This window comes from Squalius cephalus, assembly GCF_949319135.1.
Source record: "Squalius cephalus genome assembly, chromosome: 22".
In the NCBI taxonomy this organism is placed as follows: domain Eukaryota; kingdom Metazoa; phylum Chordata; class Actinopteri; order Cypriniformes; family Leuciscidae; genus Squalius; species Squalius cephalus.
The window spans coordinates 10,110,991-10,254,920 of record NC_137143.1 but is presented as its reverse complement, the minus strand read 5'-3'; the positions used below and the strand labels follow the sequence as shown (position 1 = coordinate 10,254,920).

The following is a 143,930-nucleotide window of genomic DNA, read 5'->3' as shown; positions in this document are numbered from 1 at the left end:
ACTTCGTGTTTCTCTTTTCTCGCCATAAATTCGATTCCTCGCTACGGCCAAACCGTTCGAGATATCAAAAATCTGTCCGCAATTTAGCATCCTCAGTGTCTTGACTTCATGCACACCGAGTTTGATGGGGATTGAATTAATTCTCTAGAATGAGTACATTAAATTCCACAGCATGCGTTTTTCAAACAACCCATAATAGCCGACTTCCTGTTGGGCGGAGCTAATAACTTAGAGTGCGGAAGTTGTTCGGCCCGATGAGATCTATATGTGTACCGAGTTTCATATTAATTCATGCAAGCGTGTTTGATATATGGACCAAGTTTTCAGACCGTGTCCAAGGGGGCACTGTTGAGCCCCCCTGCCACGCCCGGGTACCAGCTTCAGCCCGGCTCTGATGACCGTGGGTTCTGACCTGTGTGGAAAGTTTCAAGAGTTTTTGAGCACGATTAGGGCCCCAAAAGCCCCTGAAACCTTGAAAAACAAAGATTAAATGGAATAGACAAATCCCCCCCCCCCCCACACACACACACAGACACACACAGAGAGAGAGAGAAAATTCTCCAGAAAATCCACATTCAAACCAAAATATCTGACTTCCTGTGGGTCTGAGGTTATGACTGTAAATTAGAAAGGTGTCCTGCTTGATGAGAACAATACACCTACCAAGTTTTGTGATTCTAGGAAAAACTAAGCCCCCATTTTTGACTAAAGGTGGCGCTACTGAGCCATTCCACCATGCCCGTTTCTGAAACTTTGCACATGTCAACTGTATAATAAATGTGATGTGTCTGTCGAGTTTCATGCATTTTCAAGCATGTGAAGAGTCTCAAAAGCATCCGAAAAGAATATTAAAGTTTGATGCGTTGCCACGGCAACAGTATCTAAGATATCAATAATCCTTTCACAGGTCTACATCTGCCGTGTGTCTACATTATACACATAAAGTTTTAAGCAAATCGGGTAAAAATAAGAAAGTGATTTCAAAGCATTTTGAAAGTGACACACTTCCTGTTGCCAGTTGGTGGCGCTATAACTTTGACTCACAAAGGTCACATCCATGTGATCGGCCTCTTACAACGAATACACTGCTGAAGTTTCAGCAAGATCAGATAATGTATGAAGAAGTTATAACACACTTCCTGTGTCCCATTATTCGCCATAAATTCGTTTCCTCGCCACGGCCAAACCGTTCGAGATATCAAAAATCTGTTCGCAAGAATTCATCCTCAATGTCTTGACTTCATTCACACCGAGTTTGGCGGCGATCGGATGAATTCCCTAGGAGGAGTATTTCACATTCCATTGTATGCGTTTTCCAAACAACGTATAATAACCGACTTCCTGTTGGGCTTTTGTAAAACTTAGAGCACGAAAGTTGTGCGGCCCGATGAGATCTATATGTGTACTGAGTTTCATATTATTACATGCAAGCTTGTTTGATATATGGACCAAGATTTCGGACCCCATTCCAGGGGGCGCTGTCGAGCCCCCCTGCCACGCCCGGGTACCAGCTTCAGTCCGGCCCTGATGGCCGCGGGTTCTGACCTGTGTGCAAAGTTTCAAGAGTTTTTGAGCATGTTAAGGGCCCCAAAAGTGGCAAAAAGGCAAAAAAAAAAAAATAATGAAGAAAAAAAAAAAAAAAAAAAAAAATCCTTACAAAAACAATAGGGCCTTCGCCCTTTCAGGGCTTGGGCCCTAATAACTAAAATTTACAGTGTCCTTTTTTATATATAGCTTAAAAAATTGCGCCTTTAAAACTATTCATCACCTGTGATCCGTCGCAGCACAGATTTATGTTACAAGGTAAACAATACTTTTTCACCATTGACGCGAGGATGAAGTTATACTAGAGGTCGTTCTGGCGTTATGCACAACCATGCTATGGTTAGACAAGCAACTATAAAACTTCGAATTTACACAAATGAATTACATCAGGCTGAATTACCTGTCGAGAAGAAAGCAGGCAACCTCGGCGTCCGTTTTAAAATCTTTTCTCCTCATGAGCTCTTTCCATCTGGGAAAAGTTACTCCAATATTGACTATGGTCTTGCTGATTTGTCTGTCGCATTGATGTTTTAATTCTCTCTTTCAAATGTGAGTACGCACGCACGCACACGCACACACACACACACACACACACCACACTATCTTTCAAATCTGCCGGCACTCGCGAGCTCGCGAGTAATCTCCCCCTCGCATTCGTCACGGTGTCACTGAGTGAAAAACGCAAAAGGCGAAGCTTGAATTTACAGGCATGTCCCTCTTTGGCGAATGTAGTTTCAAGATGGAGGGGCAACATGGCGACCGGCATTCGAACCCCTCACCCGTATGTACTTTCAATGGCAGATTATAAACTTAAGAGAATACTTTATTACTTGAAAGAAGTAAATATACATTAATGAGCACATATATTTTTGAAAGAACTAAGTGTTTTTTGCTAAGAATCAACTAAAAAAGTTACACAGTGTAGCTTTAACTAAGTAAACAAAGAAAAGAAAAACTACAATAGCCTATTCACAGGTGAAACTGACCTGCCACCTGGGCGCTTCAAATCCATTTTCGAGTCTCATCCCCAGTTAAATCCCTGGTGTAAAATTAACACCGCTCAGTGTTTATATGTGAACCACCAGCATGCAGGGAGTTAAAAGTAACACCAGAGCAGTGTTAGATTTTAAGTGATTAATTGAGTGATAATTGAACATTAGTGATGAACATTTGCTGTTAACAAGCAGAATCACAGAAAGAAAGATTCACTATTTAAGTCATCAGTGTTTGATGCAGTTGGGCTCTTGATCCTTCTTTTTTAACATTATTATTACTAGTGCAAAATCCTCGATTATTACTAGTGGGATCCTTGTGGTTTTTTGTCTCTGGGTTATGCGCCAGGGTCAGGTACTCTTTCCCATTCTCATCTTGAAGGAGAACGAAAGACTCTTTTGATAGGTTACGGTTTCCTTCTCTTCCACTCCGTGCAAAACACAGCTGTATGTCAAACCAAACTTTTCTTACAAGTCCTGTGGGTGTGAAAGGGGAGAGTGCAGGTGCATTTCTAATTTTCTCCAAGTCAGACTCAGTAATACGCGGATGATGAACGCTGGTATCTTTTCCATTTTTCCTGTAGCGCTTTAAAACTGATTTAAAGACGGCATTGCTTGACTTGAAGTCTTTATCACGATATATTTTGTAATGTGACGGTTTATACCTGCTCTGAGACACATCAAACTTGCAACACTGTATTCGCGTCCAGCGGTAGACTGAACAGAGGCATAAATATGGAAGTAAAATAATGTCAAATGTTTTTGAAACAATAAGCCGGTTGAATTGCACTACTTGAAAAAAAATAGGCATTGCATTAACCATGCTTGAATTTTAATGCATTGTATTTTTAGGGCTTGCATTTTTATGGGCTGAAATTCAACATGGTTGAATATTTAAGCTGTGAATATTTCAATTAAAAACATTTCAAACACATTTTCATTATTAAAAATTCAATAATCCATATTCACCTTTCATATTTCACTTCCAAAATATTTAAACTGTTTAAAAATACAACCTATAATATTCAACAGGCAATTTTCGGTCCATTTTATTTTGCTTTGCAAATTCGCTTCCACAAATTCAGTGGTTCAAATTCGACAGTAAATTCAACGGAACTGCAGGAAAAGCAGTAGATTACCGAGATACTCTCCATCTGCTGATAGTCGATCTCACCAGCAGGAGGTGCAAAATCGCGTGTTGTTGACGAAGACCAGCAACAGTTAAAGGTAGGGTAGGTCAGAATTGTCTAAAAAAAACTTTTATTCAAATTTGTTTAAACTGTCTTTATATACCAATACATAATTAAAATGCAAGTACTCTGAAATAGAGAGTATAAAAAATTGAGTGACTCTAGTGTATTTAATCTTCAATAAACACAGCTCATTAATTCCACTCCCACCTAAAAACGGGTGCGCGACTGCGCGCACGTGGGCAGAGCCAGTAATAGCGGCGGTAGTCATGGCGACGGAGAGTGACAGTTGCGCAAGCCAATCACTTGTTTCGTCCCGGTAGGAATTAATGAGCTGTGTTTTTTGAAGATTAAATACACTATAGTCACTCAATTTTTATACTCTCTTTTTCAAAGTACTTACATTTTAATTATGTATTGGTATATAAAGACAGTTTAAGCCAATTTGAAAAAAAGTTCTTTAGACAATTCTTACCTACCCAACCTTTAAAGCAAGCCATTCATTCATAAAACTCATTTAACAGCAATGTAAGTGTATTTGTGATTATTATGACGGCGGTTTTATGTTAAATACAGTGTCTTCACGGTTACGTTTCCTGTGTAGCCTACATGCATCTTTCTCTACCGTGAACAAGATGTTATTCCCCGATGCGGATATACAGATCCAATGTTACATTTTTGAGGTTGACGTATATTTATCTTGGTTGTTTAGTTGCCTTAACTTTATATTGTGGCATGTGCTGCATGCAAGCTATAGAGCAGGGATAGGCAACTCCAGTCCTGGAGGGCCACTGTCCTGCAGAGTTTAGATCCAACCCTAATTAAACACACCTGAACAAGGCAATTAATGCTTTCAGGATTACTAGATAGATACAGGCAGGTGAGTTTATATCAGGGCTGAAGCTAAACTCTGCAGGACAGTGGCCCTCCAGGACCGAAGTTGCCTATCCCTGCTATAGAGCATCACAGTCCCGCCCACAGCCGGTGCCGGAAGTAAAAATTCAATACAATTTCTCCATTGACAGTTGGGGTATAAGCCATAAAAACGTAACCATACATGGTAGACTTAAAACCAGCTACGGCTGTACTAAGCGATTGTATATGCTCATATAACCGCCAAAAGTTCATGGGGCACTAACCTTGTTTTGAGATAAATGCCTTTTATTCGCGATGTCTTGGAGAAGTACTTCATTACCCACAATCCTAAACAATCCCACAATCCCACAGTGATGCATCTGATTGGTGGAGCTCGTGTAAACCCCGCGAAAGTTCGTGAAGACTCAAGATAAATAGAAAAAAAAAAAAAAACTGTTGCGTTTTTTTGCACGGTATCACTGATGTGACATTTGAACCGAGGAGTCTTCATATATGGTATGAGTCATATCAAGCATTTTATGATGCCACTGTCAAAAGAATATTTAGCTTAGGCATACCCAGAGCCATAGAGAGCTCTTCATGCATTTACTGAACATTTGTGTAATAATTCATGGCAAGTTAATAAACTGAATATGATGCACTTTCTGGTTTGCTGACCTTCACTTTTTAATTTTCACTTGTTGTTATTAAGAAAATACATTAAATGTTATTAAAATTAAGGATGAACTATAACTTCATGAATAAAATGAGCATGGACCACAAGTGGGAAATTGTTGAGGCATTTGTCAGCAACCTGCCCGTGGGCCGCTGAAACTGATGAGCAGAACGCCGCGCGGACTGCCAGATCTGCACCCGTGAGCCGCGGACCGCCAGCCATGCTTTCCAGTCTATTTACACAATTACTACTGAAAGAACTGCTATAAACGGCACAAGAAAAGTTCGCGTGGCTGTCGTCAGATTTTAAAGTCGCTCTAAAGGCTCTTTCGCGGTTGTGGCTTCAGTCAACTTCAGTGAGGCGCGGTGGTTTATGGGATGAGTAGTTCCTTCGCTCGGAAATGAAAATATGTACACAGTCTTGTACCTTTGACTTTTTTTGGATTTTCTCGCCGTTTTTTCACTCGAAATGATATGTTGTATGCCTATGAGTTCAGCCGTAGCTGGTTATCCTCAGACATGCTCTAAAACTCTTTAGATACGGATTTTCGAAAACGTCAATGGGAAAAATGAATGGGAAATTTACTTCCGGCACCGAAGCGCTCTCGGGCTGTGGGCGGGACTGTGATGCTCTATAGGCTGAGAGGCCGATTCAAGATGGCGGCGAGACCAGACGCGTTTTGAATAGACCTGTAACGACTGTTGAAGATTGCTGCTCAAATTAACATTTAGAATTTAATTTTGCTGCTAAAAGTTGTTTTTAGTGGTTGCTTGACTGCAGTGTTATTTAATTCCTTTTTTTATGCCGGTTTTCGGAAAAATAGCGTCTTATTATTCGAGCTAGTCATTGCTAACTCTGCAGCTAGCATAACAGCGCAATGGAAGTGGTGACAAATAAGGAAAAACGAACTGCCCGAGAAACACACTCTTATGCATGCCAGGTCAGTGCTTTTGAGGAGTGTGTCTCATCTCCTAACACGCCTACAAAACCTCAAATGAAAAAGGCAAGAGGCAACGAAGAACAGCCATCGCTTCTGGAACTTCAGGATACCATCATCTCTGCCGTCATTGACAAGATAAACGAACGGGCGGATCAGACAGACAAGGCGGTACACTACAATACAGTCCAGATAGATGGTCTGAAAAAGTCTTTGGACTTTTGTCATAAAGAAGTGGCAGATCTGAAAAAACAGAATAGCATCTTAAAAGCTTCATGCGAGACACTCCAGAGAAAAGTCAGTGAAATGGAAACTAAAGTAAATGAGAGTGATCGGTACAGCCGACGACAAAACCTACGTTTGCACGGGATCCCAGAGAGAGAGGATGACAACTTGAAGTCTCGTGTGCAAGAGGTCTGCCGTGCGGTGCTGTCGACTAGTGAGGTTGGAGCAGTGATGGAGGCAATCGACGTTGTCCACAGAATTGGGAGACGCAAAGATGGCAATTCCAATCAGCAACCAAGACCAGTGATCATCCGGTTTGTGTCGAGAACAGCGAGAGACTTAATCTGGAGGGCATCTAAGAAGAGTGAGTTCCTGAGCAGCAAGAAGCTTCGTTTCAAAGAAGACCTGACCGCTGAAGACAGAGCCATTCGCGGCCGGCTCTGGCCAACTGTAGAAGCGGCAAGAAAGAGAGGAGAGAAGGCTTATTTCGTGGGGATCAGAGCATTTGTGAATGGAAACGAAATTAAAGACACCTGAAAAGGAAAGATCCTGTATGCTCTGTTGAAGTGCAACCATATCTTAAGGTAACCCCCCATGTGTAATAAGGGGCATTGAGGCAGCTAATGATTACATTAGAGCAGTTATCTCTGCAGTTTTTGCAAAGAAGTTCATACAGTTAACGTTATTTGTTCTGAGTTTTTATGTCTGTATCTGTTTTATCTGTAAATGCCAGAGGTGCTAGAGACCAATTGAAAAGGAAATGTTTATTTTTATTTTTTCAAAACCAAGGTGCTGATTTTTATTTTATACAGGAGACTCATGCTACTAAATCGGATATTTCTTTTTGGGAGAGTCAATGGGGGAAAAATATATGGTTTTCATTTGGGAGTAACCGGTCAGCAGGGGTCGCTATTTTACAGGGAAACTTTAAAGGGCACATTATAAAACATTTAGCTGATTCAAATGGGAGATGGGTAATACTGGTTGTTGATGTAGATCATTCCCAATTCATTATTGTAAACATCTATGCGTGTAACAACAAAAAAGACAACAAGCTATTATTTACAACAATAGAAAATAAAATTAACCAGCTGATTACAACTTTTCCTACTGCCAAAATTATATGGGGAGGTGATTTTAATACATTTATGGATGGAAATCTGGATAGATGGCCTCCAAGAAACAGTTCTTCAGATGAGTTGGAGAATGTATGTCAAAGGATGAGTCTTGTTGATATCTGGAGACACAAAAATCCCAACAAAAGCATATATACTTGGAGTAATAAAGATAGGTCACAGCAGTCCCGTATAGATTTCTGGTTGATCTCTTCGGAGATCGATGACAAGATGGTTTCAGTTCATATAGAACCTACTGTTCTCACAGATCACCAAGCCATTTATATAAAGATAGATTTAATAATACTTAGTTACAAACCAAACAGAGATTATTGGAAATTAAACCAAATGCTATTACAAAATAAACAATTTAAGGATGATGCCGCCGTGATAATTGGAAAATATTGGAGAAAAGCTAGTCTTGATGACAACTTTGGAAGCTGCTGGGAGCTGATGAAATTTGAAGTTCGTAAGTTAGCTATAAAACTAGGGAAGAAAATAGCCAAAGACAAGAGAGAGGAAGAATCCAGAGTTATCACTAGAATAATAAAGCTATCAGAGAAAGTTAACTTAACTGGATGTGAATTTACAGAACTAACTTCTTTACAACTTAAATTGGACAAGATGTATGAAGACAAAGCTAAAGGGGCTTTCGTCAGATCTAGGAGGAAATGGCTTGAAAAAGGGGAAAAATGCACTAAATATTTCTTTAATCTAGAAAAAAGAAACTTTGAAGTATCATTCCTAAGTAAATTGAAAATCAATGATGTTGTCTGTGATGATAAGATCCAGATATCAAAATATGTTGCTGATTTTTATCAAAGATTGTACTCTACTGATGTCGAAAACGCAAAAAATATGGATCTCTTCCTAAAAAGTAAACAAAATTATATTGATGTCATTGACGATGCCTTTAAATTGGTTTGTGACAGAGAGATTTGTTTATCAGAAGTGCAAAAATGTATTGCTTCTCTAAAAGAAAATAAATCACCAGGGAATGATGGGCTAATAAGTGAATTTTACAAGGTTTTTGACCAATTGTTAGCTCCTTTTTTAGTTAAAGTTTATATAGAAGCCATTAAGAAAGGGGAACTCCCACCAACTATGCGACAAGGACTTATTAAACTGATACCCAAACCAAATAAAGATAAATTAAGTATTGAAAATTGGAGACCAATTAGTTTATTGAATAGTGATGCTAAAATATTTGCACTAATTTTTGCTAAAAGATTAAAATCAGGGTTAGATGATATAATTGATGAAGAACAATCAGGCTTTATGCCAGGACGGAATATAGGTAATAATATACGTTTGATTTTGGATATGATTGATTACAATGAATACATAGTAGATGATAGTTTTGTCCTATTTGTCGATTTTTATAAAGCATTTGACACAGTTAGTCATCAATTTATGTTAAAAACGATCAAATGCTTTGGTTTTGGAGAACAGTTTTTAAAGGCTATTCAAACTCTATACAGAGGATGTAACAGCTCAGTTAAACTTGCTCATGGCACAACTCCTAGATTTGAGGTCGGTCGTGGAATACGACAAGGATGTCCCCTTAGCCCTTTTCTTTTTCTCCTTGTTACACAAATCATGGCCAGACATATTAAAAATGCCCAGTTCCAAGGTATATTGACATTAGGTACAGAATTTAAAATTTCACAGTTAGCGGATGACACGGCATTATTTCTCCGTAATAAGCACGAGGTTATCAAAGCAATTGATTCTATCACAAAATTCTCCGAAGTCTCGGGTTTAAGAATGAATCTAAATAAATCTGCTTTGTTGTCACTAAAGGAATGTGACTTATCAGTCATAAGTGGTATTCCTGTTAAAAATACAATAGCATACTTGGGGGTTATCATTGATAAAAATGAAAAAAGGCGTTGTAATCTCAATTTTGACCCCATAGTAGAGAAAATAAGGAAAAGATTTAATATATGGTTGATGAGGGACTTGTCACTGAATGGCAGAGTTTTATTGTCTAAGGCAGAAGGGATATCACGTGCCGTCTATCTATCTTTATCCATGGGAATGCCAGCTAGTGTATATAAAAAACTTGATAAGATCTTATTTAATTTCATTTGGAGGAATAGATCCCATTATTTACGTAAAGATATTTTATGTAATTTAAGGAAAGATGGTGGTCTTGAAGTGTTGACTTTTGAAACATTAAGTAATTCCTTTTTGGTGAGATGGTTAAGTAATTTAATTAAGGAAGCAGAGAGCATTTGGAACACCTTTCCCAAACAGATTTTTGATTCACTGGGAGGATTAAACTTCTTGTTGAAATGTGATTTTAAAATTGAGAAGTTACCTGTGAAGTTGGCCAACTTTCACAAGCATGCCCTGTTAGCCTGGAAAATGGTCTACAAACACAATTTTTCTCCCACGAACTGTTATATTTGGAATAACAGGAATATTCAATATAAAAATAAATCTATATATTACCAAAGATGGGTAGATAACAATATTCTTTTAGTTGAACAACTCATGAACACAGAAGGTCAGTTATTAACATACGACGAGTTTCTTTCAAAAGCAAAATTTCCTGTCTCCCCTAAGGAGTATGCTATCGTTTTTGATGCTGTGCCAAGAAATATCATTCAGATTTTAAAATATAACTCAACTGTTGTAAGTGGCAGTTATTTGACTACACAAGAAATTTTCCTTGGCGACATTGACATCACTACCAAAAAATGCCCAAACAAATACATTAGGAATCTAATGCACACTAAAACACTTCCTGCAGCAAGATCCTTTTGGGCTTCTCAGTTTGAAGAAATCAAATGGGAAAGAATGTGGTTAACTGGGGACAAATTCCTCTTAAATAATAAAATAAAGGAGGTGTCTTATAAAATTGTACATAGAATATATCCAGCAAAGAAAACTTTAGAGAGATTTAAAATTGACATTGAATATTCCTGTACCTTTTGTGGTAATTATGATGAAACAATTTGTCATCTGTTTTATGATTGTATATAGTAAGATATTTTGGAGAGATGTTGAAAACTATATAAGACGTAAAACTGGACAAACTTTAACATTGAGGGGAAAAGATGTGTTTATTTACTTTGAAGATGGTGGAACAGATAAGGATTATTCTTTTTTTTGTCCAATTGTTTTTAGTCTTAGGAAAATTCCATATTCATAAGAAGAAATGGGCAGAGTCCAAACCAAATTTCGAACACCTTTTAGCAGAGCTAAAACAATATCACACCACTGTAAGAGGTCTTAAAAATAGAAAGGCTATTAAGACCGATCTTGTACTCTCTAAATATGTTTAATTTGCATCCTTTTATGTAATTTGGTCTCGTTTTATTTTTTATTTTATTTTGTGGTTATTGTTTGTTTTGTATGCCTGTTTTAGTAGTGTATTTGTGTATCAACCCTGGCATAAACAGATGTTGTTGTATTGTATTGTTAATACTGAATAAAAAAAAAAAAAAAAAAAAAATGCTCTATAGGCTACTTAAGGATTCCCCTGCTGGACATATAAAACGCTTAACGTAGCTTAATGGACTAATTACAGTGATATAAAAGACCAAACTCGCAGGCAAGCAGATGGACTCAGAATAACGCGCAAAGTTTAATGCTGAGCGTTTCACAGTGATAGACTGGCATAAAGTTGGCTTGACGTTGGACATTCGCACATTTAGGGACCGTCTCTAAAGTGTATACGACATTGGTATACACGTTTCTAACTTCAATATCATTTGAATAGAACGACTTACAGTCATAAAACCAACTGTAACGTTTTCATGTAGTGTCAGGCATACTGCGCACCCTTTGGATTTTTTATATTTATTCAAATAAATTTAAGTTTGCTATTGAAGTTAGAAACGTGTATGCCAATGTTGTATGCAACTTTTGAGACGGTCCCTAAATGTGCGAATCCCCAATGTCAAGCCAATTTGACATTTATTAGGCTACATTTAGTCATTTATTTAGCAGACGCTTTTATCCAAACTGATTTAAAGTTAAACTAATAATAGGAGGACAACAATATGCAAGTGATATAACTCTTCCCAGTTTAAGCTAATGCAATACACGTAGGCATAGCCTACTATACTATATATATATAGAGAGAGAGAGAGAGAGAGAGAGAGAGAGAGAGAGAGTGTTAGAAATGTATTTTCTTTGTCTCAGCTTTGTCCATGTAATAGTTTTGTCCATAGCATAAGTAGTGTCCAGACGAAAAGGCCTGGTTTGCACATTCCTTTTGTGTGTACGTAAGGCAACATCTGTTTCATATTAAGAAGCACCCCAATGTAGAAAGGGGGAGAGAGATGTGTGTGTTTTCTATGTATTGTGTGTTGCAGAAGCCCTTCGGATCTAAAGGACCTAAAGGAAACTGTATCGGATATTGACCATTTATAGTTATGTTATAGAACAGTATATATGATACCTATGATATCATGGATGATTTTATTGGTTAAGATAATGATACTCCCTCTATATTCTCATTATATATGTGTAGAATACTGGGGAGCTAAGCTTTATCTCTTGAGCTTCCCGGCCCTGGTTTCTTTTTCTTTGTTTTATTCATTCACTACCAAATAAAGGACGGAGAGAAAAGACACTTTGTGTTGGATTTCTTTATAATCTTACAGAGAGAGAGAGAGAAAAGAGAAGAGAAGAGAAAGTGTTAGTATTGATCAAGTGTTGATTTTATGCCAGTATATCACGAAACGCTCTGCATGAAACTTTGCGTGTTACGTTCATATTCGTCCATCTATTCTAGCCTATATAGTAGCCTACAGCCCTACATCCCCAATAAAGTGCGAGTTTGGTCTTTCATATCACTGTAGTCCATAAGCTACGTTAAGCGTTTTGTCCCGACGGAAGGGGAATCCTTGAGTATGAGGTATTGAGGAAAACCGATAATAATCCCGTTCATAGAGAAAGCTGATAACATGTAGGCTACACAGGGAAAGTAACAATGAAGTTATTGAATGAAACATAAACACAGCTTTTGTGTCTTTATCATCTTTTCCGCATATATAATGACACAGATAATCATTTTCATTTTATGAATGAATGGCTTGCTCTAACTGTTGCTGGTCTTCGTCTACAACACGCGCTTTTGCACCTCCTGCTGGTGAGGTCGACTAACAGCAGATGAAGATTATGCTCGATAATCTACTGCTTTTCCTGCAGTTCCTTTGAATTTACTGTCGAATTTGAACCACTGAATTTGTGGAAGTGAATTTGCAAAGCGAAATTAAATGGACCGAAAATTGCCTGTTGGATATTATAGGTTGTATTTTTAAACAGTTTGAATATTTTGGAAGTGAAATATGAAAGGTGAATATGGATTATTGAATTTTTAATAATGAAAATGTGTTTGAAATGTTTTTAATTGAAATATTCACAGCTTAAATATTCAACCATGTTGAATTTCAGCCCATAAAAATGCAAGCCCTAAAAATACAATGCATTAAAATGCAAGCATGGTTAATGCGATGCATATTTTTTTCAAGTAGTGCAATTCAACAGGCTTTTTGTTTCAAAAACATTTGACATTATTTTACTTCCATACATAAAACTCCCGCAATGTCTCATTTAAAAGAGAAGCAGAGTAGGTCTCGAAATCACAATTGTTCTGTCTTTGGCGCAAAAAGTCACTGAAAGTGTTAACTGCCCAGTCTTTTTCGTATTGACCTCATCTTTGTCGTCTTCGATCTTATCTAGCTCTGCCGGTGTTAATTCTTTGTGCCGCTTTTTGTCATTCAACGTCTTCTCCAAGTCTTCTATTTCGTCTTGTGCCTGGGCCCATTTTTTAAAATTGCCATATTCACCATAGAAATTAAACGATATGCAAAAATCATCCATTTAGCCTACCTAAATAAACGTTTTCATATGTGTCTCTCACTCTGTTTGTAAGTGTAACTGTGTTACTATGGTTACCAATGTTTATAGTAGCGGATTAATTTCGAACTGTAATCAAACTGACTGGAATTACCTGTGCATTAAGTAAGGAATAATTGACGACAGGCCGTTGAATTATTAGAAAAATAATGCACACCCGAGGTGGTAATGCGGTCACGACGCGAAGCGGAGTATTTCAGAATTATCATGATTATCAACCAATGATGGGTGTAACCACCATTATGCTATTTATTGGCATACCCGGAAAAACGCATTGACTGATTAAAAGTTTCCTTCTTATAACCTAATAATCTTTTTAATTAAAATAATGTTCTGCGCTCACCACAATAATTCTGTTAACAATCAGATGACATGGAAAATTATTGGGGAGAATGGATTACATGAAGCCAATGGAAAGATGGGAAAGATAGCCAGCCTTTGTTACTAGGAAACGATAAACAAAATGAAACTTTTGAGTTTTTGCAGGAAGAGGGAAATTATTTTTCCAGCCTGGGCAACTGGTGTTTTTTTACTTGCTAGGACCCCACTGAATACAAAACAACCTGTTTCCAATTTTTTTCTTCATTTTTATATTTTTACTAAAATTAATCAAAATGGATTTATCACGTTTTGGAACCAAACTATAATATTCAGAAGTAAACAGTGTAGCTGACTGAGTGTTTATGTCAGAATGTTTATTTTTAAACCACAACCTTCTTGGGGCTTCTTTGACCGATACAACCCTCTAATGTCAGAATGTTTATTTTTAAACCACAACCTTCTAAGTGCTTCTTTTACCGATATATTTACCGATATCTTTTGCATTTCTCATCGAAACAACGTCAAACTTGGCACTGCACTTACTCGTGCCCGTAGCAAGACACCTGTCGAGTTTGAAATCCATCGGACTAACAGTTCGAGAGATATGCGAATAACAGACATACAGACATACAGACACACACACAGACATACAGACATACAGACACACACACACACAGACATACAGACAGACAGACGTTTCTGTAATTTATAGATAGATTATTCTGGTTGGTGTAATTGCGTGTTTGTAAGGCATGTTTGTTATTGCAAAGAAAGCCCAGCAAAAATGTAATCAGGTGTTGATTATATTTTGATGGGTGCAATCACCAAGTAGTGGCCTGAATCAATGATCTCACTCAAAATATTTAATTATATGGGTGATGTGTTGTTTTTACATTATTACTTAAAGCAGCCCTTTGACTTTTTGAGCATTTAGCCCTGATAACTATTTTATCATTCAGACACACACACTTCAAGAATCAACATATGAATCTCAACAACAATCAAACAGATAAACAGGGCTTTGAACATCACAAAGCAAGCTACTAGAAAGTCACATCAAAAGAGCAAAAAGAAGAAAAGAAAATAGTAAAATTAACAGAAATTACTACAATTCAGTTCATAATTTATTCATGCCGCAATGCGTGCTGGGAGCCATGGATTAATTTTTATTGGTGCACCCAGAAGGCACTGCAGCATACTTTTTTATTGTCACCATTGTTGAGATTCATATGCTGTAAGTGATAGATTAGATCAAACCTTTTTTGAGCAAAACAACTTTTGAAAATCATTCAGATTAAGATTTCAGGGCTGTTACAATCAACAAGATAATTTTAACTCACCTCTATAATCAGGGTTTTAACACTGAAAAATATTAAGGGAGGTTAAACCATAGCCACCAACACATGACCAGATTTTTTCTTGGCTTTCTTTGCCATAGCATATGTGCCTTATAAACAGAACATCCAGAGAAATGCTATGCAAAGTAATCAATGGTCAAGAGCCCAACTAAAGCAAACACTGATCTCCAAAAAAAAAACAGACTCTTGACTCTTTCCTTCAGTGATTATGCTTGTTAATATCCAGTGTTCATCACTAATTGTTAATCAACATTCAATTAATCACTTAATTATCTCATTAACTTTAACACTGCTTCTTGAGTGTCGACTCAAAGGCTATGTCTAGACTGTCAGTCCAAATTTGATTATTTGTGTATATATCCGGATCAATCGGATATGCACAGAAATCGGATTTGGACTGACAGTCTGAACGTAGCCAAATAAATGCTAAGCTAATTTAACACTGGTTTTTTTTTGCTGTGTAGTGTTACTGAAGGTATTGATTAGCTGGTCCAGGTGTGTTTTTTTTAGGTTATGTATTTATTTAATTGATTTATTTAGCTAAACTCTGCAGGACAGTGGCCCTCCAGAAACAGCATATCAGAATGATTTCTGAAGGATCATGTGACACTGAAGACTGGAATAAGGATGCTGAAAATTCCGCTTTGCATCACAGAAATAAATTATATTTTAAACCATTATTTTAAATTTTATTAATTTATATTTTAAATACTATTTCACAATATTACAGTTTTTTCTGTATATTTGATCAAATAAATGCAGGCTTGATGAGCATAAGATACTTATTTCATGGCTTTTGTTTTTTTTCGATTCCATGTAGTTTTAAGAACTAAATAAAGTACTATATCATTTTTTATGTGAAACTAACTAACTAGAGCGCTTCAGCGCGTTCTCGACCGCTATCATCTCCGGACAGTTTATATGAAGGCATTTCTCCTGGTCTGACCACAGGCCAAACACCGGTCTGCCCTCGAAAGAGCGCCCCAACATAAGTTGGAGGCGTCTGTCGAGACAACCTTTCGGTACGAGACAGCTCCCATTGTCACTTCCCGCTGGTACCAGTCGGCCGCTGACCAGGGTTTCAGTGCTGAAACGCAGCTCTGAGTCACTCTGATTCGCATGCCGCCGGACGCCCAGGCTCGGTGAGGCACTGGAGCGTTCAACCAGCGTTGCAGCGGGCGCATACGCAGTAGACCCAGCTGAAGCACTGCTGCAGCTGATGCCATACAACCCAACATCCTCTGAAATGTTTTTAGAGGAGCGACGCTGCCTTTCTGGAAAGACGCGGCCAGGCGTTGAACACGGCGCGCGCGCTGTGTCGACAGCCGGGCCGTCATTGCCACAGAGTCCAGTTCTATACCCAGAAAAGAGACTGACTGACTGGGCAGTAATGAGCTCTTGGTCCAGTTGACCGTGAGACCCAGGCTTTCCAGGTGGTTGAGAAGCACTGTTCTGTGAGAAATAAGTTCTTTCTCTGACTGTGCTAGAATCAGCCAATCGTCCAAATAGTTCAAAATCCGCATGCCCTGATTTCTCAGGGGAGCGAGAGCCGTGTCCATGCACTTTGTGAATGTACGGGGTGCCAAAGACAGGCCGAACGGCAGGACGGTGTATTGATATACCTGACCATCGAAGGTGAATCTCAAGAATGGCCTGTGACGGGGTATTATCTGAATCTGAAAGTAAGCGTCTTTCAGATCGAGGGAAATAAACCAGTCCCCCGGGCGAATTTGCGCGAGGATCTGTCTGGTTGTGAGCATTTTGAACGGTCTTCTCATAAGAGCTTTGTTCAATTATCTCAGATCTAGGATCGGTCTGAGAGCTCCGTCCTTCTTGGGCACGAGGAAGTAATGGCTGTAAAAGCCTGACTCGTTCAGAGAAGGAGGTACCGGTTCTATGGCCCCTTTGCACAGAAGTTTTGCTATTCCTGCACGAAGTAGGTGTGCTACTTCCCCATTCACTCTCATCTCGGTTCGTGCTCGAAAGCGCGGGGAATGGCGAGCAAACTGCAATGAATAGCCCTGCTTTACTGTGCTCAGCACCCATTCTGACACGCCTGGAATAGGTTCCAATGCTTTTGCATGTACAGCTAGGGGCAGAATGGCCTCCGGGTTCCGATTGCCGCACTCTGTGGGCTCGAGAACCTGACTCGGAGACACGGGCGCAGTGCGCGCGCTCTCGGTGCTTGAATACGGCGGCTCGCAGACAGCGATGGCTTGCCGTTTTACACATGATGTCCCGGTGGCTTCGGACGGGGAGCATATTGTGCAAGGAACGGGGCGCGAAAGCGGCGCCGGGGGTAAAATGCTTGTCAGTAAGTGTGAGCGCTCGTGAGTGGGCACAAGACTTACATTCGTAACGTGACCGGCTGGAAGTGGCCGTGTAACGGAGCGGGCAGTGAGTAGGTGTGGGCACGGGGTCGTGGGCACATGTCTTACATCTAACACTCGAGCGGCTTTTGCCAGCTTTATGAGAGTGGGCTCCGTGAAAGGCACTTGTAAGGTATTTGTAAGGCACTTGTAAGGCACTTGTAAGGTACTTGTAAGGTGAAAGGTATAGTGCTTGTGTATAGGGGTGAACACTGAAACGTTGGCACATTTTCTACACTTAAAACACATACGGCGTGAGCCGGATTTTTTTTTTTTTTTTTTGGCCATGTGACAGAGCGGGCAGTGAGCAGGTGTGGGCACGGGTTCGTGGGCACATTTTCTACTTTTAGCGCTCGAGCGGCATTTGCCAGCTTTACGAAAGTGGGCTCTGTGAGAGACACGGGGGTTATCGTGCTTGTGTGTAGGGGTGAGCACTGAGACATGGGCATATTTTCTACACTTAAAATGCCAGCGGCTTGAACCGGATAACCAGACATTACACTCTTTTGAGATTTCTCTGGGTTGCCGTGAAAACGGTGGTTGCGTGCAGGCGAGCTGGTTGTATTACCGGCTTGTTGGCTGCAAAATACACTTCTGCAGTAGCCTTTCCAAGGGAACTGACAGAGTAATGCTTTGAAGGCTCATATGTTTAGACGCTCATAAATACTCGCGGGAGGGTGCGAGAGGCGAGTTCACTTTCCGTATGTAAGAAAGCTGGCCGCGAACAGCATCATTTTTATCTGCCGCCAGAGCCAGGATTCGAACACGGGTCTCTGGCGCGAAAGCCTAAGGTTTCGCCACTGAGCCACAGGGGGAAACACACATAAGCTTTCGGTCAGCGTGAGCATATAAGAGAGCGCCATCATGTTCTGTGTCTGCGTTTGTTTGCAGGCGTGCATGTATTATAACAGGCTCATATACTGCAATATTAATATTTCCAGCCGCCTGAACTTAAGAGGGGACTGAGAAATGTGTGAGAATTGGAGGTTGGTCCGGCCTCGGCGGGACTAACAACACTCTCTCTCCTCCTTTCGCCGGTGAGTGAGGCACACGGGGTGCTGAACATTGCTCGTGACCGTCCGCTCTGACTTCCCTTGTGAACGGCGCAGTTTGCGTGGCTCAAACAAAGGGAGGGAGAGCGGGAAGAGGGGTCGTAATAGGCAAATAGCCAGAGAGCGTCAACATGTCTTGTGTCGGCGTTTGTTTGCAGGCGTGCATGTATTATAACAGGCTTGTTTACTGCAATATTGATGTTTCCAGCTGCCTGAACTTTAAGAGGGGACTGAGAAATGTGTGAGAATTGGAGGTTAGTCCGTCCTCGACGGGACTAAAACACTCTCTTTCCTCCTTTCGCCGGTGAGTGACGCACGCACGCGGGCCGCGAGGGCGGGGTAGCTTCCTTGCAACGTAAAGAAAGTTAGCCCCATGACCGTCCGCCTCTGACATCCCTTGTGAACGGCGCAGTTTGCGCAGCACAACAAAGAGAGAGAGAGCGGGAAGAGGTGTCGTAATCGGCGAGTAGCCAGAGATCGTCATCATGTTTTGCGTCGGCGTTCGTTTGCAGGCGTGCATGTATTATAACAGGCTCGTTTACTGCAATATTGATATTTCCAGCCACCTGAACTTGAGTGGGGACTGAGAAACGTGTGAGAAATGGAGGTTAGTTCGGCCTCGGCAGGACTAAAACACTCTTTCCTTCTTTCGCCGGTGAGTGACGCACGCGCGGGGAGCGGTAGCTTTCTTGTAACGTAAAGAAAGTTAGCCCCGAGACCGTCCGCCTCTGACATCCCTCGTGAACGGCGCAGTTTGCGCGGCTCGAACAGAGGGAGAGAGAGCGGGAAGAGCAGGGTGGGGAGATCCATCTCATCACATTCAGGGCAGCCGCCCTAGCGAGTGCAGCTTCTGCACGGTAAAGGACCAGACAGGAAGCGCAGAGGATGTGACGGTCTCCACCGACGAGGTGCGAGGCATTTGAAACAACGCCTCGTAGGAAATTTCTCTTTTAGAAGAGAGTGTGTGTAGCAGCGGCGTACACACACAGCAGAAAGGATATGACGCCGGATAGCGTAGCAGGCACGGATGGCTGAAGGTGTCGAGAATCGTCCGGCTTCTTTAGGCGCTGTCCTAGGCTTTCTCTGTCGCTTGTTTCGACGGCGGTGGCTTCTGTCAAAGATCCAGCGATGCAGAGAGTTTTGCTGAAGAGATGAAAATCAGAGTTCAGCCTTCCTAATATACGCTAAGCCACACCATCTACCAGGACATTTTCAGAGCAGTTCATGCTTCCTTCAGCAGACAAGCTTTATGGAGATGCTGACTTCATTTTCCAGCAGGATTTGCACCTGCCCACACTGCCAAAAGAACCAAAACCTGGTTCAATGACCATGGTATCACTGTGTAATTACTTGTGTGATTTCATGTAATATTCTAATTTTTTGAAATCCTGTTTTCGTGGGTTTTATGAGCTGGAAGCCCAAATTATGTACAAATAAACAACTAAATACTTGAAATCTTTTAAGTCGTGGGCCCTGAATCTATAATCTATGGAAGTTTAACGTTTTGAATGGAATTATGGAAATAAATAAACTTTTCCATGATATTCTAATTTTTTGGAAAGGGTCTGTATGTATATATATATATATATATATATATATTTTTTTTTTATTATTTTATTTTACAAAAAACACGTTTTGTTTTTATTATTTGCAATAGCCGACCCCAGGGGGTTAAATGAAACATAAAATAAATAATTTATATAATTTAGTTATTATAGATTATAAAGGTTTTTAAACATCTGAAAGGTCATCTAAAGCCAGATGACCTCTATTTTTTTTTTTTTTTTAAATAGAGTCCGCCCAGTGAATTTTGCCCATTTCCACCATATTTGATCAAAATATTTTATGCTCATGATTTTTATTCACTTTCAGGATTACTGATCATTACATGCATGATTTTCTGTGACTATGTGTCACTGCATCAGCAACTACACAGTTACTGTCTTTTAAATAAAGCATCATGCAGCATTAAACATCAGTGTTTTTCTGCTCATCCTGATTCCTGGACTGAAGCTCAGGCTCTACTCTTCAACTCAATAGTGACCCTTTAAATCCCAACAGAATATAAACACTAACAGATCTCTCAAGGTCTCAGCATCTTCACTTATTACAATCCAGATTTTATTTCATACTAACATTCTTATTGAGAATTAACAAAGGTTTAGAAGTTGATGTTTTATTGAAAATAATAAAGTTTGATGATCAGTGTTTGCTTTAGTTGGGCTCTTGACCCTTCAGTGTTAAACATTAGTTTTTCTCTGGCTGCTTTAACTGTGTGTCTCTGATACATATGTTATGGTAGGAATCCAAGAGAAACTCAGATCAGATGATCTTGGTCTCTTTCAGTGATGATAATCATCATGTAGTGGCCTGGTAACCTGAAGTCTAATATCTGATTAAGTTGTTAAATATTGGCTGTAAATTGTGCATGCCAATACTGTGCTGTGATACTCTAAACAATTTTATGAAGTTATTAAACAGAAAAGTTTTTGACAGGATCATATAGACTCATACAGACATCAAAAATCAGTGTATGAATTGCAACAATTATTATTTTATTTTTTTAAAGTGTAATGAAAATATAGAAAAAGTTAAGGAATATAAATATTTGGGATTGTGGCTGGATCAGAAATATACCTGGAGGAAGCATATTGAAAATATTGAAACAAAGGGTAAAAAAGTATTAAATCTAATGAGATGTATCTCAGGTATGGAATGGGGAGCAAAAAGGAAAGCTCTATTAAGTATATATCGAGCATTAATGAGATCAACATTAGATTATGGTTGCATGATATACGGAACTGCAATTTAGAGAAATTAGAATGCAACATAGAGCATTAAAAATTAGTATAGGAGCAATGAAAACTATTCCTATTAATGCTTTATTGGTGGAATATAATGAAATGCCACTAGAATTAAGACGGACTAAACTAGCTCTTAATTATTGTTCACGACTAAAGGAGGAGAAAAACTTTGCTTCATTAGTGATTAAAAAATGCTGGGAATATGATAAATATGTCAGTAAAGGTTTCGGTTGGAACATTTGTAAGAAAATGTAAGAATATGGAATAAATACATTTGAACTTATTACAGAAAATATCATACAGTAAGCGTAATTCCACCATGAATATTCACAAAACCTATGGTTAACTTAGATATTATTGAAAAGAAAAAGGAATGGTTAGAGAATGGAAAGGATAGTATAGTTTAGTACAAGAATCTATAAACAAAATATATTTTGGGTATTTAGAAATTTATACTGATGGATCTAAAGACACATGTAGGAGTGGCATTGTTATTCCGGAATTTAAAATAAATATTAGTAAAATATTTATTATTCCAATAATGTAGCTGCAGAACTAGTTGCAATATCTTTAGGTTTACAATGGGTGGAGGAAATCAAACCAGACAGAGTGGTGATTTTATCACACTCAGCAGCAGCATTACAGAGTATTTATACTAGTAAAACATCTATAGAAGACATTTTAATTGAAATATACACAACACTGCTAAAATTAGAACATTTACAAATAGATGTCCAATTCTGTTGGATTCCAGCACATATAGGTGTTCAAGGCAATGAAATCACTGATATATTAGCAAAAAAAGAATTAAATCATGATGACATAATAGAGATTTCCCTCGGAAAAAATTAAGGTAAATCATTAATTACGAGCAACATTAATAAACACTGGCAAGAGATTTGGGTCTCAGATAATAAAGAAAGAGAATATTACAAGATACAAAAAAACAATTAAAGTTAGAGCATATAAATAGAAGAGAAGAAATCATTTATACAAGACTACAGTAGGACATAGCAGATTTAATACATTCTTTTTAATGAATAAAGTAAACTCAGATAAATGTAAAGATATGCAAATGCAAAGAAAACACTGAACATGTTTTAATAAATTGTAAGAAATTTAGGGAAGAAAAGAAGAATCTAAAGAAAACATTACTGAACTAGGAAGGAAATGGAATATTAATGGTGTTAAGTATAGATAATTCTCAAATAGAAGTTGTTACGGCTTTAATGTGTTTTGTGCAAGAAACTGGTCTTAGCAGAAAAATGTAAGAAAGGATCAATAAAGCCATGATTTTGCACATTCCAATATAGTATTTATATTATATAGTACTATATTTACTTTATATTATTACCTTTAAACCTTTGTGTTGGAAATGTATCCTCATCTTCGTATGCCTTCCTGCAATCACACATGACACCAAGATTACTGTTATAAACATGAGCCTCACCTGAAAGGCAAAAGGGGAGGTGTTGCTGTAATTTATAGTAATATTTACTATAATATTTATAGTATTACTCAGAGGTCTATTTTAATTCTTTTGAATTTTAAAATATTAATATATATATTTTTATATATAAAATGTATACATTTTAAAATATTGCTGATTACTTACAAAGCACTAAATGGTTTAACTCCCCAGTACTTGAGTGAGCTCTTAACGCATTATTGTCTTTCACATCTATTGCGATCTCAAAATTCTGGCCAGTTGATAATACCTAGAATATCAAAATCGACTGCTGGCAGTAGATCCTTTTCTTATTTAGCACCTAAAGACTGGAACAGTCTTCTTAACATTGTCCGGGAAGCAGACACACTCTGTCAGTTTAAATCTAGACCAAAAACACATCTCTTTGACCTAGCATACACATAACACATTATCAACTTCTATAATTCAATGTTAGGCTGCATAGATTAGGTCAGCCGGAACCGGGAACACTTCCCATAAATCCTGATGTACTTGTTGCATCATAAGAAGAATGGCATCTACGCTAATATTAGTCTCTCTGTTTATCCCGAGGTTTACCGCAGTCTGCCGGATCCAGGCAGTATCCAGATCTGATGAAGGCCCTGCGTCTGGACATGACGACAACGCAGTCCTGAAGTGTCAACTAGTCTCTCCTCTGTGAAGGCCTCCTTCCCTTCCCTTTACCTCTGTACAGATAAAAGTTGTCAAAATGATTCCAGTTCACATGGATAAGTGGAAGCAACAAAAAATTCAGTATTATGAATTTTTAAGGCCAGACAAGTAATTTGGTGTGGTCAATTTGTAAAGAAAGACTAAACGCCTGCGCACATATTCAAACACGCATACCTATAGACTGAACACGTAATATGCATGTGCACACCGTCAGTGTTTTCACAGATTCGCGTTTTTGAAGCTTACGCGGAGATGATAAAGTTTTTGAAAAAATGTCACCGCTTGCACCTTGGAACATATTTCAAGGTTTGCGTTCTCGATCCACCAGGCACTGTTGTTGTGCAAATGAGCAGGCCGGAGCGCATTAAGGGTTTTATGTTAGAACGGTGTTGTGTTAGCGGCCCCTAAGTTAATAACTAATGATCTTTGCAACAGAAGTGAATCAATCAAAACTAACTTTAGCCAAAACAATCTCTGTTAACTTTAATTTCCTATTATCACTGTAAAGCTGCTTTAAAACAATCTATATTGGTAAAAGCGCTATATAAATGAAGGTGACTTGACGTGATGGACCTTTATGTAACATTATCTAGTGTAAGTGATAAATCCCATTTGACGTTTGTACTGGCTACTATATACAGGCCACCAGGGCACCATACGGACTTTATCAAAGAATTTGCTGATTTTCTATAGAAAAAGTACAGGCTACAGACAAAGACTTAATTGTTGATGATTTTAATATACATGTAGATAATGAAAAAGACGCAATGGGATTGGAATTTACAGACTGATTCTCAACTCTATTGGAGTTAGATAACACGTGTCAGGACCCACTAATTTTGTAATCATACTTTAGATCTAATATTGTCACATGGAATTGATGTTGATGGCGTTGAAATTCTACAGCAGAGCGATTACATCTCAGACCATTTTCTAGTCTTGAGTATTTAGCCAAGGCTGCAACCTCCTGTTAGAACTATAACTTCTACCATTATATATTGCTTTATAAATAATCTTCCTGTTCAGTGTCTACTCCTTAGCATACCAGATAGCTTAGAAGAATGGATGTTGCAACATAAACTACTGACTCTCTCTTTCCCAGGACTAAGGAAAATAGTCAGAAGCTGTGATACAACAAGCACACTTGGGCCCTCAAGAAAGCAGAAATGCTTTATGAGAAAACTACTAGTTAATGTAACCCCACCTATATCGTGTCTCCTATAATTAATCCTCATTTAATAACTCAGACTTTGGTGTACCTTCTCATAGAATGCAGTGTGTTTGTGATATCTATCTGTGTATAAATGGACACAAATGGCAAGGCCCACACTTGAGACAGAGTCATAAATCCTCCCAACAGAGGAATTTCCCGCTTGGAAATTCCACCTTTCTTATTGGTCGAGCCAAACCTGAGAGGTGGGACCTTTCTCAGGCTTTAAATGGCCTCTACACAAGCCATTCCCTCACAACCAGCCATGTGCTCATTCAGGAGAGAGAGAGGACTCTCTCAACCACAACAGAATCAAGGACAACATCAGGAGTTTGGACTTCTTCTGCATTGAATGAAGAAGTTGTGCCATCGCAACTCCAACCATCAACTCTTTCGACTTCCTCCCTTCTTCTGGTTGCTCTTGCGTGGCCTCTCCGGCCCAGGGCCGGCAAGCCACAATCTGCGCTCCAGCCATGTGCTCATGAAGAGAGAGAGAACTTCCAACCAGAACAGAGTCAAACAAACCATGCAAGCTCATCACCTCTTCTTTATTCAACGCAGAAGAAATCGATTGAGACTCAGGGGACCATCAAAATCCTTCTTCAGAAACTTCACGAAATGCTTTCACAGCAAAGGCCATGCAAGTATATATTTAATGAGGTACTCTGAAAATAATAAGCTGATGGTTCTTTTCATTGTTAAATGGATCTTTTCCATAGTTCCATTTCCTGCTTCCGGTTTCATTCTGTCACTTCCCATTTTACCCAAGTTCGTGTGATTGTATGTTGTGCGTTTAGATTATGTTTGTGATTTAGTTAATAAAAGTTGCGCACAATACGTATTTGGTTCTGATTCTCTGCTTGCAACAAAGTTTATTTTATGATTTAGATTTTGACTACAGGCTCTTAGTAGTACTATACAGTAAGAAAGACATTTTGCTCCCCCGGAAATGAACATTTTAGAATATACTGTATAAACAATTAACACTGAGTGTTCATGGGACGAACAGGTTGATTGATTGTAATATTAATTTTACTACATTAAATTTAATTAAATTAACTGATCCAATTACTAATAATTAATTACTACAAGTCATGATTGATTATTAATATTTATTTTGAGCTAATTTACATATGTAAATTGAGAGAATTTTCTGTAAATCAGGTTGTTCTGCAAAGAGTTTATATTAGTTTAATTGAGAGTGTATAACTGTGTGGGTCAGACAAGTTACATCTGTGAATAAAGTCAAATTAAACTGAATTACAAGAGTAGCAGGTAAAATCATAGGATCCAAGCAAAAAGTCAGTCGATCAATTATATGAAATTGCTGTTAAGAGAAAAGCTTTGACTATAACAAGAGACACAACACACCCCTTGAATCATGTTTTTGAATTATTACCATCTCGTTGTCGTTATAGAACACCAAAATCAATTGAAGCAATATATAAACAGACCCATCCCCTTCACTGGGTCCCATTGACTTCCATAGCAGGAAACAAATATACTATGGAAGTCAATGGGATCCAGAAACTGTCTGGTTACTGACATTCTTCTAAATATCTTCCTTTGTGTTCAGCAGAAGAAAGAAATTCATACAGGTTTGAAACAACATGAGGGTGAGTATATGATGACAGAATTTTCATTTTAAAGTGAACTATTCCTTTAAGAGTGTCATCAGCATAAAAGTCATTTTGGATAAATGCAAATATGGGAATATGGAGTCATGAACTCTTGCACTCTTGGCTTGTGTAGAAGAAGATGGTTAACATCTTCCTGCAGCTTGTAAACACCCAACTACTGGTTAAAAGTATTGTAAACTCACTTATATAGCAATATGATACTTCATATATACTGCACCTTGGTTTGAGAGAAACTTTATTTTTCTAAACAATACATGACATCTTTTGCATTTCTTTGTATTTACTCTGTATTCAAGCAAAATGTCTATAAAATGCAATGAACAATATTTCTTTACTATTAATTTACAGCATGCATATAGTGTACTGAGAAAGGCAACATGATATCTTAGGGTCAGCATGAAATTATCTGTTCGCTCAGAAGATGCTTTGATGACCATGAATTTCTGTCGTTCAGGGAGGAGTGGATCAGGCATGCCCTCTCAGACTCTGGGAGTTAGCTGATGTGATCTGTTGGAACATTTAACAGTCAGTGACATTCTGTGAAACAAAACATTCATTACAACAGAGCAAAAGTGGTAACATAATTTTTCTGTTGCTTTGTTTCAGTTCCCTACAGTACAAGTAATTCACTCGCCTTAGTAGGTGAAAAATTACTGTGTGAAAATGGAAAGCATATATATATATATACATACATATACACATACACACATATACATATATATATATATATATATATATATATATATATATATATACCTACAACAGTACACTGTAAATGCAAACATGGTATTTAATTAAAAATAGTAAATTGACCTTAATTTTTTTTCAACCTGCTATTAACACTCGCTTTTAGTAAGTTACTTGTACTTTGAGGTTGAAAAATCTTACCAGCTCAGTCTACTTGAGCTGGATTCATTTAGAAAAAGTAAGTTTATGACCTATGGGCATGCACAGATCAGTCCTCTCTATGCTAGATGGCGATATATGGCCATGCCAAGACCCGCCCTTGAATAGGTACTATTGGCTCAAGGAGAAAACCGTAATTTTAAGCCACCATTGTGGTGATCAGGGTTTGTTTTAGTTGGGCTCTTGACCCTTAAATCATTAATTTTAGAATTTGTTTGGCTGCTGTACCTGAGTTATAACAGACAGATGAACAAATAGAAAAGGTGATCTGATGGTGTTGGTTGTGTTTTAACATAATCGTTATTTCACAATCATTTAACCTGGTTCACTGAACTCATATAGAGCCCAATTTCTGAGTTAGGTTTACTTTATTAATTATAGCAGCACTGTCCTGGTACAGCATAATATGTTTTAGCCATTTCAATGAAGTCCAAATAATAATAATAATAAAAAAAAATCTATTTTTTTTTCTATGTAGGCACACACAGACATCAAAAATTTGCATATGAATCTCAGCAATGGTGACAAACAGATCACCTCTGATCATAAGCTCATTATTTATTCATGCAGCAAATCAATGCATGATGGGAGCCATGAATGAGTTTTGATTGGTTGCACCCAGAATGCACTGCAACATGCTTTATAATTGTCACCATTGTTGAGATTCACAGGCTGATTCTTGATGTCAATGTGTCTAAAAACTAAATAAAGCAAATATATATATATTTTTTTGTATAATGGAAACTTTTAAGAAATTCTAAATATTATGCTGTACAAGGACAGTGCTGCTATAATTAATAAAGTAAACCTAACTCAGAAATTGGTTTCTTTAATTTAAGTGAACTTGAAAAATGAGTGAGCAGAACTAAAAGTGTTAAGTTGTAGGTACAGTACTGTGCAAAAGTCTTAGGCATGTTAATATACCCCCCCCCCCCCCCCCAAAAATAGTTTTAAGTCAGTTATTTATATCTTTTGCTGTAGTGTGTCAGTAGGAAATATCAGTTTACATTTCCAAACATTCTTTTTGCCATTTATTGTAATAATCCAGTGAGATTTGTGTATGCACAAGGAGTCTGACAACAGCCGGTATGATCTGATCTCACCATCATCGAGTCCGTCTGTGATTACATGAAGAAACAGAAGAAACTGAGACAGACTAAATCCAGAAGAACTGCGGGAACATCTCCGAGATGCTTGAAGAAACCTTCCTGCAAAGCTACCTGAAAAACTATGCGCAAGTGTACCTGGACAAAAGCCGTTTTAAACGCAAAGGGTCGATACACCATATATTGATTTGAATTAGTTAATAGAAGTTAAATCATAAATAAATTCAATTTGTGATTTTATTTTTGAAAGCATTCTCACTTTACAGCATTTTAAAACAAGTGCCAGTTCTTTTCACAGTACTGTGGCTTTGCAGGAAGGTTTCTTCAAGCATCTCGGAGACGTTCCCGCAGTTCTTCTGGATTTAGTCTGTCTCAGTTTTTTCTGTTTCTTCATGTAATCACAGACGGACTCTTAGCTAACACAGACGGATATTAACATGCCTAAGACTTTTGCACAGTACTGTATTTAGTCATTCTAAGTGGGGTTAAATTTATATCAAGCAATCCACACAAAATGAAAAAATTAAGTTAACACTAAGCATGGCTATTAAGTTACATGAACATAAAAAACGTGCTAGTGGTACTACTTGATTTAGTACTGCACACTTAAAATAAACAAGCTTTTCTAACTCACTAATCTTAAGATTACTTTGCTTAATTTTTTGTAGTACCCCAGAGTGCAGTCTGGACGATGGGGCGGGGCAACACTTTTAGGCGGGGCGACACGTGTCGCTCCGCCCACACCCAATTTAATTGGTTTATAATACCGCAATCTTATTGGTGTAGACGATTCAGGTCTGAGCATGCGCATTCCTTTAAGTACGATTTTATGAATGATTTGGCCGTATTAAAGAAATATTAAATGCTAACTTTAATCGTAGGCTATATGTTGTCGGTTTACCATGGTAATTTTAGTTAAGATCTATTGGCTAATGTTTTATTGTACTTAAGAAACAGAATGGATGAAGTTATTGTTTAAAAACGAACGCAGGCCTACTTCAAGGAGATGTTTTACAAACTCGGGATTTTACCCAAAGGATGATAATTCACTGTAAGAATGTAAAAGCAGCTGATTTTAATTTTTAAAGCACGACCGTTTTTTGTTGTCATTTTTTTAGCGAGATGTTGTCCAATGCGTGCGTTAGGCTACAGTGCAAATAAAATGTTTAATGGCAAACTCACGTTTCTTTGTTAATAAAATGCGGGCCTGTTGGTTCTGTAAAATCCCTATGTTATTTTTTTAAAGATTCATGTTTTCTATAAGTGTCGACCGTAGGCTACAATTCGACTATCTGTTACTGAGACATCAGGCCATTGGGTTTTGTGAGTTGGCTACAATAGAATTAAAACCGTGTAGTGCTGAAATGTGAAAATAAATCAATAAATAAATATGTATTTACTAAAACAGATTTATTATATCGATCTGGGCTTGTATACTATTTGGTAGGCTATAGCCTATTATTGTCTTAGGCCTATTTGTCACTGTGGTTTTGCTTTAAAATAAAATAAAACAAACTTTCGGATTTATCCGATGTTTTACTGAAATACAGTGAATTATCATAATTTGTGTAAAATCCCGAGTTTGTGTTTATTCACTGATCCTAATGTGACATCAGGCCATTGGGTTTTGTGCGTTGGCTACAATAGAATTAAAACCGTGTAGTGCTGAAATGTGAAAATAAATAAATAAATATGTATTTACTAAAACAGATTTATTATATCGATCTGGGCTTGTATACTATTTGGTAGGCTAGCCTATTATTGTCTTATTTGTCACTGTGGTTTTGCTTTAAAATAAAATAAAACAAACTTTCGGATTTATCCGATGTTTTACTGAAATACAGTGAATTATCATCATTTGTGTAAAATCCCGAGTTTGTGTTTATTCACTGATCCTAATGGAAAAACGAAGAAGCATTTACGAATGATTTGACATTCCGGAGCCCTGCATGACATGCGGAAAAATATTGTCTAGCCTATATCAGCCTATAGAAATGATCTCTCCTTTGATAGCCTATATGCCAGTAATTTCATGCTGTCATGATCATTGCTCACTAAAAGTGGCACTGACTTATCTGCAGGGTAAATTAATAAATATAAGAGTAGGCTATCTAAATTTCAAACAGTAATTTATCAGCAACATATTTCGTGATATTGCCAAGCCCTAAAACTGCTCAATATTAGCCTAAAGCTTACAATATGATTTTTTGTAAAGCTGCTTTGAGACGATGTGAATTGAGCGCTATACGAATACATTTTGACAGTAACTTCATCTAACTTGATTCGTAAATTCAGCAAAATATTATCCAATTGATCATTAGGCTACTGAAATCGGAAATCCCCATGGTTATCATCACTTAATATTTCTGTAGTATGGCCAAACAGCGTCGTAGTCGTAGATCATTCATAAACTCCTACCATAGACTCGTACATAAATGAATGCGCATGCTCATGCCTCAAACGGCTACGCCAATTAGATTGCTGTATTATAAACCAATAAAATCGGGTGTGGGCGGAGCGACACATGTCGCCCCGCCTAAAAGTGTCGCCCCGCCCCATCGTCCAGACTGCACTCTGGGGTTACTCAATTTTTTTGAGGCAACGAGTTTGCATACTTTTTTTAAGTAAGGTCAACTAATTACATTTTACAGGGTAGATCCACCTTTGTCAAGTCTGAGTCGAGTCCAAGTCCAAGTCCTTAACCAATCAAGTCCAAAGGGGTCCGAGTTGGACTAAAGTCCGAGTCCTTAACTCGGTCATTCAATCATGTTATGGTCACTCGATCATTCCTTGTTGTTGATCATTCCTTGTTGTTTATACTGCTAAATATAGCTTATTCAACAACACACATTAACCTGACATCACTTGTTTCAATCTAAATCGTTATTGCTAGCACAACACACTAGTAATTCTCTAGCCTGTTAGCGTGCCATCCATGCGCTCTTATTTATTTATTTTTCATCAAACAACTTAGGTGAGTAGGATCAGTCAACAAACACGGTGAGTCATGTCATCTTCTCCTCTTATTGTCACTTGCACTTCATGTAACATGTATAGCATTGCTCTGTCAACACAGGATTTACATGTGATAAATGCAGGGAGATAATCAGGCTGGCGGAGAAGATTTTAGAACTAGAGACACGCATCCAAACTTTAATCAAGGGTTTTTTTGTAAGAGTGCAAGGGCTTTAGATACTGCTTTGGATGCGACTAGCTTAGTGAACTCTGTACATTGTTCTGTTCCGGCTGTAGTAGAGCCTGTGCAGCAGGGCAATTGGGTGACGGTGAGACGCTGTAGTCACGGGACAAAACACCGCCCTTCCTTTCCGATTACCATAACAAATAGATTCTCCCCACTCAATGAAACACCCACTGTGACTCCTGTTGAATGTGCCCTAGTTATTGGCGATTCTATTACACGGAACGTGAAAATAGAGACACCAGCCACCATAGTCACATGTTTGCCGGGAGCCAGAGCGCCTGACATCAAAGCAAATTTAAAAGTGCTGGCTAATGCTAATCGTAAATTCTCTAAGATTATTATTCACATCTGCACTAATGGTGTTCGACTCCACCAGTCGGAGATCACTAAAATTAACGTTAAAGAGGGTTGTGAACTCGCAAGTAAGATGTCAGGCACTGTAATTTGCCCTGGCCCCCTTCCTGTTCTCACCAGGAGTGATGAGATACTTAGTAGATTGTCCTTACTCAATGGCTGGATGTCTAAGTGGTCTCCACAAATTAATATAGAATTCATAGACAATTGGAAAAGTTTTTGGGGCAGACCTGACCTGTTGAAAAGAGATGGTATTCATCCCTCCTGGGATGGTGCTGCTCTTCTCTCTAGTAATATGGCACATAGTCTTAAAGCTCAAACATGAATTGGGGCTCAGGTCAGGAAGCAGACAGACTGGCTAAACCGACCGTCTGCTAGCTGTCTCACTTCACCTAGGTCAGATAAATCCCATCACATAGAGACTCTTTCACCTAGATATCATCATATAGAGACTGTGTCTGTTCCCCGAATTAGGACAAACAAAAAACTTACAAACCCATCTAAGGGTAAAAATTTAATTGATGTTCAACAAATAAAAAACAGATATAATACAAATGAGCAAATGATAAAGTTTGGGTTGCTGAATATTCAATTGATATATATTGATATATAATATTCAATGGGTTACTTCAAAAGCACATATTGTTAATTATATGATTACAGACTATAAGCTAGATATCCTGTGTTTGACAGAAACCTGGCTAAAACCAAACGATTACATGACTTTAAATGAGTCCACCCCCCAACATTACTGTTATAAACATGAACCTCGTCTGAAAGGCAAAGGGGGAGGTGTTGCTGTAACTTATAGTAATATTTTCAGAATTACTAAGAAGTCTAGTTTCAAATATAATTCTTTTGAAATGTTGGTGATTAATGTAACTATATAGTGTAAATGATAAATCACGTTTGAGATTTGTGCTAGCTACTGTATAGGCCACCAGGGCATCATACAGACTTTATCAAAGAATTTGCTGACTTTCTATCAGAGTTATTGGCTGCAGATAAAGTCCTAATTGTTGGTGTTTTTAATATACATGTAGATAACCAAAAAGATGCATTGGGATTGGCATTTAAAGACATTCTTAACTCTATTGGAGTTAGACAACACATGTCAGGACCTATTCATTGTCGTAATCATACTCTAGATCTAATATTATCACAAGGAATCAATGTTGATGCCATTGAAATTCTGCAGCAGAGCGATGCTCAGATCATTATCTAGTCTTGTGTAAACTTCATTTAGCCAAGGCTGCAAAGCCGACTCTGTGTTACAAATATGTTAGACCTATCACTTCTGCCACTAAAGACTGCTTTATTAATAAACTTCCTGATCAGTTTCATCATCTCAGCATCCCAGATAGCTTAGAAGAACTCGATATTACGACAGAAACTTTTAACTCTCTCTTTTCCAGCACTTTGGACACAGTTGTACCATTGCGCCTAAAGAAGATTAAAGAAAATAGTCCAACGCTGTGATACAACGAGCACACTCAGGCCCTTAAGAGAGCAGCCAGAAAAATGGAGCGCAACTGGAAGAAAACAAAACTAGAGGTATTTCGCATTTCATGGAAAGAGAGCTCGACTGCATACAGAGAGGCCTTAAAAGCTGCTAGATCTGCTTATTTTTCAACCCTATTAGAAGAAAATAAACAAAACCCTAGGCATTTATTTGAAACAGTGGCTAAACTAATGAAAAATAAAGCTTCAAGCCCAGAAGTTTCCAAGCAGCACAGCAGTAATGACTTTATGAACTTCTTCACTTATTAGATTGATAATATAAGGGAGAAAATTATAACTATGCAACCGTCAACTACAGTATCACATCAGGGAGTGCATGCAACCGTCAACTACAGTATCACATCAGGGAGTGCATTCTAGTGTCCCTAAGGAAAAAATCGATTCATTCATTACTATAGGAGAGGAAGAATTTTCTAAACTCGTTAAATCATCTAAATCGACAACATGTATGTTAGACCCTATACCTACTAAGCTACTGAAAGAGATGCTTCCAGAGGTCATAGATCCTCTTCTTAATATCTCCAATGATGATCATACTGGGGTCGGCAAACGCGCCGGCGCATTTTGCTCAATCTTTTCACATAGCAGCAAAATAGACTTAAAATATTCCGTCATTTATGGTCATACAGACTTAAGAAATATGAAAAAATAAACTGTTAAATGTCTTTTTTATGTGTCCACTTACAAGCGAAAAAAACCATTGTGCTTTTGTAAAATAAACAAAATAAATGGTGTGCTTTCTGGCTCTTCGTCACTGAACTTTTTTTTGGAGCACGTCTCTAAACTTAAAAGGATACTTCAGGATTTAGCATTAAGCTTTGTATCAGTAGAAAACCTGTAGTATTTTTGAATTACCATGCTTTCCTCCCTCATATCCCCCTGAGACGAGAGATTTATGTATTTTTTGTCTGGAAAAAATCTTCAGATGACGCAAAAATCGTCCTTTTGTGTCATTGGAGGATTTTTTGGCCAGACGCTAGAGACTACAGCCAGTAGTAGTAGCTAGTTCTGCATGTTTTCAACCCACCCATAGAGGGTGGGATCAGTCGTTCTCATTATAGCTCATTACAACTCATTATCTGCTAATATGAATCAGATTAATGTGCTTGTTTACACCGTCTCGTGACGCTGTGAGGAATAATACTATTATAATAATCCTGGAAAATTTACCTCAGAAGTGCTGGTAGTTTCATTTCGAGGAGCAACGGATCCAGCGGAGGAACAGTAAGTTCTTTATTCTTAAGTGCTTTGTTCTAATCGTGATATGGAATAGTGTCTGTAAACCGCAAAAGACTGTTTAAATTTGAATTGCATGTCTGTGTGTGAATGAATGAACGGCAGAGATGCGCGCTGTTGTTTACTACAGCTCGCAAAAAGAATGTTTAAATATGAATCGCGTTTCTGTGTGTGAATGAATGAACAGCTTTTACCAAACTATATTGCTATACTGAGATGAGTAAAAATCGACTGAAATATGTTGAAATAAAATGTCTTTGTATAAGCAACGTATTAAACTGCAAATTGACATTTATATGCCCTAATATATCATAAAAACGATAGGCCTATGACTAGTTTTGGATAGATTATAAAGTTTTAACTGTAAAAAAGACTACTGCCACATCAAATAAGCCTTTGTTCGCCAATTTCTGCTCATATGTTAAATATATATAGTATGTTTTGTCAAAAATAAAGCCATCAACTAAGATGTTATTATAGTGTTTGTTCCAATGTGGGCTATATTCAAACTAATGAATCCTTAACTTTGAAATGTATGATCAAATGTATACTTTAGATTTTACAAAGAAAGATTACACCTGAAATATTGTTAAAATGTTAATTGTTGCTGTAATTGTAACCTTTTTAATTTGACAAATTTGGGGAGAGCATACATATCCCAAAACTTTCTGAAAATACAGTATGAGAATTAACTGCACAATTACTAGAAATGTTTACCTTGGATATTATACAATTTGCAAGAATACACAACTTGTGAAAAAAAAAAAAAAAAAAATTGTATTCCCCTCCTTGGACTGCCACCTTACCGTGGTGGAGGGGTTTGAGTACCTGAACGACCCTAGGAGCTATGTTGTCCGGGGCTATATGCCCCTGGTAGGGTATCCCCAGGCAAACAGGTCCTAGGTGACGGGTCAGACTAAGAGCGGTTAAAAAAAAAAAAAAAACCCTTTCTGATTGAGTCAAAATCAAGGACTGTGATGTCGCCCGGCATGGCGCAGCCGGGGCCCCACCCTGGAGCCAGGCCCGGGGTTGGGGCTCGTATGAGAGCGCCTGTTGGCCGGGCCTCCCCCCATGGGGTCCGGCCGGGCTGAACCCGAAGGAGCGACGTGGGGCCGCCCTCCCATGGGCTCACCACCCGTAGGAGGGACCGTAAGGGGCCGGTGCTTAGAGGATCGGGCGGCAGTCGAAGGCGGGGGCCTTGACGACCCGATCCCTGGACACGGAAACTAGCTCTAGGGACGTGGAATGTCACCTCGCTGGTGGGGAAGGAGCCTGAGATTGTACGTGAGGTTGAGAGGTACCGACTAGAGATAGTCGGGATCACCTCCACGCACGGCTTGGGCTCTGGAACCACACTCCTTGAGTCCAGGAGTGTGAGAAGAGTCCATCATCTCGATGGACTCTTTACCACTCAGGAGTTGCCCATGGTGAGAGGCGGCGGGCTGGTATGGGTTTGCTTATAGCCCCCCAGCTCAGCCGCCATGTGTTGGAGTTCACCCCGGTGAACGAGAGGGTCGCTTCCCTGGGCCTTCGGGTCGGGGATAGGTCTCTCACTGTCGTGTGCGCCTACGGGCCAAACGGCAGTGTAGAGTCCCCGGCCTTCTTGGGGTCCCTGGGAGGGATGCTGGAAAGTGCTCCGACTGGGGACTCCGTTGTTCTACTGGGGGACTTCAACGCCCACGTGGGCAGTTACAGTGACACCTGGAGGAGCGTGATTGGGAGGAGCGGCCCCCCAGATCTGAACCCGAGCGGTGTACTTCAGCACCACACTTCTTGGACAGCGTCACTTTTGTTGCACGAGCATTATTTCTGACAGTTGAAGTGCAAGGGGACTCGAGTTCCGAAATTGAACCTTCTCCACGATCACAAAACAACTTCAAACGATTAATGTGACATAGCGTGGTCTTTCTCCTTCGATCTGGAGTGGAGATGACATAGTTTAAATCACTCACTCGTCGTTCGACACGATAAGGACCACTGTAACGAGCCTGCAAAGCAGAGCCCATCCCAGGAATCAACACAAGAACTCTATCACCAGGACTGAAACTTCGGGAAACAGCCCTCTGATCAAACCTCTGCTTCATTCTCTTCTGACAGAGACCTAAGTTATCTCTAGCCAACTGACATGCACGACTGAGCCTACTACGCATATTGGAGACATAATCCGTCAAACTGGGACACTCTTTAGGCTCAGCAAGCCACAACTCTTTCAACAGCTTTAAAGGCCCACGAACCGTGTGCCCGAAAACCGGCTAAAACCCAAACTCTCCTGTACTACCTCGCGCACCGCAAAAAGAGCAAACGGAACACCCTCATCCCAATCACGCTGGAACTCGAGGCAGAAACACTTGAACATACTTTTCAAAGTTTGATGGAACCTCTCAAGTGCACCTTGGGTCTGTGGACGATACGGGCTGGATGTAACATGGTGGACCGCGAGCTGACGCATAGCTTGTGCAAACACACGGGATATAAAATTAGTACCGCGGTCAGTCTGAATAGTTTTTGGAAGGCCAAAAAGAGAGAAAAAAAACATCAGGGCTTTAATGATGACAGGAGCTGTGATCTTACGGAGCGGAATAGCTTCTGGAAAACGAGTCAAGCTGCACATTATGGTGAGTAACCATTGATTCCCAGTCTTTGTTCGAGGCAATGGGCCAACACACTCCAATATAACGTTTTCAAAAGGCTCAGAAGTAACCGGAATCAGCTGTAAAGGCGCAGGCGGAATCACCTGGTTAGGTTTACCAGTGACCTGACACAGGTGACGTGTTCGACAATATCTCACGACATCTTTCTTAATACCTGGCCAAAAAAAATGGCGTAAAATTCTGTCAGTAGTCTTATTTACGCCGAGATGACCCGCGAAGTGATGGTCATGAGCTAAACTCAAAACTTCATCACGAAAAGAGACTGGAACAACAATTTGAAAAAGAACCGGGTCCTCTGACTGCTACCCTAACTAATCCTAAACTAAATAACATGTGAAAACCTATCACCAATTACCACCAGCTCTAAATAAAGTTATAAACTAAATCTAACAAAACGTGCATTCCCCTCCGGGAACGTGCTTATGAAACACGATCATGAAGTCCAAGATGGCTGCATCTGTTGGTAGGCCTGATATGTCTGGCTTGAACAATCCGTCAAAAATCATGAAAATGACTTGACATCCAAGCAGAAAAGTGAAGTTTATGGCTTTATATGGACATTGGGATTTAACTTGTATGAGTATTTCCCATAATTGTTGATGTTTTGGGGCACTTTTGATAATACATGTCAAGAGTCTGAAAACCAGCCAAATTTAAAATGGAGGATGTCAAGAAAGCCTTGAGAGAACTGGCAAAGAAAATTGATGGAATGGCTGAAAACGTGGGCAAGATAAGCGGTTTGGTAGAGGATGTGAAGAAATTAAACAACCTACTCGCACAGAAGGATGAGAAAATTGCAGAGTTGGAGAAAAGAGTTGATGACTTGGAGCAATATACAAGAAAAGAAGACGTGGTCATCAGTGGCCTAAAAACAACACACCGCACCTACTCCAATGTCATCCGAGGGGAAAGCAGCAAAGCTGATCTAACAGAGGGAGAAAAACAGACGCTGGAGGAGCAGGTGATTAAGTTCTTCAATAGCAGGGACATCTTTATTCATAAGGAGAGTATCGCTGCTTGCTATACCCTCCCCAAAGGAAACGGACAAATGGAAAGAACCATCATTCTGAGATTTGTAAACAGAAAACAGAAAATAGAACTTTTGAAACAAGGAAAAAAGCTAAAGGACACACAGGTGTATGTGAATGAACATCTCACGAAAAGGAATGCTGAAATAGCTAAACATGCAAGGGCACTGAAGAAACAAAGGAAAATCCATTCAACATGGACAAGGGAATGTAAAATTTGGATACGTACAAATGCTTCATCTGGTGAGGAGATGAAGGTCCTGCTAATCCGGGACCTCAAAGACCTGGAGAAATATGGCAGTGTTTAGCCAACAAGAACATTCTCTTGAGGTCCAGATCTATCTGATGGAGGTTTGTTTTACACATAAAGAGCCCAACTTGGTGGTGGTGAGCAGATCTACACTTACTTGCAACAACCCTGATACAAATTATGAAGGTTTTTTTCTCCCTTTTTGGTTGAGACTGATGGTCGACTTATTGTTTTTCCAAGTGCTTTTCTTTATGTTCCAGAGACTTATATTGAACTCACTTTCTTATTACTATATGCCTACCTGTCGAATAATAATTTTGCAACTTCTCAACTTTTTGTGTGAGATTGGGAAGAATGTTCGCGACCACATTGAACAATTAATATGCTGGAACGAGATATAGACCCGGAAAGTAATTTTTTTGACCAAGTAACTAGAAATTGTTTTTATTATACTGAATACCAACTTAAGGAAAAATTTAACTTGGAGAATGGTATATCAATTGTACACTTCAACAGCAGGAGTCTATATGCAAACTTTGATAAGATCAGAGACTATTTGCAACATAATACTATGCAATTTAATATAGTCGCTATTTCTGAGAGCTGGCTCAGTCATGACAAAGGGACTCACTTTGAATTAGAAGGCTATCACTTACATTTTGTGAATAGAGTGAACAAAAGGGGTGGGGGAGTTGCAATGTTTGTGGATAGCAGGTTAAAGTATATGATTGTTGAAAATATGACGACTGTTATTGATGACATTTGTGAGTGTATAACGGTGGAAATCAATATGGGTAAAATGAAGAATGTTATCGTTAGCTGTGTTTATAGAGCTCCCAACTCTGGTATTGAAAGTTTTAAAGAAGTGTTTGTGGCTATGGTTTTGAATGCCAAGCAGAAGGTTGCTTATTTTTGTGGGGATTATAATATAGATTTCTTAAATCCAAGTAAATCACCTGCAATAGAAGAGTTTATAGATGCAATGTATAGTACAGGCCTATATCCATGTATAACCAAACCGAGCAGAATTACCACCCACTCAGCAACAGTAATAGATAATATCTTCACAAATAATATGAGTAGTAATTTAGAAAGTGGATTGTTAATAAATGATATTACTGACCATCTGCCAATATTTGTATTCCATGAATGCAAACACGATAATTTAGATACCAGCAAAATAAATATACAGAGGAGATTAAGAACAGAACACACCCTGAATAAATTAAAAAATGACTTGTTAGCTCAAGACTGGAAGCATGTTTATGAAGAAGGGGATGTTGACTTAGCCTACAACTCATTTCTAAATACCTTTTTGACTTTGTATTATAAAAATTGTCCAATTCAGCAATCAGAGTTAACAACTAAACGTCCATATAAACCCTGGGTTACAAGGGGTCTGATGAATGCCTGCAAAAAAAAGAATACTTTATATAAAGACTTTGTTAAGCATAGAACTGAAGAGAAAGAAACTAAATACAAGACATATAAAAATAAATTAACAGTTATCTTAAGAAAATGTAAAAAAGATTATTATAGTAGATTGCTGGAAACCAATAAAAATAATATAAAGGGTACGTGGAACATCTTAAATTCAATTATCAGAAGGAAAAAATCAAGTATTGGATTTCCAAACGAATTTATTGATAAGGGTAAAATAATTAAAAACAAGGATGAGGTCGTGGCTGGCTTCAATGAATTTTTTGTGAACGTAGGCCCTAATCTGGCTGATGAGATAATCCCTCCACAAGTGGGCGATGTCTCACAATTTCTTGAAGAAAGAAATCCAGCAACTATTTTTTTGAGAGACACTGATAAAACCGAAGTACTTGATATTGTTAATAACTTTAAGAATAAATCATCAAGAGACAGTAATGATATAGATATGTTTTTAATTAAACAATTAATTGTAGCAATAGTAGATCCCATAGTATATATTTCGAATCTCTCTCTGAAATTGGGTTTTTTTCCCACAAAGATGAAAATAGCTAAAGTTGTTCCTATCTTTAAATCTGGTGAACAGAATCTTTACACTAACTATAGGCCAATTTCATTGCTTCCCCAATTTTCTAAAATTCTGGAGAAGATATTTTCCACCAGATTGGACAGTTTTATTGATAAATATGGGATCTTAACTGATAGTCAATATGGTTTTAGATCAAATCGTTCTACATCTCTGGCTCTAATTGACCTGGTGGAAGAACTAACAACTAGTATTGATGATAAGAAGTTTGCTATAGGTGTATTCATTGACCTTAAAAAGGCCTTTGATACAATAGATCATCACATTTTGCTTCAAAAACTGGAAATGTATGGAATTCGGGGAATAGGCCTAAATTGGATAAAAAGCTATTTAGAACATAGACAACAATTTGTGCAGATGGGAGAGGTACAGTCAAAGCTCCAAAATACAATGTATGGTGTACCACAAGGTTCAATACTAGGACCAAAATTATTTACATTATACATAAATGATATTGTTAAAACTTCTGATTTGTTGAAATTCGTAGTCTTTGCAGATGATACCAATATATTTTGTGAAGGAGAGAATCTTCAACATCTGTTGAAGATTGTCTCTCAAGAGTTGGTTAAGCTTAAATTGTGGTTTGATTTAAACAAATTATCTCTCAATATAAAGAAAACAAAATTTATGATTTTTGGGAAACGTAGAATTCCTGAAGACTTAACTATTGAAGTACTGTGTGATAACACCAGATTAGAAAGAGTTTATGAAAACTCCTTTCTGGGAGTAATAATTGACCATAAGCTCAGCTGGAAACCACAAGTCAATTGCATTAGTTCTAAATTGGCAAAGATCACTGGTATACTCTGTAAAGTGAGACCCATGTTGAACCAGGAAACAATGTATATTTTATATTGTGCGCTTTTTCTTCCTTATTTGTCCTATTGTACAGAGGTGTGGGGCAATACCTATAAAACCACCCTAAAGACGATATGCACTATGCAGAAAAAGGCAATAAGAATAGTTTGCAATGTTGGCTATCATGCACATACAAATGATTTATTTTTAAAATTACAAACATTAAAATTTAAAGACATAGTGGATTTTAAGACCACACAAATTATGTATAAAGCTAAAAACAAAGTACTCCCTAATAATATTCAAAAATGGTTTAAGGAAAGAGATAGTAGATATAATTTAAGAAGGAGAGGAAATCTCTCTCAATCAATGGCACGTACTACACTTAAAAGCATGTGCATATCTGTCAACGGGGTGAGGTTGTGGAATAATTTACCTATAACAATTAAGGAAAGTAAACATATTGTGCAATTCAAAAGAAGGTTTAAAATGTCTATATTAGAAAAGTATATAAATTAAGGTGGACATGGGACAAACATCTCATTTCCTCTTCAAGAGGTTGATTTGAATTACCATTCGTCTGTTTCTTGCCATTTTGCATATATTTAATTATTATTATTATTTTTTTATATTATATTGTGTGATTTATATTCAGATAAATGTACTTTAAATGATTACGTTTTTTCTTAATAAGGATAAATTATGATATCTTGCAAGAGTAAACAGTAGCCGTTTCAAAGCTAGATGTGTAAAAGGGGAAGGCAAATATAAGTTAGCTTCTTCCTTCTCCTTTCTTGTTTTTTTTTCCATTTCTTTTGAACATGTTGAGACTTTTAGTTTTATTGTTTTCTGTCAAAATATGTTTTGTTGCTAATGATCATGTTCTGAAGAAGAAAAAGAAAAAAGAAAAAGAATAAAGTTCATTCATTCATTCATTCAAGTCGACACGAGAAACTCCATAAAGAGGCATTACGGGCCGAGCACGAGACACCTCGGAGCACGCTCCGTCTGCCACCTGAAGCAGATCGGAAGTGAGAGTGAGAGAGAGAACGGATGTCAAACAAGGCGTCTTTAAAGCAGTTGCCCCCACCCACAATCAGCAGTCGGCGGGACGTCACGTGACCTATAAAGGAAACAGAAACACAACCGCACAAAGCAGCACAAACACTGTTCCCATTAGGCTTGACAGCGTAACAGACACTCGGGTGAAGAGGATGCCGTCAAGCTGAAGGAGGAGTCCTATTGAGCCTGGCTGGCTTGTGGGACTCCTGAGGCAGCTAACAGGTACCGGCAGGCCAAGCGGACTGCAGCCCGGGTGGTTGTGGAGGCAAAAAAATCGGGCTTGGGAAGAGTTTGGTGAGGCCATGGAGAAGAACTATCGGTTGGCCTCGAAGAGATTCTGGCAAACCGTCCGGCGCCTCAGGAGAGGAAGCAGTGCCCTACCAACACTGTTTACAGTGGAGATGGGCAGCTGTTGACCTCAACTGGAGATGTCGTCGGACGGTGGAAGGAATACTTCGAGGATCTCCTCAATCCCACCGACACGTCTTCCATTGAGGAAGCAGAGGCTGGGGGCTCGGAGGTGGACTCGTCCATCACCCAAGCTGAAGTCTCAGAGGTAGTTAAGAAACTCCTCGGTGGCAAGGCACCGGGGGTGGATGAGATCCGCCCTGAGTACCTCAAGTCTCTGGATGTTGTGGGGCTGTCTTGGCTGACACGCCTCTGCAACATCGCGTGGCGGTCGGGGACAGTACCTTTGGGCTGGCAGACCGGGGTGGTGGTCCCTCTTTTTAAGAAGGGGGACCGGACGGTGTGTTCCAAATACAGGGGAATCACACTTCTCAGCCTCCCCGGGAAAGTCTATGCCAGGGTACTGGAGAGGAGAATACGGCCGATAGTAGAACCTCGGATTCAGGAGGAACAGTGTGGTTTCCGTCCCGGTCGTGGAACACTGGACCATCTCTATACCCTCTCCAGGGTGCTGGAGGGTTCGTGGGAGTTTGCCCAACCAGTCCACATGTGCTTTGTGGATTTGGAGAAGGCATTCGACCGTGTCCCTCGCAGCATCCTGTGGAGGGTGCTCTGGGAGTATGGGGTCAAAGGCCCTTTGCTAAGGGCTGTCTGGTCCCTGTACGACTGGAGCAGGAGCTTGGTTCGCATTGCCGGCAATAAGTCAGACTGTTTCCCGGTGCATGTTGGACTCCGGCAGGGCTGCCCTTTGTCACCGGTTGTGTTCATAATTTTTATGGACAGAATTTCTAGGCGCAGCCAGGGGCCAGAGGGTGTCAGGTTTGGGAACCACACAATTTCGTCTCTGCTTTTTGCGGATGATGTTGTCGTGCTGGCCCCATCAGACCAGGACCTTCAGCGTTCACTGGGACGGTTTGCAGCCAAGTGGGAAGCGGCTGGGATGAGAATCAGCACCTCCAAATCCAAGGCCATGGTTCTCAGTCGGAAAAGGGTGGCTTGCCCACTTCAGGTTGGTGGAGAGTTCCTGCCTCAAGTGGAGGAGTTCAAGTATCTTGGGGTCTTGTTCACGAGTGAGGGAAGGATGGAACGGGAGATTGACAGACGGATCGGTGCAGCTTCTGCAGTAATGCGGTCGATGTACCGGTCTGTCGTGGTGATCGATTTACCGGTCAATCTACATTCCTACTCTCACCTATGGTCATGAGCTGTGGGTCATGACCGAAAGGACAAGATCCCGGATACAGGCGGCCGAAATTAGCTTTATCCGCAGAGTGGCTGGGCGATCCCTTAAAGATAGGGTGAGAAGCTCGGTCACTCGGGAGGAACTCAGAGTAGAGCCGCTGCTCCTCCACATCGAGAGGGGTCAGCTGAGGTGGCTCGGGCATCTGTTCCGGATGCCTCCTGGACGCCTTCCCGGGAAGGTGTTCCGGGCGCGTCCCACCGGGAGGAGGCCCCGGGGAAGACCTAGGACACGCTGGAGGGACTATGTCTCCCAGCTGGCCTGGGAACACCTCGGTGTCCCCCCGGAAGAGCTGGAGGAAGTGTCTAGGGAAAGGGAAGTCTGGGCATCTCTGCTTAGACTGCTGCCCCCGCGACCCGGCCCCGGATAAGCGGAAGAAGATGTATGTACAATTTTTTTCCCGAGATGTTTCCAACTGTGAACCAATTTTGTAGAATAAATAAATAAATAAATAAATAAATAAATAAATAAATAAATAAATAAATAAATATATATATATATATATTGTCCTTGCATTCTTTATTGTGGCTCAGTGGCACACCTGAATGAAAGGCTCATTATGCAGCTCCCCAGGTGTGAACCACATCATTATTCATGATCATTCACACCCCCACGCATATTGTCTTTCCAAACAAAAAGTGTCCTATAAAATTTAAATCAATGTATTGTTTTATCTGAATGATTAGGCAGGATGATTTTCAGATCATTTTGAAAAAAACTCTAGGCGACAACATCCATTAGTGTCTTGTCAAGTCTTGTGGACACACATTTAGTATGTGTTTTGTGGCCTTATTTCAGAAACTTTAATTTTTACTTTTTTCAATAACCATGCATAAACATTATTCTCTCAAAAATACAAACATGTACATAAATGTTGCCCACATATTATGGTAGCCCTGTTTAAATAGAGTGTAATTACACCTTTGCCATTAATATGTTTATAAGCAACTGAAAAAAGCACAAATGTCAGGGCATGTCAAAACATCTCAAGGACCCCAAAAACACCTTAGACCCCAGAGGGTTAATAGGATTTACATTAATATAGCAACTTTTTGAGGGGGGACAAATGCTTGCCAATATTTATGAATATTACACATTGTGGTGAGCAGGATGATTCACTCCCACATATAAATGCAGTTATCACTGCTAAACTTTGCAGTGTGAACGTGATCACTGGTCCTCGAAACAGCATGAAAAATAAAACTACTATTCAAACTGTCAATAGCACTCTCTTTAAGCAGTCACTTACTGCGTTCTGCACTCTCATTAAAACTCATAAACAATGAAGCTGCACAGTGAATCTCTTATTTACATCGCGTCTAGACTTTGTTGGTTATAATGAGAGGTTTTGCAAAAGTATAAAGCTTGTGCGGATCCATTTAGAGCGAATTCTGCGCATGGGGACTCTACAATTGTCATGTCTAGTTTTGAGTTGTGTTTTGAGCACAACTCCAGCCCGTGAGCCTGCTTCAGTTCACAACCCTATAGCTCCTACCAAGCTATAGGTACCTTGCTAAGGCCACGGAGGTGATCCCTCCTGACTCCCTGATCTGCCTACATCTCCTTGGCTCCCTGAACTACCTGCACCTCCCTGGCTCCCTGCACTGCTGGTGTCTCCCTGGAGGTGTCCTAGCCTGCCATGGTCCAAGTCTTGTCCCCCTTCACAGGCCTGGCCCTCCCCAAAGACCTCCTCCGCTCCACCACCCTCCTGTACTTTCTGTTAGTCTTGTTTTGGTTTTATGTTGTGGGGCGTTGGGAGCTGCCCACAGATTGGGGGGGGATCTGTCACGCCTAGTTTTGAGTTTTGTTTTATGTTAATGTTACATGTCCTTTATTTTGAAGATTTCCCATTGTCATGTGATTCCCTTGCCCCCATGGGGTGGTGGTGGCGCAATGGATAAGACACATACCTTTGGTGTGAGAGACCCGGGTTCGAATCCACTGTGCGACACCAATGTGTCCCTGAGCAAGACACTTAACCCCTAGTTGCTCCAGAGGCGTGCGACCTCTGACATATATAGCAATTGTAAGTCGCTTTGGATAAAAGCGTCAGCTAAATGAATAAATGTAAATGTAAATGTAAATGTGATCCTGTCATGTGCCTCCTTGTTTCATGTGTTATGTACTCATTGGTTGGTGTAGTGTACTGTTTTCTCATTGGTTCATTGTTTGATTGTCACAGGTGTTCCTTGTTAAGTCATTAGTCTTTGTGTATTTAAGCCCTCATGTTTGCTTTGTTACTTGTTTGTGTAACTGCTTTTCGGTGAGTCTTAGTCTTGTTCAAGTTTACATTACATTTACATTTATTCATTTAGCAGACGCTTTTATCCAAAGCGACTTACAAATGAGAACAATAGAAGCAGTTAAACTAGCAGTAGGACAACAAAATGCAAGTGCTATGACCCTTCTTAGTTTAAATCAACGCATTTTTTTTTTTTTTTTTTTTTTTTTTTAATAGAACAGAATAGAGTAGTAGAGAGAAAGTGTTAGTATTACTGGATCAAGTGCTGTCGAAAAAGAAGTGTCTTCAGCCGTTTCTTAAAAGTGGCTATGGACTCAGCCGCTCTGGTTGAGTTCGGCAGATCATTCCACCAGCAGGGAACAGTCATGGTAAAGGTCCGAGAAAGAGATTTTGTGCCTCTTTGAGATGGCACCACAAGACGCCGTTCACTTGCAGAGCGCAAGTTCCTGGAAGGCACATAAGTCTGAAGTAAAGAGTTAAAGTAAAAGGGAGCAGAACCAGTGGTTGTTCTGTAGGCAAACGTCAGTGACTTGAATTTGATGCGAGCGGCAACTGGCAACCAGTGCAATTTTGTGAGGAGAGGAGTGACATGTGCCCTTTTCGGCTCGTTAAAGACCACTCTAGCTGCGGCGTTCTGGAACAAAGTTCCTGTTTGTTTATTGCCAAGCCACTTTCAAGTTTAGTCCTCACATTGAGCAGTTTCCCATTTCCGTTCACCGCGGGGCCTGGTGCGGTTGACCGCCCTAAGGAAGGCACTGCATATAAACACATACCATATAGCAAATTGTTCATATTGTTGCCATATGTTAATTATTCTACCGGCCTGCTCTAAACTGCTCAATGTGGATAATTAGGCATTAAGGTTTAAGATATTAAAAACATTACAGCTACAAACTTTTTCAAAGCTGCTTTGAAATAATGTGTAATGTAAAATAATATAATTTACTTGTCATTAACAATAAATTGATTACTCCAATATTAGAGAAAGAACAATTAGCAGCATACCTTGACTAACACATAATCTCCAGGTTTAATGGGGACCATCTGAAGTTTCTCCGGTTGAACACGCAAATCTGTTTTAGGAAAAATTACTTTCACATTTCCATCATTTCGACCACAAAGTTCCTCAGAGGTTCTTTTACTCTCCTGTAAAATATCAAGAAAGAAAAAAACAAAATTCTGAAAAAGCTAATCATGCATAATGCTTAGGGGTGTGAGTCTTTTAGGAATTAAAACATCGCTAGAGCATCTAAGACTATTACAAAAATCGACAACAATTTCCCCTTCCCACTAAAGGCAATCTGTAATCAGATGAAACTGATAAAATAAAATTGATATCAGAAGCAATTTAAAAGAAAATAAATAAATAAGTATATTTGGTGAAATGTTTCATGGTTCCATAAGGCTATATTTGGAGTAACATACTACCTGGCTACTGATTAAGTATACAGCTCTGAAAAAAAAAGAGACTTTAATCAACATTTCTTCATGTACGGCAGGCATTCCTCTCCAGTGTCTACTGAATTCCAAAAAAAGCACGCTTATTCTACTTAATGAGCTAACAATTAGGTGATCACCTGAACTAAATCATATTTAACAAGGAAACGTCTGACGTGATCATCACTATCCTCTTGTAATACGACCAGCTGGATAGTAAAAACTCTGCTAGAAGGACCTTGAAGGTAATTGCAAAAAACAAAAAAACAAAAAACTATTGGCCATGCCAAAACAGTTAAAAGAAAAAATTTTAGTGCAGAAAAGAAGGGTTCAATTCTGTCTTTACTGTCCACTGACCAGGATGACCGTCAACTCATTGGAATGTCACTGAAGAACTGTAGGATGACATCAAGTGACCCACAAAAAAAGGGTTGAAGTGTGAACTGTTTAGCGGGGTCCCAGGGCATCATCCATATGCAAAGTTGGTTAATAACATAACTGCATGTATTTTATATTATTTAAAACCTTATCAGTTTGACAGAATTTTACTTAAAGAATTTTACTTAAATTGTTCTCATAGTGAAAATATTAATTTCCTGTCATCTGCCAGGTTTTTCCTAATATCTGTCATTATTAGCAGAACACATTTTACACATGGGGAAACCCAATTGTTTAGTAAATAATTCAAGAAGGTACAGACTTTACAGTTTAATGCGACATGTAACTATGTATCGTTTCTTTTGCAATGACTATTATTTTTCCAGTCATAGACCAGCGCTCAAGCACTGACTAGAATCCAGCGCTGACAAGAAACAGCATTCACATGCTCAAAAATGTGTTTCGCGCTGACAACAATCTGGTGGTGGCTAGAATCCAGTGCTGACTAGAATCACACAGCGGAGGAATGGAAAGTTGACAAGCCATTAAAAAAGGATTGACTTAAGAACCATTTATATATTTTCAAATATTTTCAATAAATCATGTTTCCATTCACTCCGGCAATGAATTTTTAAATTAATTAAACCAAATTCTATTTATAAGGTAAAACTTTTATATTTTTAGTCATTAACTAATGCCAATGCCTAATGCCAAAATGTTTTCTTTGTTCACCAAGTAATTTACTGGTCAGGCATTATTGTTAACTCGCAAGACTGTAAGGAGAAAATGACAATTTGATGGATAATTTAAATATATTCTGTAATCAATCACATTTTGGTAATGTATTAATTCCGCCGTCACATCTGAGCGCGAAACGCTTCTTGGGTAGTTTCAAGATCGTTAAAAATAATTAATACAATAATAATTTAATTGTTCATATGTGTTTATTCTTGTTAGAAGATTTTTTTTTTTTTTTTTTTTTTACTGATTATGAACACAAATTAATAATGACAAACCAAATTAATTGTAATTGTATTAATTATACCATTGATGAAAACAAGCTGATACCAAGGTATTTTAGGCCTACAATTCTAACACAATTTTTCATGAAAAATCATGATTTCATTTTTTTTTTTTTTTTTGAAAGTAAGGTTAATGTAAGCAGCTTCTTGCAATGCTCTCCTAAATGCGTAATAAAACCTAAGTGCAAACATTACCGCTTTAGCCTACGCCTACTAGGCCTATAGCCTACGGTCGTTTTTACTGTCCAATGACAGCCCATCTTATATCTATTTTGAGTGGCATGGGAGAGAGTTGGAAGTTCATTTGTTGCCCCTACGAGTTTATAATAGCATATTTTAACATTTTCAAATGGATAAAGAAAAAAAAACCTGCCAAAATGTTTTTAAATGTTGGCTTTATTAAACTATGTTTTAAATGTGAATGAACAGTCTCATATGTCTTTATTTTTAATATAGGCCAACTATTTATTAATTTATTGTTCTATTTCATTAAACATTTTTACATTTAACACGAATAATCAAACATTTGACATACAGTAAAACAAGAATTGCACAACAATTTTAAATGTCTACTCATTTGTCCATTTTAAAATGATAAGGGACCTGGATAATGGATAGGGGGCGCTGGCCCAAAAAAGGTTGAGAACCACTGCCTTAACATATAATCTATTATAAATTCTATAACAAGTTTGTTAAATGTACCACAATAAATACAATAGAACATGATAAATATTGGAAAAACATTCCTATGAATAGCAAATTCTGAAAAAAATTATAATTTTGTAGTGGTCTAATTTTTTTCCAGAGCTGTATAGTATGCAAACTGTGCAAATATTCAGTATGCATGGAATACTCCGATGACATACCAGAGCATACTTTCCTAATTTTTCATACTCATGTTGTTCCAAACCTGTATGACTTTACACAAGATTATATTTGTTAAAAGCGTTTTAAATGTTTTTGTCCATACACTGAAAGTCACTGAAACAATCCTCAAGCAACCCTACACGAGGTGGAGAACATGAGGCAAAACATCATGAAGTATGATGTTATACTCACTCCCTCTACCAACACCAGCTGTGCACTGCCAATAAAAGCCATGTTGACTTTAGTTGCCTCTTCTCTAAAAACAGAGATGAGTTCCTCCAGACGACGCTGTTTCACTGGCACAGGAACATCATCTTGCAGCCGATGATACGCATGGGTTTTCTAAAAATAAGCAAGAAAAAAGCCATTGTCATTTTAATAAATGTTGTTTTTTTTTTTTCAATATTAAAATACTTTTTTATATCCCCGTTTTTAATCAATTATTCTTAAACTTTTTGTTTGGTACCAATTTTTTGAACTAATGGATTTAATTGCAGGTTATACTTATTAGTAAATAAATGTATCTAATATGACCATCAGTGAACAGACTTATGTTATCATGCTGAAACATTGATAAAACTCGACAAAACATCATAAACAGATTTAAATTGTTTTCAGTCATTGGAAAGAGTGACATTATTTGCCATTAAAGCACTATGATGGGGATGGCCCATTTTCACTGTTGCACAGCAGTTTTCCACAGTGGTGTCCGCAGAATAATATAGGGTTCATAGACAATTGGAAAAGTTTTTGGGCAGACCTGACCTGTTAAAAAGAGTTGTGGTATTCATCCCTCCTGGGATGGTGCCGCCCTTCTCTATAGTAATATGGCACATAGTCTTGGAGTTGACCTTGACCTGACCTAACTGGGGCCCAGGTCAGCAAGCAGGCAGACTGGCTAGACAGACTGGCTAAACCGACCGTCTGCTAGCTGTCTCATGTCACAGAAGTAAGAAATCCCAACACATAGAGACTCTTTCACCTAGATATCATCACATAGAGACTGTGTCTGTTCCCCGAAATAGTAAATACAAAAAAACTACCAAACCCATTTAAGGGTAAAAATTTAATTGATGTTCAACTAATAAAAAAAAAGATATAATACAGATGAACAACTGATAAAACTTGGTTTGCTAAATATTCAATCCCCTTCTTTAAAAGCACTTATTGTTAATGATATGATTACAGATCATAACCTAGATCATAACAGATCATAACCTAATTTAAGCTCTCCCCTGTGAAGGCCTCCCTCCCTTCCCTTTACCTCTGTACAGATAAAAAGTTGTCGTTTTATCTGTACAGAGTCACCACGTTGCTACACGGACGCGATAAATAATTCTGTATTATAAAATTTTAAGGCCAGACAAGTAGTTTGTTGAGGGTTGATTTGTAAAGAAGGACTACATGCCAGCGCACATATATATTCAAACGCGCATACCTATGGACTGAATACTTGATGCACATGTGTGTGTTTGCACAGAGTTACGTTTAACTCAGACAGTTTAACGCCAAACAGTTTACGTCTGTGTTTGCGCAGAGGTTTGCACAAAGGTTGCGTAGGTTTGCGCAGAGATAGCTGATAATCGTTTGCACCTTGGAACCTATTTCCGGGAGTGCGTTCTCAAGCCGCCAGGCACTGTTTTGTGTGGATAGGCGGCACTGGCTCCGCATTGAGGGTTTTCTGTTAGAACTGTGTCTTGTTAGCGGCCCCTAAGTTAATAACTAATGATCTTCGCAACGGAAGTGAATCAATCAATCAAAACTAACTTTAGCTGGAAAATAATTTTATCCTAGAGCTGCTGTAAAGGCAAAACAATCTTTGTTACTGTAATTTCCTATTATCACTGTAAAGCTGCTTTGAAACAATTCATATTGTTAAAAGCGCTATATAAATGAAGGTTACTTGACTTGACTTGACTTGACTTGACTAAACTCTATTGGCGTAAGGCAACACGTGTCAGGACCCACTCATTGTCGTACTTTAGATCTAATATTGTCACATGGAATCAATGTTGATGCCGTGGTTTCTGCAGAAGAGTGATGACATCTCAATCTAGTCTCATGTATACTTCATTTAGCCAAGGCTGCAAAGCCGACTCCCTGTTATAAATATGGTAGAACTATCACTAGAACTAATATGGTAGAACTACCACTAAAGATTGCTTTAAATAATCTTCCTGATCAGTTTAATCTCCTCAGCATCCCAGATAGCTTAGAAGATGTTGCAACAGAAACTATTGACTCTTTAGACCAGGGGTGTCAAACTCAGTTCCTGGAGGGCCACAGCCCTGCAGAGTTTAGCTTCAACCCTAATCAAACACACCTGATCAGGTAATCAAGTCCTTCAGGCTTATTTGAAAACTGCAGGTGTGTGTGTGTTGAAGCAGGGTTGGAACAAAACTCTGTAGGGCTGTGGCCCTCCAGGAACTGAGTTTGACACCTGTGCTTTAGACACAGTTGCTCCTGTGGTAGATTTTTTCTTATTTCGCACCTGACCTAAGTCTACCTGGGTCTCGTCTACAGTCGACGTTAGATTCCTATAATATTTATACTCTATACTCCTCATCGATGTCGGCTGAGTCCTCTAACTCTATACTCTAGCGCGTCTCCTCATCGAAGACAACTGAGTTCCCTAACTTTATACTTTAGCGCGTCTCCTCATCGACGTCGGCTGAGTTCCCTAACTCTATACTCTAGTGCGTCTCCTCATCGACGTCGGCTGAGTTCCCTAACTCTAACTTGCTGCGCAGCATTAACTAGACAGACTCCAGACAATGCCTTCGAATATGCTTTAATTTAAAATAGACAAATTTCAGAGAGAATCCCAACCGCAAAAGGAATACAACAGTTTTCATAAAATAGGAGCATGGCAAAAATGACATGATACATTACATAATTTCCCTACAATTTGATTGGTTCTTCATAGGCAAACCCCTCTGTTACTAGGTAGAAGCAAACTCTGTTTTCTTGATTACTTCATTGTTAATCACAACCTAGACATCTGTCTAGTTTCATTTCCCCTATTTGTTATTTATACACTCACACACTCAAAGTCACAAGTTTTAGACCAAAAGGTTTGGAAACATTTAAGATTCAAAAGCATATTTTCCTGCAAGAAAAATAAATGTTTTTCTTGACAAAATCTAGTCATATTTTGTCATAGAAAGAATTATCTAAATTCATTAAATCATCTAAATCAACAACATTGCATGTTAGACCCTATACGACTAAGCTACTGAAAGAGATGCTTCCAGAGGTCATAGATCCTCTTCTTAAAATCATTAATTCATTTTGTCATTAGGATATGTACTGAAAACTTTTAAGATGGCTATAATTAAACCTCTTATTAAAAAAACGCAACTTGATCATATAGAATTAGTCGATTACAGGCCGATCTTAAATCTACCCTTTCTGTCAAAAATACTAGAAAAGGCAGTATCCTCACAACTATGTTCCTTTTTAGAAAGAAATGGTATTTGCAAGGATTTCCAGTCAGGATTTAGACCCTATTATAGTACTAAGACTGTTCTCATTAGAGTTACAAATGATTTCCTCTTATCATCCGATCATGGTTGTATCTCTCTATTAGTGTTACTGGATCTTAGTGCTGCATTTGATACAATCGACCACACCATTCTTTTGAATAGACTCAAAAATGACGTTGGCATTAGTGGAATTGCATTAGCATGGTTTAAATCATACTTATCTGACCGTTATCAGATTTTAGCAGTAAATGAAGAGGTATCATGTCGATCACGTTCAGTATGGAGTACCACAAGGCTCAGTACTAGGACTGTTGCTTTTCATCCTGTACATGCTACCCTTGGGAGATATCAGTAGGAAGCATGGCATTAGTTTTCACTGTTATGCTGCTGATACTCAGCTCTATATTTTTTCGCGCCCCGACGAAACCTACCAATTCGCAAAATTAACGGAATGCATAGTTGATATAGAAAATTGGATGACTAGTAATTTCCTACAATATTAATTCAGAAAAAAATAATTATTGGGCCAAATACCTCTGCACGTACTAACCTAGAATATTGTCTAACACTTGATGGCTGCTCTGTGTCAAGTCTTCGTCGTCGGTTAGGAACCTGGGAGTGTTTGATACCAATCTTTAATTTGAAAGCCACGTTTCTAGCATCTGTAAAACCGCATTCTTCCATCTTAAAAATATATCTAAATTACGACATATGCTCTCAATAACAAATGCGGAACAGTTAGTTCATGCGTTCATGACCTCAAAGCTAGATTATTGTAATGCTTTACTGGGTGGTTGCCCTGCACACTTAATAAACAAACTCCAGTAGTTCCAAAATGCAGCAGCTAGAGTTCTTACTAGAATTAGGAAGTATGACCGTATTAGCCTGGTTCTGTCATCTACGCTAATATTGGTCTCTCTGTTTATCCTGAGGTTTACTGTAGTCAGCCTGTGCCTAGACACGACCACGGCATGATGTAGTCAGCCGGATCCGGGCCGTATACAGATCAGATGGTGGATCTGCGCCTAGACAAGACCACAAAGCATCCCTAAAGTGTCAGCAGAGATTGTGTCAACAAGACTCTCCTCTGTGAAGGCCTCATCAACACGACAGCCAGTGGGCACTGATCCTTAACAAACCCTTCTTCATACCAATGTGATGACTCTTCAACCAGATGGATAAATATTCTGAATGTTCCGATCCAATCTGATTTCTGACCTGTAATGCTGCCTGAATCATAATCATACACTGTTCATTCACCTTTGTTTTGTTTATTTGGGGACACTTAATATTCAACAATATTATCAGGGCTCCAGACTAACTGTTTTTACTAGGAGCACTGTAGCCGAAAATAAACTTTCCAATGCCTCGTTTTATGAGTACAGAACCTATTTGTACTACTGTAGAAGTTTGGTACCATTCCGGGCATTATTAGTGGGGTAATTTACGAGATACATCATAGGATCCATTAGCGCCTGCACAAAGTCATTCGGCTGATATCTCTGAATAAGCTCTAACTTTAATAATGTTCGACCAAGGGAAAAAAAGCTTCTGGGGGGTGTTTGGCTCGAGGTCATGGTGCAAAGGACCCTAGGTTGAAATTACTCCGAACCATCCCTTTAAGTTACAATCGAAAACATGATTTTTTAGAAAGAGGCATGCTGTTTGGATCATTATTCTCTCTAGATTTTGTCAAATTGACTATAACGAACAGGTTAGCTTACTTTTTGAAGTTTAATGACTGCCATATTATTATGAACAGGAATACAAGAGATACATGAATCTGTCAGGTATCTGATATGAAGAGCAAAAGGTAGATCAGACCTTCCTCATGCTGTAGGTGAAGAGAAAGCCCATGTTATAGCCCACCTCCCTGAGGAGAGATAGGGTCTGCTGATGGTCGTCTTCAGTCTCTCCACAGAAGCCTGTGATGAAATCACTGCTTAGACTGACCCCTGAAACAGCATTTATCAGGGACAGAGAGGAACATCATAAACCACAGCATTTCCATTTACATCACATCAAAACTTGACAATACATGGGACAAAACATTTGAAATCATTCTTTGACATGTATTTTAGTATTTTTATCAAAATTATGACACTATTTCTCATCTGTCACCTGCTAAAACATAACTCAATATTTTATATAGATTATTAGAAGTTAAACTAAAAAAAAAGTATATACATGTATCCTAAATAGCATTTATAAATAGCATTTACTATTACGCCCTGATGGTTCATTTTAAAATATACCTCTTTGGTCCCACTTTATATTAGGTGTCTTTAAATACTATGCACTTACATTATAAAATTAAGCATTTGATAATGTAGTTTATTGTGTTTGTTCTGCAAAACTATTGTCAGATTTGCAATAGCTATTTGCTGTTATTGAGTTTAGGATACATGTATGATTAGAGGTAGGTGTAGACTATAGACATTATGTCTAAGTTTAAGGTTAGATGCAACAGTCAACAGTGTAATTACATTCAGTTACTTTAAAAGTAACAACAGTGTAACTACAAATAACAATAGCAGTATACCACAAAAAATGTAATCAAACAAATTAAGAGTAGAATTCTTACTGCTACATTTGATAACATTTTAATTTAAAAACTTAATTTAAAACTACAATTACTATTTTGTTTCGAGAGTGAAAGTGCTCACATGTAACACATTGGTTCAACATTTGAAGTGGATCAAAACCTTTCATCAAAGTTATACATGCATTTTGAACAATACACGTTCTTGTCTTAGGAACTTTGATTTACTTTTTTGATCCACTTCAAATGTTGACTACTGTTATTTATATATTTTTTAAAGGAACACTTAATACTAATGCAATTAATGTCTAATAAAGGTTGGTTTAAAGCACATCCATGACCTAATCTAAAGAGAACAGTTAATTTTACAGTTAATAAGTTGTTAACAAAGCGTAACAATAATTATCTAACTCTTTACATATAAGCTAATTAAACAATAATAATTTGGTTAATTACACTGACAGTGAATGAAGAACTCACTATTTGTTTATAGCCTTTTAATATATTAACAATGTAGAGACTACAACATATTAACCATGTATTAACTAATAGTTTGCAAATGATTTGTAAGCACTTTATTACAACATACTTATTATAAAGTGTTACCAAAACACCTAATATAAAGTGGGTCTACCTCTTTTATTAGGCTTCACACTTAACAGAAACGTCAGCTTTATAATCAGCTTTACCCTGAAGGTCATCTTTTAACATTTCACATGCCATGAGTTCAAAAAGGTCACACAGGTATCGTTTATTTTGTGTTGGTTTTTTTAACCTCAAAATAAACTATACTTGTGTGACCTTACGAATAATTATTAATAATGACAAATCTATTTTCAAATCAACATTTGTATAAATTGACACTATAGGATTATTTCAAAAAGACTTCATATAAATTAAGTCTGTTTGAAATAATCCTATAGTGTCAATTTATACAAATGTTGATTTGAAAATAGATTTGTCATTATTTATAATTATTCGACAAATGATTTTATATGATATTCAGATGCTCCAACACATCTGAACAGATGACTGCAACTCCTGCGAGGACTCGGAATCAACATGCACCGATGCTATTTTTTTCTATACAGTATATCCATATCATATGTTAACAACATGTATACTTTACTCATTGTTTCTGACTTAAATTAATACATTGTTAGCTAACTGTGTGATTTTTATATGTACGTACATTTCTGAAATACATAACTTGGACACAGTCACCTCTGATAACAGATCACTTAAAGGTCCCATTGCATGGATTATTTTATTATTTTAGAATGTTTCCTGGGGTGCCCTTATAATGTTAGTATGTTTTTTAGATCAAAAGTTGTTATAATTTAGAAATAAAAGGCATATTTCCTAGCCTGATTTTAGCCTCTGATTTGAATGCTCTGTTTGAAGGGGCGTGTCTGCTGTGAGACTTCAGTGTAAGGTTTCCCCATGCTGCCTTGTGCGCAGCGCGATTTTATTCACGCTGCTAGGCAGCCTGGACACCATGGACCAGATTTTCCCCTCAAAAAGGGAACCAATCACAGAACGGGGAGGGAGCAGCAAGACGATGACGACGTCTATGCGACACACCGAAGCAGTTTGTTTATATCTATGGATCCAACATGGCATCAGACGCGAAGTTACCTTTCGATGCAGCCTTATATAGTGTTCTAAGTAGTTTAGAACGCAAGTTTATTTCGTCTTCTTCCTCGTCAAATTTCTGTCGCTCTACATACGTCATCTGGTATAATTGAAACGATTGGCTATGAGCTACGTGCAGGCGCATTTGATAGACATTCGTAGCGCCCAATAAACGGCTCTGGGCATTTGTAAACCACGCCTCAAATACGAGAAAATGAACATGTGGTTCCCAGACCACGTCTCAATGAGAAAGAGGTCTGACGTTAGCCAGGCTAAATGATTTCACCAATGCAAACATGAGGCAAGTACAGTAAGAGCTTCGTTGTGCAGCGTAACAGCGTCACTGATTTCATAACGAGTTTTGGCAAGTGTCCAGATAAACTCGTGCTGTGTGATTGACAGCTTGGGCGATTGGAAAGGGATTGTTCTTTGATCACTTTCTGTATATATATTAATCACAGTTTAAGTAAGATTATTTTCATCCTACTAAGAGAAATGACGTGAAGTTGATCGTTTAATCACTGGCTTGATTTACTGATGCATAAACAGTATTGAATGACTTTGAGAGAAAGATTATCTGTCTGAACTTGAACAATTACACATCAGAAATTCACATAACCCACTGGTTCTTCAGAGGTTCGGATGAAGGAACTAAAAAAATACTTTTGTGTTCATTTGTACATCCAAACACTGAGCAACTGCCATGCTTCGCTCGTTTCCAAGCCATGATGTCTCTCGAGGAAAAACCAATATCGTGCTCGCTCGCGCAGCTCATTTTCTCATGGGCGGGCCAAATTCTTTTAGCGGGCAAAGAAGAGAAAGGGGAGGTAACCTTTCCCCTTATGACGACATAAGAGGAAGATTTCTAGATTCGCCCGTCTGAGCTTTCATTTTCTCAAAAATACCCAGGGCTTGGTTTACACCCATCAAAACGTCTAGCCATTGGGGGACCATAGGCAGGCTAGGGAAACTCATATTAAGGATAAAAAACCTCATAAAGTGAAATTTTCATGCAATGGGACCTTTAAATTGTAATGTAGACATTTTCTGTAAAGCTGCTTTGAAACAATATGTATTGTGAAAAGCGTTATACAAATAAATGTAAATTGAATTAAAATGTGAATTGATATACATCTGTACATGTTTGACAGATTAATACAAAATAATTCTTTAGTACATACACAACTATTTGATCAGTTCTATAGGCAGTTTTGTCCCACTACTCAAGAATCAGTTGGTATATTCAATTGGTATATTTCATAGTGACAAGTTACCTGGTATTATTTTACGAATGTTCTCCACAAGCTCAAGATATGCCTCTCGGGTGTAACTGAGAAAGAAAACAAATGTCCAGGTTGAAGGAAATGAAATTATAAAGCACATCCAGAAAGTCTTGGATTTCAATACAAATTTACTAAAGCTAAATTAAGTACATATTCTCTAAAAAGATCAAGTTTATACAGTGGCAACAAAATATCCTCTAATTGGCAGTTCGTAACTGCATAGGGCTGTGCCGGTACAATCATATATTGTGATATTTTTTTATATTGATATTTTAGATTATTGTATCAATATTTATTTTTTTCATGTATTATTGCATTCACATCATGTCCTATAGTTCAATAATCAAAAAGCAGGTTGTTTAAATGATCTGTGACCGGTGTTTCTCAGGGTGCTTCTATTAGGCAAGAGAGAAATTTGAGACTCAGTTGTGTATGTAACTTTGGTTTCCTGAGTAAGGAATGAGATGCTGCATCAGTAGCTGACGCAAAAGAAAACACCCTCCAGGTGTTACGACTGCATGAAGCCAGTAAAAAAAAAAATCACAGCAATTAACTGGCCTCATCAGGGTGCACCCACACCATCAATCCTCAGATTTCAAAGAAGGAACTCAGCAGAAATGAGGTAGTTTGCCAGAGTCATGCAGCGTCTCATTTTTTGTGTCCGTTTTAGGATCCATTTGCTGTATGTATGCAGTACATATTTTTTTCAGTGCCCATATTAACAGGTTAGACTAGAGCACACAGATGCAGTCTGGCAATGAGTTCCAGGAGCAGTGGAGATGCATCAGTGCAGCGATTGTCTATTTTTGCTGTGCTTCACGCACAGAATTAAAGTGATAGTGCATTGTTCATGGTCAAAATGAACATGGATAAACACAAAACATAGTAAATTTCATCATAAATGCATATAATTAAAGTCTATGTTTCACAGTCTGAATCATGATCATACACTGTTCGTTCATTGGCCAGAGGAGAACTGGCCCCCAGACTGAGCCTGGGTTCTCCCAAGGTTTTTTGATGGAGTTTTGGTTCCTTGCCACTGTCGCCTTTTTCCACCTTTGTTGCCATTAGCTTGGCTTGCTTAGTTAGGGACATTAAATCTAATTTAATATTCAACAATAATATTGATCTGCCTGCATTGACACTATTATACAAGAACTGAACTGAGCTGGATGATGACAGCACAGTGTATTCCAGAGCGGCTAAGAATAATCAAATGTAACATTTTATTATGTCAGGTAAATTATGTCCTTCAAGTAAAATGAAACATCACCGAAGCTGCTGGACATAAGCTGGACTGTGATGCTATTTTCTTCTAGAAACAAATTTTTTTGCATTATTTTCCTGTTATCTCTGTAAAGCTGCTTTGAAACAATCTGTATTGTAAATAGCGCTATATAAATAAATGTGACTTGACTTGACTTGATAGTCAACATATGACTTCCTGCCCTGGGTAAAACAAGGAAAGCAAGGAAAACAAATCACATTTGAAAAAACAAGGCGAAAGTTCTGTATTACAGCAGTATTTCTTGCATTACGAAAATGCAAAAGAAAAGGCATGGGAGCCAACTGTTAGTGTGACTGTTTGTTTGTTAGTGTGGTAAACTTTAAAATATTTATGATACTACCAGTAAGATATGGGCTACAAGACAGATGTAGTTGGAGATAAGGCAGCTTTTTAAAAGTACCACAAGCCAAATAATCCAAAATCCAAAAGGCATAATCCATAACAGGCAGAGATAAGGCAATTAACATACAATATAACTCCGTAAAGGCGAAGAACAATGATTCAGAGACCCAGTCCAAAGTCAAAAAAGCAGGAGAACACGGATCACAAAAAATACAAAAAAGCTTGGTAACGTCACAACAGGGAATGAGTGTATACTTCACAAAGAGTGTGAAGATATGAGCGTCTTACATAGGGTGTCTGAGTATTTAAGATAAATACCTAGATGTGCTGTGTTTGACAGAAACCTGGCTAAAACCAAACAATTACATTACTTTAAATGAGTCAACCCCACAAGATTACAGTTGTAAATATGAACCTCGTCTGAAACGCAAAGGCGAAGGTGTTGATGTAATTTATAGTAATATTTTCAAAACCACTAAGAAATCAAGTTTTAAATATACTTCTTTTGAAGTGTTGGTGCTTAACCCTCTGGGGTCTGAGCTGTTTTCTGGGCACTGGAGGTGTTCTGACATGCTCTGACATTTGTGCTTATTTCTGTTACTTGTGACATTTTCATGGCTAAAGTCTGATTACACTGTATTCAGCACAAACTCTGCTACAATAATATATCAGCAGCAAGTATATAAAAGTTTGTAGTTTTGAGATAATAACATTTATGCGTGGTTTGTGAAAAAACAAAAAACAATTGTCACTGAAATAAGCTCATGAAACCCATACTGATTATTTCTTCATAAGACTTTTGAAAATTGTATGACGTAGCCTAGAATATTTGCTTCAAAACTATGTGAAAATCACCCTGACTGCTCATTCAGAGAAGACAATATATTGATTTAAAAATTTTACGACGTGTTTTGTGTGAAAAAGCTTTATGCGGGAGCTCATTAACATGTAAGCTTTTCTCACCTGAGAAAGACAAAGAACCTCCCCTAACGGCCCTATTAGGAGCTATCAGGCCCTATCATTCTGAGCAACCTTGCACAAAGAATGAGGAGATTTAAAAAAGAATGGCTTTTTGATTGTTTTTAATTTATTTACAACACAACATAATCCAAAGATACACAAATGACAAAAAAACCCCCACATTATTTAACACACTGAACTAAAGACAGAGACTTGAACTGTCACACACCTTTGTGCCATTCCTGAAACATAGTACATACCTTTCATTTCCATGGTGTTTGATTTTTCACTTTAGCATGTATGGAGACTTATGTGAATGTTGAAGTCAGCAGGACTTATTCAGTGGCATCTTGTTCCTCTAAAAACAACAACAACAAAACAGCTGTGAACATGCTGATATCAAGAGAAATTATGCTGCACAATTTGGGGAATACATTTTAGATTTTTCAGGTTAAAATAGCTTTTTAAAATGTACAGAATACACACACACACACACACACACACACACACACACACATATATATATATATATATATATATATATATATATATATATATATATATATATATATATATATATGTATATATATATATATATATATATATATATATATATATATATATATATATATATATATATATATATATATTAGCCTACTTTTACCATGCTGTGTTTTATTATAGAATATAAAAACATCCTCGTGTCGAACATGTATACAAGCACTGAAAGGTTGCCTACCAGTTCACATTTCATGTTTCTGTCTATATATAGGCCTACATGTAGGCTACATATATGACATTAGGCTTAGTTCATGTTTTTACTCCAAACTCATTTCATAACATACATTTTAATCTGGCACGACCAGTTTAACATGTCTTACCTTAAAAATCGTCTCATCTTCAAATCGCGTTCTTCTGAGGTAAATCCGAGGTAAATTCAAGGTAAACAGCACAGCACAGCACAGCTTACATTCGTCCAAACTCGATGAAAGCAGAGAGGAGTAAGTTACGAAGTCTCTGCTTCTTTGTTTTGAGGTGATGAGGGCGTTTACAGGTCTGCGTTTCTCCGCATGAATCATTTGCATGTCAATCGCTCGTGCGCGCGTGGGTGTGGTCACATTATAGTTAATTAGGACGCGTTTGAGAAACTGTACATGCCGCTGCTTTCGTATGGATTACTTAAAAATATAATATTTGTTTTTTATATAATTTACATACTTTAAAAATAGAGATTCCAAGCGTTGTATAGACATGCGTTTTAAGTCTGTGTGACAAACATTCGCTGAGTAACAGGTCATTTTCTGTCGCGTTTCAGAATGAGTTTCACATTGAGAGAGACGGCAGAACGCGCATCATGTTTATTTTCTTTGTTTTACGGAAAACACAACATTTTGTTTTTATTATGAGTGTACACAAATAAAAGAAGACATTTAACAGCTTTGAATGATGTACAACACAAGTATGTAAAATCAAAATCAACAGAGTATTTTGCACTGATAAAAAAAAAAACGAGCAGATCACGCCGGCGTGATTGCCGACCTCAGGGGGTTAATATAAAAATATATAGTGCAAACAATAAATCACGTTTGAGATTTGTGCTGGCTACTGTATACAGGCCACCAGGGTACCATAAAGATTTTATCAAAGAATTTGCGGACTTTCTATCAGAATTAATATTGACTGCAGATAAAGTACTAATTGTTGGTGATTTTAATATACACATAGATAATGAAAAAGATGCATTGGGATTGGCATTTAAAGACATTGTAAACTCAATTGGAGTTAGACAACATGTGTCAGGACCTACTCATTGTCGTAATCATACTCTAGATCTAATATTATCACATGGAATAGATGTTGATGCCGTTGAAATTCTGCAGCAGAGCGATGACATCTCAGATCATTATCTAGTCTCATGTAAATTACATTTAGCCAAGGCTGCAAAGCCGACTCCGTGTTATAAATATGTTAGACCTATCACTTCTGCCACTAAAGATTGCTTTATCAATAATCTTCCTAATCAGTTTCATCATCTCAGCATCCCGGATAGCTTAGAAGAACTTGATATTGCAACTGAAACTTTTAACTCTCTCTTTTCTAGCACTTTAGACACAGTTGCTCCATTGCGCCTAAAGAAGATTACAGAAAATAGTCCAACGCCGTGGTACAACGAGCACATCCGGGTCCTTAAGAGAGCAGAAAAATGGAGCGCAACTGGAAGAAAAAAAAACGAGAGGTATTTCGGATTTCATGGAAGGAGAGCTCAATTACTTACAGAGAGGCTTTAAAAGCTGCTAGATCTGCTTATTTTTCAACCATATTAGAAGAAAATAAACATAATCCTAGGTATTTATTTGAAACAGTGGCTAAACTAATGAAAAAGAAAGCTTCAAGCCCAGAAGTTTCCAAGCAACACAGCAGTAATGACTTTATGAACTTCTTCACTTATAAGATTGATAATATCAGGGACAAAATTATAACTATGCAACCGTCTACTACAGTATCGCATCAGGGAGTGCATTTTAGTCTCCCTGAGGAAAAATGTTATTCATTTATTGCTATAGGAGAGGAAGAATTTTGCAAACTCGTTAATTCATCTAAATCGACAACATGTATGTTAGACCCCAAACCGACTAAGCTACTGAAAGAGATGCTCCCAGAGGTCATAGATCCTCTTCTTAATATCATTAATTCGTCTTTGTCTCTAGGATGCGTACCAAAAACCTTTAAGCTGGCTATGATTAAACCGCTTGTTAAAAAAACGCAACTTGATCCTACAGAATTAGTCAATTACAGGCCGATCTCGAATCTGCCTTTTCTGTCAAAGATATTAGAAAAAGCAGTATCCTCACAACTGTTTTCCTTTCTTGAAAGAAATGATATCTGCAAGGATTTTCAGTCAGGATTTAGACTGTACCATAGTACCGAGACAGCTCTCGTTAGAGTCACAAATTATTTGCTCTAATCATCCGATCGTGGTTGTATCTCTCTATTAGTGTTACTTGATCTTAGTGCTGCATTTGACACCATTGACCACAACATTCTTTTAAATAGACTAGAAAACTATGTTGGCATTAGTGGAATTGCACTAGCATGGTTTAAATCATACTTATCTGGCCGTTATCAGTTTGTAGCAGTAAATGAAGAGATGTCTTATCGATCACAAGTTCAGTATGGCGTACCACAAGGCTCAGTACTAGGACCGCTGCTGTTCACTCTGTACATGCTACCATTAGGAGATATCATTAGGAAACATGGAATTAGCTTTCACTGTTATGCTGACGATACTCAGCTGTATATTTCTTCAAAACCTAACGAAACTTACCAATTCACAAAATTAACGGAATGCATATCTGATATAAAAAATTGGATGACTGTTTTTTCAGAATTTAGAAGTAGGAAATTAATAGAGATTCTAATTATTGGACAAAAAAACTTCCTCACGTAATAATCTAGAATACAGTCTAACACTTGATGGCTGCTCTGTTAAGTCTTCATCGTCGGTTAGGAACCTGGGTGTGCTCTTTGATACCAATCTTTCATTTGAAAGTCACGTGTCTAGTATCTGTAAAACCGCATTTTACCATCTTAAAAATATATCTAAATTACGCCATATGCACTCATTGACAAATGCAGAACAGTTAGTTCATGTGTTCATGACCTCAAGGCTAGATTATTGTAATGCTCTACTGGGTGGTTGCCCTGCATGCTTAATAAACAAATTACAGCTAGTTCAAAACGCAGCAGCTCGAGTTCTTACCAGAACCAGGAAGTATGACCATATTAGCCCAGTTCTGTCAACACTGCATTGGCTGCCTATTAAACATTGCATAAATTTTAAAATATTGCTGATTACTTACAAAGCACTAAATGGTTTAGCTCCGCAGTACTTGAGCGAGCTCTTAACGCATTATAGTCTTTCACGTCTATGGCGATCTCAAAATTTCGGCCAGTTAATAATACATCGAATATCAAAATCGACTGCTGGCGGTAGATCCTTTTCCTATTTAGCACCACAACTTTGGAACAGTCTTCCTAACATTGTCCGGGAAGCAGACACACTCTGTCAGTTCAAAGCTAGATTAAAGACACATCTTTGTGACCTAGCATTCACATAATGCATTATAGACTTCTATAATTCAATGTTAGGCTGCATAGATTAGGTCAGCTGGAACCGGGAACACTTCCCATAAATCCTGATGTACTCGTTACATCATAAGAAGAATGGCATCTACGCTAATTTTAGTGTCTTTGTTTATCCCGAGGTTTTCCCGCAGCCTGCCGGATCCAGGCCGTATCCTGATCTGACGAAGGACCTTCACCTGGACCCGATGACAACGCAGTGCTGAAGTGCCAACTACTCTCTCCCTATGGAGGATCCCTTTACCACTCTACAGATACCACTCTACACTCTACAGCGTTGTCGGGAAAATTCGTTTCGCGTACCTACCCCGAAGTGACAAAATAAAATAAAATTCTGTATTATAATTTATAAGGAAAGACCAGTACTTTGTTTAGGCTTGGTTTGTAGGGAATTAGCGTTTGTAGCGTTTATCACAGGTTCGCGTTTAAAGTCTGTGTAGAGAGAATGGTGTCGTCTTAGCAGCCCCTAATTTAATAACAAATGATCGTTGCGACGGAAGTGAATCAATCAAAACTAACTTTAGCTGGAAAATAACTCTATTAAAGAACCACTATAAAGCCAAAACAATCTCTGTTACCTTAAATTATACGTTTATCTCTGTAAAGCTGCTTTGAAACAATCTACATTGTTAAAAGCGCTATATAAATGAAGATGACTTGACTTGACTTGAGTATGTGTGTGAATTGATGTCAGGTGTGTGTGATCAGTGTAACGATGGCCTTGATTTTACCATATCAATTCGAGCCAGAGTCCTATGATGAAACATTGGAAGTTTTTACTCAGTTTGTCGTTCATTATGATATGTTGTAACTGTGTAATTCCTCTACAACAGCATTAACAAGTTTTTTCATAAATAAACCGGTGTATATTTCTTATTTATTGAGGTGCATATGTGGGAACTGTATCATTAACTGTCAAATTTTGACAACTGACAACTCGTTTCAGTAGTTCAGAATCGATTTTTTCTTTTGAGAGACAAAAGCATTTTTTGTTACGCACTTTGATCTTTAAACATTGCAGACATTTTACATTGTTAAAAGCGCTATATAAATGAAGATGACTTGACTTGAGTATGTGTGTGAATTGATATCAGGTGTGTGTGATCAGTGTAACGATGGCCTTGATTTTACCATATCAATTCGAGCCAGAGTCCTATGATGAAACATTGGAAGACTAGTTGATTAACCCGAACCTCAACAAAGTTTTTACTCAGTTTGTTGTTCATTATGATATGTTGTAACTGTGTAATTCCTCTACAACAGCATTAACAAGTTTGTTCATAAATAATCCGGTGTATATTTCTAATTTATTGAGGTGCACATGTGGGAACTGTATCATTAACTGTCAAATTTTGACAACTGACAACTCGTTTCAGCAGTTCAGAATCGTTTTTTTCTTTTAAGAGACAATAGCATTTTTTGTTATGCACTTTGATCTTTAAACATTGCAAACATTTTACATTCACAAACAGCTATAATTACACACTACATAAAAGGTAATATTTGAAAAAGCATAATAGGGGTACTTTAATATATACTGTATACATTTATTAATCCCGTCAACTGTCCCGATTGTCTTTCATGCCGGCCCCAGGCCATCAGGCAGACCTTATTGTTGAGTCCTAATTGAACTAAGCCAAAATTGTCTAAAGACTTTTAACATAGGGATCCTGCTTGTTACCAGTGTAGATTTACCCCAGCCTACCATGTTCATTTGTTTTGATCCTGTATAAAGCTTGGGACTTTCTGGGCCACCATTTTCTGGTTTCTTAGGCAGATCGATCTCCCCTTGTCCACTGAAAGCAATTTTTAGAATTACTCCTGAATCATATTAGCCTGGCTCCGCCCTCCTACGTACTTCCGTTCAATTTTCATTTTCTTTCAGTACGTCGTCTGGGTTTGCGGTATATTCTTGGCTTTTCTCTGGCCAATTTTTTGCCGGTCCAATCAGCGAACAGAGGGAGTGGCTGAGAACGATGACGTTGATGTTGTGCGCTAGTTTGAGTTGTAAGGTTACGCCACGACCAAACGTTAGCGATTGGTTATGGCAGATCCAGAGTGGCTCAGGGCAGATCCAATAGTTTTAAACTTCAACAGAGTACCCACCTTCAAGGAAGTTAACGCTTGTCAATGGAGAGTGGCTAGACTCTCTGTACAAATTAAATGTACGAGAGTCTGGTAGGACCAGGCTAGAATCATATAAATTTACAAACTACAATCTGATTGTAATAGCTTTTATTATGCTCTTAGCCAAACAATTTATATGGCTGAGGTAGAAGGATCCGAGGCCTCTAACCTCTACATAATGGATTTGATATGTCCTCTTTTTCTTTAAATTAGAAAAAAAATAAACAATCTTGAAGAGGCTTTTAAAATATGTTAGTCAATATGTTTTATTGTTTGAATCTCATCTCCAGCATTCACTCATTTTTTACCATGCAGAAAGTGCACATTCATTACTGTTAGCCCACTCCATTTTCTTTTTTTCTCAGTTAATGTTATCTCTTGTTTTGCTTTGTTTGTATTTCCTCTTTTGGTCATACTTTAGTTCAAGGTCCAATTCTCACTATTAACTAGGGTTGGGTATTGGTTGGGTTTTATCCGATACCAGTACCTACTCGGTATTTTTCAAACGGTTCCGGTGCTTAAACGGTTCTTGAAACGGTACTTAAGAAAACTAAACTGCACACACTTTATCAAAAAAATAATACCTCTGTGTGTGTGTGTGTGTGTGTGTGTGTGATTTTCTGAAAAAGATTTTCTGATTTCTGATTAAATGAAAAATTGTGCCCTTTAAAAGGCTACTGATGTAGCACAAAACACTTGAGTTAAGATAAAAATTTTGTCTTCTCATATTATGACTTTTACAAAACAGAGAAATATCTGACACTGAGCAGAAATATTTAACACACACAGTATAGCCTCATATAAATATACTTGATATTGATATACTTCATACTTGATATGCAAGATTTGCAGTTGGCATTAAAATACTAGACTTACCCGAAGAGGAACACTGGCAGCTGAACTTGAACTTTAGTCAAGCGTGTCAGAGGTTTTGGGTTCTAATCCGCATTCGTAGTTTTTTTATTTATTTTATTATTATTTTTTTTTAAACCGATTATGCTCATCAGTGGTTGTATATCAAGCAGGGACACTTTGTGTCCATTATATTTTGAGATTTCACCAGAACGAATAGATATGAGGCGCCGTCTATAGGGCTTAAATCAAACTTCATTCACGCACATATGAAACCCTTGCATACACATATACTAGGTAGTCACACATACATGTATACTGCTGAGTGCTCAAACTAATACATATGAAATGCACAATGCTCACGCACACATACGCAAACTCTACACACACGAGACGCGCGGAACTCTCCGCGCACATACTCATATGAGACGCGAGCACGCACACACAAACTCTCCGCGCACATAATCATATAGACGGCGCCTCATAAATAGATCGATCTCCGCAACGTATTGAAGCGCGCGTCCGAGTGAAGACAGTGCGGTGTGCGCGAGCCACGAGAGAAAACACTGTATCCGCGCCACTGATCGCAGCGGCAACGAGCACTTTGATCACTTGATTTAAAAAACACATTTCAGCGCTAGATCGTCTCTTATTTAAACAAACGAACTAAATGAATGCTCTGCTGGTTAACTGGAGATGTTTTATTATTGGATCATTCGTGCCGCGAGATGTTTTATAGGGGGCGGTAAAAAACGTCAGGCACCGAAATCAGGCACCGAAAGTTTCGTTCTTATTCGGTCTGGTTACTACCGTTTACGTCGGAACCGGTTCCCTATTGGAACCGGGTTTCGGTACTCAACCCTACTATTAACTAATTATTAACTATGACTTTTACTTCAATGAACTCCTAATTACTGCTTATTATTAGTTAGTAAGGTAGTTGTTAAGTTTAGGTATTAGGTCGGATTAAGGGATGTAGAATATGATCATGCAGAATAAGACATTAATATGTGCAACTGGATAATAGTGAGAATTGGACCCTAAAATAAAGTGTTACCCCTCTTTTTAATGTTGGTCTGAAACTAATAAATAATTTGTTATTGTTTGTAATTTGCTTTTTTGTTTTTATTGTATGTTTACTTGTCTTCATTAACTTTTTGAAGACTTTTTCTACTTACATTAGTTAGCCTAGAATTTTGCTGTGGTATAGAGAATTGTGAATTTTAATGGCTTTTCCATCAAAATATACTTTTTATATATCACTATTGTGACATAAATTACTCATTTAAGGTTTTGATCATATCACCCACTCATAATTGTGTTAAGTAATTAAAGTAATTACAATATTGACCAAAATAAATTACTTTTGTCATAATCATCCCAGCTATTGTCTCTATTATGATATGTGTAATAAGTTTAGCTGACAATACACAGCCCTATAAACGATTCTTACCCACGTCTCATAGCATGAAGAACCCGACTGCTGCCACTCTGTGCTGGCAGATGGATCTGCTTGCAGATGTTCCTTCTCTCCTGAATCAAGTGTAACACCTGATTTAACAAAAAAAAAGTTAAATTAAATACTGTAATTACTGGCAAAGGGCCATTTTAAATAGCCTACGCCTGTGTTGTTAGTAGATTACCCACACCTGATTATCATCGGCTCTGCTTGTTTGCGACTCTACACTAATTTGTGCTGCTCTTGGTAGTGTTATGGAGAACTCAGACACGATGGTAAAGTTGGACACAAAGCAGTATTTATTGGCAGACGGCACAGGACGAGAAAACAACAGCATAGATGATAGTGACAAAATACTTAATACTGGTAAGTAGAGTAGGTCAAACTGACATACGTGACGTTATATAGCAAGTAGGCGAGCATGGCAGGTAAGTATAGCACAGGGATGTTCAATCCTGCGCCTGGAGGGCCACAGTCCTAAAGAGTTTAGCTCCAACCCCAATTAATCACACCTGAACCAGCTAATCAAGGTTTTACTGTGTGTGGGTGTCAAGTCAAGTCAACTTTATTTATATAGCGCTTTTCACAATGCAGATTGTATCAAAGCAGCTTCACAGTATTAAATAAAATAGTACATCAGTGTTTGTTTCTAGTGTAAAACGGGTGTGTTAAGGCAAGCAAGTTGGAGCTAAACTCTGCAGGACAGTGGCCCTCCAGGACCAAGTTTGGACACCCTTGGTATAGCAGGTGAGGTAAATGTAACAGTTTATTTGAGGGTATGCAGGATGAGATTACAGTTCTGTTCATAGATGGACGACGCACCTTCACTCTCTTCAATTGTAAAAAAAAAAAAAAAAAAAAAAGTTAAGTCCCAATGTCCCAATATGGTGCTGACATCTTGCGCTGATTTGGGACCTGATTCTGTTCAGTAGTGAGCACGGAACCCGAGTCTGCGCAGTAGTGAGCGTGAAGTGGAGTCAAGGTATCAAGACCCCGCCCACACTCCCGCAGAAACAGTTAGTACAGATGTACTGCAGAACATCTCATTATGTCAGTGTGAAATAAACAGTTATGGAAATGTACAAATTAAAGTTGAAGCTCCAATCTCCTCCTGAAAATCCCCCAAAAAGTCTGTTGGTGCCTCAGTGTCAGTGACTACTTCGCTCAGAGAAGCTGCTAATCACAGCTGTCAAACATGACGTCACACTCCCGTTTTTATAGCATCAAATAACTAACTACAACCAAACTTATTTAAAAAAAAAAAACATCAGTGTGATAAAAACTACATAAAATGACAGAAAACATCTTTGAAATTTTTTTATTTTAAGTGTAATTTGATTGTTTAGTTTGCCTCACGTCCCATTAGACTACGTGGAGAGGGTGGTGTTTATGACCTATACTGGGACCAACCACCTGAGGGCGATCGAGATGCTTTGGCTTCACTTTTCAGGACTTGTGCAGCACACTTGGTTCTGTTAATAATGGATTAAAGGAGAACTCCGGTCAATTTTAACATTGAGCTAATTTTTTTGTAAATTTGGAGTGCTGTCAGTACAGAGAACAATGACAAAAATCGGTGTTGCCTACACCGTGTTATCCTCTTTTTAAATAATCCATGCGATCCGTGTGATCATCGAATCCATAGGATTAGGTTAACTCAGTACAATATTTCAACTTTCCATATCGAGCCCAGCCCAGCCCGTTTACCTTCAGGAGTCAGATGTAAAGTGACTACTGTACTGTTCTCGCTTATGAAATCAGCCAGACTGCGGGCTGCGGGAGTGGAAGGTGGATCGAGCGGGATTCTTTATTGGTGTCGATTTTCAGTCTCTTTTTAATGATAGGCCTTACGCATCTGTCAATCATCCCCGCTTGCTATTTGGGGAATGAATCCAGTGCTATGATTGGTCGAACTCTTCTTCTTTTGCTGTTGCTTGATTTGAGGACTGGCGTGCAGAGGCGTCACCAGGTTTTTGCGTAGTTAAGACTAGCAAATCGTACCAGCGTACTTTGAAGTCAAAATGCGTATCCGCTACGCAAAATGCGTACAGGTTGGCAGGACTGTTGTTGTTATGTGTGTGTGGGCGTTCCGCTCATTCCAGGTCGATCAGCAATCCAGCTGATCTCAATCCAATCACCAGCTGCAGCCTATTCCCTCACCTTTAAATACTCATTGCACTCTTCTCTCTTTGTCAGATCGTTGTTTGATGTCCTCCGTGTGTGTTTGGTCCTGTTCCCGTCAGCGTTTCAGTTTCGTGCTCTTGTTCCTGTTCCGTTTCTGTGTTCACCTGGTCTACGTTCGTTGTCTGGATACTTCACCATTCACCTACTTCATCATCACGTCACTTCATCTACTGGATTGCTGACCATCTTGTCCCTGCGTCACCAGTCTGCCTGAGATCTTCGAACTGTTCACTTTTCAAATAAAGAGTTTACTTGCATTCTTGCTTCCGTCTCATTGATCATGACACAAGGAGTACAGGTAAGGAGATCGCTGGAGATGAGTATATCTAAGTATATCTAAGATATCAGGGCAACAGGTAAGTTGCTTTAGCAGCAGATATCGAGCAGGGTAACAGCCTGAGATCCATACTGGTGACAACACACTGAGTGAGGAGTGAGAGGAGCTTTTGTGGTAGTGCTGATGAGTATGGCAATGAGCTGCAGGTGCAAGTGATTAGTCTGGGGAGAGTGTGTGCGTGCGATTTTTTTCACCCAAACCAGTTCAACGGAAATCCCGCCCTGCAGCTTATTCCATAGGTTACAGTGACGGGTAGGTTTAGGGATCAGTGTTTGGTGTAGGCAATCAGTACAGTGATTGACATGACCAATGAAATCTTTAGAATCGGCTGCAGGGCGGGATTTCTGCTGAACTGGTTTGGGAAAAAAAATAAAATAAAAAAATAAAATAAAATCACACGCTGTGTGTGTGTGTGGAGGGAAAGCCTGGTGTCAGTGGCTACGTTTACAAACACAACTTTTGTTTCAATCGAACTGAATTTATTCCGATTGATAAATCTGAATGTAGTGTTTACATGAACGCTAAATATGTGATCGGGTTGATGTGCGCGTTTATATGTCACAAGCTTCAAATCTGAATATATATTTTTGACATGCGCACACTGGACGAATATACAGAGTTTCCAGCTGTTGCCCATACAAACTATTCTCTTACATTGGTTCTTTATTTGTTTTAAACAGCAGACTTAATATTTATCCATTTCTGTTCATAATTTGGAGTAAATGAGCATATTAACCGGTTTGGCGTGCTGCTTATATTTATCACGCAGTAAAACTTCCCCTCCCTGCGCCCAAAACCAGTCGTCTGTGGATGAGAATCCGAAACAAGGACTGGTGGGACATTGTCCTGCTTCACTTCACAGACGCTGAGTGAAAGGAGAATTTTAGGATGATGGGACACTCATTTATATGACACTTTATTCAACAGGAACAACAGCTCATCATACGTCATTCCACGCGTCATTCATCATACGCTATTTCAACGTCATTGCACATGCGCAGTCCTTTCAGTTTCGGTTTTCAATCAGGTCAAGTGTTTACATGTTCTCTCGATCGGGTTAGAAAGGGAATAAACCGTCCCTTTCAATCCGATCAATTTCATTCGGATCGAGCTCAATCGGATCTATTAAGGTGTTTACATGAAGGCTTTTCAGTCCGATTGAGCCGTCAACCGATTACTGTGTAATCGGTTGGAGTACTGTGACAATACACAATACTCGGACTGATTACTAACGGTTTATTTGGTTGCATGTAAACGTAGGCAGTGACAGGTAGATTACATTGGTCATAAGGAAAAAACGGAGCTGGCTGCGTGTAAATGGCGCATTGTCTTTAGATCACCCGCAGAACTTTTCAATCCCATCGGTGCATTTATGGGATTGCAGTCTCACGCAAATTTTCTCTGTTTAGTAAATCTGGCAAATCTCAACAATGGCAAAAATTTGTGTTCCCTCTTAGTTGTCTGCATGCGCGGCCGCACAGAAAGAATAAAATGCAGCGCAGAGGACAGACTCGAAATGTGTGGGAAAATCCATTTGATCGGAATCTAAATGAGAAATAGTTGTAGTGCTCTGGTCAACCACTATAGAGCTAGTGTCGCTGTAAAGTTAGAACCGGTTAATGTGGTTTACAGGATTCATAGCAAGAGAATGATATGAGCGCATATGAAAACCAGTGAGCCAAATCAGTCGCTGTAGGAGTACTTTAACCCTCTGGGGTCTGAGCTGTTTTCTGGGCCCTGGAGGTGTTCTGACATGCTCTGACATTTGTGTTTATTTCTGTTACTTGTGACATTTTCATGGCTAAAGTCTAATTACACTGTATTCAGCACAAACTCTGCTACAATAATATATCAGCAGCATGTGTGTAAAAGTTTGTAGTTTTGAGATAATGACATTTATGCGTGGTTTGTGAAAATACAAAAAAAAATTCTCACTGAAATAAGGTCATGAAACCCATACTGATTATTTCTTCACAAGACTTTTGAAAATTGTATGACGTAGCCTAGAATATTTGCTCTAAAACTATGTGAAAATCACCCTGACTGCTCATTCAGAGAAGACAATATATTGATTTAAAATTTTTACGACGTGTTTTGTGCGACAAAGCTTTATGCGGGAGCTCATTAATATGTAAGCTTTTCACACCTGAGAAAGACAAAGACCCTCCCCTAACGGCCCTATTAGGAGCTATCAGGCCCTATCATTCTGAGCAACCTTGCACAAAGAATGAGGAGATTTAAAAAAAGAATGGCTTTTAGATTGTTTGATTTATTTACAACACAACATAATCCAAAGATACACAACAAATGACAAAAAAGCACTCATTGATACCAATGATCCAAAGACAGAGACCTTTGTGCCATTCCTAAAAACATTGTACATACCTTTCATTTCCAAGGTGTTTGATTTTCATTTTACCAGGTTCATGTACAGAGACTCGTGTGAATGTTGAAGTCAGCAGGACTCAGTGGCATCTGGGCCCTGAAAAAAAAAAAAGTAAACATACTGATATCAAGAGAAAGGCCTGCACGATTTTGGGAATACATTTTAGATTTTTCTGGTTAAAATTGCTTTTTAAAATTCACAGAATACACACACACACACACACACACACAAATGTTTCCAACAATATATAATATAATGAAAACCAGGTTTGTTGTGCCTTGTAGGCATAGGCTATGCAAAGTGCTGCATAAAATAATAATAACAATAACCATAGCAGCCTATAAATCTTCCAAAATATTTCAGTAACAACTAAGCTAGAGAAAAATATATTGATTATCATGTTACTTCAAATGTTTCCATTCGTTATGATGATATGAAATGAGATAATAGTAAAAACATGAAGCCGTTTGGTGCTTTTCAAACGCGATCGCGATCCAAAATATGATACATTCAAACGCGATCACGCTCAAATATAAAACATTATGGTTACCATATAGCCTACATATCTACGTTTGAGCAGATATCCACAAACACAGTAACAGTAAACACGGGTCTAAATATTATAATATTCACCATATATCTAGCAACAGTTAATTTATGCAACAATAACAAACTAATATGTAAGAATTTCTTACCTTACATCTTTCTTGTCTTCAAATCGCGTTCTTCTTCTTCTGAGGTAGCCTAAATCCAGTGTAAGCTCACGGTGCGCCTTTCAAACTCGACGAAAAGCAGAGACTTGTGAAGTGTTTTGGTGCTTTGTTTTTGATGTAATGAGCGCGTTCGCGTTCCATGTGGAGATTTGCATGTGAATATCTTTTGCGCGAGTGGGCGTGTTCAAATTAAAAATAATTAGGAAGCGTTTGAGAAGCTGGACATCTTGTTGGTTTTATACAAATTACTTAAACAGAGAATATTTGTTTTCAGTTTGAATCCGATCATTTAAAAGTACACACTTAAATGTTTATAAAGGTATATGGCTCATAAATGTGTGACAAGTATTCGCTGAGTTTTGTTTCAGTTTATAGACGTGCTCAAGAAAAAAAAGTTCACCGCGACGGAGAGGCAGAACGCACACCCTGTTTATTTTCTTTATTTTACAAAAGCACAGTGTTTTGATTTGATTGTAAGTGGACACATACAAAAGTAGAAATATCACAGATTCTTTTTTTATATTTCTTTTTTCTGTATGACAATAAATGACGGAGTAATTTAAGTTTATAGTTCTACAATGTGAAGAAAATCCAGCAAAACTCGCGGGCGCGTTTGCCGACCTCAGAGGGTTAAAGTTTGCGGACCAAATAGCTCAATACGAGAGGCAACGCGAAACACAAAGATTAAAGGGGTGGTTCAGGATTTTAGACATCGGACCTCATATCCTAGTTAGCCTGGGTGTTATTTATCAGTGGAGACAGTTTTCAAAAATTTTCACCCAGTCCTCCCAGATGCATAGTTCGCCGGTGCTAGGCTAGCGTGAGTCACCGGAAACTGCTAGCCTGCCATTAAAACAGTTTTACCCGCTCCACAGTACACCAAAAGCAAATAAATTATAACGCCAGACTATCGATGTAAATATCTGTTGAGAGAATAATGTTAGAAATCAAACTACCCTTTCATCGCATTGCAATAGTTATACTTTGTTCCCTGTATTTATTAGCACAGTCTACAGCAGCGGCGGAGTGATATTAAGTTACCTAGGCAACCGAGACTACTACTAGCTAGCTAGACGTCCCGACTGTAGTCCGCTTCTGTTCTGTGTTTTCGGCGTAGTACTAACCGGAGCAAAGTAAAATTCCGCCGCTGCTGAGAAACTAGTTCCTGTAAATGTAATGCGATCATTGAGATGCAAGAGTAGTTTGATTTCTAACATTATTCTCTCAACAGACATTTACATCGATAGTCTGGCGTTATAATTTATTTGCTTTTGGTGTACTGTGGAGTGGGTAAAACTATTTTAATGGCAGGCTAGCAGTTACCATTGACTCACGCTAGCCTAGCACCGGCGAACTATGCAACTGGGAGGACTGGGTGAAAATTTTTGAAAACTGTCTCCACTGATAAATAACACCCAGGCTAACTTGGAAATGAGGTCCGATGTCCAAAATCCTGAACCACCCCTTTAAGTGGTGGAAGATCAAGGAAGATGGGCATAGCACAGTTATAAAACTTTTACAGTTACACACCCACCACAGGTGTAGCATGCAAATTCAAAATACCTCAGTTTCATACATCAGTTTAAATTGTTGTGTGTGAGTGTATGTCAGGGATGTTTAGATAACTATAAAAGAAATCACGTTCATGAGATCTGCTATTAGCTATTAGATCTGTTAAATGCTTCCGTTTGTTTTCATATTATAATAATATATAATATTAAAACAAATTTAAGCATTTAAACTGATTTTTATATTATATCAGTTCAAATACTTCAATTATATTATATTACATTATATTATACCTTGAGGTTGGACTGGTTAGCTTCAGGACAGCATGCTGCCCAGACCGGACAACTAAAGTGAAGCCGTGGCTTTGAAAGCAAGCAGTAATGTCTAAAATCACTTTGACAAGGAAAAGTTTTACTGCTTTAAAACTTTCACAGAGACCTCAAACAAAGCACAAAGCCTGTCTTTAAATTTAATTTCGTTTTGTATTAATTGTATCTTAATTTTAATCAATGTTTCATCAACCAATTGCCTGGATTTAATAAATAAGAAGTAAATATAGTAGAAAATAGATAATCATGACACAGAGGCGCCGGCTCGTGAACTGGAGCTAGTCTCATAAATTAACCGAAACTCAGCGTATGAGGTAGCCTATTTGCCTCACAGACCTGAGAAATATATCTATAGAAAGCTTGAAATGTCTACTTTTAAACAGAACAATTCAAAACGAAAGAAAACAGACTGTTCTCTGCTTATGTAATCCATATGAAATGTGCATATCTCTCTGGCGCGTTCACTACTGAGAAGATCGCGAGACAGCATCGTCAACTTCATCTTTGCAGCCGACACTGACACAGAAAACTCTTGTTTATTAGTAAACAATTAAAATGTCTCCTTCCTATATTTGACATATTCATAATCATTACTTTTACGGTTCTTTGTGACAGCTTTTAGGTGCTTTATTGGCAGCGCCACTCTTACATGTTACATGAACGCGTCACCACCGCATCAGCACCGAAAACATGGAGATTTTTTTCTTTTTGAGGGCAATTTGTTTGTGTTCAGGCTTTCTCAGTTGTCTTTAGGTTAATGTTTCAGTGAACAGTTTTTCAGTTGTTTTCAGCTAATTTTTTCAGGGGTAGGCTACAGGAGCAGCATAGAGTACTCTCGCGGCTGTAGACGGTAATGTTTTCTCTTGGTTCATGTCAGTCAGTATGAATTAATTTTGATATATAAGTCGCACCTGACTATAAGTCGCAGGACCAGCCAAACTATGAAAAAAAGTGCGACTTATAGTCCGGAAAATATGGTATTTAATTCTAAAATGCACAAAATGTTCTAAAGTGGGGCATGCCCCTGGACCACCGTAGAGGGGCTGAGTCGAGGTTCACCCCCCATGCTTTGTGGAAAAAACTGTAGGGTTTTACTGGGACCTGACTGTGTCAAAAAAAAGAGCAACAAATCACACCTAAGTAGAATTGTCGAAAATAATAGGGTGATTCTTTAACTATGGTACTTTTCTTGTCCCTGGATGAAATAATAAAAACTAAAAAACATTTCTTCTTTTTTATTTTTGCCACACTTACTTCACCCCAAGGGGAACTTATAAAAAATGTATCATGGCTCAATGATTTTTTTTATTATATAATATGAGTCCTTTTATGCATGGTTTTTACTTTTTCCCTCTGTCCCTAAGCCAGACTTTATACCTTCAACCTCGCTTAATTCTAAATTAAATATTTAAATAAAGTAGATTTCAAGTACAAATGATAAAATAATGTCTAATTCAATTATACATAATATATATTGCAATATTTATTCACAGTTTCCTATATTTTTCACAAGTAGAACCCTTGTCCCTTGGGTTCACTGTCATTTCCACCACACTGTACAAAATAGAATCCTGGGATCATTGTTTTAGGGTTGTATACTTAGTAATCATAGCAACAGAAACTCCACAGTGGAACACAAGGCTGGGTGAAGGGGTGACCTCTTTAGTGGGTAATGAAAAGAAGAAAAATCAAGGTAAATATGACTAAAACGGAGAGTATGTTTATTAGTCGTCATTTCCAAACGGCTCATATTTCACATGGACGTACAAATAACTAGATTAATTTAATTTAATAATGTGTAATTTGTGTATATTTAATGCTAACTCTAAAATTAATATTAGCATGATATTTTAGAGAGATATTTTAGAGAGAAAAGGGGGGAAATGTCATTTCCACCACAGTCATTTCCACCACGGTGTTCATTGTGGTGGTAAAGACAGGTTGTGGTGGAAATGACATTGTTCGTGCTAAACAGCAAATTATTTGGGCTATAATACTAAAACTTTAATATAAAAAAACATAATTAATTAACCCTTTCATGCATAGTGGTCACTACAGTGGACAGCTAACATTTTCTTGAATTTGCACAGGTTTTGATGGCTTAGTTGCACATCAGCCTCTTCATTGGACCCTGGTGCATCATCCTAAACATTGCAACCAAGTGGCAAGCCTTTGTGTTTCGATTTTTTCCCCCTCCAAACCAAGATTGCCAATGGTCAGTCAGAAATGCCAAGTTGCTCCGGAATATCCACCCTTTCCTTCTATCCTAGGAGACTCTTGTAGGTAAAAAAAAATATTGCAGCATCAAGCAATATCTAATGAGTCATATCACAGTAAAATTTTCCAAGTTTTGATTTTAGATTGAGAGAAAAATCTGATTAATCATCTGTCCACTAGTGAACCTCATGCATCAATGGCTATATTTCAGCTACAATTCATACTTATACTGCGAATATTGTTTTTGAAAATACAAAATACATGCAGTGGCTTTTTTGACTGTAAATAAATGTATTTGTATTATTAGAATGTAATTTTCATTGACATCAAAAAAGTTATGTGATTAAATAATGTATGTGACTTGTAATGCATTACTTTACTTCTTAGATCAAAAAGTAATCTGATTACGTAATGCACATTATTGTAATGCTTTTCTTTACTCTTAACATCATAAGGTAATCTGATTTTGTAATGCATGTTACTTGTAATACATTTCTTGTAACATCAAAAAGTAATCTGAATGCATTATGCATGTTACTTGTAATACGTTACCCCCAATACTGCTCATTCAAGATGAGATTGATAAAAATGTATCGCTAGGTTTTCTCAGAGGAGGGCTATGCTAGAAATGTGTTCATCTAACACTATCTCACGACCTATTCGTACGAATTTGTACAAATGATAAAAAGGTGGCTAATTTATCTAAACCCACGTGATGGGTAGGTTTAGGCGTGGGGTCAGGGCAGGGTAGGTCATTCATATGAATTCGTATAATTCAATTTGTAAAATATGTACGGTTTTGCAAAAATCGTACGATTGAGGTACAATTGAAGTCATATGAATTTGTACGAATTAGCCACCTCATAGAATTTGTACATTTTCCCGTGAGATCAGGTCGGTCCGTCTTGAACATAATCAGAATTATCAGCTAATAAGGGTAAATCTCCATACTCTGGTACACTGGAGGGAGCATCTGAGTGGTTTCCACAGTTGTACCTTGTAGAGATCTCTGATGGAATCACGTCCTCATGTTCTGATATCAGAGGTGGACGAAGTACACAACTTCCTTACTTGAGTGAAAGTATAGATACTACTGGTCAAATATTACTCCGTTACAAGTAAAAGTTGTAAAGACCTATTTTAGAAGTACTCATTTTTAAAAGTACTTAAGTATCAAAAGTAAAAAGTAAATGTTAATGCATTGTTTTATTGTTGTATGTAATACTTAAAGGACCGTATGCCTCTAAATCTATGCCTGCATACCTACCCTCATGTCAATATCAAATTTATTTCTAGAACACAGTTCCAGTATAGTGGGATTGAATGTGAGATTGATCGCTCAATAAAGTCCACAATGGTTTCCGACACCCAAATGGCTGTTCCCTCAAATAGTGCCCTATTTAATTTTTTTTGGCTTTTAGTATGAATATGTTAGCCTTACTGTTATCTATAAGCTAGTGTGCTCCAAAAAAGTGACAAAATTTGCATTTAGAAAACCAAACCCAGCATTGAAAATCAGAAAATCAGGTTTATGTCAGAATCCAATGTCAGATTGACATTGATCTCCAACGTTGGACAGACATTGTATTGTGGTTGAAAATGAAAATCGTGTTGACGTCAGAAACCAACATCAGTCGGTTTCTGAAGTCAACCCGTCTTTTATTTTCAATTAATATCCAACGTCAATCTGACGTCGGGTTCTGATGTCAATCAGATGCAGGGTTCTGATGTCAACCCGACTTTCATTTCCAACCAAAATGCAGCCCTGCAACCAAAATCATCCCTGACTGATGTTACTTTCTACTCAAGGACCTTGACAAAATTGTAGTGGAGTAAAAAGTATGATATTTGTCTTTCAAATGTAGCGAAGTTAAAGTACAAAGTACAAAAAATAATACTCAAGTAAAGTACAGATACTCAAGTGTACTTAAGTACAGTACTCAAGTAAATGTACGTTGTTACTGTCCACCTCTGTCTGATATAAAAGACACGCGAAGTGCAACTTGTATGAAGTTCAATTGCCTTTGCAATATTTCACATTTATATTTTTTTGTATATATTTTATAGTTTTCACATGATTTGATATAATTTTATTGATTAGTTTGTTAAATACACATACGTTATCTGTTTGATTATTGTATGACGGTATGTTTAATACAGTATCTCTTCAGTTTAAACTATAAACGCATGCTGTCCACTCAAGTGGACATCTGAAAATCTCTTTGAAAAATGTGTAAAAAAAAAACCAAACAAAAAAAAAAAAAAAAAAATTCAAATCTTGTTTTTCATGCCCTAAGAGCAATAAAAACACATAGGGAAAAAATCCTGACTGAGGTTATCATAATTCATGCATGAAAAGGTTAAGTTAAGGTAGTAAGGAAATATTTTATTATTTATTATTGTTACAATATTGTTGGTAAATAAGAGAACAATAGATACGTTTGACATGATGTCTTGGCTCTTTCTTTAAGATGGCAAGCAATACCACAGCACAGAGGTCAAGATCATATAGAGAAAGAATAAAATCAGATCCACTTAAATATGCAGAGCCCCTCAAGAAGAACAGATAAAGATACCTGAAGAAAAAGCAACAAGGTGTTCATTTCAAAATATTGCCTATTTTATCTGTTATTCAACATTATATTAAACTGGTTATATTAAGGTTATATTAAGGCAATGATGACATAAAGGGTTTGCTTTAGTTTACTCTAGTTCAGCATGTAAGCAGTGAAGAAATTATTTGCTGATTTTTAACACATATTTATGTTTTTTTTTTTTTGGATTGATTTTCATTTAAAAATATTGATTATATTTGTTTGTTCACTAATGCTGTTGCTTATTGATTTGCTCTGGTTCACCACATAGAGCAGTAGAAAAAATAGTTTTTAATTGGAAGTTGCCTATCTATGTCATTTCCGCCACACACTGTCTCTTCCGCCACGGCATGTCATTTCCACCACAACACATATTTTAAAGTAAAACATATAAAAAACATACAATCAAAACAACTATATTCAGTGGTGTTGATAATTGTGCAGTTAGGGGTAAGATATGTGTATACACTTTGAGAAATACATGATTTTGAGCTATGACAAGTAAATGAAATGTTCCAGTGATCTAGTTTTAGGTGTTTTTTAGTGTAAACATTGTAAAATCTTTACAATTACATTTCTGAAAAATAAATAAATTACAAATTTGATCAGAGATTTGTGTGCTATTTAATCAAATATATTTATAACAGAATATATTTTATTATTTTCTCTTCAAAACACATGTTTTGCTATGTGATGGAAATGACCGTTTTCTTGGACTGTCAGGTGAAAATGGCAAAATATATATATTATTCAATACAAATCATCACAGCCAACTTAAGGGAAGGTTTCTAGACAGATTGAGAAACCAACTGATACTAAAAAACTGTTTGTAGAAATGTTTTTATTTTCTGAAACTGTCTAGCTCAAAGAGTACCATAGTTGAAGAATTACCCAATAACAAAAAAGCAGATTGTATTCCTGACTCGAAAGTAACTTCATGGTACCTACCTCATCAGGGAAGTCTTTAGGATGTGGTGAGGTGAAGCGTATCCTCATATCTGGATCGATGAGGGACACTCTGTCCAGAAGGTCTGCAAAGCGGAGGCCTCCCTGTTTTGTGCGGTACATTGTCTTGAATCCTCGACTGAGCTTAGTATTGCCCTTAGAACAGATTAACTGTTCTTCAGACAGGTCTCTATAGCTGTTCACATTCTGACCCAGGAGGGTTACCTCCTTCACCCCCTACACACACACACATAAACATTATCTCACCATCAAAGATCTGAAAACAGTAATGGGCTTTTGGTGTAGGTTTATTACATACATATTGCAAACTACCATTCTACCTGATCTGAAAGCATGCGGACCTCCTCCACGATGGAAGACAGGGGTCTGCTCCTCTCTCTGCCACGAGTGAAAGGCACTATACAGTAACTACACATGTTATCACAGCCACGCATGATGGACCTGCAAAACCAACCCAATATGTGAGATTGTCATTGCTGTATGTGATTTGTATTATATTTACTTATGTCTGATGTGGGAACTAACACTAAATTGCCAAAAGTATTGGGACACCCCTCCAAGTCATTGAATTCAGGTATTCCAATCACTTCCATGGCCACAGTTGTATAAAATCAAGCACCTAGGTTGCAGACTGCTTCTGCAAACATTTGTGAAAGAATAGGTTGCTCTTAGGAGCTCAGTGAATTCAAGCGTGGTACTGTGATAGGTTGCCACCTGTGCATTAAGTCCATTCGTGAGATTTCCTCACTACTAAGTATCCCACAATCAACTGTTAGTGGTATTATAACAAAGTGGAAGCAACTGGGAACAACAGCAACTCAGCCACAAAGTGGTAGGCCACATAAAATCACAGAGCGGGGTCAGCGCATGCTGAGGCGCACAGTGTGCAGATGTCAATAGCTACTAGGGCTTGCATAGACTAGTCGAGTAGTCGATAGATCGACTACTTCAACCACTAGTCGACGCTGTCGGAAACAATCGACTACTCGAGCGTCCATTAACCATAAATGAATTAAAAATGGCGAACGTCACCAACAGACACCACACGTCAGATGTGTGGATGTTTTTCATCAAGCATGACAAAAATATAGTAATTGGCCAACTCTGCAAGAGGCCGTTCACATATTGCGTCTAAAAACGTGTGGAAAGCGCGCGCGGCCGTGCCGCTGTCTCCTACAAGCGCTTGCGCTCCCGTGGCGTCTGTCTTCGTTGCTATGCAACCAACCATGAACTGCGCTCTCCATGATGACGACGAAGAAGTATCAGCAAAGGATTAATTGATTTCTAGCCCTTGCATTAGCTTTACTACTAGATATATTTCTGGAGATGAGAAGGAAAAACCCGCCTGGAAAAACTAGCGCACCACGTTGCTTCCATTATGAGCGCGCTCGCCGCGCGCCTACATTTGAAATATCGAACTTGAGCGCGAAAAAGACGCGATATGTGAACGGCCCCTAGAAGCAGACGTCTGAAATGAAAGGCAAGAACGACTATTTATTTGGCTTTAGACTGTTACATGAAAATTTTAAAATGAAATGACATAATTATAATGTTTTGAGAGTTTACTTATGTAATTGTTGCATTAGGCTATGAATTAATAATGTTTATTGATAAGATCTAGCTATTTCATGTCTTTTCATTTACAGTAGCATGAACCACGAGTAGTCGAGTAACTCGAGTATTGTTTTGATAAGAAATCGACTAGCAGAAATCAGTAGTCGTGCAACCCCTAATAGCTACAGACCTCCAAACTTCGTGCTTCATGGAATGGGTTTTCATGGCCAAGCAGCTGCCTCCAAGCCTTACATCACCAAGTGCAATGCAAAGCTTGGATGCAGTGGTATAAAGCTCACCGCCACTGGACTCTAGAGCAGTGAAATTGTGTTCTCTGGAGTGTAGAGTCACGCTTCTCTGTCTGGCAATCCGATGGACGAGTCTGGGTTTGGCGGTTGCCAGGAGAACTGTACTTGCCTGACTGCATTGTGCCAAGTGTAAAGTTTTGTGAAGGGGGATTATGGTGTGAGGTTGTTTTTCAGGGGTTGGGCTTGGCCCCTTAGTTCCAGTGAAAGGAACACTTGATGCTTCAGCATACCAAGATATTTTGGACAATTTCATGCTCCCAACTTTGTGGGAACAGTTTGGGGATGGCCCCTTCCTGTTCCAACATGACTGCACAAAGCAAGGTCCATAGACATGGATGAGCGAGTTTGGTGTGGAGGAACTTGACTGGACTGCACAGAGTCCTGACCTCAACATGATAGAACACCTTTGGGATGAGTTAGAGCGGAGACTGCGAGCCAGGCTTTCTTGTCCAACATCAGTCCCTGACCTCAAAAACACACTTCTAGAAGAATGGTCAAAAATTCCCATAAACACACTCTTAAACCTTGTGGAAATCCTTTCCAGAAGAGCTGAAGCTGTTATAGCTGCAAAGGGTGGGCCAACTCCATATTAAACCCTACAGATTAAGAATGGGATGTCATTAAAGTTCATGTGCATGTAAGGCAGACATCCCAAAACTTTTGGCAATATAGTGTATTTCAATCTGCAAAAATTATTTTAATAATTTAATATATTTCTGTCTGTTGCCCGAGATGTTGGGATGGACTCAAGATCGGTTTGTGGAATAGATGAATGGATCAATGGATATAACAAATAAAATGGTCTTCATTTTAAATTGACAGCAATACAATTAATCATGTCAGTTTACTTGACATATATTTTCAATATTATTAGGATATATAAAAGTCACAGGTCAATGACAGAAGAGAGGAAATCATGATGCTTGGATAAAAACGCAGCACTCCTTTTACTCAATGCAAAAAAACAAAACAAAAAAAAAACTACACACCAACCTTCAATAGACAACACCAAAGAATTGAACTAAACGAAGTATACATACAAAATCAGGCACTAAACTAGACACAGGTGAAACTTATCAATTAACTAATCAGAAACTATGTCAACAAACAAGGGCATACTCAGAAATGACAACCAAGTAAACATGAACTTCACACAGGGGAAAGTAAGAACAAAAACAAAGATGAATTTTGACATTATTTAAGCTGGACTACGACACTATTTTCTTCTAAATCTGCTGTACAGATGAAACTAACTTTATTGCATTATTTTCCTGTTATCACTGTAAAGCTGCTTTGAAACAATATGCATTGTAAAAAGCGCTATATAAATAAAGGTGACTTGACAATAAAAGTTATTTGAACATTGAATGACCTATATGCATTACAGAGTTTTTTTTTTTTTTTTTTTGCAAGCTGGTTATATTGGGCTTTATTAAACTTTATGAAACTATAATGAATTTATATGCATTTTTTTAACTACAAGTCAATCTATTGAACCATTTACACAGACTTTATAGCTGCAGTCCATAACTTTTTTTGTGTTCAAACTGTAAAAAATGTATATAATAAGTGAGTACATCATGAATCCATTTTCCAAACAGTGTTTTTGTCTTAGCCTGAATCACTACGGTACACCTATAATAAGCATTTATATTCGGACTATTTTAGACTGGTTGGGGTCGTACCACTGTGGAGTAGCCCAGTACCTGCGTGAATCATCATTGGCATAAACAGAGATACGTAGCTCTGTTAACGGCTAAACGATAAACGGCTTGCAATGTTCTTCTGCAAGACGCATGCAGTTCTGTTCATTAACCGCTAGAGCACCAAAAGTTACGGATGAAATCTAAAATGATTTGTTATCCTGTGGCTCCCTCTGGTGGACAATATTAGTATTGTGGCCTTCATATCCTGAATCCCATTGATATAAATGGCTAATATTTAAAAAATTGCCATTAGCGCACCAAGCATCAGAAGTTCATGAAACTCATGAAACTGCATGCTTACTCAGAATGTCTTGTTGTCCATGTGTATGAAGTTCTGTGAGATTTGGATTCATACATTCAAACTGATGGGAAAAAAATTGATGTTTTATCCACTGGTTCCCTCTAGTGGACAACATTCACATAAGGATAAGCACACTTTACAAGATGCCTAGTTTAATGTGAGTTAATTCCGTTTTACCCGTTTAAAATGGTCTGGATTCCGTTTTTTTTTCTCCCGCATTTTTCCCCCGTTTAAATTTTTCTGGATGGTTAAATTAAATGTCAGGGGAGTGATTCTTCAGGATAAATCCGGCTTTTCCGATCTGAAAAAGATGCTCTCGTAAATCATGTAAATCCGCTTTTTTTTTGTTGGGGTGCACGTGATGCGCGCGCAAGGCACGGGTCGGGTATTGGTAAACAATGACCGATCACCGCTGTCAACGTTTTTTGTGCCTCTGATTCATGTCTTCATGTCACTCCGCAAGTAGTCCATTCATTTGTCACGATGGAGCTTCATTCAAAGCAGAGCTCCACCAAAGAGCCTGCACTCGTTGCAGAAGGTTATCTAAAGTGTGCTAAGAATTTTGGACGTGTGGGTACGTGTGAAAACGTGTGAAATTCTGTCGCCGCGTCATGGTTGTTGTGCTGTATATTTTCCTGCTTTTTTTGTCCTTTGCCAATCACACCTATGAAATGTTATTAATCAAAAAGCATGCGTAATAACTTGTTCAATTTAACAGCAATTTATTAACAGTGTAACAAAATGACATTCTTAATGTTTTTTGTTTTTTTTCAAATTGCATTTTATTTTTACCCAGTTCTGTGCTTTCTTATCGTACGAGCTGGTTAAATGTAGCTTGTTGCTTATTATTCCACGCTCTGCATTTCATTAGTCCAGCCTTGCTTGACTGTGTGTAGTAGGGTGGTGTTCAAGACGCTGTCTTGGCCCTCTACCAGCTAGATGACTGGTGTTTCAACTAGGTCCGGTACCTAGCCGAAGTGAGGCGGACACTACAGGCCCTTCATATGAACAAACTGTGTAAACATTCATGGAATGTTGAACACAGGTATCTCCACTCTACATGGGTGGAGCGCTCGTGCTGAATGAAACTGGATGATCGACTGATCATGGTCCATTCAGAGAGTGTAGAGATTATAGTGAGAGAGATTATACCATCTCATCTTCTGCTTCTCATCCTAAAAAACAAGAAAAACAGAGAGTAGAACTGGACCTTGTGATGCAAGCTCGCATTTCACAGGGGCGCTCACAGTTTGTAACTTATAACTGTTTTCACGTCCTCTGGACATTGCAGGCATCTGGAACAGTAATGGCCTGTGTTCGTCCGGATCGTTCCGCTGTGCAGTGCATTAAGTCAAATGTCTACTAAAATGTGCATTCAAGTGAGCACATTGAGACAGACCCTCGCAGAGGTTTGGCCAGGTGACTGGATCAGTGGGCCTGAATTATATCTCTTTATAGTCAGATAGCCCCTGTCAGTGGCCTTGTCTTTAGCAAGAGTACTTGGACGGAGACTGTATGCCCTCCCTGTTTCAAGTATACAACTATAACGGCATGACGCCTTCATATTTATAGTCGTCAGAAAGAATGTACATATGTTACTGTTGTTGAATTTACATCTGCATTCAAACTTAAACTCAATGCTTTACTGTGCAATTCAATGAGACAAAAATGCAGTATTATTTAGCAATTGCATTTTTTGTGAACTACAACAGTAATTTTGCAATATTCTACAGATATTGGCAACAGTACCCAAGGGTGCTGATGCCACCATTTGTAGAACTTGGTGGCACCAGTGCCACTGCTCTCATATTTTAGTCTGGAGCCCTGATAAAATTAGCAAACAGACAGGGTAGACTGCAAAGTCACTACACTTGATGCATCTACTATAATCTGTGTGTATTACACACTCAAATACATTACATTTAAAGAGATAGATAAAAAAAATAAAAAAAAACTCTTAAGCCAACATGAAATCTAATTTAACTAATTTAAATCTAATATAACTTTTGAAAATACATTAGTCTTCATCATAAGATGCCATTTCTCATATACTGCATTACTCACACATAAGCGCTGTGCCCCTCCAGAGTCCGATGGACAGGCATGACGTCAGCATAAGTCTCCTCTAATGATAACAACACATTGCTGGCCCTCTGGCCTCCGTGAGCAAGAGATAATAACCGGGGCAGATCTCTGTACGAGTCTGGCCCTGCCAGAACATCCACCAACTTCTCCCGCTCAAGTAATTCAAACTTCAGTCTTTCCGCCATGCAACCTACAGCAGGACAGAAGATATATATATATTAGGACTTGACAAGAAGAATGGCCAGTTGATGGAACTTGCCCAATCTGGGACAGTACTGCATTTCTGCTGACAATTCAGTTTATGCAAATGTAGAGCTTCTGCGAAAATATAAGAAAAAGTGAAGGGGCGTACACACATAACATTGTCCCTGTGTCAAAAAACAGCTAGACATGGCGGAATAGAATGTAATAGAACACAAGGTCTTAAAACTGAAACTATATTTAATTTGACATTGGATAAAACTATATTTAAACTTGACCATGTTTTATCAGTACAGTAATATAAAAGTGTTTGTATTTTCCCCACAATGCGGGCGGAGCATGAGTACTACCACCAACACATGAAAAATATGACTGACTAGGGCAGCATGATATATCGAAATATCGCAAATGTACAGTCAAAAGTCAAAGCTTTACCGCAGCACGTGCACAAACAAGCCGCCTCTCGGACAGCATGCAAATTCAGTTCTTTTGTGGCTTCTTGCACTCAAACGGTCAAATATACACATAGTTATGTCAAAATGTCTTGGCGAGTATTTATGAACAGTTGGTTATGTCTTAAGTGAACATGAACAGTTGGGAAAGAAATTGTATACGTCTCAGTAGGATCCGTGAATTAGGTTTTAAAGTGAAAGCAGTCTAATACAGTATAGCTGCCTGCTGCTGTCTGTTAAACAAAAAAGAAAAAGAGAAAATTACTCACTGCTCTTAACTAGAAAACTTTTGGGAAAAAAAAAAACTATGAATCAATGTATGATTATTCAGTTTCTGTATTATTTCTTACTTGAATGTTTCTGTTATATAAATCTAATGTAGGCCTACCTGAAAATCTTAAAAGCACTGTTTATTTTATTTTTATCTTTGTTTTATTGTATTTGTCCTATTGTCTGTAATTTGCCTCTTTGTTCTTATTTTTAATAGCAATTATAAATTAAAATAACTAAAATAACTAATTGTCCACCCCTAGTTTCAGGTGTTTTTGATGTTAAGTTTTCAGGTTGATATAACTATATATTACCAATTTGAGCAAAGAGTTTTTATTTTTAAAGTTGAGCAAAGAGTTTTAAAAGAGAACTATTTAAATATATGTATTTTTTTTTTTTTTTTTTTTTTTTTTTTTTTACATTGAAGTTAAAATGACATGGTCAGATTTGTGACATTACTTTTTATGCAATGCTAAAACACTGCTGTTCACTTTCAGAAGTTGTAGTGATTCTTTTTTTCCCAAAAAGAATGTGAAACATACAGTACATAGGCCTATTGGTTATATCATTTTCAGTTACTAATTACATTTAAATATAATTTAAATAGATTTTATACACTTAAACAGTAGCGGCTCCTGGCCATAAATTTAGGTAGGGCAGATAGTGGGTCTTCGTGTAAGTTTATGATACACATTTTGTAAGCTTTATATTCTAATCGCTGAGTACATCAGACATACTTTTGGCAGAATTCTGATGTCCTTGCGTTATTCGGCCTGAGGGTGGCGCTCTAATGATGATTGGCAGACTTTCGTACACACGACAAACGCATAGAATGCCATCTAGATTTGCCTTAATGTAGTATTTATTGCATCCGAATGTTGTTTTAGAATGTTGTAAATTAAGAATTCCAGTGAAGAAAACAAAGTCATGTCTATTCTTAGAGCAAACATAAAACAAACACAACAGAACTACTGTACATAAAAGCTATTTACATGAGCATGTTTAAACTAAAGGGTTTATACTTTCATTAATTTGATATGCTACTCCACATAGGAAGAACAGAGTCAAGTCAAGTCACGTATATTTATTTATATATCGCTTTCTCCAATACAGATTGTTTCAAAGCAGCTTTACAGTGATAACAGGAAAATAATGCAACAAAGTTTGTTACCAGAAGCAAATAGAGTCACAGTCCAGTTTAAGTAAATGTAGTGACGTTTCATTTTTGTTGTAAAAAAGTTATTAATTTAGTTAATTTATATATATATATTTTTCCAGCCACTCTGGAGAAAACCGTGATGTCATCGTCCAGCTCAGTTCAGTTCTCATTTAATGGTGTCAATGCAGGCAGATCAATAATATTGTTGAATATTAAATGTTAAATTTAATGTCCCCAACTAAGCCAAAAGCCAACGGCAACAAAGGTGAAAAAAGGCGACAGTGGCAAGGAACCAAAACTCCATCGGGTGACAGAATGGAGAAAAAAAACCTTGGGAGAAACCAGGCTCAGTCGAGGGGCCAGTTCTCCTCTGGCCAACGAACGAACAGTGTATGATTATGATTTATGCAGCATTACAGGTCAGAAGTCAGATTGGATTGGAAAAATCAGAACATTATCCAGTTCCATCTGGTTGAAGATCGGAGTCATCACGCCGGTATGAAGACGGGTTTAGAGTCTAGAGCAGTGGTTCTCAACCTCTCCTGCAGGGACCTCCTGACAGGCCATGTTTCTGTTTTAACCCTGAAATGGCACACCTGATTCAATTAAATAAAGGCTTAATGAGTAGTTGACTAATTGATTAATTGACTAATTCCTACTCTTCCTACTCTAATAACTACTCATTAATTGAATCAGGTGTGCCATTTATGGGTTAAAACAGAAACATGGCCTGTAATAAGCATAAAGACTAACATTGGCGTAGATGCCATTCTTCTTTTGATGTAATGAGTACATCGGGTGTTATAGGAAGTGTTCCCGGTTCCGGCTGAAAATGTGTGGGTCGTTGTAGAGCTAGGGAGAGCTCCGAGACTGGCTGCTCCGCTTAGTATCATAAATACATGCCTGCCGAATCTATGCGCTTCATTTTAATATATCCTGCTCACTTTAAGACTTAAAATAGTTTAGAAAAAAACTAAAAATATTTGTTGCAGAATGCTGAACACATTTATTATTTATTATTAACTCTTTGCAACTTCAACTACACTCTCTCCTGTGAAGGCCTCATCGACACGACAGTCATCGGCACTGATCCTCAACAAACTCGTCTCCATACGGGCGTGATGAATCCGATCTTCAACCAGATGGAACTGGATAAATATTCTGAATGTTCTGATCCAATCTGACTTGTAACCTATAATGCTGGCTGAATCATAATCATACACTGTTTGTTCGTTGGCTAGAGGAGAACTGGCCCCCCGACTGAGCCTGTTTCTCCCAAGGTTTTTTTTTTTATAGAGGTCTATGTTTGGATGAATATTTTGGTGGGGCTCTGCACCATCTCCCCAACAGACGGCATTATCGTATCGCATATTGAATATCACATTATTTAACAAGTTATCGCACAAAGCATGTAACGATACTGTAACTGTAACAATACTTAATATGTAACAACACATGCAGAGCTTACATGAAAGAGTGATTTATGTGCGGAACTCCGCAATGAGTTTAACACTCACAACATGGAACACACTTCATATCTGGACCGGAGATCAGATCAGATGGTGGACCTGTGCCTAGACAAGACCACAACGCATCCCTGAAGTGTCAGCAGAGATTGTGTCAACTAGACTCTCCCCTGTGAAGGCCTCATCGACACGACAGTCATCGGCACTGATCCTCAACAAACTCGTCTCCAAACGGGCGTGATGAATCCGATCTTCAACCAGATGGAACTGGATAAATATTCTGAATGTTCTGATCCAATCTGACTTGTAACCTGTAATGCTGGCTGAATCATAATCATACACTGTTTGTTCGTTGGCCAGAGGAGAACTGGCACCCCGACTGAGCCTGTTTCTCCCAAGGTTTTTTTCTCCATTCTGTCACCTGATGGACTTTTGGTTCCTTGCCACTGTTGCCTTGGCTTTTGGCCAGCTTAGTTGGGGACATTTAATATTCAATAAGATTATTGATCTGCCTGCATTGACACCATTATATGAGAACTGAACTGAGCTGGACGATAACATCACGTTTTTCTCAAGAGTGGCTATATACTGTATATAAATTAACTAAATTAATAACTTTTTTACAACAAAAATTAACCATCACTGAACTGACTTAAGCTGGACTATGATGCTATTTTCTTCTAGAAACAAACATTGTTGCATTATTTTCCTGTTATCACTGTAAAGCTGCTTTGAAACAATCTGCATTGTAAAAAGCACTATATAAATAAAGGTGACTTGTCGTTGACTTGTGACTTGACCAGCACAAATAAAATGTACATAATTGATGTGGTTTAAAGACAGGCTACAGGTCATATAGATTCACATTGGGTACATTTCTGTTGCTGCTACAGGGCGGCACATAATAATGCTTACCATTACACTCAACCTATCATAAGTTTCTTGCATTCTGTGACCTACTAGAGACCCATAAGATGTACTATACCGCTAAAAGGAGAAAAACAAACCACTGGAATTATTGTTGTATTAAATATTAGTTTAAAAATTAGTTAGTTGTCTTAATTTGTTGTTTTGTCAATCAGTTGTTGTAAACTTCAGTTGGACCTTTGTCAACTAATATATATATATATATATATATATATATATATATATATATATATATATATATATATATATATATATATATAATATATATATATGAAGAGTTCAGATGCAAAAGCCTCTAAGCCCTATTCGGGCGGGACTAGTTTTCCAAACGACGTTTGAGTTACAATTCTTATCAACCTACATCTGTGATTTCATGTACGGATTCGGACGGGACTAACATCTCCGTGTTTATTACCGAGGTAGGAGTGTCTGTGTTTTACATGTGGGCATTGCAGAAGATCACGTGTTCAGAATGCGTGGATTGCGTATGATCATATGAATTAAAATTAAGCACTTTGAAATATAAAGTAAAACGTCCTAACGTATTTAGTGTTTTGTAAACATTTTATAAAAATTGTAGTATAAAAAACTAAACATACATTTATCATGATTTTATAGAACTGGATTCTTATAATAAACCCACTGGAATAAAAAAGTTTTAACTTATATAATTTACACGTTATGTAATTAAGTGCAGAAATGAAAGTAATCTTACCTGAAACTGATATTACAGTAGCCAGTCTTAACAGTTTACGTGATTTGGCTCTTGTTGATTTAATTTTCTTATTTTTCGCCGTGTACCGAACACATCTACATCCATCGGTGCGCAAAAAGCAGAAACTTCAATACCGGCGCGATAGCGAGAGATTGTACGGTAGTTCACGTTGACCAAAACACACAAGAAAAATCTTTTTGGAAAAAAACATTTTCGGCAATCACAGAAATTCGCATTCGGAAGGGATTAGATTTCTCTGAGGACTGCCGAGTTTGACGAAAAACAGTAGGTAACTTGCTCTGGAATTTTTACAGAGGTCGTGTGAGAAAAAGACAGACATGGCAGATTCGGACAGGATTAAAATCTCAAAGTACGTCTGTGAAACAGAAATTTCTCTAATGTCCCCCTGTGAAACTAGTCCTGTCCGAATTAAGTGCCATCTGAAATTTTCTTCTAGAATGATCATTTTTATAAAGCTTGTATATTTAAGTTAAGTAATTTCACTTAAATGACAATTAATAGGTAATTTGCATTGCCATTTAAGTGAAATTAGTGAACTTAAATATACGAGCTTGATAAAAATGATCATTCTAGAAGAAAATTTCAGATGGCACTTAGAGGCTTTTGCATCTGAACTCTTCATATATATATATATATATATATATATATATATATATATATATATATATATATATATATATATATATATATATATATATACACTGTCACGATACACACACACAGGGAAAGACAGATCCAAGTGCAGTTATTTATTTGGGTAATCCGTACTCACAACCAGTCCAGGCAAAGGTCAAAAATCCAACAAGGCAATCCAAAACACAAGAAACAAATAAGAACCGGGCAAATACAGACATCGGAAGTGTGGTGACATAAAACAAGGACTCCATGACAAACACTGAAACAAACAGGGTATATATACACACAGATACTAACAAGGTGACGGGAAATAGCTGTGTGCAATGATCAATGAGTGACAGAACAGGATGTTGGGAAATGTAGTATGAGTGAATGACACCGTGGGGGAAGAGGACCTCTAGTGGTTACCCAGGGAAACACAAACCAGACACTGTGACATATACACACAGTATTGTAACGGTCACCAGCTGGAGTGCCCTTGAGAGCCACCAGAGGGCACTCCACATAAGACTATTATCACTCACAAACTACATTTCCCATGACTCATCATCACTTATCACTGATCACATTCACCTGTACCTCATTCACTGATTGCATTCACCTGTGTCTCATCATCCTGTTAGTCTCAGTCTATTTATACCATGTTCATTCATTCACTCACCGCAAAGTCTTGTTTAAGTGTTACACTGCATTTCTGAGCATTCTCCTGCTTTTCTTGTCTCTTGGTTTTGGATATCTTGCCCTGTTTCCTGGATTACTCTCTTGCCTCTGGTCCCTGGATTACTCTCTTGCCTCTGGTCCCTGCCTGTTTTGTTTCTTTGTTTCTTTGTTTTGACTGCCTGCCTGTGTATGACCCTTGCCTGTACATTGGATTACGCCTCTGGATTGCCCCATACAATAAAGCTGCGTTTGGATCTCAACCCTCGTCTCGGAGCAGTTCGTAACGTGTATATATACAGTATATATATAGTGAGGAAAATAAGTATTTGAACACCCTGCTATTTTGCAAGTTCTCCCACTTGGAAATCATGGAGGGGTCTGAAATTGTCATCGTAGGTGCATGTCCACTGTGAGAGACATAATCTAAAAAAAAAAATCCAGAAATCACAATATATGATTTTTTAACTATTTATTTGTATGATACAGCTGCAAATAAGTATTTGAACACCTGTCTATCAGCTAGAATTCTGACCCTCAAAGACCTGTTAGTCTGCCTTTAAAATGTCCACCTCCACTCCATTTATTATCCTAAATTAGATGCACCTGTTTGAGGTCGTTAGCTGCATAAAGACACCTGTCCACCCCATACAATCAGTAAGAATCCAACTACTAACATGGCCAAGACCAAAGAGCTGTCCAAAGACACTAGAGACAAAATTGTACACCTCCACAAGGCTGGAAAGGGCTACGGGGAAATTGCCAAGCAGCTTGGTGAAAAAAGGTCCACTGTTGGAGCAATCATTAGAAAATGGAAGAAGCTAAACATGACTGTCAATCTCCCTCGGACTGGGGCTCCATGCAAGATCTCACCTCGTGGGGTCTCAATGATCCTAAGAAAGGTGAGAAATCAGCCCAGAACTACACAGGAGGAGCTGGTCAATGACCTGAAAAGAGCTGGGACCACCGTTTCCAAGGTTACTGTTGGTAATACACTAAGACGTCATGGTTTGAAATCATGCATGGCACGGAAGGTTCCCCTGCTTAAACCAGCACATGTCAAGGCCCGTCTTAAGTTTGCCAATGACCATTTGGATGATCCAGAGGAGTCATGGGAGAAAGTCATGTGGTCAGATGAGACCAAAATAGAACTTTTTGGTCATAATTCCACTAAACGTGTTTGGAGGAAGAAGAATGATGAGTACCATCCCAAGAACACCATCCCTACTGTGAAGCATGGGGGTGGTAGCATCATGCTTTGGGGGTGTTTTTCTGCACATGGGACAGGACGACTGCACTGGTGGCGCAAAAAGTGGGTATGCGCGTTCAGTGGCGCAAAAAAGTTATCGGCGTTCAGTGGCGCAAAAAGTGGGTATGCGCTATATGCGGCGCATAGGGGCGCAGCACCAGGGGGGGCGCCAAAGCGATGGTAATTTTTTTTTTTTTTTTTTTTAGATCTATACGTAGCTGTTGTGCGTTTCTAAATAATTTCTGCATTTCCTCAATGTTATATAACTTTTTGGAGGACTAACAGGCTAGAGAAGGATATTCATAAGATTCCATCATAGAATTTTGACATAGAGAGGGGGGGGACAATATCGCGAGCAGGCGGGGGCGCCGTGAGCGCTGAGCGAGCAGGTAAGAGTCGAAAAAGATGGATAAAGCAAAAAAGCTGTCGGGACTAAAAATAGAACAAGAAAGAGGGAAAAGGAGATGGCATGTCAATTGATGCGCCAGCAGCTAAATAAGTGTATGGTCAAAGGCAACAGGTAGGATTTAAAGTGTGACGTCCACGCATGTAGGCTAGGATATTCCCGGTGGGCCGACATGCTTTTTGGGCTGATACATCTAATAGGCAATTTTTTTTGTCTTTGTCTTAACGGCGCACAAAACTTGTACATCGACGGCCCATTCGTTTTGTTTTGCTTAATTGGCGGCGCTGGGTTAGTGCCGTTGTAATACATTGGTCAAAAAAAATAAATATATATAGCTTTTTTTTTACATTTTTCATTAAACACGTAGGCTAGCGGCCCATTGGTTATTTTCTTGATTGACACTGGGCTGTCCCAATCACATCTGTAATGTATAGAAATTAGTACAAAACTAATTATGAAAGTTTCCTTTATTTTTCAGTGCATTTGTGGCGCCAAAATTGTTGCTGCATACCCGTCTGACACTGGGTAGTTGCGCCCCTGACTGTATTAAGGAGAGGATGACCGGGGCCATGTATTGCGAGATTTTGGGGAACAACCTCCTTCCCTCAGTAAGAGCATTGAAGATGGGTCGAGGCTGGGTCTTCCAACATGACATTGACCCGAAGCACACAGCCACGATAACCAAGGAGTGGCTCTGTAAGAAGCATATCAAGGTTCTGGCGTGGCCTAGCCAGTCTCCAGACCTAAACCCAATAGAGAATCTTTGGAGGGAGCTCAAACTCCGTGTTTATCAGCGACAGCCCAGAAACCTGACTGATCTAGAGAACATCTGTGTGGAGAAGTGGGCCAAAATCCCTCCTGCAGTGTGTGCAAACCTGGTGAAAAACTACAGGAAACGTTTGACCTCTGTAATTGCAAACAAAGGCTACTGTACCAAATATTAACATTGATTTTCTCAGGTGTTCAAATACTTATTTGCAGCTGTATCATACAAATAAATAGTTAAAAAATCATACATAGTGATTTCTGGATTTTTTTTTTTTAGATTATGTCTCTCACAGTGGACATGCACCTACGATGACAATTTCAGACCCCTCCATGATTTCTAAGTGGGAGAACTTGCAAAATAGCAGGGTGCTCAAATACTTATTTTCCTCACTGTATATATTATATATATAAACAGTGTATATATATAAACAGTGTATATATATATGTATATATATATATATATACAGTATCTCACAAAAGTGAGTACACCCCTCACATTTCAGCAAACATTTTAGCATATCTTCTCAAGAGACAATACTATAGAAATGAAACTTGGATAGATTTTAGAGTAGTCAATGTGCTGCTTGTATAGCAGTATATATTTACTGTCCTCTGAAAATAACTGAACATGCAGCCATTATTGTCAAAATAGCTGGCAACAAAAGTGAGTACACCCTAAGTGAAAATAGCTGTACGTCGTTTAACCATGCAAAGCCACATGTCCTATTCATAATTTTCATGTTTTTGTCTGCTTGACAGGACCATACAAATGTGTGTATCTTGTATTAGAGCAGTTAAAATTTGTGCTTTGAGTACAATTCAACCACTGGATGTTCAACATGGCACCTCATGGCAAAGAACTCTCTAAGGATTTGTGAATTAGAATTTTTGTTCTCCACAAAGATGACCAAGGCTATAAGAAGATTGGTAACACCCTGAAACTAAGTTACAGTACAGGCCAGGGTCATATAGAGGTTTTCCAAGATGGGTTCCACTCATAACAGGCCTCGCAATGGCCAATCAAAGAAGTTGAGTCCTCGTGCTGTGCGTCAGGTGCAGAAGCTGGCTTCAAAAAACAGACGCATGAATCCTGCCAGCATTGCTTTAGAGGTTGCAGAAGCGGAAGGTCAGCTTGTCAGTGCTCAGACCATACGCCGCACACTGCAACAAGTCGGTTTGCATGGCCGTCGTCCCAGAAGGAAGCCTCTTCTGAAGCTGGCTCACAAGAAAGCCCGCAAACAGTTTGCTGAAAGCAACCTGTCCAAGAGCATGAATTACTGGAACCATGCCCTGTGGCCTGATGAGACTAAGATAAACTTGTTTGGTTCAGATGGTGTCTAGCATGTGTGGCGACGCCCTGGTGAGGAGTACCAAGAAAATTGTGTCTTGCCTACAGTCGAGCATGGTGTTGGTAGCATCATGGTCTGGGGCTGCATGAGTGCAGTTGGTACTGGGGAGATGCGCTTCATTAAGGGGAAACATGGATTCCAACATGTACTATGACATTCTGAAGCAGAACATGATGCCCTCCCTTCAGAAACTGGGCCGAACGGCATGATAACGACCCCAAACAAACCGCCAAGATGACAACTGCCTTGCTGAGGAAGCTGAAGTTGAAGGTGATGGAGTGGCCAAGTATGTCTCCAGACCTGAACCCTATTGAGCACCTGTGGGGCATCCTCAAGCGTAAGGTGGAGGGGCGCCATGTGTCTAAGACTCTGTGATATCATTATGGAGGAGTGGAAGAGGGTCCCAGCAACAACCTGTGCAGCTCTGGTGAAATCCATGCCCAGGAGGATTAAGGCAGTGCTAGATAACAATGGTGCTCACACAAAATATTGACACTTTGGACACAGTTTTGACATTTTCACTTACGGTGTACTCACTTTTGTTGCCAGCTATTTTGACAATAATGGCTGTATGTTGAGTTATTTTCAGAGGACAGTAAATATATACTGCTACACATTGACTACTCTAAAATCTACCCAAGTTTCATTTCTATAGTATTGTCCCTTGAGAAGATATCCTAAAATGTTTGCTGAAATGTGAGGGGTGTACTCACATTTGTGAGATACTGTGTGTGTGTGTGTGTGTGTGTGTGTGTGTGTGTGTGTGTGTGTGTGTGTGTGTGTATATATATATAAAAAAAAATATATATATATTTTTTTTTTTTTTACTTTTTTTCCCATGATACCACAATTGTTTGATTAACATTAATGAAACAGACAGCATATTAAGACCTACTGTACTGCACGCATCTAATATAATGTTACATATCGGATGTTTTCCCCCAAACAGTTAATCAAACGTTCACACTCGCAAATACTCGCAAAGACAGATTTTTTGAAATACTGTAATTCTGTGTAGGCTATATGTGTATACCGGGATCACGCACTGTCTGAGAGGTCTTTGTGCACACACTTCGGATCTATCAGTCAGCCCGAGTAAGATCGCTTTGTTTACATCCGCATGAATTTGAAAATCACATTCCATTGGTTCAGAATCATGCCATCGAGAATGCGCTATGAATATTCACAAAGCTGGAATCCTGCGCTTTAAAACGATACCAAATTTGTGCTGAGAGGAAGCGCCAGTCATCGAAAAGCGAGCAGAGTAAAATGGCAAATTTCACGGACAAGGAAAAGGTGCTCCTAAAACTTAAAGATACTTTTAGATGTTTAATTGCTATCTGGAGCATGAGGATCACTAGACACATTTTTGTGAAAACTTCAAATTCGACCAAAAATTATATGTATCACTTGTTTTGCCTGAAGCTCGTAATTAGCATGTGCACACTCCGACTCCTTTTGCCAGCACGGGTCACTCTCACATATAGGCTATATATATAAATAAATTGTGTACTGTGTGAGTGGATGACCGTGTTCTACAGCCACAACCAAAGACCATTTTTAAGCCAGGAAAAACTCTGCTGTTATTATGAGAAGTTTTAAAATATTTTCAGTTCATTATGAAACCGTGGCGGCACAGATTAGACTATGACGGGCCATCCCTGAAATGTAATCATATCGTGGCATGTTTTGAGGTATCTGCAAATATCATATTGCTGGCTAGGAGAATCGATGTTATATAGTATCATGACAAAACATTCGATTTAGAACGCTAGTAAATACTGTATATCTTTGCTGAACACTTATTTGCATCTGATACAAAATACATTGCTAAAAAGTATAATTTTTATTTACATTTTAATTTCTAACATATTGCCATGGTAAAAATTCTGGACTGCTTCTTTCTGTTGAGCCCTGTGCATGCACATTCACACTTCACACAGCTTTTTAGAAGAAAATAAAGTGGAACCATTATAATAGTTACCTAGGACACCTATTTTTAGTGAAGTCTTGTGTTTCTGACACCTCTTCTTTAAAGCAGTGAGATGTTTTAGTCGATTCCAAATGGTTTGCTCTGCCTTTTCTCTGTCAAAAAAGAAACCCATTAAACCCTAAATCTGAAAGCAAATTGCACTTATTATACTCATTCTTTGCTTTAAAAAGCAGTCTTTCTTACCTTACGGAGCAAGTGACAAGTAGTACCACATCTGCCTGTACAAGAATATCAGATGAACAACATTAAAGCCTCGATGCAATTAACCATATTCTGCAATTCTGACTTTATCACACTCCTTACAAAAATTGACCATAGTTTCAACAGATGTGTTTCCATAGTGAATTTTTATTAGGGAAAGTTTGCAGTACCTCTAAAAGCTCATGTGTCCGAGAATATCCTGCTTTCTGAAGAATGGACCAAGCAGTTTCAGTGTCGCTGACATTCATCTGACAGCCATATGTCTCAAAATACACTGTAAGGCATTTCACATGTGTAGCATAATTATTCTCTAAGAAAGAATTTAGACTTCTAAATTAGTGTAATGTGACAAAATTACACATAATAGCTACTGATTAATGAAACAGATATTTCTTCTGAATCTGTAATGGTCTTTAATAAAGCATTACAGTGATAAAGTACATCAAATTAACAAACTATTAGTTTCTCGATAATTAATAGTTAATATATTGTAGTCTCTACATTGTTAATATATTAATAGGCTATATACAAATAGTGAGTTCTTTATTGTCACTGTAATTAACACAATTATTATTGTTTAATTAGCTTGTAGTAAAGGAATTGTTAACTGGTTATTAGGAGTAAATAGTTCTCACTTTAGATTAGGTCAAGGAGAATAATTGACGACGGGCCGTTGACTTATCAGAAAAATTATGCAAATGCTAGGTGGGTTAGGGTTAGGCACAATCTGTGCATCTCTCAACAGTGTTTGGCTGCGGCACCCGTGTCTACTGATAGCGAAACTATGTTTATCTGCACCTCGCTACTGAGAAATGTCATTTTCTTTTAAGTTACTAAACTATTTTACTGATAAAATCATCAGAGCAGCGCTGACAACACGTTTGCGCCAGTGTGTGTCCATATTGTATGTGTGTGCGTTTCAGTGGGAGAGAGAGCGTGAGAAAGAGATATGTGCTTATAAATAATAGAAAAAAACTAGAAATAATTTGTAGTTTTTATCCTATTGTTTACTATATTTATTTGCTCGGTCAGTGGCCTTGTGGGTTTTGGTTCTGTAGGCTGTAAAGACCTTTGAAATAACTTAAATTATTTGGCGAAGTGATATGGAATAGTCAAGACCTGCCTGGAACTACTTTAGCCGTGTGTTTCCCTGAAAATAATTGCACGCCTTAGAACGTTCGTCAACCAATCAAAATCAAACACTCAACAGCCTTGAGTGAGTGTGTGTGTGTGTGTATATATATATATATATATATATATATATATATATATATATTCTTTTTTTTAAATATATATATAGAGAGCTGGTAAGTCCCGCCCCCTCCGCTAACCCCGCTGGACCTGTAGGTTGAAAAATCGTCAATGCAAGTGAATGGGAGAAAATAATTATTTTCTGGTCCCGTTTGAATTGTGCCATGAATGTGAACATGTTGTCTGTGATTTTTTTATATAATCTTTCGTGTGAAGAATGCTACAATTTAGCGGGTAGAAGTTTGATACGGTTAGACTTTGTGTGAGAGCACTTTGTGGACTACAACTCTTCGCTGCTTTCGACGCGTTTGAAACGTCAACACCACTAGCACACGGACACTAGCTCACGGATCCCGCTAAACATGGCTGTGTCTTTGGTGCACTTCACCGCCTTCTTTCAGGGAGAGGACAAAATCGTTGAGGTTGGCGAAAACCACGGGTAAGTCAACTTTATGGGGTGACGTCACATAGGCGACATGTAGTCTTTCTCGTTATGTCTTTTCCACAACTGCTAGCCGAAGAATCATACCATATACTGTCAAACTCGTAACATGAAAGATTATATAAAAAATTCACAGACAACATGTTCACATTCATGGCACAATTCAAACGGGACCAGAAAATAATTATTTTCTCCCATTCACTTGCATTGACGATTTTTCAACCTAGAGGTCCAGCGGGGTTTTACGGAAGGGGCGGGACTTACCAGCTCTATAGGCTATGTTTTTATATTTTTATTTTTAACTAGCACATAATACTAACGCAATTGATGTCTAATGAAGGTTGGTTTAAAGCACTTAATGACATTTTCCGTGTCACAAGTTAACAAAGCATAAAAAAATTATCTAACTCTTTTGTGAGCTAATTAAACAATAATAATTTCGTTGATTACAGTGACGATGAGTGAAGAACTCACCATTTCTAAATAGCCTATTAATAACCAAGAGAGTTTGCTATTGTTCTTTACGCAATTCCAAGTGTGATGTTACTCTTAAAAAAAAACTCTAATTCAGTGGGAATCATCATGGATGATCTTTGTGGTAACATTTTCTTTGATAATGTTAATGTTTTAAAACAAAAATGAAAACTGAAGTGTATGATTATAGAAATGTGTGTATTTGATGATGTGCTTTTTTGTACCCAGAATGACAATTTGGTATGTAAAGAACAACATATTATACAGTTATTTATTTTATTAGGAAAATACCATATATAAAATGAAGTGGGCTCAATGCAAACCAAATTTTTCATATTTTAAAATGGCTTTAAAGTATATGTAAATCTTTTGGAACAAACAAAAAACAAAAACGCTGAAAACATCTTTGAATGCACTGGATTTTATGTAATTTTTCTATTTTTTAATGTAATAATGTGAATATGTAGTACCTCTTGTTCGCATGGCATTGAATAAATTATATATATCCTATTAATAGGACTATATTAAGTGTAGAGACTACAATATATTAATTATGAATTAACTATAAAATAGTAGTTTGCAAATGATTTGCAAGTACTTTATTACTGTACACTACCATGATGGCTTTTTATTGCTGTGATCTAATAATTATTTCTATTGCAAAGCATAAATAAGACAATAACTAAAAATGGGTTTTGTATATCATTTATCCATCAGACACTATAGCAAAGAGTATAGAATACTCTTTGACTATAGTAGAATCTGTCGATGTATAATTTCTTTTTTTTTTAAATCCATACCTTTCTGTGAATGTGCTGTTGTGTCTTCAGTAATGTAGTACTCCTCATATTCCTCATTGCAGTCATAATGGCTCTTGTCAGAACTCTTGACGAAGTCCTGAAAACTGGGACCACTTGCCAGTTTACTCTTTAGCTGCACTACTCTGCTTTGACTGGTAGTAGAAGATTCAGAGCAATAATATCGGTGATATGTGTATCTGTAAAGGCGTCGAGACAAACATTTCATAAGGGCAAATCTAAAGAGTCTGAAACTGCTGCTGCTGCTTCTGTTCATGTCTCACTCACTTATGAACACAGTTAACAGCTAAAAAACGGCAAACGTATCACTGACCCATGACGCTAAAATAAACGATTTATTAGTGATGTGACGTTCGGCATCGAGGCTTCGAAGCTTGTATCAGTCTAATATGGCGAGAAGTTTCACTGTGCTACACTTCCGGCTTCTGAACTGGTTGCAGTTCCACTCTGATTCCATATGAGGGCGCTCACATGACGAGTGCAGAATGAATGGAGGTCTATGGCAGTATACCCCTCAAAATCCACTTTTCTCAGGATATAATTTTTTGTCTACTAATTTGAATGTTGTATTCGAAAGGAGATGCAAAAAAATTACACATTGCTGGGTGTTAGATTTTTTAGAGTCACTTATTTGCTTTAAAAAGTCTTTTAAAGTGTCAATGACGTCATACACATCGTACGACCAGAGATACTGCTTTATGGCAATCCTTCAGTTGCTTTGGTGCTTTCGCGCTCTGCTCTTTATTTTCTCTCGAGGCATCGACAACACAGCTGACACAGGTAAATACACGTGCTAGAAGAGTTTTTGTTTTGTTTGTTTCTGGTCCCGCTTCGGATGCCACGATGCCATCAAGCGGTATCTCTGGTCGTAATCAGTCCTTCACTGACCAATCGGCGTTCATTAGCAGAATGCTAGCGTGTTATGGGCAACAACAACTCAACCTGTAAGAAATCAAAACGACATAAGTACTCGTTCATTCAACTTTTGACCTAAAACCCATGTTGAACTTGCAAAACTTACAATCAAATCTGAGATTTCTCAACGGCAATCGGGTGAAAGAGACAAATTTAGCCGTCTAGCCCCATTGACTCCCATTCATTTTGCACTCATGGCGATCGCCCCCAGTGGAGCTCTGGTGGAACTACAACCAAAATTCGGTACAATAGGACTTAATAGGGAGTGGGCAGGCTCTCCGTAGACGGGCTCTGCTTGTTTTAAAAAAACGAAACATCTCACATTGAAGCAGTGTATCGTAGCTTGATTCGTTTAGCCATAACCACGTGATCTGTGACGTCCGAAGCTTCGTTTCCACCATAGACTGTAAAAAAAGATGGACGACGCCCCTGTCGGTACCATAGACAGTAAAAGAAATGGACACAGCGACCCCATTGGATTCAACGGAGACAAAGTGAAGCCAATTAGAAAATCTTACTTCCTGGGGGTCCAGCGTACTGCGCAGACTCAAACTGAGCTCGACGACGTAGATGTGACGTGAGCAAACCGTCTGTCTTCTAGTAGCTGTGCCAAGATCAATCTGAATCATTACCTTCCGAAACTCGCAGAGACGGAGAGCGTGAGTAGGAGCTGTCCATGATCTTGGAGCAGGAGAAACTTTTTGTAGGTGTTCTGATTAATTACTTTGTCATTTTGCCTCGACGTCCTCCCGATTGCCCGCGAGCTTCTCCTCCTGTCCATACGGTAATTCTCTACTGTGCGACAGAGAGTCGCGTGGCTGTGACGCAATCGTTAGCCTACTTTTACAAAAACTGCTTCTACAGGGCCATAACGTAAAATACAAGGTAATGGAGCATTTTATACATTGTCGTGTTTCTTTAGAAATAAATAATGGACAAATGGAGTCTTTAAACGCCTCAGATGTGAAGTTATTCGCTGTCAAAGTGACGCCAAAATGAATGGGAGTCAATGGGATGCTAACTGCAGGTGGGGTTCCGTTAGCCAATGGCGGCGTCCGGGGGTACTTCAAAATAATACAAATCCCTGCACCCTTGGTCGGTACCATAGACTGTAAAAAGGTCGGTACACGCATGGGTACACGATCCGTTCCATCTGCACGATCCGTTCTACGTATGCGCGTAATTACGTAGTAGAAAACGTCACGATTTTCCTATACTATCGGTACCACGCATGCGTTGAAACACTTGACGGCCAGGCGGCACAACTTGCGGCATATTTGTGTAACGTATTTGTGTATTTTGATGCTTTTAAATGTAGCTTACGCTATGCATTACGATGTGTTTATGTGGTTGCCAATCCAAAATAATAAAGGAGTTGTGAGTTGTTACATGAACATACATGATCAGTTTCCTCCATACTTTCCTTTGCGATTCATTGCTGTATGATATTAGACTTAACTTACCGTGTTTTGGTCTGAGGTCAGTAGTATTGTAGTAATATATATATATATACATACAAAAATCTAAATGAGGAAAATAATCCCTTCAATGTTGTTTACAGAAAACAATAAGGAACATATGTATTTATGCCAGACTATCTGCACTTACATGAAGAAAGAACTACAAACAAGTCTGGGGAAACGTTATAGAGTGTTTCAAACTGACAATGGAAATGACTTGAAAGAAGCATGTGTGCGCACAGAAGTGACATGAGACCAGCGGTGGACAGTAGTGAAGTACAGTATCTTTATTTAAGAGTAAAAATTATCTCACACACTCACTCACACACTCACTCACTCACACACACACACACACACTCACACACACACACACACACACACACTCTCTCTCTCTCTCTCTCTCTCACACACACACACACACTTTCTCTCACACACACACACACACACACACACACACACTTTCTCTCACACACACACACACACTTTCTCTCTCTCTCACACACACACACACTTTCTCTCTCGCACACACACACACTCTCTCTCTCGCACACACTCACTCTCTCTCTCGCACACACTCACTCTCTCTCTCTCTCTCACACACACACACACACACACACACACACACACACACACACACACACACACACACACACACACACACACACACACACACTCACGAAATGTATACGGGTGACTGTGCACCCCAACTCCAGCATTTACTCTCAGGTTGAGGGTGTCTTTGCAAATAACCATGAAGGTTTCCATGTCCTGGATGTTTTCAAAAATGAACGTGAAAGGCTCCATGGCGTCGCAATTCATCGACTCCATCAGCACCCTCCACGCTTTCATTTGGTCATCATGAACCATCAACATGTATGATGGTTCTTGCACCTGGCCAGTGAAAAGCCCAACACTGTTCCTCACAATGTATTCTGCCTTGTACATGTGTTTCAATGTGAGGGGCAGCTCCTCCACTTCTACCTGCTCCTCCTATGATAAAGCAAATACCATAAATTAAGACTACACTACAACATAAGATGTTCAAAAGGGACCTAAAGACATCTTTTCAACAAATTATGGTTTGTATATTATTGTATTTTCATTAGGCTAATAATTGCGAACCTTTGTATTGTTTTTATTTGTAAGCCACTTTGGACAAAAGCATCTGCTAACTCATATAAACCATAACATGCATAAAGTAAATACAGGTCTCACAAAATCAGAATATTGTGGAAGTTTGTCAATTTCAATAATTCAAATGTAAAATGTGAAACTAATACATTATATAGATTCATTAGACACTATGCTAAATAATTCTGTGTGTTCATTTTGATTACTACGGCTTATGTCTAAAGAAAACCCAACATTCAGTATCTCACAAAATTAGAATATCACATACAACCAATAGAAAAAACAAGAATTTTTAATACAGAAATGTCGGTCTTCTGAAAAATATGTTCACGTATATGCACTAAATACTTGGTTGGGCCTCCATTTGCTTGAAATACTGCATTAGTGTGACGAGGCATGAAGGCAATCCACATGTGGCACTGCTGAGGTGTTATGGAAGCCTAGGTTTCTTTAAAAGCAGCTTTCAGCTCACCAGCATTGTTGTATCTTGTACCTCCGATCTTCCTGTTGGCAATGCCACATAGATTCCCTTTGGGGTTCAGGTGAGAAGAGTTTGCAGGGCAATCAAGCACAATGACTCCTTGGTCATTAAACCAGGTATTGGTACTTTTGGCAGTGTGGGCAGGTTTCAATTTCTGAAATTCTGGATATTTCAGTTTAATTTTTATTAATTTGCAAAAACCTCTACAATTCTGTATTTTGCTGTCACTATGGGGTACTGAGTGTAGATTAAGAAGAAAGAAAATTAACAAATGTCTCTAGGACATGGCTGCAATGTAACAAAGTTTTTTTTTTTTTTTTGATTAAGCTCATAATCGTATCAACTATAATCGTATTAAAACGCAGTTTTTAATCGCAGTATGCGGCCATGTAAACACTTTAATCGCACTAACTGAAGTGCGCGTGTTTTTGTCACGCACCTTAAGCGCGTATTCATTTTAAACTTGACATTAGGAAGTTTTCCCTGAACTCTGTCAACACGACTCACTGTCAGCAGTCTGCCTTCATCCAGAAACAGCGCAAATAATGTGACAGCAGTGTATAAAACTGTTACAGGCACCGACATAATATTTCTGTCTTTATTACGGCACAGAATAACAAAATACGTCCATAAGAACCCGTTTGTTATTTAATGTTCGTAAATTAAAACAGTGGACAGTATATGAGTTCATCATTTGTGCTCTGCATTGGGCTATGTGTGAATAATCAGAAAATAAAAACGGCATGTAGGAGTGAAGAGGTTTCATCCAGTCATGTAAACATCTTACTGCGATTAACTCCTTACTCTGATCATTGGAAATAATCGCATTATTGGTGTACATTTGACCCACTTGACTTGAACTGTTTGTTACGATCTTCTATTTTTGAATATATCACGTGATGTAACATGTTGTATAAGTAAGGAATAATTGACGCAAGGCCGTTGAATTATTAGAAAAATAATGACGCGAAACTCCGCTTCGCGTCGTGACCGCATTACCACCTCGGGTGTGCATTATTTTTCTAATAATTCAACGGCCTGAAGTCAATTATTCCGCTTATACTACAGTTACCACACCTCGAAACATTGTTCAGATTATGTATTTCAAGACGTTTGTAAAGTTTTTGTCATTAAAACGCTCTTGTATGTAGGACTAATTTCTTACGCATCTAATCCAATGCCTCCGTTGCTAATTCCAAAACGTCATTTTAGAGTTAGTAACGGAGGTTTGAGCCGCTGATAGCAGACTAATGCTGGGACACACGACTAGCTGACACATTCTCTGACTGTTTTCATCGACTGCAGCAGATTTTAAACACCGACTCTGAACACAGAATGAACATGCCGAACGCGCGTTTGGGCATGATCAACTCATAAGTATCAAATTACATTCATAACCGGCCTTAAAGTGTGTCCCCGGCTTAATGCAGTTATTAGAGAGAGATGTTGCAATAATGAGACAGAAAAGCATGTGCGGCAATATTATTATTTAATTATTAATTCAATTCGTTTTAATTAATTTGTTCATTTTTTTTCTATTATTGACAGATGACAGACTAGCCAAATAAATGAAACACAAAGCCCTTTTAACAAGTAGGCCTATCAATAATTATTTATTTGTTAAATTATCTGCAATAAAAATCCGTGCTGCAGGACTATCCATTTATTTAGCCTATATTCAGTTTAATTTTCTATTGATTATATAGGACTATATACTTTATCTATTAAAATTAAACTGCATGTTTCCATTGATTGTGAAGCTAGACATTGAAAATTGCAGATAAAACATTTAGCCCCATGCGTTTGTTCTTGTTATGAATTGTATCCTATTTTCCGTTATTACAGTTAACTACGCGAAGTGATATGGAACTGTAATGCGGTCAAGACCTGCCTGGAACTACTTTAGCTGTGCGTTTCCCTGAAAATAATGCACACCTTATAACGTTTGTCAACCAATCAGATTCAAGCATTCAACGGCCCTGTAGTATAAATCTATATAATGTATCAGTTTCAAGTTTTACATTTAATTCAGTAATTCACACACTTTTCCACAATATTCAAATTTTTTGAGACCTACCTGAGAATGCATACGTGAAAATGGTTGTTTGTTTAGTTTGGCCATACCTTGACTATTTGGGGTCGAGAAATCCTATAAATAGGTGGTAGGGTGCCTGCCATCAGCTGTTCTGCTTCCTCTGTCCAGAAAGCAAAGCGCTGCCCGAAGTTCTGCCCATGCCTATTCAAAAGTATGGTACTTTTAATGTAGCATAATTGTAAAGCAGACCAAAGTTTTACTGCTTGAAATGTGTCCTACCTTGCGATCGAGAATTTCACCAGAATCTGGAGACACCACCACTTCCGAATAATTGGTATGTCAGTCTGTAATACACATGTAATATTGGAGTCATGCATTGTTTGTTTTTTAACATTCTTGGATACATACATTCCGTGAATTACAACTTACATCCAAAAAGTGAAACATGGCACCAGTACAGATGCAGAGGGCATACTGTTAAAGAGAAAAATAATGATTATGGAGATTTAGGACAAACAGGAAAAAAATGAATAGAAATTGTATAAGTTTACCATAAGCATGAATATCCCACAGCTCTGTCCATCTGACTGAACTGGAAATGGCTGAAAAGTAATATACAGTTACTCAGATGTGATGTTGACAACCATATATAGTGTCCGCTGAGCAAAATTAAATGGCATAATTACATAGTAAGCAAAGTTACATCAAAATCTTTGCCCGTCTTCTCCACCCACGGTCCATTAGCCACTGCTCCTGCAAGTTGTCTGGAAAAAAATTATGCAAAACTGAATCCATAGAACAAGGTTTTTTCCTCAATCCTAAAGCCAGGGAACAAGGCTTTTACTCAAACCTAAAGCCAGAGAACAAGGCTTTTACTCAATCCTAAAGCCGGAGAACAAGGCTTTTACTCAATCCTAAAGCCAGAGAACCAGGCTTTTACTCAATCCTAAAGCCAGAGAACCAGGCTTTTACTCAATCCTAAAGCCAGAGAACCAGGCTTTTACTCAATCCTAAAGCCAGAGAACAAGGCTTTTACTCAATCCTAAAGCCAGAGAACAAGGCTTTTACTCAATCCTAAAGCCAGAGAACAAGGCTTTTACTCAAACCTGAAGCCAGAGAACAAGGCTTTGCCTGAACAGGATATCAGTCCATTTCACTCAGTTTGATCTGTATTTGTTAAGGCTGTTACACAGTGTCATCAGATTGAAGATTTTCAGAGTGCTGTTCAGGCTTAACTGGATAAAAAAATAAAAAAAACAATGTAGAAAACACCCCCTATCATGTATTAACTTTAATTCCCATAGTAGCATGTAACTACATGCACTTTCTGTTCTCTGTGTTAGCCTTATTCGGTCATAGGTCAAACCTTGCTAATGTCCTCTGCTTATGCGTTTCAAACCTAAATATGGTTCGGTATTTCTCATCTCCAAACCCATTTGGACATAATGAGTCCAGAAAAATAGCCTCCTTCTTAGCAACTAATAAAACCTGTGAAGAACATACCCTATTAATGTCAGCAATAGGGGCACCAACTGGTTTACAAATAGAGGAAAAACTAAAAAACAATGTAACTGTACACAAAGCATGTAGTGGCTTGCTGTTTGTGACCCCCTAGACCAGTGGTTTTCAAACCCTGGGTCGCGACCCTCGGGTGGGTCGCGAGACTTAAAAAATGGGTCACCAGGATGATTTAAGGAAAATATAATTAAATTAAAAAACAAAATTTGTTTTCATAAAATCATAGTCTATAGGCCTATATAAAAGAAACACGCGCAATATGGCTATTTAAACAATTAATAGATTAATAAAACGAAAGAAAAAACTGACAGCATGCTGCTGAGTTTGGTTCATTTCTGTGAGGCGCGGCGCCTCACAAACCAGTTGACGGAAAGGAAACCGAGACGGCAGTTTGCTTGTTTTCTTTATTTTACAAAAGCACAATGTTGTTTTATTGCGAGTGTACACAAATATAAATAAATACTTTGCAGTTTCGAATGATGTCCTGAACAAAATAACGGAGTATATTTATATGATTCCATCGTGCCGCGGTAGCGCCTCACACGCAACATATTCCAGCATTGCAATCTTGACATCGCAGCCGGTTCATTATCAAAATAAAATAGTCAACCTCACATAAAAATTACACTGCTCTGTTTAAATAGTCAATAGCCTACAATTCGTGCCATTCAGCGTAAGCACCGCTCCACTGTGATGTTTCCAAGCACATTTTTGCGCATGTGAAGAGGGTGATTTTCTGAAGAGGGATCGATATTGGAACGTGAGTGAAGTACAAAGAAGCCCACGAGCGTAATTTCCTATGGGGACGGGAGACATGTCCTCCCCACTTTTCAAAATCCAAAATCCCGTTTGCTATTTGTGTATACGTGATGTTCCCGGACGCGCGCGCATCGACATAGGCTCGGTACTGCTCCTCCGTGGTATCGCGTTTGCGGCACAGGCGATGAAACGCCAGAAACAACAACAGGTGACTAAGCTATCGTTATATGATCCCGCTCTTATTCATGCAAATGCTTTTTCATGCGCGACAAGACAAAAGAGAACGCGCTGTCAGTGAATGTCCTCCTGACACACACACACACGACCCACAGATAGACGCGCGCCAGTATCAAGTTCTCTTTCGCGCTAGAACGAACAACACACATGTATGCCAAAATGTCCGTTTTGTCGAGTATCCTCACAAGAACAGTCTTAAATGATTTAAATAAAATCTTAAAATTAAAGTAAAGAGTAGTGAGAGAATGGGATGCGTGAGATCGTCAGCTGTGGCTGGTCCTAAAGTGGCAGCAGCTAATTCTCGGAGAAAATTACTAACTGCTCTTGACTAAAGAATGCTTGTAGTTTTAATAAGGATTTATCTATATTTAGTTTATAATTTATGCAGTGCAGAATGTTTTGATAACCTTATTCAATTTCTGTATATTTCATACCTGTTAGACAGGAAAGGCACAGGTAGGCTAAATATGACATTTATAATGGGTTTATGTAGGCCTAAGGTTTGTTTGAAGTTCACTTAAATTAAAAGTTTTTATATTTTTTGAAGCCTAATCAATATTTAAAATTTGGGGGGATAATCATTTTAATTTTTTCTTAGAAGCCTATAATAAATAATAGTTTAGCATCCAAATAAATCGCGAATATGGAAAAAAAAATATTCGAATGAGAGAGTTACGTGAGCCCAACGCCGCTTACTTTCACTTTCGCTTTAAATTATTTCGCTTTGGCTTGTTTATAGATATTTTTTTTTCATTCTTGTTCTGTTCTGAATATCATTAAATTTAAAGGATTTGTTGTGGAATATTTTTAGTGAATTTTTTAAGCATACAGCAAACGATAGTAGGCTATTAATTGGTTAAAATTCTTACAATGGTTAATGGTTAATCGGTTAATTAGCATCCCTGTAGCTTTAGCTAGATCAAAAGAGTGCAGAATCAACTTTGCATTACGATCGCGTCATGGATAAGCCACTGCACGTGCATCATCAAAAGCGGTTGTTAACAAAAGGCTTAAGAAGGCCTATATAGGCCTATGGGTCGCGTCAATTAAAAAAAAAAAAACTAGCCCTAGACCATGCTGGCAAAATGATGATGTCTTTAGATTCCACATTGTCCTATAAAAAAAAAAACTATGTTCAGATCTCCTTGGACATATCTTCACTTAAAGAGGTGTATCTGCTGGACTTGTCAACACATTATGCAACTTACCGGCAAACTAGGTTCCCTTAGTTTCCATTTAGGGACTTCAAATAGGTCAGCAATGTGGACATCCATTCCCTGAATAAAATTGTATGTCTGCATTTCATATACATATCTCACAAAAGTCCTCACATCCTCACCCCCTCACGTTTTAGCAAATATTCTGTTATATCTTTTCATGGGACAGCACTATATTTCTGAAACTTTGATGCATCTTAAGGTAGTCAGTGTACAGTTTGTTATGCAGTATAGATTTATTGTCCTCTGAAAACAGCAATGATACAGCCATTAACGTTTAAACAGCTGGCAACAAAAGTGAGTACACCTCACAGCAAATGTGCTAATTGTGTCCTAATTGTGCATAAACTGTCAATATTTTTTTGTGAGTACCATTATCATGCACTGCCTTAACCCCTACGTACTTGAAATTCACCAGAGCTGCATAGGTTTCTATAGGAATCCTCTCCCAATCCTTCATGGTGACATCACAGAGCTGGTGGATGTTACACTCCTTGCTCTCCTCTACCTTCCACTTTTGTTGGCAGCTGTTTAGACGTTAATGGCTGTATGTAGAGTTATTTTTAGAGGACAATACATCTATACTGTATACAAGCTGTACAGCGACTACCTTAAGATGCATCACAGTTTCATTTCTATAGCGCTGTCCCATGAAAAGTATTTGGGAAAAATGTGAGGTGTACTCACTTTTGCACAAATTTATGTGCAAGTCATCAAGGTAAATACAAATACATACATGTCTCCTGGCTGCCTCCTCTACCAGACTGAAGCACGCATTCCCAATCTGAAAGCACAGAATGTTTTGCATAATTACAATAAAGGCATTAGAACCATCCAAACTCTTTACAGCAATATCCACTTACATTGCTCTCCACCTGTTCGTCTAGCCCCAGGCTCCAAAAGTCCTCCCTTTGAAGACAAACTGGGCCATCCAGAACAACAATTTCTTTTGCTGGACGTGTTCTGTCCAGCACATAGGTCAGCTAGAAATAAAAAATATCCCTGTTAGGAATGAGCAATTATGCATTTATTATTTAAAGCACACCAACAAGCTGTGCATGTGAACAATCCCGTTTATTTTGGCACTCACCACTTGTTCTTGCTGAGGACACAACCTCTTGGACCACAGTGGACCTTTATTGGCATACTGGTGGTCCGCCAGTCCAATGTCTTCTGCATCATTTTGGCTGCCCTCAGATTCATGGCTATGATCTACACAACAGGAAAGTAAATACTAATCGTCATTGTCAAGTGTCATGTTTATATTTGCTATGTCACCAAGTAGGATTATTACAATACCTTGTGGCCGAAAGTAGGGCCTTAACTGAGCAACGTTAACTTTCTTTATTTTCCCTGACACAGCCACACTTGCCACACCCTTCTCTGTCAGGGATGTGAGGGTGAATGGCCCTTGGTGGAGATCCTGCAAACAATTTCCCTTCTTCACCTTCTTTTTGGGCTCCCCAATTAGGACCTCGTCCCCTGCCTTAACTGAGCACTGGCGAACCCCTTTCCTTTTCTTTGCCTCAAAAGCCTTTTTTTGTTTCCCCTGTGCCTTTTCAATGTTTTTCTGTACCTTAAAGATAAGAATATATTACTATGCAAACATTCTTATTCAAATTGAACAAGTCATCCACACAACTCTGAACAAACCGTTTCATTGAGGGCCTTGACTCCAGCTAGTTTTAGCTCCAGCTCCTCCTCTGGGTCCGCAAATTCAAAGGCAGCGTCTGTCTCACAGACATTTAATGCCTGTGGTAGACGGGGGTGCCTATTGTACATTAAAAAGTATGGGCTGTACTTGGTGGATCTCTAATTTGAAACAAAAAGTTTTGCATCAAATCACAAAATAAAACTCTTAAAACATGTATGCAATATACGTTATCTAGTCATTTAGAATAATAACCTGTTTTGCAGTGTTTATTCCATAAACTATGGCCTGCAGGTGGATGTCCCAATCATCATGGTGCTGATTAACATATTTTCTGAGAGTCCTCTTTACATTTTGATTAGTTCTCTCATCCTTCAACAAAGAAAGGAATTACTACATGCACTTTAGTATACATTGGCTAAAGTTGACTTTACTGTTTTGCAGGATGTCATGATGGCACACTTACTTGGCCATTTGACTGGGGATGGTATGCACTTGTGATGGCATGCTTGATGTTCAGCGCCGCAAATATGTGTGCATTAAGCTGTACATAATTCAGACACACATGGTTATTTTCAATATTTATTGGTCTCAGAAATGACCAATGACCACTTAAAACAGCGTGAATTGTGGTGACGTCATATGTCCTGTGTGAAGGGAGAGGGTAATAAAGACACATACCTCGTTAACAAATGCACGGCCCCTGTCAGTGATGATTTTCCGGACCATACCAAATTTGTAGAGGTTTGACACAAGTGCCTCAGCCACCTCAGTGCTGGAGCCACACTTCAAAGGCTCAGCGATTACCCACTTCGTGAAGAGGTCTGTCACCGTGAGGACGTATTGATGATCTTTCATGGTTTTTTTCAGTGGACCAATGAGGTCCATACCGACCACCTCCCACGGCTCTTTCACCTGTAGAGATATGTAATATTACCACATCACCTAACTTGTTGCTTCAAGTGGTACACCAAGGTAAGCTCTACCTTAATAGGGTGAAGGGCAGGAGACACAGTCTTTATGGGGTCGTTCTTTTGGCATCTGTGACAGCTTTTGACCTGATGGATACATTTATTATTTAGACCAAATAATTATCTGAAGTCAAACAAAGCCACTAAATCAATTCATTGCCTGAGAGCCATAGTGTTAAATTCCAAAATTTAAAGTGAAAAATTCCATGAAAGTTCCAAAAAAGTACCCAGTCTGCCACATCTGCCTTTATATTATCCCAGTAGTACCCCACAACAACCCTGTCCATGGTCGCTCTCACGCCCCCATGGTTCCCTGTGCCAGGTTGTTGTGGCACTCCTCCAGGACAGCCCGCCTCTGCTCATCAGACAGCACAACCAGCCTCATGAATTGAGCACTGGGGCCAATGTAGAATAATTTACTTTCTGTGATAGACAAACAATGTTTGTTAATGTTACGTAATGATTTTGATGCTTTGTTTGGTATTACAATACAGCACTTATGTGCACGTGTCTTTGTTCAGGGATGCAAACATGTGTGGTGAAAAAATGTTGGCGGTTACTATGTCTGATGAGATGGAACGTTACTGACATGCTCACACGTGTTAACTAAAACAATGCTTAGGCCTATATATGGGCTGGGTATCGTTCAAAAAAATTCAATACCAATACCGATACCAATACCTTGACTCCGATACAGGTTCCTGAACGATACTTTTTTGATACCAATTTTATGAAATCCATTTTTAACAAGATTACATAACACATTACCTTGGTTTTATTTTTTTCAGTTTGACTCATGCTCCTTAGCCAGTGCACTTTTTTTTTTATAAAGAGCTCATGATCACCAAAGCTGAATTTGTTTGGTCAAAAATACAGTAAAACTTGTAACATTGTGAAATAGTATTACAATTTAAAATCTTATTTGAATATATTTCAAAATGTAATTTGTTCCTGTGATGTCAAAGCTGAATTTTCAAAATCATTACTTCAGTGTCACATCCTTCAGAAATATGAAAAAAGTTTGCTGCTAAATATTTTGGAAACTATGATAAATGTTTTCATGATTCTTTGATGATTAAGAATTTCAAAAGAACAGCATTTATTTGAAACAGAAATCTTTTGTAACATAGCATGTTTTAAGTTCACGATTATCATCACTTTTCCTTACAGAAAAAAATACAAATCTGACTAACCAACACATTTTTGAACGTGCAGTAGGTCATTATTGCAATATAAATACTGTCAGAGTGATCAACAAGGTACTTATTCATTTACCAGTCAAAGACGGAGCAACTTTCTTCTCTATGTTTACTCCGTGCACTGTCAAGGGCTTCATCATATCTGTCGTGGTACCGGTCTTTGGAGCAATTATTTTACCGCAAATACTGTTGGCATCGAGCCTGGAGAAATGTAGGCACACTTTTGATCGACTTTTCAACATCTTTAGGTTATTGTGTGTGTGCTCGCGTCTCATTGAGTATGTGCGTGGAGAGTTTGTGTGCGCGCGCGCGTCTCATGTTTTAGGTGTGTCGTGCATTTCTTATGTATTTGTTTAAGCACCGACTTTGACGAGTTATCCCTTTAGGTATCGAAATATTGTACCGAACAAGAAGTAATTTTTCGATACTCGATAGGCAATTCGGTCGGTAACTTACCTACCTAAAAAGTATCGAACGAGTATTATTTCAAATCCACACTCACTTACCTCTTATAACAAAATTTGCAGCCATTCGTGAGACCTTCTTCTTCAATGCCACATCCACTAACCCGTCAACCAAATATTGCCTAACGGCATCGTAAAGGGCAAACTTCTCGTTTCCTCCGCTTAACTCCATTTTCTTTCGCTGTGAGTGAATTAAGTTTCGCGGTACAAATATGCGCATGCGTGGAACAGATCGTGCAGTGTCGTAAATCATCGCAAAATAGAATTATCATTTGCGCATGCGCGTTTTCTACTGCGTCTACTACGCATGCGTAGAACGGATCGTGCAGGTGGAACGAATCGTGTACCCACACCCCCTTCGCTCTCTCCCATTGATGAGAACTGAAGCCGCCAGAGTCCCGATATGGCGCTGACAGAGCCATAGAGAGAAAGAGTTGCGACACTCTTTGATGTCGCCGCTATGGCTGTCACGTGGTTCATGTAGCCTAAGCCCCAATAGTTCCAAAACATACGCTGGCTGTCATGTTCTTCTATGGGACAGACAGCAGCGATTGCATTATTGAACGGTAAATATAAAATAAAACACACACCCAAGTACTTTTTCAGCTGTTATTGCATTTTGTTAATGTCAGTTAATGTCAGTTTTGCATTTGGAAATAAGTTTTAGGCTATATTTTTGGAGGGAAAAGCATTGTTCATGTTCGCATGGGTAGTAGCACTGGCTTTAGCGGCTCTAACTTAACTTTTCCATATCATTCATCTGATGATGGACGTCTCATGATATTTATTTTTAGCACAACTGGGCTGTAATAGGCTATTGATTCCCGTGATTTTGCTTATAAATTTTGATTCATTAGCCTACCTTCGTGATCACGCAAAGAGGTCTGCCGTGGCGGTCCATTCAGAGTTCGCTTAAATATTTTTTATTAAACAATGACAGACAACAAAAATGTGTGCTTGTGTGAGTGTGTGTGAACATGAAAAACAAAAACCAGGGGCAGGTGATCCATGAAACAGACAGGACTGGTGATCCCATAACAATCCTAGAGGTCCAGCATTGTTCTCACAAGCCGCTTCACTCAAAACATAATGAAAAGTTAGTATATCCCAAAAAATTTAATTAAATAAAAGTTGCTATAAAGGTGGTAGCGATTCATTACCGAACTCTTACTGTCACAGAGCTGACGAAGTCGCACTAGCTAGCAGGCAGTGCTTGAAAATTGGTTGAAACAACCAACATAAAATAGACTTCCGGCAAGATGGCGGATTGAGCAGTCGCTTTTTTCGGAACTCGTTTAAGTTAGTCCCAAAGTTAATTTGAAGTAGTTGAAAGTCCATTGTGAAGAGGTGTCATGGATGCACAGAAACTAATTAAACCGGCCAAGTTTATAAAGGGCTCCAAAGAAAAGAATATTCCGCGGGAAGTCGGTGGGAAAGATGACCCTTGTGTTACGGTGCACGACTATGCTATGGACACCGTTCAGCTAAACAAGAGGGACCGTACTATCGACTCCTTACCAACTACGCCAGATAAAAATCCTGCAGGGAAAAAGCCCAAACCAGCGGATGACGGTGAGAATAGTGAAGTTTCCAACAACGCTATTTTACAGGCATTACTGGGCCTTGAAAAACGAGTGGATGTGCAACTAGCTGATCTGAAGGAGCAGACAAAACAAAGTAGCGTCATGATTGCTAGTTTAGCCAAAGCTGTCCAGTTCAACGCGGAGGAAATGAAAGAATGCAAAAAGAAAGTTGAAGATTTGAAGAAACAAAACGACCAGCTTTGCAAAGATAACGACGATCTTAAAAATAGAGTGAGAGAGCAAGAGAGATACAGGATGAGGTGGTGTCTGCAGATTAAAGGTTTGGAAGAAAAAAGAGATGAGAACATTAGAGAACAAGTCACCGAAATCCTCCGGAAAATCGCACCTGATCTTGAGTCGAAGGTGGAGGATGCAGTTGACGTCGTTCATAGAACGGGGAGAAAGATGGATAACAAGATCAGACACGTTGTCATTCTTTTTGCAAAGAGATGGGTGAAAGAAGAAATCTGGCGTCGGACCAAGAACTCGCAGGTCTGCAAGGATAAAGGCATCCGCTTTGCTGAAATGTTGCCACGAGAGGATTGGGAGGAGAGAAGACGCCTGTGGCCGCAAATTGAACAAGCGAGGCGCGCTGGAAAAGTGGCTTTTTTTCGGGGCCCACATGGATACGTAGATGGACGTCGGATTGGAGAGGAAAGGTGAAGAAGTTAAATATGACTGTGATAAAATGGAAACGTTTGTAAAGGGACATTATAACTCTATTAAGGCTTAAGTTAAATCACTAACTGGACGGAGTAAACAAGGGTTACATTTACCGTTTACTTTTCTTTTTTGTTGTTACTGTTCATGGAAAATGTTAACATTTCTTTTGGTTCATTAAACGTTAGGGGCCTGAAAGACATTGTGAAAAGGAAAGCACTTTTTTTATTTTGTAAAGGGCAAAGATCTCAGTGTTTATTTTTGCAAGAGACTCATTCGGCTGATGTGGACGTAGCTTGTTGGACTAACCAATGGGGAGACAAGATTTTATTTAACCATGGCTCCAATCGCTCGGCAGGTGTGGCAATTTGTTTTAATAGATGCCCTGGAGAAATTATAACGCATAGAAACGATGGAGATGGTCACTGGTTAACAGTGGTATTAAAGGTAGAAAGTCAGTTTCTCATTATAACAAACATTTATGGATATAATAATGTCGGACAAAACAAGAAACTCATGGAAAAAATAACAAATGTGATATCAGAGCTTAAAGTGCGGTACCCCACTAGCTATATTTTAGTAGGTGGAGACTGGAACATGACTCCGGATGAATGGGTGGACAGGATGCCTCCAAGACTATGCAAACCAAAGTGTAATGAGATTATTAAAAGTTTTATGACAGATAATAATTTAACTGATGTTTGGAGGTGTCTCAACCCAGATGTTGAAAGTTACTCATGGTTTAAGCCCAATGGGGATAACAAGTCCAGAATCGATTATTGGATGGTGAGTGATGACATTCTAAAGAATACTTTATGTTCTAGAATCTCTAAAGCACCCTTAACTGATCATTGTTTCATAGATTTAGCTTTAGGACCCGCATTGAAAGAAATTAGGAATAAAGGGTATTGGAAATTTAATGCCAGATTGCTAAAGAATGAAGACTATTGTGCTCAGATTAGAGAATTGATAAAAGAAAATGTAGATAATGAATCGTTCAGAAATAATATGGGTAGATGGGAATTTACTAAGTTTAAGACAATTTACTATTAAATTTAGCAAAAAACTCAGTAGGGAAAAAAGGGAATATGAAAGCAACTTACTTCGAGAAATAAATATGTGCTGTAGTAAAGTAGAATTAAACTCTCAAGAGAAGAATAAACTAATGGAGTTACAAGTTAAATTAGATGATCTCTATCTGGAAAAAGCTCAGGGCGCCTTCATAAGATCAAGGGCAAAATGGATTGAAGCAGGTGAAAAAAACTCTGCATACTTCAGCAATTTGGAAAAAAGTAGACAGCGAAAAAACTCTATTACAAGTCTAAGAATTAATGGAATAGAAAATATAGATTTTAGAAGTATAGAAAAAGAGGTTTTCTCATTCTACTCTGAATTATATTCCTCTCGTTATTCGGCAGTAGATACCAACATCCTGTTTGATAAGATTAAGAACTCTAGATCTTGCATTGATGACTCCTTTAGGGACATATGTGAATCGGATTTTAAAATCGAGGAACTGGATTCAGTTATTTCTAAGATGACCTTAAATAAATCCCCAGGGACAGATGGACTTACAACTAATTTTTATCAATTCTTCTGGAAGGATGTAAGAAATCTAGTTTTTAAAGCTATAAAAGAATGTATAGAGGAAAAAGAATTATTGGCAACCATGAAACAAGGTTTGATTATCTTGATTCCTAAATCTGGGAAAGACAAAAGGATATTAGACAACCTTAGACCAATTACTTTACTTAATATAGATTATAAGATTCTTTCAGGAGTGATTGCTGCAAGACTAAAAGAAGGCATCTCTTCTATAATTAGTGAGACACAATCTGGCTTTCTGAAAGGGAGGCTTATTCATAATAATATTAGACTTGTATTAGATTTGCTTGATTATAATCAGATGGTTCAAGAAAGGGGGTTTATTTTATTTCTAGATTTTTATAAAGCATTCGATTCTGTTGAACACTCTTTTATTTTAAAAACTTTAGATCATTTTGGTTTTGGAAGAAAATTTATAGATATGATTGGAATGTTATATAAGGGGATTAATAGCTCTGTTGCTTTAGGACATGGCACCTGTTCTAGATTTGAGATTAGGAGGGGAATTCGACAGGGATGTAGTAGCTCACCATTACTGTTCATAATGGTTGCTGAAATGTTAGCTATTTTAATTAAAACTAGTCATATTGAAGGTCTAAAGGTGATGGACAGACAAATTATAATAAGTCAGCTAGCAGATGACACAACTTTATTTCTTAAAAATGAAGAGCAAATTCCCTTAGCACTACAATTTATTAATCAATTCTCAAAGGCATCTGGTTTGCAGCTGAATATGAATAAATGTGAAATTCTGGCATTACATGATTATCATTTGCATTCCTTATACAACATAAAGATTAAAAAGGAAGTTAAATATTTAGGGATTATTATCTCTAAAGATAAAACAACAACTGAAAACATGAATGTTTGCAACAATGTGGACAAATGTAAGTCTATTCTTAACAGATGGCTGCAGAGAGATGTCTCAATTTTTGGAAGAGTGTTATTATCGAAAATGGATAGTTTGTCTAGACTTATTTACCCGGCTTTGTCATTACCCATCTCAACAAGAATGATTAAAAAGATAAACACTGTTAATTTTAAGTTCATATGGAGAAATAGATGCCAATATATAAGAAAGATTGATTTGGTTAAAAACTATGAGGACGGGGGGTTGAATGCGATTGATTTTGATATTATGAATGGTGTCCTGAAACTGAAGTGGTTAAAGTCTTTTCTGACAAATAGAAATTCCTTTTGGTTTACTGTCCCGAATATGATTTTTAAAAAAATGGGGGGGGATAGACTTTCTCCTGCGCTGTGACTTTGAATGTAACTCATTACCGATCAAACTCTCTGCTTTCCATCAGCAAGTACTTCTTTATTGGAAATTAATTTACAATCATAATTTTACCCCACATAATACACCAGTTTGGAATAACAGGTACATATGGCTCAGCAGAAAATCTGTGTATATAGAGGAATGGAGATCCAAGGGCATTTGGGCTGTTGCACATTTTATGGACGAGACTGGAAACATGTTACAACATGAGGAATTCTGTAAAAAATACCAACTTCAATGTAATGTTAAGTATTATGACAGAATTCTAAAAGCTATACCAAGTTCCGTGAGATCAATGGTTAGAGAAGACATTCGATATTCTGCCGTTTCCCCTGACCTTAGACAGTTCTGCATTGAAGGTTTGGATTTTTGTGATTATAAATGCAACAACAAAGTTATTAAGAATCTTCTGATTAAAGAATTTTATCCCAACCCAGTAAAAAGATTATACATACTTAAGGACTTTGAAGTGGAAAAAATTAAGAAAATAAGGAAAAATTACATTTCATTTCCCCTCCCACCTAAAGTAAAAGAAGTCAACTTCAAAATCTTAAATGAAATTTACTTAACAAACGAATTCTTGAGATTGAGATTCAATTTCGATCTAAATAATTGTGTCTTCTGTGTAGAAAACATTGAATCGTTAGAACACCTTTTTTTTTTTACTGTGACCCAGTCCAATCTTTTTGGAGTGAAATGCAGAGCTGGCTAATGTCCAAGGAAATTGTACTGTCTTTATCTGTGAAAACAATTATTTTTGGTGTTTTTGATGAAAATAAGAATGTGGACTTTGTACTTAATTCTCTTTTATTACTCGGAAAGTTTGTCATTCATAAATGCAGGTATTATAAAAACAAACCTACTTTGACTCATTGGAAGAATGAGCTGAATCTTTTAAGTAAGTCTCTTAAACTTGTGGAGGAAAAGAAAGCCCTTAAATTGTTTTCTTTACTTGAAACATTTAAATTAATTTGAAAAGGCCCCGGTAAGTTTTGTTCATTTGTTGTTGTTTTTTTTTTTTTTTTTTTTTTTTTACTGCTTTTGTTTTGTAGCTGTATTTATAATCTCAGGTATGCTTTATATTGTATTGTTATTGCTGATTTTGCTCAATCTTTACTGTAGTATATGAGAATATGCTTAACTGTTTAATGCCTTGTATGTTTGTAATTATTTTCATTTAATAAAAAAAAATAAAATAAAATAAAAAACAACAACATAAAATATAAATAATTACGCTGTGCATGTACAAATGAAGACCAGTATAAGCATCGCAAAGGGCCTCTGATACAATATAGACAGTTGACAAACCAAAAGAGGTCGATATTTCAGCAACATAACTCTGGAACAACTCGACGCGCAGCATTGTAAGTGAGTGGTGTCCAACGCTCAGTGTTTGGAACTATTCCGATCTTCAAATCCCGGAAGTAGGCGGTTAAAAGCGCCGCCATTTTTTTACAACAGAGGTCTATGGGAGTGGCGCAACTCTCTCTATGGCTCTGGCGCTGACATATTGGAACTTGAGTCTGCGCAGTAGCGATCTCGGGACCAGACCTTCTCTTCTTCTTCTTCTTTTTGATTTTTACCGGCGGCTTGCAACCAACTTAAATAGGTGCATTACCGCCACCTTCTGCTCCGGAGTGTGGAACAGAGTTCTCTTACGAGAGGTTCTCTCGTATTGCGTAGTTGCTACGCTACGGGAAAGCCTTTCTTTCTCGAGATACTGAAGCCAAAAATTATCCTTAATTTTTATAATCTTGTCAACGCAGTGCGGCAGCCTGCAGACCTAGGGCGAGCTACTAGCGTGCCCATTGGCTGCCCTGCGGCAACTGCAGCAGCCTACCGCTGAGCCCTTGGCGTGACGTCACGACCAATGAGCGCGCTTGGCGCGCTTACTGCGTCACAGCCCGCGAAAAGGGGGGTGTGGCTTAGCGTATATAAACAGGGCTCGGAGGCTGCTTCTCTGATTTCTGTCTTTTCAGCGAAGCTCTTCGCATCGCTGCTCTTTGAGGAAGCCGCCGTTGAATCAAGCGACCAGCACGCCGAGGATCTCAGCCTGAGGACGCCGGCCGCCTTCGCCGCCTTCAGCCTTCCCTGCCTGCTTCGCTATCCGGCGAATATATCCTTTACTGCTCTGTGTTGTATGTGTGTGTGTGTTCGCCCCGCGACACACTTTGCATCTAAAAGAGCGCGAGGCGTTGTTGCAAATGCCTCGCTCATCCTGTGGCTCGTGCAGAGCCTCGCTCAGCGACGGAGACCGCCACGTGGTCTGCGCTCTCTGCCTGGGCCTCGACCACGCAGCCCGCGCCCTCTCCACGGGCGGCTGCGAACAGTGTGAGGACTTGCCGATGTCGACCCTGCGGGCTCGACTCGCCATGTTTGATGATCCTCCACCTTCCCCGGCTGCCTCTTCAGGGCCGCGAAAGAAGAAACGCCGCTCTCAAAGGCCTCCCGAGCCGGTGGTTATAGCTGAGCGCTCGCCGGAGCCCCTCCCGCGAGCCTCGCTCTCTCCTTCTCCCCCGCCCTTCACCGACGCGCAGCGGCCGGCCACTGCCTGCACTGCCGTCGCCTTAGGGGATGAAGCAGATGACGCCGCTGACAGCTGCTCTCTGCTTGCTTCGGACAGCGAGGAATGGTCGGGCTCTCACCGCTCCGCCTCCTCGACTCCAGAGTCTGGCAGGTCCCGCTCCAGTGTTGACGCGGAGCTTATCCGCCTCCTCACCAAAGCGGTCGACCGACTGGGATTGGACTGGTCCCCACCCAAGGAGCCCGCGCCGAACCGACTCGACGGGTGTTTTCTGCCTAGCCGCCGCCAAGCGCCAGCCTCTAGGTCAGCACCCTTCCTGCCCGAGCTCCATGCGGAGCTATCGAAGTCGTGGAACGCGCCCTTCTCCGCTAGACTCCGCTCATCTGTCTCCTCGGCCCTCTCCCAGGTGGACGGGGCCGCCGAGAAAGGATATACCGGCATCCCTTCCGTTGAGGAAGCGGTGGCAACGCACCTTTGCCCGCCGTCTGCTAGATGGCGCTCAAAGTCTGCCCTGCCGTCCAAAGCCTGCAGGACCACATCAGCTCTCGCCGGCCGCGCATTCGCCGCCTCCGGCCAAGCTGCTTCCGCCCTGCACTCGATGGCTGTTCTCCAGATCCTGCAAGCCGACCTCCTCCGTGAATTGGACGAGAAGGGCTCGGATCACACAGCCTTAACAGATCTGCGCAGCGCGACGGACCTTTCGCTCCGCGCTACCAAAACCGCTGCACAAGCCATCGGCAGATCCATGGCCGCGCTCACCGTCATCGACAGACACTTATGGTTGACGCTGGCGGATATGAGTGAGTCAGAACGCGCTGTTTTCCTCAACGCCCCGCTCTCGCCCACTGGCCTCTTCGGCCCTGCGGTCAGCGGGATTGTGGACCGCTTCTCTGAAGTACAGAAGGCGTCGCAGGCTATGAATCTCTTCCTGCCCCGCCGCTCGAGCCCAGCCGCAGGCCGCTCTCAAGCTCAGCCTCCTGCGCGCAGCTCCACACAGCGCTCGTCTCGGCCACCAACTGCTTCGCAGCGACGCCAGGGCGGCCGCCCTAGGTCGCGCTCAACCAGCCGTCACAGACCGCCGCCCCCCCGGGGTCCGCGTCCCAAGATAACGCTGAAGTCTGAGCCCGCGAAGTCCTCCTAGCACCCGCAGGGAGGAAAAGATGGCTGAGTCCCGCTGCGGCCGGACCGCCATCAAAACGCCCAGCTCTGTCAGTCCCCTCAGTACAGGCTACTGCAGCAGCTTACACCGCAGCCAACGAGCCAGTAATACCACTCGCTCGCCTGCACACAAACGCCGTTTTTACGGCGGCCCAAATAAATCTCAGAAAGAGTGTAAATTCGGGTTTTCCGGCTCCGGCCGAAGGTGTTGTAAGTGCAGAAAATGTGCCCACTCCCACGTGCTCACTGCTTCACACAAACACGGTCCCCATGGTAACGCGCTCAGAGCGCTCTCTCATAAAGCGGTCACACACCGCTCGAGTACTAAGTGTAGTAAATGTGCCCACAACTCTGTGCTCACATCTACCCGTAACTCGCTCTGTCACTCGGTTACCCCGGGCAACAACGGCTCAGGCCGAGAGTATTATAAGTGTAGAAAATGTGCCCACTCCCATGTGCTCACTGCTTCACACAAACAGGGTCCCCATGGTAACGCGCACAGAGCGCTCTCTCATGAAGCGGACGCAAGCCGCTCGAGTATTAAGTGTAGAAAATGTGCCCACAGCCTTGTGCTCACACCTACCCGCTGTTCGCTCTGCCAGTCAGTTACCTTGGGTCACAGACCCTCTAAAGCTCCCAAACGCTGGCCATGTCATAAGTGTAAACTCTGCGCCCGCTCACGAGCACGCGCACTCACTTTTAGACATTATAATCCCCACGCCACTCTCGCGCCTGGGATGTTTGACAGCAAATCACGCTCCATCCGATGGGACCGAGCTACTGAATGCTGTTCAGTCGGCCAATACTGTTTACCAGCCCCCGTGTTCGAGCACCAGCGGCGCGCACGCCGCTCCATCCTCTCTGATACAGGTTCCCCATCCCGCGCAGCGCGGCGATCTGAACCCAGAGACCATTCGACCCCTAGCTATGCATGCGAAAGCATGGGAAGCGATTCAGGGCGCGTCAGAATGGGTGCTGAATACTATAAAACACGGCTATTCGCTTCAATTCGCTCGTCGCCCTCCGCGCTTTACAGCACAGACGGAGACGAGAGTGAGTTCAGAAGCTGCGCACCTGCTTCAAGCAGAAATAGCGAAGCTGCTGCGCAAAGGGGCTATAGAACAGGTTCATCCTTCTCTGAGCGAGTCGGGCTTTTACAGCCGCTACTTCCTCGTACCCAAGAAGGACGGAGCGTTAAGACCTATTTTAGATCTGAGACATCTGAACAAAGCCCTCATGAGACGGCCGTTCAAAATGATCACAACCAGAAAAATCCTCGCGCAGATTCGCCCAGGAGACTGGTTTATCTCTCTCGATCTAAAAGACGCATACTTTCAGATCCAGATAACTCCCCGTCACAGGCCATTCTTGAGATTCGCCTTCAACGGTCGAGTATATCAGTACACAGTCCTGCCCTTCGGCCTGTCTTTGGCACCCCGTACATTTACGAAATGCATGGACACGGCCCTCGCTCCCCTGAGAAAACAGGGAATGCGAATACTGAATTATCTGGACGATTGGCTTATTCTAGCGCAGTCAGAGACGGAACTTGTGTCTCACAGAACAGCGCTTCTCAGCCATTTGGAGGAGCTGGGTCTCTCGGTCAACTGGACCAAGAGCTCGCTATCGCCCCGTCAGTCAATTTCCTTTCTTGGAATAGAACTGGACTCGGTGGCTATGACGGCCAGACTGTCGGAGCAGCGCGCGCGCCGCATCCGCCGCCTCGCCGCATCCCTCCAAATAGGCAGCCGGGTTCCGCTGAGGACATTCCAGCGTATCTTGGGGCATATGGCCTCAGCTGCAGCAGCGCTCCAGCTGGGCTTACTGCGCATGCGCCCTCTTCAACGCTGGCTGAAAGCGCGCGTGCCCCACCGAGCCTGGGCGGCCGGCGGCTTGCGAGTCAGAGTGAATCAGGGCTGCATTTCAGCCCTGCAGCCCTGGCTGGCAGCCGAATGGTATCTCACGGGAGTGACTATGGGAGTGATTTCACACCGGAAAGTTGTCTCGACAGACGCTTCCAACCTAGGTTGGGGAGCGCTCTTCGAAGGCAGACCGGTCTATGGCCGCTGGTCAGACCAGGAGAATCTCCTACACATAAACTGTCTAGAGATGCTCGCGGTCGAGAAAGCGCTCAAACACTTCCTCCCATTCCTCCACGGTCACCATGTTCTAGTCCGCACGGACAATACATCGGTAGTGGCCTATGTGAATCGCCAGGGCGGTGTCAGATCAAAGACGCTCTGCACCCTGGCGGAACGCCTCCTCGTGTGGGCTCAGCACTCTCTGCGCTCGCTGAGAGCCGCGCATGTGCCTGGCCACCTGAACGAGGGTCCCGACAGACTGTCCAGGGACAACGTTCCCCCTGGGGAGTGGTCTCTACACCCCCAAACAGTCCAGTTACTGTGGCGCCGTTTCGGCAAAGCGAAAGTCGACCTTTTTGCGTCAAAAGACAACGCTCATTGCCCAGAGTTCTTCTCGAAGAACGAGGACGCGCTGGCCCAGACCTGGCCCAGCGGCCCGTTGTACGCTTTTCCCCCGGTCTCTCTGCTGCCTCAGGTCATCGAGAGAATCAGGGAAGCGCGCCACTCAGTGCTCCTCATAGCCCCATGCTGGGAGAACCAAGCTTGGTTCCCGGATCTAATACAGCTGGCAGACTCAGCCCCCTGGCCGATACCGGTGAAGAGAGACCTTCTCTCTCAAGCCCGCGGCTCGATATGGCATCCCCATCCAGAGCGCTGGTCTCTGCATGCGTGGAGCCTCAACGATTACACGCTGATCTGCCAGACGGGGTCATGAACACGATCATACAATCTAGAGCCCCCTCTACGAGGCGGCTCTACATGTCGAAATGGTCAGTGTTTAACAGATGGTGCACTGCTAAGGGGCTCAATCCACAGACATGTGGGGTATCGCGAATTCTGTGTTTCCTTCAAGAGCTACTGGACGCGGGCAGGTCCCCCTCCACGCTCAAAGTCTATGTTGCGGCCATTTCAGCGCTCTCTGTTTCAGAGCGGGGCCGCGCATTAGGAAGGAACGAGTTCGTCATCCGCTTCCTTAGGGGAGCCAGGAGGATGAACCCCCCGCGACCCCCCGCGGTTCCTATGTGGGATCTTTCTCTGGTCTTGGAGGCCCTGAGAGCGCATCCCTTCGAACCCTTGGAAACTGTGGATATGAAATACCTCACGCTCAAAACCGTTTTTCTGATAGCACTGTCTTCAGTCAAACGAGTGGGAGACCTTCACGCGTTATCTATTAACGCCGCGTGCCTCGAGTTCGGACCTAATGACTCCAAAGTCATTCTCAGACCGAGGCATGGGTACGTTCCCAAAATTTTGGGCACTCCCTTCAGAGCACAGGTCATTTCCCTCTCAGCCCTGCCAACGCATGGCAGCGAGGCCGATGGTAATCTCCTCTGCCCGGTCAGGGCGTTGAGAAACTACATTTCACGGTCCGCCGCTTTCAGGCGCTCGGATCAGCTCTTTGTTTCGTTTGGTGGGCGCACCAAGGGTCTCGCCGCCTCGAAACACAGCCTGTCCAGATGGATAGTGGACGCTATTGCTGTGGCTTATGCGTCTAAAGACCTGCAGTGCCCATTGGGCATTCGAGCTCACTCCACCAGAGGCATGGCCTCGTCGTGGGCGTGGTCCAGCGGGATTCCCATTCATGACATTTGTGCAGCGGCAGGCTGGGCCTCCCCCTCTACATTTGTTAGGTTTTACAACCTGGATGTTCCCGCCTTGCAGGCGAAAGTGTTATCAGTCTAAGTCTCGCGTATGCCGGCCCACTATCTGTGCGCGGGCTACGGTGTGTGATTTAGCTCTACTGGTTGAGCTGCACTATGCAGGGAATTGTCAGTTCGGACCGGCCGTGCCGCTCCTAACCCCCTAGTGTGTGCTTATGTACGGCGCTAGCCCTCTTTAGGCCGCCCGGCTCTCCGCTATCACGTTCCCCGGGCTCTCCCTGGGACTCATTCAGTGGATGCTGGGCGCGCACGGCGTTGACAAGGGCGTTCCCGTAGCGTAGCAACTACGCAATACGAGAGAACCTCTCGTAAGAGAACGTTTCGGTTACTCACGTAACCTCTGTTCTCTCTAGAAGAGGGAACGAGTATTGCGTAGCCCGCCGTGCTCGCGCCACGAGCTCATTTCGCTTCATGCGACAGAAACCAGAGAAGCAGCCTCCGAGCCCTGTTTATATACGCTAAGCCACACCCCCCTTTTCGCGGGCTGTGACGCAGTAAGCGCGCCAAGCGCGCTCATTGGTCGTGACGTCACGCCAAGGGCTCAGCGGTAGGCTGCTGCAGTTGCCGCAGGGCAGCCAATGGGCACGCTAGTAGCTCGCCCTAGGTCTGCAGGCTGCCGCACTGCGTTGACAAGATTATAAAAATTAAGGATAATTTTTGGCTTCAGTATCTCGAGAAAGAAAGGCTTTCCCGTAGCGTAGCAACTACGCAATACTCGTTCCCTCTTCTAGAGAGAACAGAGGTTACGTGAGTAACCGAAACGTTTTACATTCTATTCACCAAACCCGTTTCTCTAATAAAATCGAAGAAAACTTTACTATTTATTTCACTTGCCCATTTTATTAAAACCTTAAAATTTATTTCCTGCTTTACCTTCTTTCTTAATTAGGGCCCGAGCACCGATGGTGTGAGGACCCTCTTGGAATTGCTCTGTTTATTATTATTATTATTATTATTATTATTATTCTCCGCATTGAATTGCATTTTTGAGGGCCTAAACATGCGCGAAAACTCACGAAACTTTGCACACGCGTCAGAACTGGCGAAAATTTACATCTGATATAGGTTTCAGAATTGGACGGGGCAAAATGGCTCGATAGCGCCACCTATAAAAGTTCAACGGAGTGCGCCTCCCGCAACGTTCAACGTACGTGCACGAAATTCGGTACATACGTGTAATGACCTAATACCTACAAAAAAGTCTCTTGGAGCATAGCCCTAAACACAACAGGAAGTCAGCCATTTTGAACTTCCTCTCAGATTTTTGTGCAGTTTTTGCCATTTTCAGGCCTCGTACTTTAGCGAACTCCTCCTACAGTTTTAATCTGATCATCTTCAAATTTGGTGAGTGTAATCTTAAGGCCTTTGCGACGTTAAATTGCGAAGATCTTGAGTTTTCGTCGAAGGGCGGGTCCTCGGCGGCCTTACAAATTTCGATGTTTCGCCATGAAACAGGAAGTTGCTGTAACTCAGGCATGGAATGTCCAATCTGCCCCAAACTTCACACGTTTGATAAGAGTTCTGTCCTGAACACATGGCCATGCTCATATTCAGTTATAGTCATAGCGCCACCTGCTGGCAACAGGAAGTGACATGTTTAACACTGTTATGGACTCCTAATAACATATAAAAAAGTGCCAGCAAGTGCTAAACATGCTAACAACATACTAGAAGCATGCTAAAACATGCTAGCAAACTCTTAGCTAAGTGCTAAAGCATGCTATTATTGCAATTAAATAGGAATTTGCTGTAACTCAGGCATGGAATGTCCAATCTGCCCCAAACTTCACACTTTTGATAAGCGTTCTGTCCTGAACACATCTACATGATAATATTCAGTTATAGTAATAGCGCCACCTACTGGCAACAGGAAGTGTCATGTTTAACACGTTGATGCCATTCTAGCAACATGTTAAAAATGCCATTGAGGTCTAAACATGCTAGAAACATGTTAAAACATGCTAGCTAATGTTAAAACATGCTAGCAATACTTAGCTAAGTGGTAAAGCATGCTAATTCAATGAAACAGGATGTTGTTGTTACTCAAGAAGGCAATGTCCAATATGCGCCAAACTTCACACTTTTAATAAACGTTCTGTCCTGAACACATGACCATGCTCATATTCAGTTACAGTCATAGTGCCACCTGCTGGCAACAGGAAGTGACATGTTAAACACTGTTGTGGACATATAAAAACATATAAAAAAAGTGCCAGCAAGTGCTAAACATGCTAACAACATACTAGAAACATGCTAAAACATGCTAGCAAACACTTAGCTAAGTGCTAAAGCATGCTATTGCTGCAATTAAATAGGAATTTGCTGTAACACAGGCATGGAATGTCCAATCTGCCCCAAACTTCACACGTTTGATAAGAGTCATGGCCTGAACACATCTACATGAGAATATTCAGTTATAGTAATAGCGCCACCTGCTGTCAACAGGAAGTGACATGTTTAACACTGTTGTGGTCTCCTAATAACATATATAAAAGAGCCAGCAAGTGCTAAACAGGTTAGCAACATACTAGAAACATGCTAGCAAACACTTAGCTAAGTGATAAAGCATGCTATTACTGCAATTAAATAGGAATTTGCTGTAACTCAGGCATGGAACGTCCAATCTGCCCCAAACTTCACATGTTTGATAAGAATCATGGCCTGAACGCATGCCTATGCTCAAATTCAGTTATAGTAATAGCGCCACCTACTGGCAACAGGAAGTGACATGTTTAACACGTTGATGCCGTTCTAGCAACATGTTAAAAATGCCATTGAGTTCTAAACATGCTAGAAACATATTAAAACATGCTAGCAATACTTAGCTAAGTGCTAAAGCATGCTAATTCAATGAAAAAGGACTTTGTTGTTACTCAAGAAGGCAATGTACAATCTACCCCAAACGTCACACGTTTGATAAGAGTTATCTCTTGAACACATGTCCATGCTCATATTTAGTTATAGTCATAGCGCCACCTGCTGGCAACAGGAAGTGACGTTTAACACTGTTCTTGACTCCTAATAACATATAAAAAAATGCCAGTAGGTGCTAAACATCCTACCAACATACTAGAGACATGCTAAAACATAATAGCAAACACTTAGCTAAGTGCTAAAGAATGATATTACTGCAATTAAATATGAATTTGCTGTAACTCAGGCATGGAATGTCCAATCTGCCCCAAACTTCACACTTTTGATAAGCGTTCTGTCCTGAACACATGACCATGCTTATATTCAGTTACAGTCATAGCGCCACCTGCTGGCAACAGGAAGTGACATGTTTAACACTGTTGTGGACTCCTAATAACATATAAAAAAGTGCCAGCAAGTGTTAAACATGCTAACAACATACTAGAAACATGCTAAAACATGCTAGCAAACTCTTAGCCAAGTGCTAAAGCATGCTATTATTGCAATTAAATAGGAATTTGCTGTAACTCAGGCATGGAATGTCCAATCTGCCCCAAACTTCACACTTTTGATAAGAGTCATGGCCTGAACACATCTACATGAGAATGTTCAGTTATAGTAATAGCGCCACCAACTGGCAACAGGAAGTGACATGTTTAACACGTTGATGCCGTTCTAGCAACATGTTAAAACATGCTAACAATGCTTAGCTAAGTTCTAAAGAATGCTAATTCAATGAAACATGACTTTGTTGTTACTCAAGAAGGCAATGTCCAATTTGCACCAAACTTCACATGTTTGATAAGAGTTCTGTCCTGAACACACATCCATGCTCATATTCAGTTATAGTCATAACGCCACCTACTGGCAACAGAAACTGACATGGTTAACACCGTAATGCAGTACTAACCACATAATTATTGTGTACTAAGCATGCTAGAAACAGACTGAACATGCTAGCAACACTTAGCTGAGTCATGAAGCATGCTATTATCACCATTATACAAAACATTTTGTAACTGACTTTGACATACTCTTACTATATATACCTCCTTAAATGTACATTTCCCAACCATGCTCTGCCTTCCTAAAGCCACCGAGTGTTGATGGCACGGGTGCGAGGGCCCTTTCATCGCTGCTTGCAGCTTTAATTAGGGCCCGAGCACCGATGGTGTGAGGACCCTCTTGGAATTGCTCTGTTTATTAGGGCCCGAGCACCGATGGTGTGAGGACCCTCTTGGAATTGCTCTGTTTATTAGGGCCCGAGCACCGATGGTGTGAGGACCCTCTTGGAATTGCTCTGTTTATTATTAGGGCCCGAGCACCGATGGTGTGAGGACCCTCTTGGAATTGCTCTGTTTATTATTATTAGGGCCCGAGCACCGATGGTGTGAGGACCCTCTTGGAATTGCTCTGTTTATTATTATTATTATTATTCTTCTCCGCATTGAATTGCATTTTTGAGGGCCTAAACATGCGCGAAAACTCACGAAACTTTGCACACGCGTCAGAACTGGCGAAAATTTACATCTGATATAGGTTTCAGAATTGGACGGGGCAAAATGGCTCGATAGCGCCACCTATAAAAGTTCAACGGAGTGCGCCTCCTGCAACGTTCCACGTACGTGCACGAAATTCGGTACATACGTGTAATGACCTAATACCTACAAAAAAGTCTCTTGGAGCATAGCCCTAAACACAACAGGAAGTCAGCCATTTTGAACTTCCTCTCAGATTTTTGTGCAGTTTTTGCCATTTTCAGGCCTCGTACTTTAACGAACTCCTCCTACAGTTTTAATCTGATCATCTTCAAATTTGGTGAGTGTAATCTTAAGGCCTTTGCGACGTTAAATTGCGAAGATCTTGAGTTTTCGTCGAAGGGCGGGTCCTCGGCGGCCTTACAAATTTCGATGTTTCGCCATGAAACAGGAAGTTGCTGTAACTCAGGCATGGAATGTCCAATCTCCCCCAAACTTCACACGTTTGATAAGAGTTCTGTCCTGAACACATGGCCATGCTCATATTCAGTTATAGTCATAGCGCCACCTGCTGGCAACAGGAAGTGACATGTTTAACACTGTTATGGACTCCTAATAACATATAAAAAAGTGCCAGCAAGTGCGAAACATGCTAACAACATACTAGAAGCATGCTAAAACATGCTAGCAAACTCTTAGCTAAGTGCTAAAGCATGCTATTATTGCAATTAAATAGGAATTTGCTGTAACTCAGGCATGGAATGTCCAATCTGCCCCAAACTTCACACTTTTGATAAGCGTTCTGTCCTGAACACATCTACATGATAATATTCAGTTATAGTAATAGCGCCACCTACTGGCAACAGGAAGTGTCATGTTTAACACGTTGATGCCATTCTAGCAACATGTTAAAAATGCCATTGAGGTCTAAACATGCTAGAAACATGTTAAAACATGCTAGCAATACTTAGCTAAGTGCTAAAGCATGCTAATTCAATGAAACAGGATGTTGTTGTTACTCAAGAAGGCAATGTCCAATATGCGCCAAACTTCACACTTTTAATAAACGTTCTGTCCTGAACACATGACCATGCTCATATTCAGTTACAGTCATAGTGCCACCTGCTGGCAACAGGAAGTGACATGTTAAACACTGTTGTGGACATATAAAAACATATAAAAAAAGTGCCAGCAAGTGCTAAACATGCTAACAACATACTAGAAACATGCTAAAACATGCTAGCAAACACTTAGCTAAGTGCTAAAGCATGCTATTGCTGCAATTAAATAGGAATTTGCTGTAACACAGGCATGGAATGTCCAATCTGCCCCAAACTTCACACGTTTGATAAGAGTCATGGCCTGAACACATCTACATGAGAATATTCAGTTATAGTAATAGCGCCACCTGCTGTCAACAGGAAGTGACATGTTTAACACTGTTGTGGTCTCCTAATAACATATATAAAAGAGCCAGCAAGTGCTAAACAGGTTAGCAACATACTAGAAACATGCTAGCAAACACTTAGCTAAGTGATAAAGCATGCTATTACTGCAATTAAATAGGAATTTGCTGTAACTCAGGCATGGAACGTCCAATCTGCCCCAAACTTCACATGTTTGATAAGAATCATGGCCTGAACGCATGCCTATGCTCAAATTCAGTTATAGTAATAGCGCCACCTACTGGCAACAGGAAGTGACATGTTTAACACGTTGATGCCGTTCTAGCAACATGTTAAAAATGCCATTGAGTTCTAAACATGCTAGAAACATATTAAAACATGCTAGCAATACTTAGCTAAGTGCTAAAGCATGCTAATTCAATGAAACAGGACTTTGTTGTTACTCAAGAAGGCAATGTACAATCTACCCCAAACGTCACACGTTTGATAAGAGTTATCTCTTGAACACATGTCCATGCTCATATTTAGTTATAGTCATAGCGCCACCTGCTGGCAACAGGAAGTGACGTTTAACACTGTTCTTGACTCCTAATAACATATAAAAAAATGCCAGTAGGTGCTAAACATCCTACCAACATACTAGAGACATGCTAAAACATAATAGCAAACACTTAGCTAAGTGCTAAAGAATGATATTACTGCAATTAAATATGAATTTGCTGTAACTCAGGCATGGAATGTCCAATCTGCCCCAAACTTCACACTTTTGATAAGCGTTCTGTCCTGAACACATGACCATGCTTATATTCAGTTACAGTCATAGCGCCACCTGCTGGCAACAGGAAGTGACATGTTTAACACTGTTGTGGACTCCTAATAACATATAAAAAAGTGCCAGCAAGTGTTAAACATGCTAACAACATACTAGAAACATGCTAAAACATGCTAGCAAACTCTTAGCCAAGTGCTAAAGCATGCTATTATTGCAATTAAATAGGAATTTGCTGTAACTCAGGCATGGAATGTCCAATCTGCCCCAAACTTCACACTTTTGATAAGAGTCATGGCCTGAACACATCTACATGAGAATGTTCAGTTATAGTAATAGCGCCACCAACTGGCAACAGGAAGTGACATGTTTAACACGTTGATGCCGTTCTAGCAACATGTTAAAACATGCTAACAATGCTTAGCTAAGTTCTAAAGAATGCTAATTCAATGAAACATGACTTTGTTGTTACTCAAGAAGGCAATGTCCAATTTGCACCAAACTTCACATGTTTGATAAGAGTTCTGTCCTGAACACACATCCATGCTCATATTCAGTTATAGTCATAACGCCACCTACTGGCAACAGAAACTGACATGGTTAACACAGTAATGCAGTACTAACCACATAATTATTGTGTACTAAGCATGCTAGAAACAGACTGAACATGCTAGCAACACTTAGCTGAGTCATGAAGCATGCTATTATCACCATTATACAAAACATTTTGTAACTGACTTTGACATACTCTTACTATATATACCTCCTTAAATGTACATTTCCCAACCATGCTCTGCCTTCCTAAAGCCACCGAGTGTTGATGGCACGGGTGCGAGGGCCCTTTCATCGCTGCTTGCAGCTTTAATTATTATTATTCTTCTCCGCATTGAATTGCATTTTTGAGGGCCTAAACATGCGCGAAAACTCACGAAACTTTGCACACGCGTCAGAACTGGCGAAAATTTACATCTGATATAGGTTTCAGAATTGGACGGGGCAAAATGGCTCGATAGCGCCACCTATAAAAGTTCAACGGAGTGCGCCTCCTGCAACGTTCCACGTACGTGCACGAAATTCGGTACATACGTGTAATGACCTAATACCTACAAAAAAGTCTCTTGGAGCATAGCCCTAAACACAACAGGAAGTCAGCCATTTTGAACTTCCTCTCAGATTTTTGTGCAGTTTTTGCCATTTTCAGGCCTCGTACTTTAACGAACTCCTCCTACAGTTTTAATCTGATCATCTTCAAATTTGGTGAGTGTAATCTTAAGGCCTTTGCGACGTTAAATTGCGAAGATCTTGAGTTTTCGTCGAAGGGCGGGTCCTCGGCGGCCTTACAAATTTCGATGTTTCGCCATGAAACAGGAAGTTGCTGTAACTCAGGCATGGAATGTCCAATCTCCCCCAAACTTCACACGTTTGATAAGAGTTCTGTCCTGAACACATGGCCATGCTCATATTCAGTTATAGTCATAGCGCCACCTGCTGGCAACAGGAAGTGACATGTTTAACACTGTTATGGACTCCTAATAACATATAAAAAAGTGCCAGCAAGTGCGAAACATGCTAACAACATACTAGAAGCATGCTAAAACATGCTAGCAAACTCTTAGCTAAGTGCTAAAGCATGCTATTATTGCAATTAAATAGGAATTTGCTGTAACTCAGGCATGGAATGTCCAATCTGCCCCAAACTTCACACTTTTGATAAGCGTTCTGTCCTGAACACATCTACATGATAATATTCAGTTATAGTAATAGCGCCACCTACTGGCAACAGGAAGTGTCATGTTTAACACGTTGATGCCATTCTAGCAACATGTTAAAAATGCCATTGAGGTCTAAACATGCTAGAAACATGTTAAAACATGCTAGCAATACTTAGCTAAGTGCTAAAGCATGCTAATTCAATGAAACAGGATGTTGTTGTTACTCAAGAAGGCAATGTCCAATATGCGCCAAACTTCACACTTTTAATAAACGTTCTGTCCTGAACACATGACCATGCTCATATTCAGTTACAGTCATAGTGCCACCTGCTGGCAACAGGAAGTGACATGTTAAACACTGTTGTGGACATATAAAAACATATAAAAAAAGTGCCAGCAAGTGCTAAACATGCTAACAACATACTAGAAACATGCTAAAACATGCTAGCAAACACTTAGCTAAGTGCTAAAGCATGCTATTGCTGCAATTAAATAGGAATTTGCTGTAACACAGGCATGGAATGTCCAATCTGCCCCAAACTTCACACGTTTGATAAGAGTCATGGCCTGAACACATCTACATGAGAATATTCAGTTATAGTAATAGCGCCACCTGCTGTCAACAGGAAGTGACATGTTTAACACTGTTGTGGTCTCCTAATAACATATATAAAAGAGCCAGCAAGTGCTAAACAGGTTAGCAACATACTAGAAACATGCTAGCAAACACTTAGCTAAGTGATAAAGCACGCTATTACTGCAATTAAATAGGAATTTGCTGTAACTCAGGCATGGAACGTCCAATCTGCCCCAAACTTCACATGTTTGATAAGAATCATGGCCTGAACGCATGCCTATGCTCAAATTCAGTTATAGTAATAGCGCCACCTACTGGCAACAGGAAGTGACATGTTTAACACGTTGATGCCGTTCTAGCAACATGTTAAAAATGCCATTGAGTTCTAAACATGCTAGAAACATATTAAAACATGCTAGCAATACTTAGCTAAGTGCTAAAGCATGCTAATTCAATGAAACAGGACTTTGTTGTTACTCAAGAAGGCAATGTACAATCTACCCCAAACGTCACACGTTTGATAAGAGTTATCTCTTGAACACATGTCCATGCTCATATTTAGTTATAGTCATAGCGCCACCTGCTGGCAACAGGAAGTGACGTTTAACACTGTTCTTGACTCCTAATAACATATAAAAAAATGCCAGTAGGTGCTAAACATCCTACCAACATACTAGAGACATGCTAAAACATAATAGCAAACACTTAGCTAAGTGCTAAAGAATGATATTACTGCAATTAAATATGAATTTGCTGTAACTCAGGCATGGAATGTCCAATCTGCCCCAAACTTCACACTTTTGATAAGCGTTCTGTCCTGAACACATGACCATGCTTATATTCAGTTACAGTCATAGCGCCACCTGCTGGCAACAGGAAGTGACATGTTTAACACTGTTGTGGACTCCTAATAACATATAAAAAAGTGCCAGCAAGTGTTAAACATGCTAACAACATACTAGAAACATGCTAAAACATGCTAGCAAACTCTTAGCCAAGTGCTAAAGCATGCTATTATTGCAATTAAATAGGAATTTGCTGTAACTCAGGCATGGAATGTCCAATCTGCCCCAAACTTCACACTTTTGATAAGAGTCATGGCCTGAACACATCTACATGAGAATGTTCAGTTATAGTAATAGCGCCACCAACTGGCAACAGGAAGTGACATGTTTAACACGTTGATGCCGTTCTAGCAACATGTTAAAACATGCTAACAATGCTTAGCTAAGTTCTAAAGAATGCTAATTCAATGAAACATGACTTTGTTGTTACTCAAGAAGGCAATGTCCAATTTGCACCAAACTTCACATGTTTGATAAGAGTTCTGTCCTGAACACACATCCATGCTCATATTCAGTTATAGTCATAACGCCACCTACTGGCAACAGAAACTGACATGGTTAACACAGTAATGCAGTACTAACCACATAATTATTGTGTACTAAGCATGCTAGAAACAGACTGAACATGCTAGCAACACTTAGCTGAGTCATGAAGCATGCTATTATCACCATTATACAAAACATTTTGTAACTGACTTTGACATACTCTTACTATATATACCTCCTTAAATGTACATTTCCCAACCATGCTCTGCCTTCCTAAAGCCACCGAGTGTTGATGGCACGGGTGCGAGGGCCCTTTCATCGCTGCTTGCAGCTTTAATTAGGGCCCGAGCACCGATGGTGTGAGGACCCTCTTGGAATTGCTCTGTTTATTATTATTATTATTATTCTTCTCCGCATTTAATTGCATTTTTGAGGGCCTAAACATGCTCGAAAACTCACGAAACTTTGCACACGCGTCAAAACTGGCGAAAATTGACATCTGATATAGGTTTCAGAATTGGACGGGGCAAAATGGCTCGATAGCGCCACCTATAAAAGTTCAACGGAGTGCGCCTCCCGCAACGTTCCACGTACGTGCACGAAATTCGGTACATACATGTAATGACCTAATACCTACAAAAAAGTCTCTTGGAGCATAGCCCTAAACACAACAGGAAGTCAGCCATTTTGAACTTCCTCCCAGATTTTTGTGCAGTTTTTGACATTTTCAGGCCTCGTACTTTAACGAACTCCTCCTACAGTTTTAATCTGATCATCTTCAAATTTGGTGAGTGTAATCTTAAGGCCTTTGCGACGTTAAATTGCGAAGATCTTGAGTTTTCGTCGAAGGGCGGGTCCTCGGCGGCCTGACAAATTTTGATGTTTCGCCATGAAACAGGAAGTTGCTGTAACTCAGGCATGGAATGTCCAATCTGCCCCAAACTTCACACATTTGATAAGAGTTCTGTCCTGAACACATGACCATGCTCATATTCAGTTATAGTCATAGCGCCACCTGCTGGCAACAGGAAGTGACATGTTTAACACTGTTATGGACTCCTAATAACATATAAAAAAGTGCCAGCAAGTGCTAAACATGCTAACAACATACTAGAAGCATGCTAAAACATGCTAGCAAACTCTTAGCTAAGTGCTAAAGCATGCTATTATTGCAATTAAATAGGAATTTGCTGTAACTCAGGCATGGAATGTCCAATCTGCCCCAAACTTCACACTTTTGATAAGCGTTCTGTCCTGAACATATCTACATGAGAATATTCAGTTATAGTAATAGCGCCACCTACTGGTAACAGGAAGTGTCATGTTTAACACGTTGATGCCATTCTAGCAACATGTTAAAAATGCCATTGACTTCTAAACATGCTAGAAACATGTTAAAACATGCTAGCAATACTTAGCTAAGTGCTAAAGCATGCTAATTCAATGAAACAGGATGTTGTTGTTACTCAAGAAGGCAATGTCCAATCTGCGCCAAACTTCACACTTTTAATAAACGTTCTGTCCTGAACACATGACCATGCTCATATTCAGTTACAGTCATAGTGCCACCTGCTGGCAACAGGAAATGACATGTTAAACACTGTTGTGGACATATAAAAACATATAAAAAAAGTGCCAGAAAGTGCTAAACATGCTAACAACATACTAGAAACATGCTAAAACATGCTAGCAAACACTTAGCTAAGTGTTAAAGCATGCTATTGCTGCAATTAAATAGGAATTTGCTGTAACACAGGCATGGAATGTCCAATCTGCCCCAAACTTCACACGTTTGATAAGAGTCATGGCCTGAACACATCTACATGAGAATATTCAGTTATAGTAATAGCGCCACCTGCTGTCAACAGGAAGTGACATGTTTAACACTGTTGTGGTCTCCTAATAACATATATAAAAGAGCCAGCAAGTGCTAAACAGGTTAGCAACATACTAGAAACATGCTAGCAAACACTTAGCTAAGTGCTAAAGCATGCTATTACTGCAATTAAATAGGAATTTGCTGTAACTCAGGCATGGAATGTCCAATCTGCCCCAAACTTCACATGTTTGATAAGAATCATGGCCTGAACACATGTCTATGCTCAAATTCAGTTATAGTAATAGCGCCACCTACTGGCAACAGGAAGTGACATGTTTAACACGTTGATGCCGTTCTAGCAACATGTTAAAAATGCCATTGAGTTCTAAACATGCTAGAAACATATTAAAACATGCTAGCAATACTTAGCTAAGTGCTAAAGCATGCTAATTCAATGAAACAGGACTTTGTTGTTACTCAAGAAGGCAATGTACAATCTACCCCAAACGTCACACGTTTGATAAGAGTTATCTCTT

The 143,930-nt window shown here is 39.2% G+C and overlaps 1 protein-coding gene across 16 annotated transcripts; it reads right to left on the bottom strand.

The window, feature by feature from the left end:
• Window positions 1-25,766: 25,766 nt before the first annotated feature.
• cdk5rap1 (CDK5 regulatory subunit associated protein 1) lies at window positions 25,767-106,891 on the bottom strand. Of its 16 annotated transcripts, XM_079857481.1 has the most exons (15): window positions 106,231-106,891; window positions 104,780-104,976; window positions 101,983-102,086; window positions 101,795-101,829; window positions 101,603-101,703; window positions 89,322-89,532; window positions 83,709-83,829; window positions 83,371-83,604; window positions 70,148-70,245; window positions 58,974-59,029; window positions 55,347-55,477; window positions 50,230-50,379; window positions 47,339-47,479; window positions 38,540-38,594; window positions 26,386-26,813 (listed from the first exon to the last, which is right to left on the bottom strand). In XM_079857481.1, exons 3-14 carry the CDS (start codon window positions 102,058-102,060, stop codon window positions 38,574-38,576), a joined length of 1,377 nt encoding a protein of 458 aa, XP_079713607.1. In that variant the 5' UTR covers window positions 102,061-102,086; window positions 104,780-104,976; window positions 106,231-106,891; the 3' UTR covers window positions 26,386-26,813; window positions 38,540-38,573. The 16 variants fall into 16 exon arrangements, 14 of the variants coding, with proteins under 14 accessions (XP_079713606.1, XP_079713601.1, XP_079713608.1 ...); XM_079857480.1 differs by lacking the exon at window positions 38,540-38,594 and having other exon boundaries at window positions 25,767-26,813; XM_079857475.1 differs by lacking the exon at window positions 38,540-38,594 and having other exon boundaries at window positions 25,767-26,813; window positions 106,345-106,891.
• Between the last annotated feature and the right edge of the window lie 37,039 nt (window positions 106,892-143,930).

What these genes read in the sequence shown, in the direction of transcription:
- cdk5rap1 (XM_079857475.1), bottom strand. Translation starts at nt 106,493, where the DNA reads ATGGACAGGAGGAGAAGCTCGCGGGCAATCGGGAGGACGTCGAGGCAA. An exon ending in GGACACATGAGCTTTTAGAG is followed by an intron (nt 101,830 to 101,982) that starts GTACTGCAAACT and finishes ATTCTTGTACAG; the next exon opens with GCAGATGTGGTACTACTTGT. An exon ending in ACTAAAAATAGGTGTCCTAG is followed by an intron (nt 89,533 to 101,602) that starts GTAACTATTATA and finishes GTCCTGCTGTAG; the next exon opens with GTTGCATGGCGGAAAGACTG.